The sequence below is a fragment of the Ochotona princeps genome, chromosome 24, assembly GCF_030435755.1.
Source record: "Ochotona princeps isolate mOchPri1 chromosome 24, mOchPri1.hap1, whole genome shotgun sequence".
Lineage (NCBI taxonomy): Eukaryota > Metazoa > Chordata > Mammalia > Lagomorpha > Ochotonidae > Ochotona > Ochotona princeps.
The window spans coordinates 9,049,830-9,178,695 of NC_080855.1; the positions used below are offsets into that span (position 1 = coordinate 9,049,830).

General features: G+C 59.4%; 13 protein-coding genes across 31 annotated transcripts; 7 read left to right on the forward strand and 6 right to left on the reverse strand.

The window, feature by feature from the left end:
* Positions 1-6,777: 6,777 nt before the first annotated feature.
* Positions 6,778-10,823, reverse strand: LOC118757797 (serine protease 41-like). 2 transcript variants are annotated; one of them, XM_058680834.1, is made up of 7 exons: positions 10,670-10,823; positions 10,545-10,574; positions 10,415-10,441; positions 10,062-10,227; positions 9,222-9,502; positions 7,313-7,470; positions 6,778-7,011 (listed from the first exon to the last, which is right to left on the reverse strand). In XM_058680834.1, the coding sequence occupies exons 1-7, from the start codon at positions 10,743-10,745 to the stop codon at positions 6,823-6,825; spliced, it is 927 nt and encodes a 308-aa protein (XP_058536817.1). In that variant the 5' UTR covers positions 10,746-10,823; the 3' UTR covers positions 6,778-6,822. The 2 variants fall into 2 exon arrangements, with proteins under 2 accessions (XP_058536817.1, XP_058536816.1); XM_058680833.1 differs by having other exon boundaries at positions 6,778-7,062; positions 10,670-10,822.
* A 1,178-nt stretch (positions 10,824-12,001) lies between these two features.
* LOC101529950 (testisin) lies at positions 12,002-15,482 on the reverse strand. Its single transcript, XM_036492963.2, has 6 exons — positions 15,207-15,482; positions 15,080-15,106; positions 14,756-14,921; positions 13,994-14,277; positions 12,570-12,724; positions 12,002-12,305 (listed from the first exon to the last, which is right to left on the reverse strand). The coding sequence occupies exons 1-6, from the start codon at positions 15,277-15,279 to the stop codon at positions 12,081-12,083; spliced, it is 930 nt and encodes a 309-aa protein (XP_036348856.2). The 5' UTR covers positions 15,280-15,482; the 3' UTR covers positions 12,002-12,080.
* An 8,802-nt stretch (positions 15,483-24,284) lies between these two features.
* On the forward strand, positions 24,285-41,887 carry SRRM2 (serine/arginine repetitive matrix 2). 14 transcript variants are annotated; one of them, XM_058680958.1, is made up of 15 exons: positions 24,285-24,436; positions 27,992-28,261; positions 29,052-29,159; positions 29,252-29,416; positions 29,584-29,661; positions 29,973-30,035; positions 30,114-30,146; positions 30,266-30,316; positions 30,474-30,566; positions 31,170-31,362; positions 32,634-39,166; positions 39,911-40,195; positions 41,273-41,386; positions 41,485-41,592; positions 41,689-41,886. In XM_058680958.1, the coding sequence occupies exons 2-15, from the start codon at positions 28,020-28,022 to the stop codon at positions 41,696-41,698; spliced, it is 8,076 nt and encodes a 2,691-aa protein (XP_058536941.1). In that variant the 5' UTR covers positions 24,285-24,436; positions 27,992-28,019; the 3' UTR covers positions 41,699-41,886. The 14 variants fall into 14 exon arrangements, 6 of the variants coding, with proteins under 6 accessions (XP_058536941.1, XP_058536940.1, XP_058536942.1 ...); XM_058680957.1 differs by having other exon boundaries at positions 41,482-41,592; positions 41,689-41,885; XR_009247589.1 differs by lacking the exon at positions 41,689-41,886 and having other exon boundaries at positions 40,301-41,386; positions 41,482-41,516.
* A 515-nt stretch (positions 41,888-42,402) lies between these two features.
* Positions 42,403-44,369, reverse strand: ELOB (elongin B). Its single transcript, XM_058680963.1, has 4 exons — positions 44,190-44,369; positions 43,946-44,080; positions 43,565-43,670; positions 42,403-42,570 (listed from the first exon to the last, which is right to left on the reverse strand). Exons 1-4 carry the CDS (start codon positions 44,352-44,354, stop codon positions 42,458-42,460), a joined length of 519 nt encoding a protein of 172 aa, XP_058536946.1. The 5' UTR covers positions 44,355-44,369; the 3' UTR covers positions 42,403-42,457.
* Positions 44,370-46,281: 1,912 nt separating this feature from the next.
* On the reverse strand, positions 46,282-48,475 carry PRSS33 (serine protease 33). Its single transcript, XM_058681077.1, has 6 exons — positions 48,424-48,475; positions 47,823-48,096; positions 47,464-47,735; positions 47,099-47,268; positions 46,743-46,906; positions 46,282-46,361 (listed from the first exon to the last, which is right to left on the reverse strand). The coding sequence occupies exons 1-5, from the start codon at positions 48,473-48,475 to the stop codon at positions 46,748-46,750; spliced, it is 927 nt and encodes a 308-aa protein (XP_058537060.1). The 3' UTR covers positions 46,282-46,361; positions 46,743-46,747.
* A 9,356-nt stretch (positions 48,476-57,831) lies between these two features.
* FLYWCH2 (FLYWCH family member 2) lies at positions 57,832-60,073 on the forward strand. Its single transcript, XM_058681079.1, has 2 exons — positions 57,832-58,189; positions 59,928-60,073. Exons 1-2 carry the CDS (start codon positions 57,868-57,870, stop codon positions 60,071-60,073), a joined length of 468 nt encoding a protein of 155 aa, XP_058537062.1. The 5' UTR covers positions 57,832-57,867.
* A 1,001-nt stretch (positions 60,074-61,074) lies between these two features.
* On the reverse strand, positions 61,075-68,051 carry LOC131483281 (proline-rich protein 2-like). Its single transcript, XM_058681080.1, has 2 exons — positions 68,046-68,051; positions 61,075-61,986 (listed from the first exon to the last, which is right to left on the reverse strand). Exons 1-2 carry the CDS (start codon positions 68,049-68,051, stop codon positions 61,075-61,077), a joined length of 918 nt encoding a protein of 305 aa, XP_058537063.1.
* FLYWCH1 (FLYWCH-type zinc finger 1) lies at positions 61,361-77,373 on the forward strand. Of its 4 annotated transcripts, XM_058680773.1 has the most exons (9): positions 61,361-61,393; positions 69,503-69,651; positions 69,934-70,437; positions 71,056-71,472; positions 71,559-71,822; positions 72,488-72,751; positions 73,079-73,351; positions 73,923-73,992; positions 74,096-74,267. In XM_058680773.1, the coding sequence occupies exons 2-9, from the start codon at positions 69,558-69,560 to the stop codon at positions 74,154-74,156; spliced, it is 1,947 nt and encodes a 648-aa protein (XP_058536756.1). In that variant the 5' UTR covers positions 61,361-61,393; positions 69,503-69,557; the 3' UTR covers positions 74,157-74,267. The 4 variants fall into 4 exon arrangements, with proteins under 4 accessions (XP_058536756.1, XP_058536758.1, XP_058536759.1 ...); XM_058680775.1 differs by lacking the exons at positions 61,361-61,393; positions 74,096-74,267 and adding an exon at positions 77,284-77,373 and having other exon boundaries at positions 69,479-69,651; XM_058680776.1 differs by lacking the exons at positions 61,361-61,393; positions 74,096-74,267 and adding an exon at positions 77,284-77,373 and having other exon boundaries at positions 69,479-69,651; positions 73,926-73,992.
* A 9,436-nt stretch (positions 77,374-86,809) lies between these two features.
* Positions 86,810-89,769, forward strand: KREMEN2 (kringle containing transmembrane protein 2). The gene is made up of 9 exons (XM_004586684.2): positions 86,810-86,992; positions 87,226-87,400; positions 87,723-87,814; positions 87,883-88,007; positions 88,148-88,301; positions 88,565-88,897; positions 88,971-89,090; positions 89,181-89,259; positions 89,349-89,769. The coding sequence occupies exons 1-9, from the start codon at positions 86,899-86,901 to the stop codon at positions 89,557-89,559; spliced, it is 1,383 nt and encodes a 460-aa protein (XP_004586741.2). The 5' UTR covers positions 86,810-86,898; the 3' UTR covers positions 89,560-89,769.
* A 1,086-nt stretch (positions 89,770-90,855) lies between these two features.
* PAQR4 (progestin and adipoQ receptor family member 4) lies at positions 90,856-93,626 on the forward strand. Its single transcript, XM_004586686.2, has 3 exons — positions 90,856-91,358; positions 92,299-92,520; positions 92,629-93,626. The coding sequence occupies exons 1-3, from the start codon at positions 91,193-91,195 to the stop codon at positions 93,060-93,062; spliced, it is 822 nt and encodes a 273-aa protein (XP_004586743.1). The 5' UTR covers positions 90,856-91,192; the 3' UTR covers positions 93,063-93,626.
* Positions 93,627-93,778: 152 nt separating this feature from the next.
* On the reverse strand, positions 93,779-103,843 carry PKMYT1 (protein kinase, membrane associated tyrosine/threonine 1). Of its 2 annotated transcripts, none has more exons than XM_004586687.4 (8): positions 103,663-103,843; positions 97,187-97,553; positions 95,953-96,446; positions 95,283-95,389; positions 95,021-95,193; positions 94,785-94,942; positions 94,099-94,176; positions 93,779-94,024 (listed from the first exon to the last, which is right to left on the reverse strand). In XM_004586687.4, the coding sequence occupies exons 2-8, from the start codon at positions 97,535-97,537 to the stop codon at positions 93,895-93,897; spliced, it is 1,491 nt and encodes a 496-aa protein (XP_004586744.2). In that variant the 5' UTR covers positions 97,538-97,553; positions 103,663-103,843; the 3' UTR covers positions 93,779-93,894. The 2 variants fall into 2 exon arrangements, with proteins under 2 accessions (XP_004586744.2, XP_058536762.1); XM_058680779.1 differs by having other exon boundaries at positions 103,673-103,842.
* A 3,622-nt stretch (positions 103,844-107,465) lies between these two features.
* Positions 107,466-115,631, forward strand: GREP1 (glycine rich extracellular protein 1). Its single transcript, XM_058681081.1, has 20 exons — positions 107,466-107,535; positions 108,302-108,331; positions 108,415-108,444; positions 108,692-108,727; positions 108,898-108,927; positions 109,429-109,482; positions 110,160-110,192; positions 110,273-110,329; positions 110,798-110,857; positions 111,484-111,516; positions 112,099-112,125; positions 112,204-112,236; positions 112,312-112,365; positions 112,459-112,488; positions 113,484-113,504; positions 113,606-113,776; positions 114,079-114,114; positions 114,997-115,047; positions 115,170-115,202; positions 115,567-115,631. The coding sequence occupies exons 1-20, from the start codon at positions 107,466-107,468 to the stop codon at positions 115,629-115,631; spliced, it is 954 nt and encodes a 317-aa protein (XP_058537064.1).
* Positions 115,632-127,405: 11,774 nt separating this feature from the next.
* On the forward strand, positions 127,406-128,206 carry CLDN9 (claudin 9). The gene has a single exon (XM_004586688.2). The coding sequence runs from the start codon at positions 127,521-127,523 to the stop codon at positions 128,172-128,174; it is 654 nt and encodes a 217-aa protein (XP_004586745.1). The 5' UTR covers positions 127,406-127,520; the 3' UTR covers positions 128,175-128,206.
* The last annotated feature ends 660 nt before the right edge of the window (positions 128,207-128,866 follow it).

Below are 128,866 nucleotides of genomic sequence, written 5' to 3' on the forward strand. Positions count from 1 at the left end.
CAGCCACACAAAGGGGACTTGTGTTCCCATCCCTGCCCAGCCTGAGGGCCCTGTCCTGGGCATCTTTCTAACTCCAGGCTGGCAAAGTTCAGGGCCCATGAGGAGGAAAGTCTATTTGGGCTGGGACTCCAGGAAACAGCATCACCAGCCTGGCCAGGGGAGGCACACACAAGGTGCGTGTTCACAGGGCACATGTGTGTGCTGCCAGTGCCCCCACGCATGCTGGCTAGCCACTTCAACACACAGGAGCACCCACACACTGGGCACAGCTGCTTGGCACCTGCTGCACACCTGGGGCAGTCCTGTATGCTGGCCCCAATCCATGGCCCAGGAAGCTCAATACAGGCCCTTTGTCCTTTGGGAACCCGCCTCCCCAGAGCCGACCGCAGCCCTTGCTCCCTGCCCCAGGTGCCAGAGCCCTGCCTCTGCCAGGACGCTGAACAATACTGCCCTTTCCTCCCAGCTGAGGGGCCTGACATGGTTGCCAGGGTGTTGGGCTCTGGGTCTCCTTGCCCTTCGGATGGGAGGCTCAGGGAGCCTTCATATTAGCAGAAGCACTAGGCCATCCCCTTGCCCCACTCACTCATAGCCCCCAGCCTCACTCAGAGGCAGTTCTGCGACAGAGCCCCAGGCAGGAATTAGCTCAGCAGTCCCCATCCAGTAAGAGCTGCTTCTCTGTTTCCCCAGAAATACTCACCGCTGTCCTGGGAAAATGAGTGTCTCTGGGGTGGGTGCTGTGCTGTGGGTTAAGCCAGCACCGCTTGAGCACCGTTTGGGTCCCAGCTCCCTGCTGCAGCCCTGGCAATGCAGCAGCAGACGGCACAGTGCTGGGGCCCTGGCCGCCCGTGTGGGCACCAGGAGGGGCCCCCTGGCTTTGGCTGGACTCAGCCCCAGTCTTTGCAGCCATGTGGGAAAATAGAAATTCTCTCTCTCTACAAGTCAGCCCTGAAACCAAATACATAAAATAGAAAAGAAAAACGGGGCATTCAGCTCCACATCTTGCCTAACCTTTTGTGTAATTAAAACTTCCTTTAGTGCAAGTGTTAAAAATAAATGTCAACCAGAAAAAAAAAATTGTTTTGGTTGTTGTTAGAACAGCTCATCAGTATAAAATTCTGCTCTGTTGTTGAACAGTTGAACAGCATTATATTGTTTCACACATACATCAAACAGGCCAGTAACAATAACGATAATTAAACAGCAACTTCATAGGCAAAACAAGACAGGGAAACCGTTTTGTCTTTGGCCCTTTTAACCACCGCAGTCAGCTGCGGAGGGAGCGGCTAAGCGCAGGCGCCAAGCAGAGCCTTCTCAGGGAAGGCAAGCCCGAGCGCGCGTGCGCGTGGCCTGCAGGCGGCGCCCACCGGGCGTGGAGGCCCGAGAGGTCACAGGTCACGGCGGCCCTTCGAATTTGAATTTTATTATTATGTTTTTAATTTAATCTTGCCCTTTTTGCCTCCTCATAACCTGCTGCTGCCTTCCTCTTCAGCTGCCGGCTGGCCTGTAGCTGCTGCAGGGGTGGCCGCCGGCTCCCCTCCTCCACCTCCCCCCACCTCATCGCGCTTCTCCTCTCGGCCCTGGATGCTGGTCCCCGGGCCGGTGTCCACGGTGTCCACGGCAAACACCGCGGACTTCGGAGCAGCGAGGTTGGCGGCCGCGGCGGTGAGTGGGGCCCGGGGCTCCCGTGCCTGTGTCCGGTGGCTCCGTGCGTTCCCGCCGCTGAGTCTCACCAGCCACCCCGACCCGGTGGCCGTGAGCCACAGGCGGCCATTGTCAGGGGCCTGGCGGCGCCCAGCAAGGCCCATTCCCCGTGAAGGAGCAGCCTCCCTAGGGTCCCGTGTGAGAGTGCCCGGTTTAAGTGCTGGCTCCAAACCCTGGTCCACTTGTGCAAGGCAGCAGGTGGTGGCTCCAGCCAGGGTCCCGGCCCTCCTGCGGGCAGTCCTGGGCGGAGTTCTGGCTCGGGCCCGCCCAGACCCTACTGTTGCAGGCGTTTGGGGAGTGGACCAGCAGGTGGGAGTGGGCGCTTTCTGCCTGTCTCTGTCTCCCGTGGAAGCATGAATAAAGAAGTAATTTTCAAAGGCCAACATGGCCAACATGGGGTGTAGCTGTGGAGACACAGGCTTTCTGGAGGCGGCCACCTGCTATGGGCCACTCTCTTGGCCTCCCTAGCCCCACAGGGCTGTGCCATCCCTTCCAGACCCCAGCCCTACTGGGTGCAGTGGAACTAGGAAAAGCATAGCTCTTGAACCTCCTTTCTTCTGTTTTTTGTTTTATGAACTTCAAAAAGTATTTGAAAGGCAGAGAGAGAGAGAGAGAGGGACAGTCCTTCCATAAATGCCCGCAACAGCCAGGAACCCGGAACTCTACCCTGGCCTTCTGTGCTGGCACAGAGACTCGTGGACTTGGGCCACCTTCCAGTGCCCTCCAGTGCCTGGGCAGGGAGCTGGGTCAGGAGGGGGCAGCCAGGACTCAAAGCAGGTCCTCCGTTGCGGGCGCCATCCTAATTTGACTCACTGCCGCAGCAGGCCACAAACTGGCATGGCTGCCCTGGCTCAGCTCAGCATGCTTGCATGTTGGCAGCTAAAAGTTTGCTCCTTATGGATTTGAGCGCTCTTGTAGACGCACAGGGTTTCTGCTTTGTAATTTATCATTGTGCTGATCTGTGGAGAACTGCGCCTGTGCTAGCTCGGGTCAGTGCGTGGTGAGTGGTCTCCAGGCGTGAATGTTGTCAGGTGCCCCCCACCCCACACTGCTGTCCCCCCAAATCCCTACGCCCTGTGAAATGAAGGGTGTCCCGGTGCATGGGGCGCACCAGCCAGCTCATGCAGGCATCAGTCGAGGAGGCTTGCAGGGTTCCCAGCCAACATGTGGTATTCTCTGTTTTGGTTTTGTGTTTGAATGGTGTGAGGTCACATCGTGTCCTGTGGTTCACCGTCCTGTGGCTCGCCGTCCTGTGGTTCACCGTCCTGTGGTTGGGCCGTCCTGTGGCTCGCCGTCCTGTGGTTGGGCCGTCCTGTGGTTGGGCCGTCCTGTGGTTCGCCGTCCTGTGGTTGGGCCGTCCTGTGGTTGGGCCGTCCTGTGGTTGGGTCGTCCTGTGGTTCGCCGTCCTGTGGTTCGCCGTCCTGTGGTTCGCCATCCTGTGGTTGGGCCATCCTGTGGTTGGGCCGTCCTGTGGTTCACCGTCCTGTGGTTCGCTGTCCTGTGGTTCGCTGTCCTGTGGTTCACTGTCCTGTGGTTCACTGTCCTGTGGTTGGGCCGTCCTGTGGTTCGCCGTCCTGTGGTTGGGCCGTCCTGTGGCTCGCCGTCCTGTGGTTCGCCGTCCTGTGGTTGGGCCGTCCTGTGGTTCGCCGTCCTGTGGTTGGGCCAGTTCCTGAACTTGTTGCCATGACGCTGTGCTTCCTTGGAGAGGTGAGCGTGTGGCTGAACTGGCTCTGAATTCGGTTGCTGTTAGCACATGGCTGCCTAGGAGTTCCTTCCATAATGTAGGCGGTCATTTTATTCTATGGAGTGTCTTTTATTAGACAAAATTTTACATTTGTTGTGAAGTCCAATTTTTTGCGGCCGTGCTCTCTGGTGTCAGAGTCACGAGTGGGTGTTGGGCTCAGCAGGAGGCTTGCAGTCACACAAGGAGCCCGGATGCACAGCTCGGCTCCGGGTGCTGCTTCCTGCTGAGCAGCAAGCGATGATTCAGGTGACTGGGTTCCTGTGACCCACGTGAGAGACTGTGATTGAGTTGCCAGCTCCTGACCTCTACACAGCCCAGCCCTGGCATTCTGAGTGTTTGTTAAGGGAGTTAGCTGGTGGGTGAAGCTCTTTCCCTTGTCTCCTCTCTCTGCCTTTCAAGTCAGTCAATACATTTTAAAGAAAAATCATTGTGGGGCCAGCATAGCTCAACTGGCTAATACTCTGCCTGCAATTACCAGCATCCCATATGGGCACCGGTTCTAATCTCGGCAGCTTCACTTCCCATCCAGCTCCCTGCTTGTGGCCTGGGAAAGCAGTGGAAGACGGCCCAAAGCGCTGGGACCCTGCACCCGCGTGGGAGACCTGAAAGAGGCTCCTGGCTCCTGGTTTTGAACTGGATCGGCCCCGGCCGTTGTGAACCTTCAGAGTGTGAATGAGCAGATGGAAGATCTTTCTCTCCGTCTCTCCTTCTCCCTGTAAACCTTCCTTTTAAATAAAAACAATTTTTTAAATCCTTAGTATAAAAAAATCACTGCTAAGCTATCATTGTGAAGTTTTGTCATGTATTCTAACAGTTTTATATTTTTAGGTCTTACATTTATGTCTGAACCATTTTAAATTTTATTTGAGAGGAAGCAAGTGTGGGAGCAAGCATCCCACCCCTGATTCATTCTCTAAATGACCACGCTGGACAACGCTGCGCCAGGCCAAAGCAGGAACTGGGAACTCCACCCAGGTCTCCCATGGGAGTGGAGGGACCCACTCCCACTTGAGCCACCACCTGCTGCCTCCAGGGTGCATGTTACTAGGAAGCTGGAATCCAAGTGGAGCTGGGTCCTAAAGCCAGACCCTTTCTGTAAGATCTGGGCATCCCAAACCGGCATCTTAAGACCAGACCAGATGTCTATCCACTCTGATCTATTTTGAGTTAAAGTTTGTGCATGGTGATTGGTGTGCTCCAGTTTCATTATTTCACATGTATATTTCCACTGTCCTCAGCACCACTGGTTGAAAACACTCTCCTTCCCACCGCAGGGCCTTGGTCCATGGGGATGTGTTTTGTTCTGTCAGACTGCCAATGCCACACTGTGTGAGTAGTGACTGTGGCTTTTTAGTAAGTTTTGAAACCAGGAATTATCGGTCCTCCAGGTTTTCTTATTTCAAGATGGTTTTGGATATTCAGGTGCCCCTGAAGACCCCAAACGAAGTTCAAGACAGTGTTTTTCACTCTTGGTGTTTGGTAGGGAAGGCATGGAATCCAGACCCTGTGAACAGTACTGGTACTGTGAGCATAGCATGTCTTCTCGTGTCGTAATTTCACTCAGCAGCAAATTGTGCTTACCCTGTCCAAGTCTTTCTTGTCCTTGGTGAGTAATTCTGAGTCACCTGTTATGCTGTTATCAGTGGAGCTGTGGCAGGACTCCTCACTGTCATTCACAGAATCCCAGCAATCTTGGCATGCAGACTGCTGGGCGGGATACAGGCATCAGTCCTAACAGATTTTTTAATTAATTGTTTTGTAAAGATGTATTTATTTACTTGAAAGAGTTAGAAACAGAGACAGAGCTCTTCCATATGCTGGTTCACTCCTCAGATGGCCACACATCCAGTGTTGGGCTAAAGCTGCAAGCCAGGAGCTTCATCAGGGTGTCCCACATGGGTAGAGGGACTCAAATCTTAGGGAACCACCCGCTGTTTCTCCTGGGCACATTAGCAGGGAGTTGGGTTAGAAGTGGAGCAGCCAGGACTCTAACTACTGCCCTCATGGGATGCTGGTGGCATAGGTGGCAGCTTTCCCAGCTCTGCTCCGTCATTGTATCCTGGGTGTTCACAGGGGGACCGGTGCCTGCCTGCCCAGGTGCCCCTGACTTCTTTCATAGCAGACATAGGACTTGTAGCTGGCGCCTGCCCAATCCCCAGCGCCGACCTCCAGCTGCCTGAAACTCTGCAAAGGGACCACAGTTAACTGCAAACCCTCACAGGAGGAAAAGGGGAACAAAATTAATTCCATAGGGAGGAGTCCAAACGCAGCCCCTGCACACTGGCGCTTGTCTGAACGCACAGCTCTGTGTGCAGGAGGGGCTGGCCTGTGGCACTGCACGTTAAGGTGACCCCTGCTACAGGCATCCTCCTATGAGCCCCGGTGTGAGCTTCAGCCACTCCACTTCCAGGGCAGCACCCCACCAGGGACCTGGAGAAGCCGCAGAAGGAGGCTCGAGCATGTGGCTCTCTGTCGCCCACACGGGAGACCCAGATGGAACCTCAGCTTCCGGTTGTGGCCTGGCATGGCTCAGGCATTTATGGCCATTGCGGACACCCTGGTGGTTGGGAGATTTGTGTCTCTCCTCTCTCTGTGACTTCAATTTAAATGAGTAAATAAATAAATATCTATTTTTAAAAAGCAAATAAGACTCTGTCCAGTCCTAATTCTGGAAGCCAGAAGTCTGGAGCTGGGTCAGAGCTGTGCCCCTTGACCCCAGAAATCCCCTAACCGGCTCCGCCCCGCCCGCTGCAACTGCTGCTGGCTCCTGGGGTTCCCCAACTAAAACTGTTGATGGCACCCACAGCAACTGGGCACTACCTGAGTGACAGGTCATGCAGGGAAAGAAGACAGGGTTGGGGTTCCAGAGAGAGCTGCCCCCTCCCTAGTGTCCTGCCCTCGCTGAGCCAAGGCTTAGGCCCAGCAGGATGGAGTGACATCCGCATCGGTGACTCCTGGTTCCTGCAAACACACTTGCCCTTCTCCCTTTCCTGCCTTGGTTTCCCCTTCCTCCTGGCAGCCCAGCCCTGACCTCCCCGACCCCAGAGCCCTGGAGCCATTGCTGTGCTCCCAGCATTTGTCTTGCTGCCCACATGCCCTGCAGAGGCTCCTGCTGTTTGTAACCAAAGCCTGGGGCATCAGACTGGAGGCTTGGGAGCGCGGGTGGTGTCTTGGGCTGGACTGCACAGGGCTGACTGAGGGATGTGCACATGAAACCACTGGCTCAGCAGTGACAGCTGGGCCTCAACCACAGGTTTATTAGCAGATGAGACACGGAGAATGAGAGGCCAGTCCACAGCCCCCAGCCCTGGGGTGCCTACCCCACAGGACAGACTGGCACGCTGGCCCCTGCCACACCCTCATTGGCGGGCGGGAGCTCAAGCTGCCCACAGGCCTGGGGCGGCAGCAGGCAGAGCGAGCAGCAGAAGCAACACAGGGGAGAGGTCTGGCTTAGGTGCACCGGGGGCTGTCAGCAATTTTATCCAGCTGAAGTAGGAACTGACATTGGTGTAGACACCAGGTCGGGTGCGCAGCCCGCAGCCCACACCCCAGCTCACAACTCCAACCTGGTACCAGATCCCATGGATGTCGCAGACCAAGGGGCCACCGGAGTCGCCCTGGGGAGCAGCAGGGGTGAGCATGGCCTGGGCAGGGCCAGAGGAGCCAGCAGAAGAGGGCCCGGGGAACAGAGGGTGCAGGGCTGGGGGCAGGCAGGCTGGTAACTGTGCTCACTCCCCCAGCCCGCTCTGCGAATAGGTCTCTGGCGGTGCCTGCCTAGTCGGGCAGCAGCTCCCCCAGCTGGCATGAAGATGGGGCCCAGGTGTGGGAAGGAGCAGAGTGGGCCCCGCAGGACGGGGGTTTACTCACACCGCAGGCATCTACACCGCCTTGCTCTCTGCCGGCACAGATCATATTCTCTTGAACTGACCGGCGTTCGGCGGGCAGCGTGTAGAGGTAGTTACACAGGGAGGCGTTCAGGACGCTGAGCTGCACTTCCCGCAGGCTGAAGGGAGTGGGTATTTTGCCTAGGGGAGAAAGAGAGGGCCGGAAACCTTAGTCCACACAGCAGCGACCATGGGGCTGAGCTTGTCAACCAGCTGCCCCACGCTGACCGACGTCAGGTCAGCACTCAGTGAGAGCCACAGCATTTTACAGAGGTAAACCTTACGGGACGGAGCAGCCACGGACACGCGTGCACCTCCCAGGACAGCGTCACAGATCTAGAGCAACATACGGGAACAGGCAGAAGGCATAGCGAGAATGTTCTGTACGGTTTATTGAAAAAGTGATCTATTTATTTGAAAGGCACAGAAATAGAGAGGGAGAGAGATCTACCATCCACCATTTAATTCCACAAATGGTCACAGTGGAGGTAGCTGAACTGGTCCAAAGCAAGAATTCAGGAGCTTCTCCTGGGTCTCCCACGTGGATGCAGGCACCCAAGCACTTGGGCCACCCTGTGCGGCCTTTTTCTTTTTTTTTTTTATAATGGCAATTACCACACTGTTTTGCTTGCTGTGCTTTGAATACAGTGTTAAGCATTGTCTCACAGCATTTGGGTTTACTGTTTTTCTTTTTTTCTTTAAGATTTATTTTTATTACAAAGTCAGATATATATAGAGAGGAGGAGAGACAGAGAGGAAGATCTTCCATCCGATGATTCACTCCGCAAGTGAGCCGCAACGGGCCGGTACTGCACCGATCCGATGCCGGGAGCCAGGAACCTCTTCCAGGTCTCCCACATGGGTGCAGTGTCCCAATGCATTGGGCCGTCCTCAACTGCTTTCCCAGGCCTCAAGCAGGGAGCTGGATGTGAAGTGGAGCTGCCGGGATTAGAACCGGCGCCCATATGGGATCCCGGGGCATTCAAGGTGAGGACTTTAGCCGCTAGGCCACGCCGCCGGGCCCCACCCTGTGCGGCCTTTCAAGGCACATTAGCAGGGAACAGGGTGGGAAGTGGAGCACTCGGAACTTGAATCGGCACCCACACAGGATGCCGGATCACAGATGGTAGCTCTACCTGGTACACCAGGGCACCGACCCAAGATTTATTCATTGTTTCAAAGGCAGTGATGCAGTGAGGGAGAGACAGAGATCTTCCATCTCCTGCCCACAGAAGCCAGAGCTGGGCCAGGCTGCAGCCGTGAGCTTGAGCAGTGGAGAGTGGATCTCTCATATAGGTGCGGGGCAGTGGGGCAGCAGAGGCCACCACCCACAGACCCCATGTTCCCTGGGGGTGCTGCTCACCTGAGGGCGGGCCTCACAGGGGAGATGCTCTGCCTGTGTCCCCTCCTATGCCTTTAAGTCATGACTCCACAAATGTGTCAAAGTGTGCATGCTCCTTCAGAGAAGGGCTGGGCCCACGTGGGGAGCCATAGCAGCCACCGTTGCTCACTCACACTGGAGCTGAGCTGGCTCTGCCAGGCATCAGGAGGCGGGGCGGGAGGCGGGTGTTCTGCCCTGCCCCTTCTGCGCACACAGAACTGAGGTACAGGCCCAGGCAGACAGACAAGACACACACACGAGTCCAGTACTTCCGTTGGCAGATGGCATGGTTGTATTTGATGGGAACCCTGAGACACCACCAAATCTGCTAGAAAATTTTCTGTGCTGCCCACCCAGGCTGCTGGCCCGCATTGTGGGAGCAACGGGGAGTGGCAGGTGGTGAGAGCAAGTGGGAAGGAGAGGGCTCCCCAGGCTGCGGTGCCAGCTGTGGCTAGTACAGGGCGTCCGCGACACAGCCCGCCCCTCCCCACCCCACTTGTCCCTGGCTCACTCTCGTTGATTAAGATCTTGCCCCAGCCAGTGGTCCAGCAGTCAGGCCTGTGCTGGAACATCGCGGTGGAGGACAGGATGCAGACGGGCTGCACGTAGGTGCTGTAGGTCACCCGGGTGGCCAGCTGCAGCAGGGCAATGTCATTGGCCATGGCCTTGAAGTCAGGGTGCAGAACAATCCTCCGCACGCGGAACCGGGTGAACCAGGCGCGGAGGTTGTAGAAAGGCGCCTTGTTGTTCAGCTCACCCAGCTGCACGCGCCACCTGTGCACATCCTGGGCCCTGGCAGCAAAGGAGAGAGAAGGCAGGGCACTGGGCAGGAGCATCACCCAGGGAGGTGACACTGAGGGCTCACAACAGAAGGCATGTCCAGAGCCTGGGGGCAGTGGGGAGACCTGAGCGGCACTTCCTCCCCTCACCCTGGTCCTGTCCCCTCCCACAGCTGTCCTCCCACAAGGACACAGCCCAGCCCTCCAGGGAGCGTCTGTACAGCCCAGCAAGGCCTGAGCTGCAGCAGGTACCAGGATGGGCACTGTGCAGGATAGAGAGGGGTGACCATTTACCCGCAGCCCCCTGAGCTCATGCCGCCCACTCCTGCTCCTGGGTCCACCCACCCCTGCTCAGAGGGAATCAGAGTGGAAGCCCCTGTGTGTTTGAAAGGCAAGAAAAACAGTGGTCCCAAGGTGTATGGGATTGTTCTGGAAAAATATGCACAGGGCTTCCTGCAGGAGCACCTAGGGGTCCTGATGTCGGTGGGAGCCACAGTCCAGGAGGAGCACTGGGGCATTCCATGGAGAGGACAAGTTCATGGCCTGCCCTCTCCCCAGCGCTGCCAACTCACTTTGATATGCAGTGTCCAGCTGTCAGCACCCAGCGGTGGTTAAGCAGGGTCCCCCCACAGACAGGCACACTATCCCTGAGCAGGCTGGCCATCCACGGCCAGCGCCCCCTGACCGACTCCACCCCGCCCACGATCAGCGACTTCATATTCCGATGGCCACAAGGTGCTGCGATGGACGAAGCGAGACGCAGTGAGACACAGAGACACACGGGCCTCCCCTAGAGACTAGGGATGGTGGGGGTAGGGGGAGGAGAAACAGGCTTCCAACCTGGACCCCCGCAGCGGGAGCAGGTGGAGCCGGGATCCTCCCTCGGTGCCCACCGCCCGCTCTGCCCCCAGGGCCCAAGGGTTACTTGAGAGCAGCTTGGTGTTCAGGGGACCTGGAACAGAGGAGAAGCAAAGCGTCCTGCCCCGCGTCCTGCCCGCTCCTCCTCCCCGCATCGCGGCACTGCGCGGGAGGCAAGAGCTCCCTGGGCACCTTACCTGACAGCGGGTCCTCTCCCGGCGGCGCGTCTGGGTGGAGACTGCAAGGTCAGTTCCCTGGACGTGCACGCACCCAGCCTCCCCCCATCCCCTCGGGAGCGGCCAGCAGCGTCCCCTGAGCTCACCTGGCCCCTCGGGGGCCACCCGCGCCAGCAGCAGCAGCGCCAGCAGCAGCAGCAGCGTCCCAGCCCCCGCACCCATGGCCGCCTCCTCTGCACCCTGGCGCCCCCTCTGCTGCCTCAGGCTCCGAGCATGGAGGGCGCCTCCTGCAGGACAGAGCCGGAGTGGGCACTCAGGAGACTGGGTCCTCATTGGACCTCTCCAGGGCTGGCAGGGACCCTAAGGCCTCACAGCCCCTGGTGTCCCCAGCCACACTCGCAGCTGTAGCCCAGCAGCCCCTGGGCCCAAAGCAGCCCTCTCTCACCTGTACCCTGGGGTGCTGGTATCCCCTCTCTCCCCACTCCATGCTTGGCTGCTGGTCTAGGTCCCTGAGAGGTGCCTCAGCAAGCCCTCCAGATGGGCTGTGTGGGCCCACAGGTATCCTGTCAGCCTGGAGGGCTCTTGGCCTCCTGCAATAGCCACCTGGCAGAGGTTTGGACACTGGGACTTGGGGATGTGCCAGTGGCCTTGCCCAGCCACCCTCACTTTGTTGCTGGGTTGACAGGTGAGAGGAAGACCCTGCAGGCAGTGCCCTTTTGTGGAGTTGCACTGTGGCTGGGTACAGCGGGAGGACTCTGACCACAGCATCTCCCAGTTTTCTGTCACCACATTTGGGGCTTATGATCAGATGCCTTTGTGCCTCTTCCGGCCAGCGCATCAACTGGCCATGTCCCTGCCCTCCAGGGAACCTCATGGGTGCCAGGCAATGTGGATGCAGGCCCACTGGTCCCATGTCCCATTGAGTGACCCCCAGGCACCGACAGCCTCACCTGGAGTACCCTGGCCCTGGGATCACCCTCAGATCAAGTGGGTGGGGTTCCAGAGTTGACCCCACTCCCCAGTGTCCTGTCCTCGCCGAGCCAAGGCTGAGGCGCAGCAGGATGATGTGTTGCCCACGTCGGTGACTCTTGATCTCTCCAAATGCATTTGTGCTTCTCCCTTCCCTGTCTCAGTTTCCCCTTCCTGTCCTGGGCTTCCTGGGATCCCCTCCCAGGTAAACACCTATACTCATGTCCCGCAGCACATCAGCCTCAGGGGGATGTGTGGGGCTGCAGAGTCCGTGGCTGTTGTGGTAGGAACCATGGTGTGGGCCTCGAGCAGCGCATCCCCTCGGCAGCACAGCCCAGGGCCTCCCCGTGCCCAGAGTCCTGGAGCCATTGCTGTGCTCCCAGCATTTGTCTTGCCCTATAGAGAGCGTACAGATAGCTGGGGGAAGGTGGTACCGAGGTTTGGGGGTCCATGTGTGTGTGTAGCATCCCGGCTGGATGTTGAATTGTCAGGGAGGCTGGCAACTGTAGGATTGTTTTAATGTTTATTGGGAAATTGGACAGACAGGACCAGCTCATGGCCCCGCTGTGGGCCTTGGAGTCAGGTGGGCTACAGGATTCGCAGCACACACAGCAGGGTCAGCAGCGGCAGCGAGGGGCCCCGCTTGGGCCCTGGGTTGTTGATCATCACGTGCCGAATCCAACGGAAGTGATGGCTGATGTTGGTGTAGACGCCAGGCCGGTTGGGCCGGCCGCATCCTATGCCCCAGCTCACAACGCCAATCTGATACCAGAGGCCGTCTGTGTCACAGACGAGTGGTCCGCCGGAGTCCCCCTGCAGGGTACCATGGGTGAGCCCAGCCTGGCACCAGCAGGGACTGGGGCGTAGGCAGGGGTAGAGTGGGCCAGTGAGAGAAATTTCCTCCCCTCCCCACAGTGACCACACTTGGACTCATACATGTGCAAAGGCCGGGCAGGGGGTAGGGGCACAGCCTATTTCCAGGTGCCCATGTGAGGCTTGGATGACACACAGGGACACAGCTGGCTGCAGGTTCGGGGCCCAGGGACCGTGGTAGAGCAGGGAGTGAGCAGCACTTACAAAACAGGCATCCTTGCCTCCTTGGGGTTCTCCTGCACACACCATGTCTCCCCAGATGTTCCAGCGGAAGTCTGTTCTATGGTAGAGGTGATTACAGATGGAGGTGTTGATAATGGCGACCTGTACTTCCTGGAGAGTGTAGGGATACGGCAGAACTGTTGGGGCGGGAGACAGCGGAGGATACGGTGTGGCCCTTCTCTGAGCAGCAGTGCCATTGGGGCTGGCATGTCCCTGGGCACCTGCAGGGCCTAGGATGTAGCTGCTCTGACTCCACAGCTCTACTGCAGCCCCCCAAACGTCACAGGAACCTTGAGTTGTCCCTGAAGAGACCCAGTGAGCAGGTAAGCTACTGGGCTGCCTGACTTGGTGTGCCTGAATGGAGCCGCAGCCCAGGAGGGCACCTACTGGGCTGTCTCCTCAGTAGCACCTGGGGTCTCAGAGCTGCAGCCAGGAGCTGTGCTGTCCTCCAGGGCTCTGGATAAGAGGCAGCATCCAGGCTTCCCATAAGCCTAAGCCTGGTCACGTGCAGCAGCTTCTCCCCCATCTGGACGGCAGGACACCGAGAGCCGCCCTGGGAGGGTGTGCCCGGCCCACGCCAGAACCTTCGGCACCATGAGCCCTTTGCAGCCAGAGCTTTCCCTACCCTGAACCCAGGCACAGTGAGACCAAGGCCCCCCTGCTAGCACACTCGGGGAGGGGCAGCAGCCAGCAAGCATCCTTGGCTCACACCGTGAGCCTGTGGCCGAGCCCTCCGGGGAGGGGCAGGGACCCATGCCCTAGGGAGAGCCCCGTGTTCTCAGTCCTCCCGACCCTGACCCCTTGCCCTGTCTGAGCCTGCCAGGCTTCTCTCTCCACCAGGTCTGGGGCACTGGACAACTTCCCTAACTCCATTCATTGCCTCAACTGTGCAACATCCTCAACTTCATTTGTAGGAAAACTCCAGAAAGACCCTTTATAGCTCCTGAACCTGTGGCCATGAGCAGTGCTGCCATGCTGCCTGCCCATGCAGGAGCAGCGCCTGTCCATCTTTCTCTGACTGCAGGCTCACGTGGCCAGGACAGAACATGCCCAGCCCAACCACTGGCAGCCCAGTGGACTCATGCTGAGAGAGGCAGCTGCTGAGCGTGGTCCCTGGGAGATGAGGCAGGGGAGGGTGGCTGAGCAGACTCGGGGCTCCAGAAGCATCGGCCAGCACTGGAGTACATGCAGAGGTGAGGGGAACCTGGGGTGGGGGGTTGTTCAGGACCGGAGGCTGGGGGAGGAGGATGAGGAAAGCAGCCCTTCCTTCTCACACCACAGCTTGGGGCCACTCTGGGCTGGGGGCGCAGTGCGTGGTTCCTGTCAGCCTGTCAGGCAGCCAAGGCTCCAGGGAGCTTGGAGGCTGGGTCAGGGCTGTTCCCTGGCCACCCCGCCCCCAGCCTCACCCTCGTTCTCCTCCACATTGCCCCAGCCGGTCACCCAGCAGTCTGTGCGATTCTCAAACCGCACTGTGGAGGGCAGGAGGCAGATGGGCCCGATGTTGTCAGTGTATCTGACCGCAGAGGACAACTTCAGCAAGGCGATGTCGTAGGGCGAGTCGCCCTTGAAGCCGGGACTCATGAAGATGTTGTCTACCCCGTAACGATTGTAGTAGGCCTGCAGGTTCCAGAAGGATGGTCTGGCAGTCAGCTCGCCAAACTGGACTGTAAACTCGAAGGGATCGCTGGACCTGGCAGGCAGGAGGGGCAGGACAAGGGGGGCGTCTGAGCACACGTGGGCCTCTCCTGGAGGTTAGCCCTGCTGAGGGGCAACTACTTGCCCCTCACAGCAATTCCCTGTACCAGTGCTGGGGACCCTGTGGGGAGGGGGCAAGCAGGAGTGGGCTGCACGCCCCTGTGGTCGTATCACCACTCAGAGCTCTCCTCAGGACACAGGCACTGAGCCCTCTGCTCCAGAAAGGTGTGGGTGCCCGTGAAGAACACTGGGCAGGCCTGGCTACCCACCAGGTGCAGTGCCCGCCCCCCGCACCAGTGAGCCACACCTGCCGAGAGGTAGAATGACGGTGGGAGTCAGTGATGCCATTTGTAATTAAAAAACAAAAGGACAATCCACCCAAAGGGGTATGGCAAAGTTCTGGAAAAACATCCTGTAAGGTCTTGAGTAGGGTTCCCTCCCCGCCCCCGTCCTGCCCTGGGCGCTGCACTCACGACTCGAAGCAGTGGGCAGCGGTGAGCGCCCAGCGGCGGCTGAGCAGGCTCGCTCCGCAGATGTGGCTGCCCCACTGGCGCAGGCTCCCCTGCCAGGGCCAGCGACCCAGCTCTGCGTCTTCGCCACCCACCACGCGCGACGGGATGGCCTGGTGGCCGCATGGCCCTGAAGTGAGCAGAAACCCGTGGAAGGCTCACCCCATCGGGTCTCATCCCGGAGCGCTCCTGGGTTCCTGCCCCTTCCCCCCCAGGACCCCCCACTTCTTGGGACGAATCCTCAGTGTGGGGCGGGGAGGGGATTGCGCAAAGTGCGGAGCGCCCTACCTGACAACAGGTTCGCTTCCGGAGGCTCTGGATGGAGACGAGAAAGGAAGAGTTGCCATGGCGTCTAGCCCCTAATCCCCTCGCCCACTCTCACTTAGGGGCCCATCAGCCGCCACCCCAAGCTCACCCGGCTGCTTGGGGCCAGCCCGGGCCAGCAGCAGCGCCAGCAGCAGCAGTAGTGTCCCGTGTCGCTCTCCCATGGCCGCCTCCTCTGCACCCTGGCGCCCCCTCTGCCTCCCCAGTCCCCGGGCGCGGAGGACGCCCCCTGCAGGACAGAGCCCGGGGTGTGCACAGTCTGGGTACCCAGGAGACGGGGTCCTCTTGGACCCCTCAAGACCCAGGGCTGACAGGGGCCTCTCAGGCCTCACAGCTCCCCCTGCGTCCCCTGTACTCGCACTGCAGCCCAGCAGCCCGTGGGCCGAGGGAGCCTGCTCCGACCCACACCCCAGGGTGCTGGTGGCGAGCTCTGCAGGGGGCAGCTGGGAGGCCAGCCGTTCCTGCAGCCCCAGCCTCCTGGGCGGCCTCGTCCTAGGAGCTGGCCTGGCAGCGTGGGGTCCCCGCCGGCCTAGGCTGCCCCCTGGAGGCAGGCGCAGTCCTGCTGCTTCAGCCTGAGTATTTCTTTTTCTTTTCTTTCTTTCTTTCTTTTTTTTTTTTTGAAGGGATTGCTATAAACTTTTTTTTTAATTGATTACATTGCATTATGTGACACAGTTTACAGGCACTAGGATTCCCCCCACTCCTTCCCAAACCCCCCCATGGTGGATTCCTCCACCTTGTTGCATTACCACAGTTCAAATTCAGTTGAGATTCTTTTATTGCAAGCATCTACTAAGCATGAAGTCCAGCATCTTATTGTCCAGATAAGTTCAACGGTTTCTTGGGGAGACCATCTCTGGTCTGAAGGTAGAGCCGGCAGAGTATCATCCTGATCAATTAAAAGCCCCGACATTGCATCAGTAACAATTTATAACGTTATGGAATTAGTTGACATGGTATTGAGTAATCAATATGTTAAAAGAGAAAAAAGGAAAAAAAAAAAAAAGAATGCAAGTTCTGAGCCACATCCTGTGACATTGACATTTCAATTATTAGTTTATATACAACCAGGTTCTATACACCTTAAAATGGGTATGGATTACTATTCAGCTGTCTCATGTCTATTTTAATTTTAGTATTTAGCAGTTTATAGCGTTGAAGCATGATTTCACTGAACCTGGCTGTTTTTCGGGTAGTCTAACTCTATAACTCTAACAAGACATATGTCAACAGTTTCGGTGCAGATCAGTTTTAGGAGGGGTGTGCAGAGAAATCTTCCATACCCCAGTGAGGAGTGACTAATCTTTGTGTCCCACCCAGTGAGTTATAAGTGCATCCCCGCTGGCCGTTTCCTGTCTGATTCTAAGCTTTCCTTGTTGTTCTCTATTTTAGTTAGTTTGTTTGTTTTGAGGGGTTTCTGGAGCGATCCTGATGGTCAATGCGAGAGGGGGTGGGGACCCAAAGTTGCCTGAGTATTTTGATTAATTGAATGATTGATTCAGTGTCAAGAGCATATGTATCAGGCACTCCCAATAGATTACTTTTTGCTAATAAATAATAGTTGTACGTGTTTATGGAATACAGTATTTCAGTGCATATGTGCAATGACTGGATCAGATATTGGATATCTGTCTCCTTATTTGCTATTACATTGGGAATATTCAAAATGCTCTTTATTGCCTGTTTTGTTTTTATTTTGAAATTTCTTGTTAATATGTTTACATGGGCCCGGCCTGATAGCTTAGTGGTTAAAGTTCTTGCCTTGCACGCACCGGGATCCCATATGGGTGCTGGTTCTAATCCCAGCAGCTCCACTTCCCGTCCAGCTCCCTGCTTGTGGCCTGGGAAAGCAGTCAAGGACGGCCCAAAGCCTCGGGACCCTGCACCAACATGGGAGACCCGGAGGAGGATCTGGGCTCCTGGCTCCGGATTGGCTCAGCTCCAGCCGTTGCAGCCGCTTGGGGAGTGAACCATAGGACGGAAGATCTTCCTCTCTGTCTCTCCTCCTCTCTGTGTATCCACCTTTCCAATAAAAATAAATAAATCTTTAAAAAAATACATTGTTTACATAGTCGATAGGGGTGCACGCCGCCCATGTGGGCCTCCAATTAGGGTGGAGATCCGGAGGAAGGGGCAAGGCGTGGCGCTGCACCCTGCTGCCAAAGGCGTCAACACCCAGGGATGGGGTCAGTCATTTGATGAGCTGTTAAAACCCCGATGTGGGGAAGAATGTTCCAAGGATGTTACTCAAGGGGTCCTGACAGTTGAGACATCATCAGCTTCATTGCACCAGGGTTGAGAAAACGTTTCCAAGGCCTAATGGCTAAACAAGTCCACCTGGGCCTGGCACAAGGACTCAATGGCTAAATCCTCACCTTGCAAGTGCCAGGATCCCATATGGGCATATCCCGGCTACTCTACTTCCCTTCCAGCTCCCTGCTTGTGCCCTAGGAAAGTATAGAGGCACTGGCCCTATGCATGTGTGAGAGGCCCAGAGGGAGCTCTGACCCTTGTGGCCATTTGAGGAGCGAACTAGTGGACAGAAGATCTTTCCCTCTGTCTCTCTTCTCTCAGTAAATCTGAAATGCCTTTCCAATAAAAATAAATAATAAATATTAAAATACTGAAGTATTTACATATTAATATTATTAATGTTAATCATAACAAACACATAATTAACATACTATAATGGGAATAATTACATAAATTAAGTATGCAAATATTTATAAATATAAAATATAAGCGTAAAATATTAAACATTAAAAATAACCTCAGATGCATGTCCATGTGGACCATTTATTAGAGTGGGAAAGGTCAAGGAATAGGGGAAGTGGATGAGACAATATGTTTCCAAGTTTCTTTTTCTTCTTTCTGTATCTGAGGAAAGGAGGACAAGAAGGGGAGAAGCTGCACCCAGTGGGGACATGGAGCGGCCACTTGATGTCATCCCAGGGTCCCCGATGTGGAGCATGTTCCAAGGGTATTGCTTAAGTGGTTTTGATAGTTCTGAGATGCTATTGATTTTGTTGCGCCAAGGCTGAGGAAATCTGTCCAAAGTCTGCTGGCTGACACAGTTCACCTTAGAGTCTCCATTCATCCAGATACTGCTGTCAAAGCTTGGCCAAGAGAGTTGTCCAATTTGTTCTGCACTCCATCCTCTGCTATGATACCAGACGTCCTCTGCAGGTCTCAGTGAGCTGTCATGTCCCCCATGTGCATCTGGGCATGCCGTCCACTGCACAGGCTTCCGCAACCCAAGAAGTCCAGTTCTGACTTGTGCACTCCACGGTCAGACCAGAGACCCCGTGATTTTCCCTGTGGTTGGAGTTTTGAGTCTAGTGGTCCAGTAGGGGAGGCCCGAAGAAACCTCACCTGACCCAGACCTGACTCCTGTGTGTGCCAGCCAGTGCGGGATCCAAGTCAGTCTGTCACGCACAACAGCCTACAAGCACGCTGGTGGCTGCAGTCACCAGCTCCATTTCATATGCAAACCAACGGATGCTGTGACCCAGCCCAACCCTGCCCACCAAACACTCAGCCCCCCTGCATACCAGCAGGAACTGCCCATAACTCCCACCAGGCTCGCCTTCAGCTTTGGCTCCTGTGCGTGCTGGTATGCGCAGCTGACTGGACCAGTCTATCCTGCGTCCCATTCGGCTTTTGTACACATCAGTGGGTGTCAGCCCGATTGATTCCACTCTCCAGCCCACACTTAAGCCGAGGGCCACCGCCTGTCCAGCCAGGCCTGCCGCCATCCCTGGTTTTCATGCTCATAGGTGGGAGCTGCAGCCCATCAAAGGGATGCCCAGTTTCCCTACTAGACCCACTCCCAGCCTGAATCTTGCAGTCCAGGTGGTTCTGCAGTCGAGCCTGATAGGACTTGTGCCCATTCCCAGCATTTGCCAGCTGATGCTGCGGCTAAACCTCAGCAGCCTGCGCTTAGTCTGGCTCCTGCATGTGGTCACTTAGCCCCATCTGGCTCTCCCCCAACCAAGCTCACATACAGGACAATGGGCTCTGTAACCCTGCCCAGCCTGGTCTGTCCCAAGTCCCAGCTCTCAACTCACAAGCAAGAGCCAAACCAAGCATGCTGGCATGCACAGGAGCCAGGACGGGCAGCAAGCCTTGCTGGGCTAGGCTATTGTACCCACTGGGTTTACATGAGAGCCAGGGATGGGGGCACGTTGGACAGACTTAGGTTGCAGCACCCACCAGTGAGTTGGGACTGGGGACAGGGCAGGCCAGGCTGTAGCTTCCAATGGAAAAGGCCAAGATGGGAGCTAGACTGTGCTGGGCTGGGTTGGAACATGTTGGAACCAACATGTGCAAGAACCATGGCTGAGGCCAGGCCTGGTCAGGGAGCTATGAATTGTGGTTCTCACTGGTAAATATAAGAGCCAGAATGGGGGCAGCCAACAGGGTTGGACAAGACTGCAACATCCCTCAGCATCGGTGTGAGCTAGATCTGGGGAATGCTAGACTGGGCTAGCCTCCAGCAACCACTGGAGCTCAAAAGAGCCCGAGTGGGGCCCAGTGCGATAGCGTAGTGGTTAAAGTCCTCGCCTTGCATGCCCGGGATCCCATGTGGGCGCTGGTTCTAATCCCCGCAGCCCTGCTTCCTATACAGCTCCCTGCTTGTGGCCTGGGAAAGCAGTTGAGGACGGCCCAAAGCCTTAGGACCCTGCATCCGCGTGGGAGACCAAGAAGAGCTCCTGGTTCCTGGCTTCAGATTGGCTCAGCTCTAGCCGTTGCGGCTGCTTGGGGAGTGAACCACCAGACAAAGACCTTCCTCTCTGTCTCTCTTCCTCTCTGTATATCCGCCTTTCCAATAAAAATAAATAAATCTTTAAAAAAAAAAAGAGCCAGAGTGGTGTGGCTTTCAGATTCTTTTTATTATGGACAAGTTCCCAGCTCTGTAATTACTGACAGATATTTTAAAGAACACAGACCATTAAGTTTGTAAAACAGCCCTAATTTGATGGGTTTTAAAAAATATTTACTGGGCCTGGTACAGTGGTCTAGCGGCTAAGGTCCTTGCCTTGCACGCACCAGGATCCCATACGGGTGCCACTTCTAATCCTGGCAGCTCCACTTCCCATCCAGCTCCCTGCTTGTGGCCTGGGAAAGCAGTTGAGGACGGCCCAAAGCCTTGGGACCCTGCACCAACATGGGAGACCCGGAGGAGGATCTGGGCTCCTGGCTTCGGACTGGCTCAGCTCCAGCCGTTACGGTCACTTGGGGAGTGAATCATCGGACCGAAGATATTTCTCTCTGTCTCTTCTACTCTCTATATATACCTGACTTTGCAATAAAAATAAATAAATCCTTTAAAATGCTATAAGGCACAGCATTCCTCACAGAACAGAGATTAAATAACAAAAAACAAAAATCCCAAGTTCGGGGTTATGGCAGTGAGTAAAGCCATTGCCTGCAGTGCGGGGATACCAGATCAGAACCGTTCATGTCCCAGATCCCTGTTAATGAGCCTTGAGAAACCACAAAAGGCAGCCCTGGTATGTGAGTGCTTGTGCCACCCATTTTGGAGACCTACAGGTAATTCCTGGCTTCGGTCTGGCCCAGCCCTAGCCACCACGGTCATCTGGGGACTAGTAGATGGTAGATCTCTGACTTTCGTGCTCTGTGAATCTGCTTTTAAATAAACATCAGCTTTTAAAAAAAGATTTATTTTATTTTTTATTGGAAAGTCAGATATACAGAAAAGAAGATCTTCCGGCTGCGATTAGAACCGGTGCCTTCCGAGGACTACATCCCTACTGCCAAGGAGACCACGGGGAAATGGAGTGCCTTCGGAGACCAAGAACTCTGAGGTCACCCACCCCCACCTGGATCTACCACAGGGATGGAAGAAGCCCAAATCCTGCCTTGCAGGATCCAAGGTCATCGGAACAACAACCAGGATCCCTGAGCGGTCCGCAGAAACAGAAGAACAGTAAACTTCCTTCAGGACTAGGGAGAGGAGCTTTCTCTGGTCCTTGCCTGCTTCCAACTTTGGGTCCCCACCCCCTCTCGTAATAACCATCAGGAGCACTCCAGAAACCCCTCAAAACAAACAAACAAACAAACAAAACTAGAATAGATAGACAGAGAACAACAAGGAAAGCTTAGAGAACCAGACAGGAAACGGTCAGCGGGGACGCACTTAAAACTCACTGGGTGGGACACAAAGATTAGTTACTCCTCACTGGGGTATGGAAGATTTCTCTGCACACCCCTCCTAAAACTGATCTGCACCGAAACTGTTGACATATGTCTTGTTAGAGTTATAAGAGTTAGACCACCCGAAAAACAGCCAGGTTCAGCGAAATCATGCTTCAATGCTATAAACTGCTAGACTAAAATTAAAATAGGCATGAGACAGCTGAATAGCAATCTAAGCCATTTTAAGGTGTATAGAATACGGTTGAATATAAACCAAAAATGAAATGTCTATGAAGAAGTCACAGGTTGTGGTTGAGAACCTGCATTTTCCTATTAACGTATTGGTTAATCAATACCATGTCAATTAATGCCACAATGTTGTAAATGGTTAGAAATATTATGTTGGGACTTTTAATTGATCAGGATGATACCCTGCCGGCTCTACCTTCAGACCAGAGATGGTCTCACCAAGAAACCATTGAACTTACCAGGACAATAAGATGCTGGACTTTATGCTTGGTAAATACCTCCAATGAAAGAATGTCAACTGAATTTGAATTATGGAAATGCAACAAAGTGGAGCAATCCACCGTGGGGGGAGGGTTTTGGGAGAGGCGGGGGGAATCCCAGTGCATAAAAAAAAGTATCACATAATGCAATGTAATTAGTTTTAAAAAAGAAAAAGGAAATGCAATAAAAATATATGTTTAAAAAATTAAAAAAAAAAAAAAAAGAACCGGTGCCTATATGGGATCCTGTGATGTGCATGGCGATCAGTCCAGCCACTAGGCTACCATGCTAGGCCCAGTCAGCTTTGCTTTTAAGAAAAACTTTGGGGGCTAGGGCCCGGCGGCGTGGCCTAGCGGCTAAAGTCCTCGCCCTGAACGTGCCCCAGGATCCCATATGGGCGCTGGTTCTAATCCCGGCAGCTCCACTTCCCATCCACCTCCCTGCTTGTGGCCTGGGAAAGGAAATAAAAGCAAATAAAAGTAAATAAATCTTTTTTTTTTTAAGATTTATTTTTATTACAAAGTCAGATATACAGAGAGGAGGAGAGACAGAGAGGAAGATCTTCCGTCCGATGATTCACTCCCCAAGTGAGCGCAACGGGCCGGTGCGCGCCGATCCGAAGCCGGGAACCTGGAACCTCTTCCAGGTCTCCAACGCAGGTGCAGGGTCCCAAAGCATTGGGCCGTCCTCGACTGCTTTCCCAGGCCACAAGCAGGGAGGTGGATGTGAAGTGGAGCTGCCGGGATTAGAACCGGCGCCCATATGGGATCCTGTGGCACGTTCAGGGCGAGGACTTTAGCCGCTAGGCCACGCCGCCGGGGCCAAGTAAATAAATCTTTAAAAAAAAAAAAAACTTTGGGGCCCAATGCTATGGTTCAGTGGATAAATCCTCATCTTAGCAATGATGGGATCTCACATGCGTGCTGGTTCGTGTCCTGGCTGCTCCACTTCTCATGCAGCTCCCTGCTTGTGCCTGGGAAAGCAGTAGACAATGGCCCAAAGCCTTGGGACCCACACCCACATGGGGGACCTGGAAGAAACTCCTGGCATCGGATCAGCTCAGCTCCAGCTGTTACAAACTCTTTGGCAATGATGCAGAGGACAAAAAAATCTTTGGCTCTCCTCTCTGCAGATCTTAACTTTCCAATAAAAATAAATCTTAAAAATAATAAAATTCCTCACCCACGAAAGGGCATATGGGTACTGGTACTATATCCTATTCAAGGCTGGATGACGGGAGATGAGCTGTCGGCCTGGCCAGATGTAAATTGGACCCTGAACAGTGCAGCTCATTGTAATTCTGTTCTGAGGGAGGTTCCTCATGTTCTCAAGCTCACAGCAGTATTTTGGTTTTTTTTTAAGAGTTTATTTGGGGGCCAGCACAATGGCTTAATTGGCTAATCCTCATCCTGCAAGCACCAGCATCCAATATGGGTGCCAGTTCATGTCCTGGCTGCTCTGCTGCCCATCCATCTGACCAGTGGAGGATGGCAAAGTCCTGGGGCCCCTGCACCCACTTGGAAGACCCCTAAGAGACCCCTGGCTCCAGGTCAGCACAGCTCTGATTGTTGTGGGTATTGGTTTCTCTGCCTCTACTTCATTCTGTAAATCTGCATATCTTGGTTCACTAGCTAAATGTCCCAAAGTGCTGGGTCTGGGCAGGACAATCCCAGGAGCTCTGGCCTCCCAAACACTTGAGCCATCCTCTGCTGCTCTCCTAGGCCACCAACAGAGAGCTGCATCAGCATCCAGGAGTCCAACAGTGTCCATAGGGGATGCCGGCGCCACAGCACCTTCGGGGAAGGTCAACTTTCAAGAGCACCCCAAAATAACCCAGCAGAAGGCATTTCCACACATTTACATCCAATATATAAGGGATCTCAGGTTCTGTACAAAAAGATCGCATTCCTGCCTGGGAATCTGTGCGAAGGTTACAGAAAACCTTTCCCAGGGGATGAGCCGTTCACAGCGGGTGAGAGCTGCCAGTATGGTTGGTTGGTTCTGCTGCAGGGCTTGGGCCTAGGTAGGCTGGGGGTGCCAGGAGCACCCGATATCTGGGTTCTGGGGCGACTTGGACTGCGGATACAAGGGTAGTGCTGCGCGGGCGCAAGCTCGTCTGGCAGTCAGAGGGTACCTGCAGGAAGCAAGCCTCCCTGGACTCGGAGCATGACCGCCCAGCATGGGGAGGCAAAATGGCTGCCGCGTTCCTGGGCGAAAGCACAAACGGGTCCTCTCCAGGCCCTGAACTACAGCTTCCAGAATGCTCGGCCCGAGGCGGGAGGCCGGGCGGCGTCACACGTCGCCGGGCTCGCGTCCCTCCCCCCGCCGCCGAGACGTGCGGACAGGCTGTCACTTAGCCCTGCTCCCGCCCCCTCGTTCGCGTTGGCCGACGGGAATCGTAGTCCTTCAGCAATGAGACGGCCTCATTCCCACCCCACAAGAAACTCTACTTCCCGACGGGCGTTCGGCGCTTGCGCACAAAGCCGCAGAGCGTACTACGGTTCCCAGCGGGCCCCGCGCTGCGCGCGTTTGCGGGCTGACGCCTTCATTCGGTCGTGCTGACGTGCAGCGCGGCCCAGGCGGGGTGCGAGTGGCGCAGTCGGAGCCCGCTGCGGCCCCTGAGGAAGCGAGGAGGCGGCAGCGTCGGGTGAGGTGGGCACTGCGGCGAGGCGAGGCGGCGGCCACTAGGCCCCCAGGGACTCGGGGGCTCGGGCAGCGCCGGCGGAAGGCGCCCTGCCCGGTCGAGCCGGCGGCGGGTGAGCGGGAGCGCGCAGGGCGGGTGGGGGAGGGGCGGCCGCGGCCCGAGGCCCAGCGCGCCCGGGGTGGCCGGCGCTGCCCGCTGCCCGCTGCCCGCGGCCCGTCCCTGCCCACCCGCCCGGCGCGCTCCGCTCACTTCGGCTGCTCGGCCGCCCCCACCCCGGCGCACCGGGCGCAGCTCCCCTCCCCCACGGCCCCCTCCCCCGCGCACCGGGCGCAGCTCCCCTCCCCCACAGCCCCCTCCCCCGCGCACCGGGCGCAGCTCCCCTCCCCCACGGCCCCCTCCCCCGCGGCCCCCTCTCCGCGCCTTGCCGCGCTCCCCTCCCCCACCTCGCATGGCCGAAAATAGGTGCGGGCCGGGCCTCGAGCGGGGCCGGGGAACCGTTTGGACTCGGTAGTTTCAGCCCTGAGGTGGTTGGGGGAGGAAAAAAACCGTAAACGTTAAAAGAAAAAAAAAAAAAGAATCCGGGCTTCGTAAGTACAATAGATGGTGTGTGCTTTTTTTCAATTTCCTTGTACTTTCCTAACCGTGCCCCCGAACTTGGAGGCTCACGAGGGCTTCTCGCTGCGGGCCCCCTCGGTGTCCGCTCGTGTCCTCACGGTGGGCGCTCCGGGGCGGAGGCCGGCCGTGGGTGTTAGACCCTCCGGCCTCCCCCGGCCGAGGCTTCGCGCTTCGGGGCTCCCTGTGCTGGTCTCAGGCGCTGAAACGCACCAGTGACGAGCTGCTTGCTGTTATTCCTGTCCGTTTTTCTTGGTAAACCTCTTCTTCCCAATTTGGTGCCTTTTTAAGAATTGAATGCCTTAATACTTTGTTGTGGGATCCCTTTTTAATCATTATTTTGGCATTTTAACTCCAACACAGGTAGTTCTCTGCCTTTCTCTGCAGCTTGAAATAGCTTTGGAAGCGCCCTGTGGGCTGGAAGCCGCTGCTCTGGGGGGTGCCACTCTGGAACTCCCCCTGTGGCTTAGTGCCTCTGGCTTAGCAGCTACTGGTTTTCCTTCCTTAGAGAGTGGGAGGATTTTGGTGTCAGCAGTGTGGGAGCTTCCCTCACGCTGAGGAATTAATTGTAGACCAGAAGCACTCTGTAAAGGAAGCAAGATTTGGGTGGGGTTGGGAAGAAGGAGCTACTTTTGGAATGGGAAGGATTGGCGTTAGAAAACACCTGCTGGCTGGAAGCTACTGACCGATTTCGTGGGGCGGAAGAGAAGTTACTCATTTGGTAAGATGGAGCCTCATCTGCCCCGGCGGCCGGCTTACCTCTCCTCCCCAGGAGCGCAGTGGCCTAGTGTGAGGCTGGGCGCGGGCCGGCTCGGCAGCTGGCTAGGCTTCCTTTTGAATTAAAGAGCTGGTCATTTTTGCCTGCATTTGTGCACTTAAGTTTTATTGTTTTTAATTGAAAAGATTTACTGAGGGACAGAGAGAAAGATCTTTACTTCTCTGGTTCACTCCCCAAGTGGCTGCAACAGCCAGAGCTAAGCCGATTTGAAGCCAGGAGCTCTTCCGGGTCTCCCACACGGGTACAGGGTCCCAAGGCTTTGGGCCATCCTCTTTCCCAGGCCACGAGCAGGGAGCTTTGGGACACAGACCAGTGCACAGCCCTATTCTGGAACTTTCTAAATGCAGCCTTCTGTCCAGTGCCATGTCATTTCCATCTGCTTTGATTGACCTCTCCACTTCGCCTTTTTTTTTTTTTTTTTTTTTTTTTTTTGCCACTTTGCCTCTTGTGGGATTTTTTTTTCCCTGAAGTTAGCTTTTCCTCCCATGTTTGTGCTCTGAAACTGTCTTGGAGAGGATGGGTTTGGGAAAGACTGTGCATGAGAGGGAAAAAAACTACATGGATTTCAACTCGTGCATTTTTCAAAAAGCTGATTGCAAAGCAAAGGTTCCTGGCAGACCTGATTTCCATTTGTGTTTGACTCCCCAAATGCCTGTAGCAGGGTCAGGTCAAAGCTGGGGGCCTGGAACTCAGTCTGGGTCTGTAATGGGTGGCAGGACGCAGCTGCCAGAGCCATCACCTGTTGCCTGTGAGGGCGCACTGCACCTGGGAGCTGGGATTGGAAACAGTAGGAACTGAGGCTGGAACCAGGCATGCCAATTTGAGATGCAATTGTCTAATAGCATTATCAAAAACTCGTCCCTGGTACTGGTATGATAGCCTAATGACTAAATCCTCACCTTGCAAGTGCTGGGATTCCGTATGAGTTTGGTTTGTGGTCTGGCTGCTCCACTTTCCATTCCAACCCCTGGGAAAGCAGATGACAGCTCAGGTCTTTGGGACTCTGTACCTGTCTGGGAGACTTGGAAAAAGCTCTTGCCTCCAGATCGACTCAGCCCTAGACATTTTAGCCATTTGGGGAGTCAACCAACAGATGGAACATCTTTCTGTCTCCTCACCATAAATATGGTCTGCTTTTCCAGTAAAAATAAACAGGTCTTTTATTTTCCCAAATTTCTTCAAGTATCTTTGCATTGCAGGAAAAAGGGTCAGAGTGCGTATAGCTGAGTAAAACTGGGATTTGGGGGATTATTGGGTCATGGTGGGATTTAAATAAGTGCCTTGGGGAGAGGGAAAGTTGTGAAACATACGGATTAGGTAGGGAGAGCGAGGAATGGGCTGCCTCAGTACAAGGAAAGTATGGAGAGTGAAGATTGTCTTGTTCAGAGAACTCTTGAAGACATGGGAGTAGCGAAGGCTGGTCTGTGTGCACATGTTTCAGTGGAGCTTTGCGTTAAAAACATTTCACAGGAGCTAGTGGGACTTAACACCTGCAAATCCTTTGGTGAGTCTCACTGGGAAAGGTTGATGAGAGCTGTCAATACTTGGAATCAAGGGTATGGCTCTTTCCCTGGGTGGTGAAATACAGTATGATCACCTAGTGTCCACGTGTGTTTAGTATGTGCATGCTGTAATTTAGTCTTTGTTGAGGCAGTGTGGGACACTGTGACTTAAAGTGCCCACCTAGAGATTAGTCACTCCATCTTTATCCTGCAGTGTAGTCTGAAATCCTTAGATAGGTTGGTTAAAGTCTTTGGACGGGAAATGGATGCCCTTTAGTGCCGTGGATCTGTCTGGTGTTGTTGTGGCTTGTCGGGAGGCCCATTTACCAGAGTTTGGATGTTAAGGTAGTTGAAGGTACCATTTGCATCGAAATGAGACCAAAGGAGAATGTGGAGAGATTTTAGAGACATTGAATCCCAATCTGCCTCAGGTGGAAGAAACATCTAGGTGCAAGGAAGAATGATTTAGTGTTTTGTGCGAGAGCATTGGGGAAAGGCTTTGATTTTTTCTGGATAGGAAGCAAGTTCCTTAGGAGATGGGGAGGGTGAAGTGGCAGCACGCAGTAACAGCTGCAGTAGGAGACGGTAGGTGTTGAACTAGGGCTGTGGGTGGCGGTAGGTGGTTAGTTTGGGGCCAGGGGCCTGACCCGTATCTCCCCGCTCCCCCCCAGGAGCGGTGGTGCCCCCGGGCACAGGGCCATGTACAACGGGATCGGGCTGCCGACGCCCCGGGGCAGCGGCACCAACGGCTACGTCCAGCGCAACCTGTCCCTGGTGCGGGGCCGCCGGGGTGAGCGGCCTGACTACAAGGGAGAGGAGGAGCTGCGGCGCCTGGAGGCTGCCCTGGTGAAGCGGCCTAACCCTGACATCCTGGACCACGAGCGCAAGCGGCGCGTGGAGCTGCGATGCCTCGAGCTGGAGGAGATGATGGAAGAGCAGGGGTGAGGGGAGGACTGGGGGAGAGCCGAGCACCGAGTGCGTGCAGAGCTGGGTGTTAGGTGGGATGCAGGGAGGATAGGCCTGGTTGAGAGGCAACTCTAGGGGAGGAGGTCAGGTAGGAAGTGAGGAAATGGGCACACGTAGGCATCGGGGGAGACGGGAATTTGAATTGTTCAGATGGTGGTACAGGGGAAAGGAGGGGCTGTTGAGGAACAGTGTACTTAGGAAACTCAGGAAGGCAGTGCCCAGGCAGGAGAAGCGCTGGCTAAGCTGCTCGGTCTTGTCGTTGGTAGAGAAGAGGGAGGAAGGTAAATGGATTTAAGGGTTGAGGCCTTAGAAAGTAACCAAGCCATTAAAACAAATAGGAGAGCTGTAGGCCAGGTAGGGAAGTGAAACTTTGGAAAGGAAACTCATTTAAGCAGAAAACCTTTCAGAGCAGTGGTTTTCAAACTGAAGCAGCGGCACTTGGTTTTTTATATTCAGTTTTGGAATCCCAGGAAATAGAAGTCCTTTTTCAACCTTGTTGAAGTTGGGGTGAGCATTTGGAACTCTGCCTGCTTAACTTGACTCTCTGGACCCTGAAGCACAATGTGTTTAAAATCCACTGTTCTAGAGGCAATAGTGAGGAAGGGAAAAGGGTGAGAGGACTTGAGAGAAGGGGCCTTAGGGTGGCAGTGAGTGAGCAGCTCTGTGCGTGGAGAAGGAAGGGATCCTGTTGGGAATGTGATCAATGTCAGCCCGGTTGGGGAGAGTGCCCTGCAGGCTCTAACACTGCAGGTGTTTGTCCTTCAGGTACGAGGAACAACAAATTCAGGAAAAAGTGGCGACCTTTCGACTCATGTTGCTGGAGAAGGATGTGAACCCTGGGGGCAAGGAGGAGACCCCGGGGCAGAGGCCAACGTGAGTGTCACCCCTCCATCGCTGTCCTCTCTCCCTGCCTTGACCTGTGCCTTCTGCTGTTTGCTTCACACTTTGGCCCTTTTCCTCACCAGGGTAACTGAGACTCACCAGTTGGCAGAATTGAATGAGAAGAAGAATGAGCGACTCCGTGCTGCCTTTGGCATCAGTGACTCCTACGTGGATGGCAGCTCTTTCGATCCTCAGCGTCGAGCCCGGGAGGCTAAACAGGCTGCTGCTGAGCCTCCCAAGCCTTACAGGTACACAGCCTGTGCGCTGGCCTCCGCCGCCTCCTGGTGCCTGCACATCTTCTGTGTTTCCTGGGGGACTGAACTCTTCCCAAACTTGTCAAACTGTGGTCCTCTGGGGTAAAATGTCTAAGCAAAGTGTTTATGATATCCAGCTTTTCTTCCCACCTTCTCCCCAGCCTTGTCCGGGAGTCTAGCAGTTCTCGCTCCCCGACTCCAAAGCAGAAGAAGAAGAAGAAGAAGAAAGATCGAGGACGGTAAGTTGGTTGGGGAGTTAGCCCAGTATGGAGATGTTGAGTTTCCAAGAGAAGAGAAGAAAGCAGAGTCCCATCTGGGAGAAGTGCGGGTTATTTTTTGATGGGATGGATTGAATGTACGACTATGCCAATTGTTGATATAAGCAGTTACCCATACTTCTTAGAGCAAAGAAACAAGTGCTGGGCTTGAGGCCTGGGGCATAAGTGTTGGAGTTGTTCAGATGTGTTTGAAATCCTTTGGGGGATGAATTGTAAATGAGAATGCAAAGAAAGAAGCCAGGCAGAATGACCTTGCCTCTGAACCTTCTCAGCAGGTCAGAGAGCAGCTCTCCTCGACGGGAGCGGAAGAAGAGCTCCAAGAAGAAGAAACACAGGTGCACGGGGCGCCCTTGGCTTGGCGGGGGAGGAGCGCAGGCCTAGGGGTGGCTTCATGTGCCTTTTTCCCCCACCAGATCAGAATCTGAGTCAAAGAAACGGAAGCATAGGTAAGAGTGTGTGGGGAGCTGAGGCCGAGGGGAGCGGTAGCCCTCACTTGAGGCTTGTGCCTGCTCTTTGCTTGACATTTGGGAGGTTTCTTTTTAGACAACCGTGTTTTATTTCACAGATCTCCTACTCCGAAGAGCAAACGTAAATCTAAGGACAAGAAGCGCAAGCGGTGAGTGAGGTGACCTTGAGGAGATTTGCTTAGTGAGTGGATGGATGTTCCTGTAGGGAAGAGAGCAGAGTGGGACGTGTTAAGGGGCTGAGGACGCGCCTGGGTCATTCGATGTGGGTGGCACGGCCTCCTGAGCTGGGTGTTGGTCTCCCTTCAGGTCCAGAAGTACAACACCTGCTCCTAAGAGCCGCCGGACCCACCGATCAACCTCTGCCGATTCTGCTTCTTCCTCCGACACTTCTCGCAGCCGGTAAGGGGTGGTCCAGGAGGAGGGCTGGGGAGAGGGAACTGGCAGGTTAATCAATTTAATATTTATTGAGCGCCCACGGTGTGCTAGGCGCTGCACAGACCATTCGGAAGACACGGTCCCTGCCCTCTAGGAGCTGACAGGCTAAAGCAACAGGATGGACAGACATATACATTTCCCCTTCTCTCTTTTTTTTTTCTTTTTTGTTTTGTTGTTCTTGTTGTTGTTTCTTTCTGATGTACATGGACTGCCAGGCTAGGGTGGGGGGGTTGTTCGTGGTCTCTGGGGGAGGAAGGAGTCCTTACCCTGGCCTCCTTAATCGGGGAAGGCTTCCTGCAGGAGGTGGGCTCAGGTGAGTTGGGAATGGGCTGGGTGGAGGGATGGGGGTGTCTGGGGGAGGTGCATAAAGGGTAAAGGGAGAATATCCTTTGGGAAGAAAGACTCAGGCAAACTCAACTTGGATTTCAGTGAATGAGTTGAGCCACATGGTATGAAGGTGCTTTTTGAGGTTTCTTTTAGGAAATGGTGGGAGCTCGGGAGGGGGTTTTATGTTCTCCCTTGAGCTGATTTCCCTCCCCTCCCCCAATCCTCAATTAACTCCTTCAGGTCTCGGAGCGGTGCAGCTAAAACCCATGCAACTGCCATGACTGGGCGAAGTCCTTCCCCTGCGTCAGGGCGTCGAGGGGAGGGAGACGCTCCTCCTGGTGAGCCAGGTGCCACCAGTGTGCAGCAGCCTGGCAGCCCGGAGCCCTCCACCAAGCAGCCCAGCAGCCCTTCGGAGGACAAAGACAAGGAGGAGGTATGTTCTGAGCTTATTGACATTGGTTGGCTTGCTAGGATAAGGACTGTGAGAGAAGTGTGAGAAGGAGCAAGGTAATAGCTTATTTAGAGAAATGACTTGTGTTCTCCACATTCCCACATTATAGTTAACACATTTGGTTATCCATGTATATATCCTTTAGCGTTGTGGCTGAGTCGTGGGTCCTTTAGACTCGGAGCTCACTGGATATTACTGGTTCTGCATCACTGTTGTGTGAGGCTGCGTGTATAGGTAGCCAGTCCATGTACTGCTGTATTTCAGCTGGTCCCACTACCAGAAATGTTTGGAGGCAGTGGGCTTCTAGGAGTTCCCCTGTTGCTTTAACTGTAACATGCAGTCTCAGCCTTCTGAACTATTTTCATCTCCTAGAGTTAGCCTTTTCAGTTCGGATTTTAATCTGCTTTCTGTTGTCTTTGAGTCGTATTTTGAGTTTTGTCTTGTCCTGTACTCTACACCATGTTAACCTGCTTTTTTTCCACACAAGCCGTATTCTCAAACCTTCGTCTTTTCTCATACTGTTTAATTTTTTTTTCAAATAAACATTTTTTTTTTATTTAAAAAAATATGATGATGTTACCTAGCCTCCCCCAGGGTAGCCTCTTGTAGAACTATAGTGCAGTGCCACAAAGTTGCCATTCCTAAATTGTCACACTTTTTTTCCCTGTTATCTCCATCTCTCCCTTGACATGGATAACCATTAATCCATTCCTACAATTTTATCTTCCAATGTTACAGCGTGTAACCATTTCAGGTTAGCCACAAGCAGAGTCAACCCAGGGTAGTTGTAGTAGTGTTGTTTTACAGTAGTTTGTTATTACCGAGTAGTGTTCCGTGGTACGGATGTACGCACTTTGTTAAGCACTTGCTGTGTAATTTTGCTGTAGCCTGTTTATTAAGGGTCAAGTCAGTTGACACTTTGAAAAATTGCTTTGTCATTTGAAATCACTTCTTTTTTCATGTTTTCGTACATTGTAATGGTATTTGTTGAATGCAGGTTTTTATTTCCCTTTTGCTTTCGCCTAGAGTATGAGACTCTTGAGGCCAGACTCGCCACTTTCATGTGCTTTCTTTATGCTTTGTGTATGATCTTTTCTTATTCAATACATGCGATTTGCCTTTTTGGGAGGAAGAGAGTTAATATAATGGGATGTGTAAAAGCAGTTTCATTGGGAAGTTTATTGGGATCTACAGGAAGCAGGAAGTTTGGGTGCTTAATGTATTCCTATCCCTACTCTGTTTTCCACTCTCAGAAATCTGCAGTGCGACCTAGCCCTTCTCCGGAAAGGAGCAGTGCAGGCCCAGAACCACCTGCGCCCCCTCCACTCCTTGCTGTGCAGCGTGGCAGCTCTCCACAGCCCGTTACAACAACCCCTTTAAGTCAGGAGCCAGTGAATCCTCCATCTGAGGCCTCCCCAACCCGGGGCCGTTCACCACCTAAGTCTCCTGAGAAGCCTGCCCCATCTTCCTCAGAGAGCTCACCACCATCCCCTCAACCTACCAAAGCGTCTCGGCATGCGAGCTCATCCCCTGACAGTCCTAAGCCCACTCCAGCTCCTGGGGCCCGCCGGGGGGCTTCTTCTTCTCCTACATCCAAGACCCGCTCACATGGCAGAGCAAAGCGGGAGAAGTCGCGTTCTCTTACACCTTCACGTAGAGGGGGGAGGTCCCGTAGCCCAGCTACTGCCAAGAGGGGGCGATCTCGGTCCCGGTCCCCTCAGTGGCGTAGGTCCCGATCAGCACAGAGGTGGGGAAGGTCAAGAAGTCCCCAGCGGCGTGGCCGCTCTAGGTCTCCTCAGAGGCCAGGCTGGTCCAGGAGCAGAAATACCCAGAGAAGAGGCAGGTCTAGGTCAGCGAGGCGAGGCAGGTCACATTCTAGATCCCCAGCCACTAGAGGCAGATCTCGTTCTAGAACACCAGCCAGGCGGGGCAGGTCTCGCTCTAGAACGCCTGCCAGGCGTCGATCTAGGTCCAGAACATCTGCCAGGCGTCGATCTAGGTCCAGGACACCCATCCGCAGGGGCAGGTCTCGCTCTAGAACGCCCGCCAGGCGTCGTTCTAGAACCCGGTCTCCTGTTCGGCGGAGATCTCGCAGTAGATCTCCGGCAAGGAGAAGTGCCCGGTCACGCTCTAGAACCCCAGCCAGGCGTGCCCGGTCACGCTCTAGAACCCCAGCCAGGCGTGGTGGGCGGTCACGTTCCAGAAGCCCAGCTAGGCGTGGCCGCTCACGTTCTAGAACACCAGCCAGGAGAGGGCGGTCTCGGTCTAGAACACCAGCAAGGCGAGGAAGGTCCCGAAGCAGAAGTGTAGTTAGACGTGGGAGATCCCACTCTCGGACACCCCAGAGAAGGGGAAGGTCCGGCTCTTCCTCAGAGAGGAAGAACACACCCAGAACATCTCGGAGAAGCAGATCCAACTCAAGCTCAGAAATGAAAAAATCTCACGTTGCCTCAAGGCGTAGCAGGTCTGTCTCTTCACCTCGATCCAAAGCAAAATCTCGCTTGTCTTTGAGGCGAAGCCTTTCAGGGTCTTCTCTGTGCCCTAAGCAAAAGTCGCAGACACCACCCAGGCGCAGCCGGTCTGGATCATCCCAACCTAAAGCAAAATCTGAAACGCCAATAAGACGAAGTCGCTCTGGTTCTTCACCACCACCTAAGCAGAAATCTAAGACACCATCACGACAGAGTCAGTCTAACTTATCTCCTCAGCCTAAGGTGAAATCTGGAACACCACCAAGGCAAGGGTCTGGAACAAGTCCCCAGGGCACCGGACAGTCTACAACACCGCCAAGACGCAGTCGGTCCGAGTCATCGCCTGAGGCTGAGGGGAAATCTGGGACCCCACTGAGACTTGGCTGCTCTGGGGCTTCTCCTCAGCTCAAGTCTAGCACACCTCCAAGGCAGACTCCATCTAGATCCGCATCTCCACCGCCACGAGGAAAGGCTGCGTCAGCTGTGTCCTCACCACGGCAGAGAAGCCTCTCTGGCTCCTCCTCTCCAAGTCCTGGTAGGCTGGCATCTAGAACACCTCCAAGGCGGGGCAGATCCGTGTCTCCGTGCACCAAGGGGGGGTCGAGGTTGTTGCCAAGACACAGCCGTTCTAGGTCCACCTCACCAGATGCCAAAGCAGAACCTGAAACTCCAAGACAAAGTCACTCAAGGTCTACTTCTCCATGCCTCAAAGTCAAGTCTGAAACTCCACCAGGGCAGCGTCTTACTGGATCAAAGTCACCAGATCCCCAGGAGAAGCCTGAGGACGTGGCAGCAGCAGCAGCAGCACAGAGTCACTCTGTGAAATCTAGCTCCCCACCAGCAGGGAGCGATTTGGACTCCTCTCTGCAACAGACAGGACAGTCTCCCAGATCCGACGCTTCAAGCCCGGAAGTGCAGAGGCCCTTGCAGTCTTCGTCTCTGCTGGGCAGATCTCGAACACCACCTAAAGGTTGCCGATCGAGGTCCTCGTCTCCAATCAGTGAGCTGGCCTCAAGATCTCCAGTGAATGATGGAGGTGAATTGGTCAGTCCTCGGCTGAAATCGGGGATGTCTCCTGGGCAGGGCAGGTCCCAGTCTGACTCTTGCTCCTATCCTGTGAGCCAAAAATCTTTTCTGGGACAGGGTAGATCAGAACCTTTTTCTGAGTCGAAAGAGACAGCCTTCCCCACTCAAGAGGGTGTGACTGCAGCATCTCCTGGACCGAGAGGCAGGTTCAGTCCGCTGGGACCGGAGAAGTCGGAGGCCTCACCTGGACTAGGAGAGACACCGAGGAGTGGCACGGGGTCACCTGCAGACCAGACTAGCGTATCAGTGAAGGTAAACCAAGATGAGGAGTTCATGGAAGTGACAGAGAAGTCTGAACAGCCCACCAGCCAGCTCCTGCCCCGTGTGTCTCCAGAGCGTAATGAAATGGCTGCAAGCAGCTTGGGATTGTCTCCCGAGGTAGAAGAAAGGCCTGTGTCCTTGGCGCTTGACCACAGCCAGTCGCCGGCTCCTTTGGAAGCAGTGGAAATTCCTGCAGTGGCCTCGTCCTGGGGTGGAGCACAGTTTTCTCCAGAACGTAAAGAACTGTCTAGCTCACCTGGCAGGGAAAATAGCTTTGGGTCACCTTTAGAGCTTAGAAATTCAGGCCCTGTTACAGAAGTGAGCAGTGGATTTTCTCCTGAGGTTAAGGAAGATTTGAGTGGATCTTTCATTCCTCAGCATGAGACAGACACGTCTCTAGATGTGAAAGAACAGTCAACAAGGTCCTCCAGACGCAGCAGCTCTGAGTCATCCCCGGATGTTCTGGAGAAGGCAGGAATGTCTCCAAACCAGAGTGTCTCTTCACCTGTTCTTGATGCTGGAGCCAGAACACCCTCGAGAGAAAGGGGCAGTTCAGCATCTTCTCCTGAGCCAAAGGAGGGCTTACCCAGGACTCCATCACGGAGAAGCAGGTCTGGGTCTTCTCCGGGGCTTAGAGAAGGGTCAGGGACTCCTTCGAGACACAGCCTGTCTGGCTCCTCCCCTGGAACAAAGGAAGCACCTAGGACACCATCCAGGGGGAGGAGTGAGTGCGACTCTTCACCAGAACCAAAAGTTTTGCCTCAGACTCCGAGGGTAAAGAGTCGTTCTCCATCATCTCCAGAGCTCAACAAGGGTCTGACCCCGCAGAGGGCGCGGAGTGGATCCGAGTCCTCCGCTGAGCAGAAGGCAGTGGCCAGAACTCCCCTTGGACAGAGAAGTCGGTCTGGATCTTCTCAAGAACTTGATGGGAAGCCCAGCACATCCCCGCAGGAAAGAAGTGAGTCAGAATCTTCCCCAGATGTGAAAGCCAAGCCAAGAGCCCCACTGAGGCAGAGGAGTCGCTCGGGGTCCTCTGCAGAGGTTGAGAAGCCCCGGCCTTCCCGGCGCAGCAGGTCAGCTTCCTCCCCTGAGGCGAAAGATGGGGCTAGAGTGGCAGCCAGAGCTCCGAGTGCTTCTGATTCTTCTCCGGAACCTCAAGTTCCTGTGCCCCGGGCTCTCCCCAGACGGAGCAGGTCACCCTCCTCTGGCAAGGACAGAGGCCCTTCCCCTGAAGGCAGCAGCAGTTCTGAGTCTTCCCCAGAGCACCCCCCCAAGTCAAGAGCCGTGCGAAGAGGCTCCAGGTCCTCCCCAGAACCGACCAAGACCAAATCGCGCACACCACCCCGGCGGCGTGCTTCCCGGTCACCTGAGCTGACCAGGAAGGCCCGGCCCTCCCGCAGGAGCCGCTCTGCCTCTTCCTCACCAGAAGCCCGCTCCAGAACTCCGAGGCGCCGACGAAGCCCCTCAGTGTCTTCCCCTGAGCCAACCGAGAAGTCAAGATCTTCACGCAGGAGGCGTTCGCCTTCATCTCCCCGCACCAAGACAACTTCAAGGAGAGGTCGTTCTCCCTCTCCCAAGCCTCGTGGGCTGCAGAGGTCCCGCTCTCGCTCCAGGAGGGAGAAAGCGAGAACAGCCCGACGTCGAGAGAGATCTGGATCTTCCCAGTCAACCTCTCGGAGAAGGCAGCGGAGCCGGTCAAGGTCTCGGGTTACTCGGCGGCGGCGGGGAGGCTCTGGTTACCACTCAAGGTCACCTGCCAGGCAAGAGAGTTCCCGAACCTCCTCCCGACGCCGGAGGGGTCGTTCTCGAACACCCCCAACTAGCCGGAAGCGTTCTCGCTCACGCACGTCGCCAGCCTTGTGGAAGCGCTCCCGATCCCGGGCCTCTCCAGCTGCTCACCGCCGGTCGCGGTCCAGAACACCCCTGATCAGCCGCCGGAGGTCCAGGTCTCGGACCTCACCAGTTAGTCGGAGACGGTCAAGGTCTAGGACGTCGGTGACTCGACGAAGGTCTCGGTCAAGAGCGTCCCCGGTGAGTCGAAGGCGGTCAAGATCCAGAACACCACCTGTTACTCGCCGCCGTTCAAGGTCTAGGACCCCAACAACTCGCCGTCGGTCCCGGTCCAGAACTCCACCTGTGACTCGCAGGAGATCTAGATCGAGAACTCCGCCGGTAACCAGGAGGCGATCTCGCAGCAGAGCTTCGCCTGTTGCTCGCAGAAGATCAAGATCCAGAACATCTCCAGTCGCTCGAAGAAGGTCTCGCTCTCGGACCTCTCCGGTGACCCGCCGCCGCTCGAGATCTCGGACCCCTCCAGCCATTCGACGCAGGTCTAGATCTCGCACGCCACTGTTGCCACGCAAACGCTCCCGCAGTCGCTCACCACTTGCCATCCGTCGCCGCTCCAGATCCCGTACTCCAAGAACAACTCGAGGCAAGCGATCCTTAACAAGATCTCCTCCTGCTATCCGCAGGCGGTCTGCCTCTGGAAGCAGTTCTGATCACTCACGTTCTGCTACTCCTCCGGCAACGCGAAATCACTCTGGGTCTCGGACACCTCCAGTAGCGCTCAGTGGTTCCAGAATGAGCTGCTTCAGTCGCCCTAGCATGTCACCAACACCTCTTGACCGATGCAGATCACCTGGAATGCTTGAACCCCTTGGCAGTTCTCGGACGCCCATGTCTGTCCTGCAACAGGCTGGCGGCTCCATGATGGACGGTCCAGGACCACGGATACCTGATCACCCAAGAGCTTCTGTCCCAGAAAATCATGCCCAGTCCAGAATCGCGCTTGCCCTGACGGCCATCAGTCTTGGCACTGCCCGACCTCCTCCGTCCATGTCTGCTGCTGGCCTTGCTGCAAGAATGTCTCAGGTTCCAGCTCCGGTGCCTCTCATGAGTCTCAGAACGGCCCCAGCTGCCAGCCTTGCTAGCAGGATTCCTGCCGCCTCTGCAGCAGCCATGAACCTGGCCAGTGCCAGGACACCGGCCATGGCAGCAGCAGTGAACATGGCTGACGCACGGAGCCCCGCCGCCGCCGCAGCCATGAACTTAGCCAGCCCCAGAACAGCAGTGGCACCTCCTGCTGGGAACCTTGCCGACCCTCGCAGCCCTGCAGCCTCAGCTGTGAACCTAGCAGGAGCCAGGACTGCCGCTGCTTTGGCAGCTTTGAGTCTCACCGGCTCTGGCACACCCCCAGCTGCTGCAAATTATCCTTCCAGCTCCAGGACACCCCAGGCTCCAGCCCCTGCAAATTTGGTGGGTGCCCGGTCTGCACATGGCGCAGCGCCTGTGAATATTGCCAGCTCCAGAAGCCCTGCAGCCTTAGCCCCGGCAGGTCTCAGCGGTGCTCGGCTGACACCAGCATTGTCTGGTGCAAACCTCACCAGCCCCAGGGGGCACCTCTCTGCTTATGAGCGTGTCAGTGGCCGCTCCTCACCACAGCTCCTTGACAGAGCTAGGTCCAGAACACCACCACCTGTCCCTAGCCAGTCTAGAATGACCTCAGAGCGGGCTCCCTCTCCTGGCTCGAGAATGGTTCAGGCTCCTGCTCAGCCTCTTCTCCCTCCAGCACAGGAAAGGCCCAGGTCCCCTGTGCCCTCAGCTTTCTCAGATCAGTCTCGTGTGGTCGCCCAGACCACCACTGTAGTAGGCTCTCAGGCCCTTTCCCCGGGGACAGGGCTGAAAACCATGTCTGCCGCCGACCACAATGGCATGCTCTCTGGCCCTGGCCCTGGGGTAGCACACCCCGAGGGTGGGGAGTCACCTGTCCCTACTGTGGCCCAGCAATCTGCTCTGGCTGCCCTGCAGCCAGCCAAGGAGCGGCGGAGCTCCTCCTCCTCGTCGTCCTCCTCCAGCTCCTCGTCTTCGTCCTCCTCGTCGTCGTCATCGTCGTCATCATCTGGCTCCAGTTCTAGCGACTCGGAGGGCTCCAGCCTTCCTCCTCAGCCTGAGGTGGCACTGAAGAGGTGTGGCACTTGACTTAGAGAAATTTTCTAGGGGAAGGTGTTACAGGGGGAGGCGGATGGGGGAGGGAGGCACATGCCATGGAGGTTGTTAGCTCTTGGAGGAGGTATGGGGGACCTGGATGTTTAAGCTTGGGGTAGAAGAGGATGTTGGGGTGGGGGTTGAGGTGGGGGAATGGGACAGAAGTCTCCAAAGGTTGATTCTCTAGAGGATAATGATGAGTTTTCCGTCTCTACAGAGGACAGAACTAGAGGAGATGGACTTAATTTTACAGCAGGAGGGATGGCAGTTAGACCTCAAGAGGAACTCCCTGGGCTGGAAGGATCTTCAGAGGTCATCCCATCCCTCTCCCTGCCTCCAGGCAGGACGGCCCCTCCCCCAGCCAACCTGCCCTCGCAGGGGCCTCCCCAAGCTGCGGCTCTCCTAGGAAGGAGACCACCTGGCTTCGGCTTCCACACCTGAACCCAGGGTCTTACTCCTCCATCAGGGACATTGTTGAGGTTTAGCCTTGCATCCCTTGTGCTGTGGGCCCCAGCCTGTTGCTTGTGTTAGCAGAGGCTGGGAGAGCTCTGGCCACTGCTCTCCAGAGAATGCGCTCAGCTGCTGCGGTCCTCAAGGCTGGGAGAGCTCCCAGGGCCTTTCTCAGGCAGGCACCCCTCCCCCACTGCCGTTCCTCTGCACCAAGGAAGGTAGGGTTGGGGGCTGGGGCAGCTTGTCTCCTTTGTGACACTGCTCTTCTCCCACAGGGTCCCGAGCCCTGCCCCAGCCCCCAAGGAGGCTGTGCGAGAGGGACGGCCCCCGGAGCCCACCCCAGCCAAACGGAAGAGGCGTTCCAGCAGCTCCAGTTCTAGCTCCTCTTCTTCCTCCTCCTCCTCATCCTCCTCCTCCTCTTCCTCCTCCTCCTCTTCTTCCTCTTCCTCCTCTTCCTCTTCCTCCTCCTCCTCATCCTCCTCTTCCTCCCCTGCTAAGCCTGGCCCTCAGGCCTTGCCCAAACCTGCAAGCCCCAAGAAGCCACCCCCTGGCGAGCACAGGTGAGTGGTGCCTGGCCTGAAATGGCAGGGATGGGAGGTGGGACCCTGGGATGAGATCCTTGTTGGGGTGTCTAACGTGGACGTTGGCGTTTGGTTTTATCCAAGGATTTGGGGCACTTGTCTCCCCTACCTGCTTTGCTGTACCCTGATTTGGCACATGGCTGCAGGGTCAGAGTACATCCTCAAGCCAGAACAAGGGGACTCTGAAGTCTCTTCCCTGCCCTCACCATGCAGCCTGCTCCCAGGGATTGTAGTTTTAAGTCTCCCCATTGCTACTGCCAGGGCTCTGGTCTGGCCGCCGTCATCTTCTCCCGACTCTGTCCACAGCCTCCTCCCTGTCTCCCTGCCTCCACGCCATTCTCTTCCACACGTAGCCAGAGGGATGTTTCTAAAACGCACATCTGGTTACTTCCCTCCACGCCACAAATCCTTCCGGGACGCCCTGTGGCCTGCAGGACAAAGCCCCGTCTCTGCAGGAATGGCGTGTGAGGCTCTTCACCACCTGACCTTGCCCGCGCACTGCGCTCCTACTGCCCGCCCCCACACATGCCCTGGGCTCCAGCCACACTCAGCGCCTTGCAGTCTAAGGAGAGCCCCATGCCTTTGGACATGCTGTTCCTTCTGCCTGGAATTTCCTTGTCCGCCTGGTGAACTCCTCGTTCTGCAAGACTCCGCTCAAACAGCACCTCCAAGAAGACTGCCCTGCCCTGCCCTGCCCTGCCCACGTCTCCCTCCCCTGGGCCCCCAGACCTGTGTACATCCATGACCCTGGGGCTGCCTCCCACACACGGGGCCACGTGGGCCTTACCTGTTGGCCTCCTTCCACCATCAGACTGAGTTCCTCCAAGTACAGGGACTGTCTTAATCTTTGCATCCCCCGCTGTCCCCTGTGGCCTGCCCACTGGGGACACTCAGTGGATGGTGTGCGGGCGGATGGGTGAGTGCGGACAAAGGTGGGTCTGAGGCTGGCCCTGTGTGGTGTGAGGTTTGGTGGTCAGGACCTGGGTGGGTGGTCCTGCGTGCTGGCTGGCGGGTTGGGAGGGGTGTGGTGCTAAGGAGGCCACCTCTGCTCCTCAGGTCTCGCAGCCCCCGGAAGCCGATAGACTCTCTGCGGGACTCACGGTCCCTCAGCTACTCACCTGTGGAGCGTCACTGTCCCTCACCCCAGCCCTCACCACGGGACCAGCAGAGGTGAGGCTCTCGCCAGTCTAGCTGCCCCCAAGTGACTGCCAGTGGGGTAAAGGACCAGGGTCACCTGGGGCCTGACGTTACGTCTTGTGTTCCAGCAGTGGTGAGCGGGGTTCCCGGAGAGGCCAGCATGGGGACGGCCGCTCCCCTAGCCACAAACGTAGAAGGGAGACACCCAGCCCCTTGCCTGTGCGACACCGCTCCTCCAGGTATGTCCTTCCCAGAGGTGGAGAAGGTTGCCCCAGCAGTGGCTCTGGAAGCTGACCCAGGGCCCTGTGTTGATCCCAGCTTGTCCTCTCTTGCAGGTCTCCGTAAATCGTCCGGGGGGGGATATTCCAGCACATTCCTGTGCCAGGGAGCCACAGGGAGTGTTCTTTGCCCCAACAGAGCTGCAGGAGGGGGTCGTCTGCCCTGCCTTGAGCCCTGGCAACATCTTCAAGAGACCCCTCTTTAAACCTCCCCTTTTTTCCCCTTTCCTTTGTTCCTGTGAAATGTTAATCTCTGTGAGTTTTTCCTGGTTCATGTGTTTTGGGGGGCTAGGGTGGGAGGGAAAACAGGTGGGAATTAGGGGAGGGATGTATTTGAGGACACACTGGGAGGCGCGCCCTTGGGCACACTCCAGTCCCTGTGGGGGTGGGGAGATGATTTGAGAGGTGTTCTTGGAAGGGGCATTGGAAATCAGCCGGCCCTTACTGCGCCCCTTGGGTTGTTGCCCCCTCCCATCTTTTCACGTTTCTTAAAAAGGCATTTGGTTTTTTTAAATCTGTACAGCAAGAGCAACTTTTTCTGTGAAATAAAAATGAGAAATGCAGGAACCAAGTCTGGCCTGTTTGACTAAGTGGACACATGCCTTCATCCCTGGTCTTGCCCTGGGGAGAGTGGGCATTTCCGGGAGCTATCAGGAACATGGGGCCCCCTCCCCGGCCAACTCGTCTACTTTCAGGTTCAGCAGCTTGCCAGCCGTCAAGCTGAAGGGAGGGTAGGCAGGACTGGAAGGAGAAAGGCAGAAACAGGTAGATACCCAAATCTCTTTTATTGGGGGGCAGTACACCTCTGGGTGACAGGCCCAGACCCTCACTGCACTACTTGTTCGTTGGCGCTGCTGCCCGAGTCTTGCGGCTTCATGACATCTGGCAGTTCCGGGGGGCTGGAGAAGGGCTCGATCCGCAGAGCTTCAAACGCGTCATCTGGATCAGGAGAGACAGGCAGTTGGCGGGTGCTGCAGACCTTTACTGCAGGCAGTTCCAGCCTAGCCACCACTTGGGGTCCTGCCACTCCGGTGCCATCCACCGCACCAGCCTGGCCCCTTCCGTGAGCATCCCTTGGCCAGCAGGACTGAACCCTCTGGCCTAGGCGCTTGTCGCCAGCACAAAGCTAACCCGGCCTCGCATCGGTGCTTCCCTGTGTGATCCTCTGGGCTCGAGGTTTGTAACTGATGAACCCCACACCCAATGCCCTTGGCAAAGCAGCCTGTCTGGGGGAGGCACTGGTTGTCCCGTAACTGGAGAGGCATGGCAGGACGGCCCCGGCCCGAAGGCCAGCGCTCATCAGGTGAACAGTAAGAAGCTGTCCTGGCCCGCCCTTCCAGGGACGTCCACCTGCGCTGCTTCTAGCATCAGTGAACAACATCACGATCCCAGAGGCCTCTGTCCTGCGGTGCTGCAGGGACTCTAAGAACCAGAGCTGTCTGACCTAGTCCGGGGCGAGCCAGGAGCAGCCACCCCACGGCCCACAGCCTCCACTCGACGCCCTGCGAGTCCAGTCCTTCAACCCTGATGGTTCTCCGGGACGTGTATGGCACGGCCTGCCATCTTCCTGCGGGTAGCCATGCTCAGCTTCCAGAAGGGATGCTGCTCCGTAGGGCCGGAAGCCCAGCGAGGACAGGACGCTGCCTCGGTCCGGGCTTTCATGCCGTAGTACCGCAAAACAATCCCCTGTAACGCCACATACTCCCTCACCTACACTGCCCCTGCATGCTCAACTGGCAACTTGTCTTACCGTCTCCGATGAAAAAACAGCTTCGAATTTCCCCTGCCTTTTTCGGGGGCGGCCCTCCCCGTTGGGCTGGGCCACAGTGGGGTGTGGCTGCTGACAGGCCAGCCTCGGGCACAGCTGCCCAGCCTCGAAGGGGGCCGGGGGCATGCTGCACGCAGGGCATGTGGAGACCCCAAGCCCTCTCACCTGCCCGGAAGGCCAGTCCCACCGTGGCGGGGGCCTGCGGTCTTGCCGTCTGGCTGGTAAAGCCGCACTCGCCCAGCGTCTTGCCGTCATCCAGAAGCTGGTCATCCTGCGGAGAGAAGGCCCGGCTGAACCCTCGGCTCTGCAGACGCGCCCACGTGCGTCCGGACAGGCGACCACGTCCTCAGCAGAGCCGGGGATGGATGCCCGCAGCTCCCCAAGAGGGCAGCGCCTGGGGCCGCCGGTGCCCGCCAGCCGCGGGGCGGACGCCGCTCGGGCAGCAGACCCCAGCCCGACCCTCCGCACGGCCCGGGCAGCGCCCTCCTCGGCGGCCGCCAGCGTCCACGGGCCGCTCGAGGCCGGACAACGGCCGCCCGCGCGCACCTTGTACAGCCGCTGCTCGTCGGGCGGCCGCTTGAGGATGCCCTCGACGATGCGCTTGAGCTCGAAGACCGTGCTCGACTCCTTGGCGTCCGTGAAGATGGTGGTTTTGTGACGCCGGATCATGAGGAACACGTCCTGGGGGCGGCGGGCCGGCGTGAGCGCAGGGCCCGGCCCCCCGTGCGACCCCGGCCCCCGTGCGACCCCCGGCCCGCCGCCCCGCCGCCCCCGGCCCGGGCCCGCTCACCATCGCGGCGACTGCTGCTTCCCCTCGACGCGCCGGCGCGGCCGCGCTCCGCCCCGTTCCCGACTGCGCGTGCGCGGCCGGCAGGCCCCGCGCGAGCCCCGCCCCGCCCGCCGCCATTTTGAGCGAGCCGGAAGCGGGTAGGTGCTGGTGGCGCGCGGCCGCCATCTCGGTGCGGCGGACCGGACGCGGGCGGGGCGGGGTGGCGCCGGCGCCGCCATCTTGGTGGAGTCGGGCCCAGAGCTCTGCTCTCGCGGGGCGTGTGGCGTGGGCCTCGGCTCTCGGCGGGGAAGGGGCGGTGGGGCCTCGGAGAGGCCTGTGGGCCTGTTCCCGGCACCGGGCACCGCTTCCGCCAGCACGCCGGCCCGTTGCGCTTAGGCCTCGGGCGGGGCGACGGACAGCGCCCATGGCGCCCGGGGCGCGGGCAGGGCCCGAGGCCGCCCCCGGGGAGCGCGGGGGAGCGAGCTGCCTGGCTCTTCCTCCGGGCTCGGGGTGGCGCGCAGGCCCCGCGGCTCCCGTGCCCAAGCTCCTGGCTCTCCGGGCTGGCTAGGCAGATGGTGGCAGCGGGAGGGCCTCCGAGGAAGCCCCTGAGGTTGGATGAGGCGGACCGGTGGCGCACCCCGGCCTTTCCATAAAAGGACCCGGCGCGTGGGTCCCAGTAAGACCCTCTCCCACACACCCAGGGGTTCAGCAAGTTCCGCCTTGGTAAAGCCTTCTGCCCAGAGACGTCCCAGAGTAAGGAGAGAAGTAGCCGATTACGATCCGAATGTTCAGTGTTTGTTTTAATAATTCGTTTTGTATCCCCACGTGGGCCACCAACTGGGGCGGGAAGGACCGAGGGATGGGGGAATGGATGAGACAGCCGCCTCCCCGTTCCTTGTTTCTTCCTGTATCTGCTAGAAAACAAACAAAAATTTCCCTCCACTTCTGCTGTATCCCACACATTTTGAGATTGTTTTGTTTCCAGGATTTCCTGATTTCCCTGTTGACCCACCATCCATTCAGAAGTGAGCGGCCTAGGTGTCTCCCTGGCTGTCACCAGCAGGGGTTCCCGCCTGCGTGGGCTGGCAGCCTGTCCGCTAGCTGATCAGGCCCAGGTGAGCGGGTAGCGGCTGTAGCAAAGCCAGTGGGCGGATTACCCCTCCACCCCCGACGCAGGGCTTGACAAGGAGTGTTCCTTGCCTGCTTCCACGGAGCTCTCCTCAGCTGCCTGCTGAGGCCCCGCTCATCCACAAGTCCCTGTGCCTGATGCGCTGGTTCCTGCTGGAACTGATGTGTGGCTGGCGTCCGCCTGCAGAGGCCCCCAGGACCTACCCAAGCCCTGCCCCTGGATTCCTTCCTGGTCCCTGACAGCTGTCCAACAGTCAGCCAGACTGCACAACATGGACTGAATTTGGATCGGAAAGGCGGGAGCTAGTCCCTTCACGGCCTGCCCCTGGCCCTCTGACCCAGTCTTCCTCCCTGGTCCCGCCATGGCCTCCACGGCCTACCCTTGGCCATCTGAATGTCTTCTTCCCTGGCTCTCTGCTGCTTCGCTCCCCAGATGACCACAATGCCCAGGGCTGGACCGGGCTGAAACCAAGAGCTTCATCGGGGTCTCCCATATGGGTCTAAGTCTGGATTGAAACTAGAGAGACTGAGATTTGAACCAGCACCCATAGGGGATGAGCTGGCAGCAGCCCAACCCGTGACATCATGATGCCAGGCCCCTATGTTTATTTTTGTGTCAGTTAAGAAATGGCTGGGGCCCAGCTCAATGGCTTGATGGCTGAATCCTCGCAAGTGCCGGGATCCCATATGGGCGCCAGTTCGCATCCTGGCTGCTCCACTTCCCATCCAGCTCTCTACTTGTGGCCTGGGAAAGCAGCACAGGGTGCCCAAGTGCTTGGGCCTCTGCACCTGCATGGGAGAGCCAGAAGAAGCTGTTGTCTCTTGTCTGCTACAGCCATTTGGGGAGTAAACCAGTGGATGGAAGATCTCTCTCTGTCTCTCCCTCTGTAATTCAGCCTTTCAAATAGATAAGCCTTCAGATGCAGAAAACAGAAACTGCCACGGGGAACTTAGCACAGGTTTATTAATCCCCAGCCTGGAGGGCCCAAAGGCCAGGCAGTGCTTCAGGCTCAGCTGCCACTCCACCAGGCTGAGGTCCAGGCGTTGGCCAGGCTGGGCTCCTACCTGAAGATCAGGGAAGAAGAACATGCCCCCAGCACCACTCAGGATGTTGGCAGAATCCAGCTGCTGCCAGTCCCTGGTCTGAGGTTCTTGTGCCTGCTGGCTGCTGCAGGGGCAGCTCCCAGCCCCACCAGAGCCAGCAGAGGAAAGGCTGGGGCTTCCCACTGGCCTGCCCACCTCCAGCAAAACTTGAGTGGGGTGAGTGCATCCTGGCCCTTCCCTTGTGTCCTCCCAAGCCAGGAGGCCCAGGAGGCATGAGGGCTAGCAGGGTCTGTTAGCCCAGAGGAGCAAGTAGGTGGCAGAACTGAAAGGGCTGTGGGCAGGTCCCCCTTTGGGCCAGCAGGCTAAAGGAGCCCGGTGTTGCTCCAGGTCAGTGTCACCCACCGGCATCAGAGACTGATGTGAGCCAGGATCCAGGGGCTGTAGGCAGCCACATTGGTGTAGACACCGGGACGGTTGGGCAGGGCACAGCCCTTTCCCCAGCTCACCACGCCGGCCAGCACCCAACGCCCCGACTGCAGGCAGGTCAGGGGCCCTCCGGAGTCCCCCTGCAGGAGGAAGGGCCACTTAGCCCCAGCCTGCCCAAGAGTTGGGCGCAGCTCTCTTAGCTCCAGGCCTGGCAGGTAGCACCAAGTGGGTGCTGAGACACTGGGAAACTGGGGATATCTTCTGGGACCTGCGAAGTGGGGTGCTGAGCACAAGGGTGGCCGTGGGCTCAAGGAGTAGAGGTGTGTGCGTACCTGGCAGGCATCCTTGTGGCCCTCCAGGTAGCCGGCGCACAGGTTCCCAGGCAGCACAATGCGCTCGGCCTGGGGCACGCTGGCCCCCAGGTGGTAGAGGCGGTCACAGGCTCTCGAGTCCAGCAGCGGCACCCTCACTCCCTGCAGGGGACGCCACTCCGGGAGCGGAACTAGAGGCAGAGCAGAGATTTGAGACCCCGAGGCCAGGGCAGGAGGTTGGGGTTCCAGGGAGAAGCCGAACCTGTGAGGCATCGCAATCAGGCTGGAATATCTGAGTTCCTAAAAGCTGCGTTAGGTCCTGGATTGGGACTGGGGTTTCCAGTCTGATGAAGGAGGGGAGTCTCTCCTATACCCCAGTGCCTTACCTCCCGGGCGGAGGCTGCCCCAGCCGGTGACCCAACACAGGGAGCCTGTAGGCGGGCGGGCGCCAGGCTCGGGCAGGCAGACGGGCTGCACGCGGGCGCTCAGAGGTATGGTGTGCCGCAGCTGCAGCAGCGCAAGATCGCCGCGGGCCGCGTCCTCGGAGTAGTCTGGAGACAGCAACACCCGCCGCAGCGGCGCGGAGAGCGCGGGAGGCAAGGCTGGGTGCAGGCGCAGCGCCCCCAGGCGCACGCGGTATTCGGACAGCAAGGCCCGCCTGCGGGACAGGAGCAGCAGGAGTCCCGCCGCCCGCCCACCCACCTGCTGGGGTCCGCCCGCGGGGGAGCCTGGGGAGGACACGGACCTGGGGAAGCAGTGCGCCGCCGTCAGCACCCACTGGGGGTCGATGAGCGACCCGCCGCACACGTGCGCCCCAGCGCGCTGGATGCTGGCCTGCCATGGCCACTCTCCCTCCCGGGCGTCACGGCCCCCTACGATCCGACTGGATACATGGGGGTGCCCGCAGGCTGCGAGGGGACAAGGGGCCGTGAGGCCGGCGGAGGACTGGGCACTGCACCCAAGGCCCTCGGAAGCCACCTTACCTGCCCGCGCTGGGGACGCCAGGGACGCAGCAGCTCCTGGGTGGAGAAGCAGGGAAGGGGGCGGATTATGGATTTGGTGTGGGATAATGGTCTTGGAGGAGGGGAGAGATTACCGGGGAGGAGCTGCGTGGAAGCCACTAGTCGCACTGATCCCTTGCTAGGCTTTTGTGCAATCGGTTGTCCGAGAGCACTGTGGGGGTGAGGGGCCTATTACACACTCGTGGGAGATGGTAGGGCCCAGGTCTGTAGGAATGTCCAAGGGTGCTCTCACGGAAGGACCCAGAAAAGATGAGCTGGAGCCAGGGTGCCTGTGGCCAGCGTGGGGAGAGGCCCCTCCTCCCCTCCCACGCCCCACCTGCTCACCTAGCACCAGCAGCAGCAGCAGCAGGACCCCAGAACAGAAAGCCCCCTCCATTCTGCCTACAGACCTGGGTAAGGTAGCAGTGCCTGCAGCTCAGGACTCCTGGTCCAGAGCCACTGGGAAAAGAGAGGAGTCCCTTTGCTGTGGGTACAAGCCCGCCACCCCCCACCCGACCCTCTCCCCCACCCCAGCTGGTCCTGGACAATGCCCAGGACCCAGCTTCAGACCCCTTCCTCTGCCACCAGACCCTCCAGCTGTGCAGGTTGCCCACCCCCAGCTCCATAGGAGGCTCTGCAGAAGCCGGCAGCCTCCTTCACCTGCTCCTGTCTACTTCCTCCACCGCTGCTTGCCCTCACCCTCACAGCCTGGTGCCCTCACCCTCACAGCCTGGTGCCCTCACTGTTGGCTGGGGGAGGCTTGGGGGCTTAAAGGGCAGGAGGGTGGAGGGCCAGCCAGGGGGTCATTACCAGGTGGGGCGGGGCTGCGGCTCCACCTGACTGACCTCAGACAAAGAGGCTTTGAGCAGTGCTCTGTGGGGCAGTGAAGGATACCTGGGCTGTCCCACAGGGAAGCCTCAGGGGCTGGGGCGGGGGTGGGGCGGGCCTGCGGGCTTGCTGGGCCTCTGTGGGATCCTTGCCCATCCCACCAAAGCTGAGTGTGGGGCTCAGCCCAGTCAGCCAGTCCCACACAGCGCCCCAGGCTGCCCAGTCCCCTCCCAGAGACGAGGGCAGGGCGGGCTCAGGCTGGCTCACAGCAGGACTTAACCACAGCAGACCTGTCCAGGAGAAAGTCTACCTGCTGGCTGGTTGAGGGTGGCCAGGACAGAGTGGCTGACCGACAGGGCCACGAGGGCTCAGTGCTCTCCTCTCCTCTTTCCTTCCTGCCTTTCTTTCTATTGGGCAGATTTACAGAAAGGAGAGACAAAAAGATTTCCCTTTACTGGTTCACTCCCCAAGTGACCGCAACAGCCAGAGCTGAGCTGATCCAAAGCCAGGAGCCAAGAGCCTCTTCTGGGTCTCCCACACAGTTATAGGGTCCCAAGGCTTTGGACCGTCCTCGACTGCTTTCCCAGGCCATGGGCAGGGAGCTGGATGGGAAGTGGAGCTGCCGGGATTAGAACCAGCACCCGTATGGGATCCCGGGGCGTTCAAGGCAAGACTTTAGCTGCTAGGCCATGGCACCGGACCCTCCCTGATTTTTAGGAAGAGTGTGAAGTGACTTGGTGTCAGGTGTGTGGAGGAAGTGGGAGTAGAAGCCACGGTAAGCCATGGGTAAGCCCAGGCCACGGTGGGTGTGCAGACAGCAGCCATGGCACATATTGGCAGCCGCTGTCAGTATGGCAGCCTGTACAGCTACAGAAGGAATTTCAGAAGCAGCCCAGGAAGGGGGTGACTGCGTGATTCCCCCGGGTCATTTTTTGACTCCCGTTTGCATGCCTGTATCAGATATGGAGGCAGCAAGTTCCAGAACAAGGACCAACAAAGTCCACCTCATTCCTAGTATTTTGCTGTGCGGATACAGGACCTCTAAGTGTGAGAGGAGTGGCGGTGAGCTGTGCTGTCAGTGCAGGGGGCCGTGAGCTGTGCTGTCAGTGCAGGGGGGCGGTGAGCTGTGCTGTCAGTGCAGCGGGCCGGGGGCGGCGAGCTGTGCTGTCAGTGCGGGGGGCGGTGAGCTGTGCTGTCAGTGCGGGGGGCCGTGAGCTGTGCTGTCAGTGCAGGGGGGCGGTGAGCTGTGCTGTCAGTGCAGGGGGGCGGTGAGCTGTGCTGTCAGTGCAGGGGGGCGGTGAGCTGTGCTGTCAGTGCAGCGGTTGGGGTGGGGCAAGCTGTGCTCTAAAACATTCACATTTTCTCTCTCAGAAATGAAGAGTTTAGTGGAGGACACAAACCAGCAAAAAGCGGCACTTTGGAGCGTTTGCAGGCATAAATTTGGCCACACTGCTGAGAACTGTTCCCAGATAAGGAGCCTCCGGTGGGGGCTCCCTGGGGGTGCTGGGTCCTGGGGAAGCCAGGAGCCCACTCTGCCCTGCTGCCTGCGTCCCCCTCGCCCGAGGCCAGAGCCTGCCTCGGGCGCCCCGTGGTGGGGCATCGGGGAAGGACTCCAGGAGCACCCCAGTGTGGTTCACCATCATCCTCTAACCATCATCCTCTGGCCACTTGGAGCACTGCATGGCAAACACACAGTCCCGTGAGGGGAGCTGCAGGGGGATAGAGGGAGCCTGGGCCTGGGGTCTGATCCTTACTACACCCAGACACCCTGGCTTCCTGTGGCTGAGAAGGGAGCACAGCCTGGGCGGGTGTGTGCAGGAAGTCCCTGGAGGCTCAGAGCTTGGAAGAAGCATCAAGGGCTGGCTGGCACAGAAGCCCAGGTCGAGCCGGCAAGGAAAGTGTGGGAGAGTTGGGCTGTCCTCGCCAGTCAGCACACTTGCCTTTGGGGTGCTGGACCGACCTGGGAGGAGGAAGAGGGGGCAGGAGCTGTGAGGGAGGGGACGTGCCCCACTGGGGGCTGCAGCTCTGACTGAGCCAGGTTCCCTTCCTGACCTCTGCCTGTGGACTGACAGATGCTTTGGGGGAGGGAAGAAAAGTGGCCAGACCTCTGGATTGAAGAGCTTCAGTATCAAAATCCCAACGTTTGTTCCTGGCTCATTGCTACTAAGAAACTGTGTGGGCTTGCAGGCTAAAAGGCCTGTGTGACCTTAGCACTGATGCGCCCCAATGCTTATGAATCAAGGCCCACCTAAGTCTGGTTATCTCACAGGTGGGTGCTTATCTTAGTGGCTGGAGGCCTGGGCTGTCAGGGAATGTGTGCCATTCCCCCTCACCTTGCAGGCTATTGTGAATTGCCCCATAAAAACCCTATGGATGGGCCGTTCCGGGCCGCACTCCTGGTAAAGGGTGTTGGTCCCGGCCAGCTGGCTGCTCTCAACCAAGAACCCAGGCTTGGATGTGCTGAGCTTCAATAAACCACCCTTGTGCACTTGGATTAACTTCAGACTCCTGGTGATTTCAAAATCTGGCCAAAACACAGCCACACTATGCAAATGGAGACTCAAAATACCCTCTGGTTGGCTGTTTCTGTATAAAAACCCTGAAATTTGGAGGCTTAGGGTCTTCATCTTCTCTGGAGACATGGGCATGCTCGAATAAACGTTCCTCCAACTTCTGACTCCTGGTGATTCATTTGAGTAAACCCAGAAGAGCAGTAGTGGCTGCTGCTGCTGGCTGTGGGGCTGTGCTGGCCCCCGGCTGCAGCACTGACCCTGTGACCACAGGACACTTGCAGAGCTGTGACGCTTACTGGCCCGGTGACTTGCAGGTACCCTCTGAGCTTTAACACTGACCACGTGCCGCGACCAGCCGCAACCTGCTGAGCTGAACCTCGGACCCCGCCTGCGTGCTGCCCGTCTGCAGTGGAACAACCACTGGTTAGCTGTACTACAGTTGGGGGGGGCGAGAACTGAGCCGCTGCCTTAGTGCCCGTTCTGGTTCAACAGAACACACCAGGGCTCGGCACACTGGCAGCTCCTGGGATGTGATGTGCAACTGCACCGTTGGGATCCTCTTCAGCCCTTCCCTGCAACCAGGTGGGTTCCCCGAGGTGGCCTTTCCTGCTGCTAGGGAGTGCAGACTGTCCCTGCAGTGGGCAGTGGGTGACCATGGGCCCCAGCAGCCTCACCCCTTTGTGGCATAAGTGTGTGTGTGGTGCGACTTCAAGCCCCTGCTGGGGATGCCCACACCCCTCCTCACAGCACGGGTGCCATCCCAGTCGGCTCTACCATGTGAATGGGGGACCAGGACAGAGCCCTGCAAGCAGGGAACCACGGGACAATCAGGGGACACCCCTGGCTTCCACAGGAACAAATAAACCTGTAATTAAAGAGCCACTGTAGCTCTCCCTGGAGGTGGCTCAACCCTCTGAGATGAGGAGTCCCAGGACTTGGGGCAGCATGCCTGAGGCCTGGCGTGTGAGCTGTGGCCCCTGCCCCTGGGCACAGGCCAGTTACACTGCCCTCTCCCGAGAAGCCCCAGGGTTGAGGGCTCCCCGGTTCCCGGAGTGGGGTCCCAGGGACCTCAGCCCCTCTGCGTGTTGTCCCTTGCCAGAGGTGATTGAAGAGAGGTGGGGTGGGGGAAGTGCGCCAAGTGGCAGCCCCCAACCCCGCACTCCGCCATGCATTTGATGACAATAAATTTCGCAGGAAGAGAGCCGGCTGAGGCAGAGGCCACGGTTCACATGCCCCTCAGCGGGAGGGAGCCTCCTGGCTCCGGCTTGGACCTGCGCCCAACCCGGTCATCACGGCCACGTGGGGGATTTCAGCCCGGCTGGTGCTCGGTCCCCGGCGGGGGGTGTGCAGGAACAGCTTCCAGAATGTTCGCCTTCCATGTTAAGAAACCCTAGACGCCGAGGCCCCTCGCTGCAGGACGCTGGAGGAGACCCTGAGAGCCGATTCCCAGGAGCGCGGACCTGGCGGCCGTGGGTCGCTCCCCGAGCCGGACGTCCGGCCCCGGCAGGCTCCGCCCCCGCCCGAGGCTCCGCCCCACCACGAGGCTCCGGCCCCGGCAGGCCCCGCCCCCGCCCGAGGCTCCGCCCCACCGCGAGGCGTGGCCACAACTCTGAGCGCCGATTGGCTGGGCGCGTAGTTCGACGCGGCTCGGGGAAACCCGGAGCGGCGGGCCCCTTGGGCTCTGCTGCGCATGCTCGCTCCGTGACCCCGGTCTGAGGTGACGGTCCGGCCCCAGGCGGGCGTCCCTCGTCCAGCGCTGAGGCCGAGGGACCGGCCACGGCTCCGGCGCCGCACGGGTGAGGACGGGCCCCTGCGGCGTGAGGGGAGGGTCGGCGTCGCAGGGAGTGGACACACCCCCGGCCGGGTGCCCAGGGGCTGCGGGGAGGGGGATCCGCGGCTCCGTGGTCACCTGTCGGTGCCTGCGCCCTCCTCGCTGCTTCCTCGACCCTTGGGTCTTTAGCCCTGGCGTCCCTGCTCCCAGGTGGCGCGCCTTGTCCTGGCCGTGGTGGCCGTCTGGGCGCTGTCCCGCTCCTGCTGCCCTCGGAGCGGTGCCTGCAGGCAGGCCGGGGCCTCGGGCTGGAGAGCCTTGCGCAGCAGGTGGCAGCGGTGACTGGGCAGGGCGCGGGCTCTGGGTCACTCGCTCTCTGAGTAGTTGGGTGGGCAAAGCGAGCAGCGAGAGGAAGGAGGCGCAGCTGCTGCCATGGCCACGGCGCCGGGTCCAGCGGGCCGGAGGGTCCCATCCGTCAGTCAGGTGAAGGCCAGCGGTGGGCGGAGGACAGGCGGCGTCTCTGCCCAGCAGGTGCAGGAGGGTGCTTCTGTGCTGCCAATAGGCAGCGCTGCTCCTCCCTGGGCCTCCTACAGAAGGGGCGCATCCTGAGCTAGGTGTGACGGGGCCTCTGGGGCACCTGGGGGCGTGGGGACACAGCCTGCAGGACCCAGCTGCTGGACCCTGCCCCGTCGTTGCTTCTCTGTACTCTCCTGCTGCTTTTAAGGACCCCCATGCGGCGGGGGAACTCCTGGCAGAGCCACAGGCTCCGGGGTTTGGCGGGGTGTCTGACTTATAATAAAAATTGATAAATATTTAAAAAAAGAAGAAACAAAATTTGTCTGGTTGGGCCAGCACTGTGGCTCAATAGGCTAATCCTCTCCTGGCAAATGCCGGTTCTAATCCCGGCAGCTCCACTTCCCATCCTGCTCCCTGCTTGTGGCCTGGGAAAGCAGTCGAGGACGGCCCAAAGCCTTGGGACCCTGCACCCATGTGGGAGACCTGGAGGAAGCTCCTGGCTCCTGCCTTCAGAGCGGCGCAGCACCAGCCGTTGTGGTCACTTGGGGAGTGAATCATCAGACGAAAGATCTCCCTCTCTGTCTCTCTGTATATCTGCCTTTCCAATAAAAATAAATAAATCTTTTGAAAACAAATGTGTTAAAAGCAGGAGAAGCCTTTGAAAGTGGAGCAGTTCGGCCCAGCGCAATAGGATAGTGGTTAAAGTCCTCGCCTTGAATGCGCCCGGGATCCCGTATGGGCTGAGCCTTGGTCCTGGCACTGGTGGCCTGCGCGACCGTGTTCCACCTGCTGCTGGCCAAGGCCCTGGCTGTGCTGGAGGGACTTTGCTTGGTGTTTCCTCCGCAGGCTCCCCAGGCAGGGGCTGGCTGTGGGGTCCCACGGAGGGAAGGGCACCCTGCTCTGATGTACCTCTTCATGGATGACCTGGCCTTGGTGGCGTCTGCCTGCTGTGTGCACTGCCTGGGCCGCTGTGCGTGTTCCCCTCCTGGCTCATTTCCTGGTTGGGTCGTTGCCTGCCCGGGCCCTGGGGGATAGTGTTCCAAGGCAGGGGAGGGTGTGGGAGCCGCCGCCCAGTGTCCCTCGTCACGCTCTGAAGACCCCAGACGGGCATCTCAGGTCGAGAACCCACAGGTGGTTAGGGCAGGGGAGGGTGGGTGTGTTGTCTGCAGCGCATCCCCCTGCAGGTTTGTGGGTCACACTTTCTCGCCAGCTCCTGGGCGTCTTCCTAGTTGCTGGATCAGCCTTTATTTGCTCCTTTGGCACCAAGTAGCACAGGGAGGTAGGGCCTTCTCTCCCGGAGAAATGGATTAATAAAACACTACCTTGTGAATCAGCGTATCAGCTTCATTGTTTAAAAATGTGTTTATTTGGAAGGTAGAGTGACAGGCAAGGAGAGAGTGGGTGGGGAGAAGGACCTTCCATCTGTGGTTTCACTCCCCAAGTGGCTGGGACAGCTGGTGCTGCGCCAGGCTGAAGGCGGCAGGGGGCACTCAGTCCAGGGCAGCCTTGGCCCAACATCTGCTGCCTTGCCGAGCACGTGAGCAGGGACTGATGGGAAGTGGAGCAGCCGAGCCACAAACCAGCGCCTATAGGAGATCTGGGTGCTTGCAATGCGAAGATTTAGCCATTGAGCTATTCTGCTGGACACACTAATGGTTTTTTTTTTTTTTTTGTAAATAAAACATAAACATTTAAAAATGTTTAAAATTTATTTTCTCTCTGAGAAAGGACAGTCAGCCTGAACGGTGGCTGATGGGGCCTACACAATGGCTCAACTGGCTGGCCGTGTGTCCTGTGGCACCAGGATCCCTTAGAGGCACCGGTTCTGATCCCGGCAGCTCCACTTCCCATCCAGCTCCCTGCTTCTGGCCTGGGAAAGCAGCAGAGGACGGCCCAAAGCCTTGGGACCCTGCACCCATATGGAAGACCCAGAAGAGGCTCCAGACTCCCGGCTTCAGATTGGCTCAGCTCTGGCCTTTACGGCTGCTTGGGGAGTAAACCAGTGGATGGAAGATCTTCCTCCTCTCTGTATATCTGATTTCAAAAAAACAAAAAAACACCAAAAAAAACAAAAACAAAAAACCGTTTCTGAGGAATAACACCGCCATCTGGTGGCTTACAGGAGCACTGCAGCGTCACCTGTGAACTGCGGTCTGAGCACCCTGGGCAAGGTGATGCCTCTCGCCGGAATGGGTCCCTGGCCGGTGCTGGCCGCTCCTTGCTGACACCCTGGGAGGGGAAAGACATCGGGAAACGCAGCGATGGAAAAGGCGTGCTCACTGCTTGCTGTGAGGTGCCAGCCTGTGACTCATTCCACCCAGTTCACAACCTCAGTTTACCCCTCGGTGCCCCCTCGCCCCAGCGGGTCCTTGAAGCCAACCACTGTGCAGGACCCAACTTTCCAGGGGTTCCAGGAGGGTGCTTAAGTTTTTGAAGTGTGATTCAGATGATGACCCTGAAGAGGAAGGCCCCACGGGAGGAGCAGAGTGTCTCGGCTGGCGTGGGCACAGGGCCTGCCCTCCTTGGGGCCCTACCCTCCTGTGTGCACGCCGCTTACGCGGGTGGGGCCTTGGTGGCCAAGGAGCTACATCCTCAGTAGAGCCCTTGGCCACTGCTGGGCAGAACTCCTCCCGGGCCTAGTTCCTGGGCGTGACCCATCAGCGCTGGCGGTTTAAGCCATTTCTATGCCATTAAGCACCTGCTGTTAAGTCCCCATTGTTCAGAGCTGCCAATGTTGCAGGCCAGCGCTGACCAGGAGAACTAATTAGGGTCTTCCCGAAGCCCATGGAACAGACATGTTTTTCCTTGAGAGATTTATCCTTTGTTTATTTGACAGGTAAAGTTACAGAGAGATCTTCCATCCATTGGTTCACTCCCCAGATGGCTGGAGCGGTTGGGCCAGGCCAGGCCTGAAGCTGGGAACTCCACCTGGGGGTCCTGAGTAGGTGCAGGGGGAGCACGAGCAGGAGGCTGGGTCCAACTACAAGCAGGATGCCGACCAGGCACTCGGCGGTGGGCCTCCCACCGTCTGCCCCTCCTTTTTTTTTTAAATTTTACTTGAAAAGCAAGGATTCCAAGGGAGAGTAAGAGAGCCAGAACCTTCCACCCACTGGCTCTAGTGCACACTGACACCTGGAATTCGGTCCAGGGCTCCCACGTGGGGCAGGGGCCAGACGCTTGCGTCATCTCCCGGTGCCTGGCTAGGTGCATCAGCAGGGATCTGGATAGCAGGCGGGGCGGCTGGGCCAGGCCCAGCATACCTAGGCATGATGCAGCTTGCAGCCTACTTTCTGTTGCAACCTCCAGTGTCCCGCCAGTTTTTTTTTTTAAAGATTTATTTTTTTGTTGGAGAGTCAGATATACCGAGAGGAGGAGAGACAGAGAGGAAGATCTTCTGTCTGATGATTCACTCCCCAAGTGAGTGCAACGGCTGGAGCTGTGCCTATCCAAAGCCAGGAGCTCTTCCAGGTCTCCCACATCGGTTCAGGGTCCCAAGGCTTTGGGCCGTCCTCAACTGCTTTCCCAGGCCACAAGCAGGGAGCTGGATGGGAAGTGGAGCTGCCGGGATTAGAACTGGCGTTCACATGGGATCCCGGGCATGCAAGGAGAGAACTTTAACCACTACACTATTATGCCGGGCCCATCAGGTTTTTTTCTTGACAGATAACTTTCCAAACATAGGATTCCCTTCTGTGTGTGACATGTCCATGTGTTGAGTGGCCACAGGTGTAGCCTGCAGTCCAGGATGTGGCTGGATCTTTGCACGCCCGGGAAGGGGGCGACGGGCCCTGGCTGTCTGGGATGCCAGCTTCTATGATGTGGCTGAGGTGCATGGGCCACCCCCCTCAGCTGCTCTGTGGCTCTGTCCGTCTCCCTGGCCTCAGCCACAGCCCGGTTCACAACAAGCGCTGGGAGACACCAGCATGGAACGTGCTAGAAACATTTTGTGGGTGCTTGGCATGTCCCAGTGAGATGGGTGAGACTCTCAGCTCCCTGGCTGCCGTGTGTGGGTCACTTCGCAGTGTCCCCAGGAGGGCATGCGCTGAAAGACTTCTGCCTCCCCCTCAGGCTGGCCCCGCGGACTCAGCAGCTTCCTGGCTGGGAGGAGGACGAGGAGGAGCACCCGGCCGCCAGGGGCCTGAGGGACGGGTGCTCGGAGCCAGCATGCCCCTACCCGAGGCCTGCGAGCAGGAGGCTGCGACCGTGACTGCTGCCCGGGAGCTGTCCACAAGGCCAGGCATGGACATGGTTTCTGCTGGCCCTCGGAAGCCCCGGAAGTTCTCCAAACTGGTCTTGCTGACGGCCTCCAAGGACAGTGCCAAAGTGGCAGGTGCCAAGCGCCGAGGCGTGCACTGCATCATGTCGCTGGGGGTGCCGGGCTCAGCCACCCTGGCCAAAGCTCTCCTCAAGACCCACCCCGAGACCCAGCGGGCCCTCGAGGCGCCCCCCGAGGAGCCCGAGCAGAAACGCTGCAAGCCGGCTCTGGGTGAGGCTCCCGCGCGGCCGCCTGTCTGCTGCTCCCGGCCTATCCTCACTCCTCCACTTCCCGTGACCAGCGTGGGAGGCAGGGGGCACAGGGTCCGGGCTGGGCATCCCCCGGAGTGGATGTGACCCTGACCTGCCTGGCTCAGCCCCAGCTGCCTCGCTCCTTGCAGGGACCTTTGGGGGGCTGGAAGAGAGGGCCCAGACCACCCAGACACTGTCTGCTGGGGGCTCTGCTGGGCAAACCTCTGCCCCGCCCCGTCTCTAGGTTTCTTCCCAAGTGTTTTAAGAGGGTATGTGGCCAGAATAGAAAGCCTCCTCTCCCGCTGCTGCCAGTCACAGAGGAGCACTGTGGGGGTCCTGCACTGGGCCTCAGAGAGTTGCAGGACAAGCCCCCAGCATGCTGGCCCCCTCCCCACCGCTGCTGCCCGAGCCTTGGCCTGCTGGTACCCTGCAGCTGTTGGCCGCAGCGGTGGCAGCTGCCCAGGAAGGGCTGGGAGCGGCCAGGCAGGTTCACGGCCCTGCTGCCCTACCCTCACCACAAGCCTTTGCCCCACATCGGGCCACCTTGTCCTTAAGGTCCCTAAACCATCCCTGGCAGACATTGCAGCCAGCTGGGGCGAGCAGGTACTGCCCCTTTTCTGTACCCCACCCAGGCTTGTCCCTGGTTCTTGGGACTCCCAAGGGCAGTGAGACAGGGTCAGTTGGGGGCCAAGGCTGGAAGGAGCTGACTGGCGCCCTCAAGGCTCTGGGGAACAGAGCAGGCTGGGGCAGCCGGGGGCTGTAGGAGGTACTGGCTGAGGCCTAGGTTCTGCGGGTTGGGCAAAGACCATGGCAGTTGCTGTGGCCCCTGGTGTCCAAAGGCTGGGAGGACCCCTAGAATGGTAAATTCCCTGACACCTGCGCCCCCTGGGTCAGGTGTGGCCAGCCCTGGCATGCCTGTCCGGCAGTGGGCTTCTCTCTGTGTGTGCACTCCTGTAGCGTGCATGCCATAGGCTGGGGGGGTCCTGAGGTGACCCCAGGCCCCACAAGGCTTGGCACAGGTGTTGGCACCTGGGTGTATCCTTCAGGTAGGAAGTTCTAGGGGGGCTGGATGGCTAGAGAGGTCCAGTGGGAGAACAGGGATGATGGTGCTTGCCCCACAGTGTCCTGAGCTTGTGGGGCCAGGAAGAGCTGTGGGTTTAGTCCCTGTCACTGTTGGGGTCCCAAGATGAGGCAGGGCCCATGGGTTCCCTTCAGGCAGTTGGACAGGCAGGTCTCCCCACAGAGGTGGGGGCTTGGGGGTAAGTGGTCTGAGGCGAGAGGCCATGGTAGCCCCGAGACTGTCCCTGGGACCCCCAGCCAAGGATGCCTCAGGATATCGAGATGGGGGAGGCCCCAGCCTGGAAAGGAAGTGCCAGGGATGTCAGTGGGGAGCCCCACCCCCCAACTGTTGCTGTTTCAAGTGCCCACCTGGCTCCCGTGCGTGGGATCTCAGGGAAGCAGAGCCGGGCGCAGCCTGTCCCCACCCCAAGGCCACCAGTGGTCCTGTAGTGAGGAGGGTCAGGCTCCTCTCGGGACCCTCTGCTTCCAGCGTGGACACCTCAGGGAGGCGGGGCAAAACCCCTGGCTCCGGGATGAAGCACAGTGCAGGGCTCTGGCCAGCCAGTCAGCTGCCAGACTGGGGGTTCCTGGAAACGACGCGCCTAGGGGCCCCCCACATCTCCCGTGACTCCAGCCTGACTCAGCCCCTTCTCTTCCAGACGCAGACGCCAAGGAAGCTGTCCAACTCTCTCTGGACCCTCCTGTGGGGGATGGGGAGGGGGCCGCACCACACCCCCCTGCGCCTGCCCGCGACCTTGACCCAGCGCCTGAGCAGGCAGGTGGCCGCGCGCTGCTGAGCGCCTGAGCGGGCTGGGGACTCATGCACAGCACGGGCTTTGCTTGCAGTGTTCTGTCATTTTCTTTGTTTAGATGAAGCCCATTACTTTTGTAAGCAGAAAGTCTCAGAAAGAGAATAAAAGGAAGTGTGCATCCTGGTTTTAAACATTCAGGACCTGCATTCGCCTGAGCCCTCACCCAGCCTCCATCCAGCCCGGCCCCGCTGGCCGGGCGGGCTCCCCTGTAGGGGCCTCATCCCACGGTGCCGCACACCCAAGATTGTGCTGGCCAAGATGAGGGCCTGTGGGTGGGTGGGCTGCAGAGGGTCCTGACATGGGCCTGCCTGCAGGAGCTGGGTGCTGCCCCTGTTCAAGGGATCCTCCTCACTCCCGCTGGCCGGCCTTGGGGTTGGGTTCAGATAAGCAGGAGGGGCCTGGTGTGGTAGCCTTATATAATAAAGCTAAACTCCTTGTCTTGCATGTGCTAGGATCCCATAGGGATGCCGGTTCATATCCCAGCTAACCCACTTCCGTCCAGCTCCCTGCTTGTGGCCTGGGAAAGCAGTCAAGGACGGCTCAAAGCCTTGGGACCCTGCACCCGCGTGGGAGACCTGGAGGAAGTTCCTGGCTCCGGATCGGCTCAGCTCCAGCTATTGTGGCTGCTTGGGGAGTGAACCATCGGATAGAAGATCTTCCTCTCTGTCTCTCCTTCTCTTTCTAAATCTGCCTTTCCAATTAAAAAAAAAAGAAAACTGGCACCCATATGGGATCTCAGTGCATGCAAGGTAAGGACTTTGGCTGCTAGGCTACCACACCAGACCCGCACCATTTATTTTGAAAAGGCAGAAAATTAACAGGGGTTGAGGGAAACCTTCCCTGTCTCTTCCCTACTTCCCAAATGCCCGGGGAAGCAGAGTGCAGGGAGCTCAACCCAGAGCCCCCACGTGAGGGGCAGGACCCTAACCCTGGGGCCTAGCAGCTGCTCCGCGGGCGGGGGACGCCGCGGGGCGGGGCCGGCCCTGGCTGCGCATCAAGCCCCGCCCCGCGGCCCTGGCGCCCCGCCCCACCAACTGCGCCCTGGGCCCGCCCCCGGCCCCGCCCCCGAGAGCCGATTGGCCGAGGTGCCCGGGCCGCCGCGCAGGGTCAACCCGGCCGTGGGGGCTCGGGCCCGGTATGACCGAGCTGCGCATGCTCCTGGCCGCCCTGCGGGCCGCGCGTGCACGAGCTGCGCTCGCCCAGGTCGCGGGGGCGCGGAGCGGGGCCGGGGGCGCGGGGCCCGAGGGGCCGGGGCGGCCGACGCCTGCCGAGCAGTGACCGGCCCTGCTGCCGGCGCCGAGCGGTGAGCAGGGGTCCCGGCGAGCGGGGGTGGGGGTGTCCGGCCCTCCCGGGGGTGCCGAGGGCCCCGGCGGAGGGAAGGGGAGGCCGCGCCCCGGCATCCCGAGGTCTGTGCGCCCGGCGGACCCCGCTCTCCGCTCGGCGTCCGCTTCAAACTTTGCCGGGTGGGCCCGCGGCGGTGACGCAGCCGGGGCTGCAAGGAAAGGCCGCGTTTGCGTAGGTGTGTGGCCTCCGCTGGGCGTGCGTGGGGTCCCGGGCTGAGCTGGCCGGGGGGCCGGGGGGCTGAGCTGGCCGGGGGGCCGGGGGGCTGAGCTGGCCGGGGGGCTGAGCTGGCCGGGGGGCCGGGGGGCTGAGCTGGCCGGGGGGCCGGGGGGCTGAGCTGGCCGGGGGGCCGGGGGGCTGAGCTGGCCGGGGGGCTGAGCTGGCCGGGGGGCCGGGGGGCCGGGGGGCCGGGGGGCTGAGCTGGCCGGGGGGCCGGGGGGCCGGGGGGCCGGGGGGCTGCAGGCACGGGGTAGGGGCGCGGAGTTGAGCTCTGGTTGGATGGTTCCTGCGCAGCCGCGGGGAGGCCGCTGGCGCGCGTGGCGGGGCCGTGGTCAGCCGGGAGGCCCTCCGGGCAGGATGCGTGAGGAAGGGAACAGGAGGGTATGCGGTCAGAGGCAGAAGGAGCTCGGAGGCCGCATTTCGGAGCCGCGAGGGGAGGCCTGGGCGAAGGGCTGGCTAGCGTTTCTCAGTTGTCTCGGGGTGGGGGTGGGGGGGGTCTGTGTTCGCCCCCAGGTGTTGGCCATCACGCCACCGGCCCGGTGTTGAGGCCTGGCCTGAAACCACTGCCGGCGGGCCTGGGCCCAGGGCTCCTGGCAGCCCGCACTCCCTGGGAGGTGCAGCACGGGCTTCCCCTGCCCTAGCCGATTTGGGGGGGCTGTCAGGCCTGGAGAGAGAGCCCCTTGTTCTGGACTGACTGATAGTCACCATCATTCACCGCAGGTGAAGGCAGCGCAGTCCCGCCCAGCAGGCCAGCACCAAGGCCCGGTGTCCAGGGCCGTGCTGGTTCGGCCGGTCCGTCCTGGCTGCTGAGAGGGGCACCCAGGGGTGTGCATGAGGTCCCTGGCGGCAAGTTGCTGAGGGGGCAGGAGCCTTTGCACCGGGAACTCTTCGCCTGCACTGGGGCTCAGCAGCGCCTGGGCCAAGGGCCACAGCTGCAAGCCCTTGAAAGGTGCTTTTTTTCTCTTTCAAAGACTTGGTTTTTTTTATTTGAAAGGCAGATTTTACAGAGCAGGAAGGGCAGAGACAGAGCCTTCCACCCGCAGGTTCACTCCCCAAATGGCCGACTCAAGGCCAGGAGCCCCTTCCGTGTCTCCCACACGGGTGCAGGGTCCCGAGGCTTTGGGCCGTCCTCGACTGCTTTCCCAGGTCACAGGCAGGGAGCTGGATGGGAAGTGGAGCAGCCGGGACATGAACCGGCGTCCATGTGGGATGCCGGTGTTTGGAGGTGGAGGACTGGCCTGTTGAGCCATGCTGCTAACTGGCTGCGCACTTCACCTGTGGTGCACATTGTTGTCTTCTGACAGTGTGCTATTCGAAAGGCAGAACGTTACAGCGAGAGGGAAGGAGAGATGGACGTTGCTCCCACTGGCTCACTCCCCGGCTGACTACAGCTGTACGAGCTGGGCCAGACCTGAGCCTGGAACTTTCGGGTCTTCCTCGTGGGCTCGGGGGCAGGGGGCCTGTGTCATTTGCCCCCACATTGTCAGCAGGGAGCCGGCTAGCAAGGGAGAGCCAGCCTGGCAGGGCCCGCCTCAGCCGGTTGTGGTACAGTGTCTGTATCTGCTGTGTAGTCACAGAAGTTGCTGCTTGGAGCCTAATGATGTTGGCAATGACCAGAACGACAACACAAAATGTATTTCAAGATCAGATCAGTTTCTCCTTCACTGCCTTACACTGCTGGGGCAGCCAAAGCCAGGAGCCCAGGACTGGGTCCCGGGGCCCTCGCAGGAGCCACCGCACTGCCTGTGAGGGTGTGCCTTAGTCGAGGCAGGACAAGCAGCTCACTAGACGCTCCAAAGAAGGCTTAGGATGGAGTCCGACGTGGAGCTCTCACGGTAGAGGAACTTCCCTGGTCAGTCTCCGTGATGTGCCTGTGTCCCAGGAAAGGGTTTTACTGTCTGCAACTGGAGCCGTGTCTCAGTACCCTTCAGTTCATGGAGCCGTGAAAGCAGCCGAGCCGGTGCGAGGCGAGGACGGGTAGCGTGGGAGGGCGGGTCGTCCCCGGGGCCAGCGCCTGGACGGAGTGTTGAGTGCCCTGCTCCTGCTGGAGCCGGCCTGCCGTGGCGGAGTGCTGTGGCAGCCGGCGAGCAGGGACTGCTGGAGCCGCCGTGCCAAGGGCTCAGCGAGAACCTGCACGTACTGCAGTCTGTCATGAGCACTGCGCCTTGCAGGTCAAGCCCCAGAAGCCCTGTGCACCGAGTGAAAAACAGATGTCGCATCCACTAATTCACTCCCCACGAGGCTGCAGTCACCGGGCCCAAGCCAGGAGCCGGGAGCTTCCTCCCGGCCCTGCCTGTGGTGCAGGAACCCAAGCACTGGGACCCTGCTTTTCCCAGGCGACATTCCTGCAGGATGCCAGCAGAGCAGTGAGTCACATTACCTGCTGTGCACATTTTTTAAAATAAGGAAAATTTTTTAAAAGATTTATTTATTTTTATTGGAAAGTCAGATATACAGAGCAGAGACAGAGAGGAAGCTCTTCCGTTCAGTGATTCACTCCTCAAGTGACCACAGCGGCTGGTGTTGTGCTGATCCGAAGCAAGGAGCCAGAAACTTCCTCCAGGTCTCCCACGCGGGTGCAGGGTCCCAAGGCTTTGGGCTTTCCTTGACTGCTTTCCCAGGCCACAAGCAGGGAGATGGATGGGAAGCGGGGCTGTCGGGATTTGAACCAGCGCTCATATGGGATTCCAGCACGTTCAAGGCGAGGATTTTAGCTGCTAGGCTACTGCGCCAGGCCCAAAATAAGCAAATTGTTTAAAAAAACTGTGATGTGCTGCTGGTACTGTGGAGTAGTTAGTGCATAAGGACACCAGCTTAAGTTCCAGCTGCCAGTCACAACTGTGAGTAGTGGCAGGTCACGCTGAGCTGGGACAGGACACAGTCGCTGAACACTCCCCTAGAGCTGGGACAGTCGGGATTTAGTTCCTGCCACTATATCTTGGGAGTGCCGACAGTCAGAAAGGGTCACAGTTACTAATACTGTGTTGTGTGAGCTCTGAAAGGACACAGTTGTTCCAGATGACCTCCTGTGCGCGGTGACCATCCCCGCGCTCAGCTCCCGTGTCCCCTAAGCTGTGACCGTCCCCGCGCACAGCTCCCGTGTCCCCTAAGCTGTGACGGTCCCCGCGCACAGCTCCCGTGTCCCCTAAGCTGTGACGGTCACCGCGCACAATCCCCGTGTCCCCTAAGCTGTGACCGTCCCCGCGCACAGCTCCCGTGTCCCCTAAGCTGTGACGGTCCCCGCGCACAGCTCCCGTGTCCCCTAAGCTGTGACGGTCACCGCGCACAATCCCCGTGTCCCCTAAGCTGTGACCGTCCCCGCGCACAATCCCCGTGTCCCCTAAGCTGTGACCGTCCCCGTGCACAATCCCCGTGTCCCCTAAGCTGTGACCGTCCCCGCGCACAATCCCCGTGTCCCCTAAGCTGTGACCGTCCCCGCGCACAGCTCCTGTAACTTGTTGAGCCGTGGCTCTGTGTAGGCTTCCTCCTCAGTAGGTTAGTGCAGTCTGTAACAGCAGCCTGTATTAGTGGGGAGTCTGAAGCCTGCCTCTCTCTTTTTCTCTTTCCCTCTCTTTTTAAAGTTTATTTACTTGAATAGGCACAGTGACTGAGACAGGGAGTGGGAGAGCATCCTCTCAAAGATTGATTCTCCCAGTTCCTGCAGGTGGTGTAGCCAGGCGGCCAGCAGGCCCAGCCTCGACCCTCTCTGCCTTCGGGCACTTGCAGGAAGCTGAGCGCAGCGCCTTGCAGACAGCGGCTTCACCAGCTGAGTGAGCCACGATACCCACTCTGATTCCACTTTTTTTTTTTTTTTTTAATTCTTTTCACTCTGCCATTTCACAGTCCCCACTGGCACACACAGGCCGGGGCGGTGCGGACCGGGCCAGGCTGGGCTGACCACCCTCGAGCACAAGTGAGAACTGGGGCTCTTAGCAGTCAGCCCATTTTGGATCCAACCTCAAGCACAGCACATGGATGTGTGTCCTGGCCTCAGAGCACGCGGTATGTGCTTTAAGAAAAGATTTATTTTTATTGGAAAGTCAGATGTCAGAGAGGAGGAGAGACAGGAAGATCCTCCGTCCGATGGTTCACTCCCCAAGTGAGCACAACAGCTGGAGCTATATCGATCCAAAGCCAGGAGCCAGGAGCCTCTTCCAGGTCTCCCACACGGGTGCAGGGTCCCAAGCAGGCACATGAACCGGCGCCCATATGGGATCCCAGGTGCGTTCAAGGTGAGAATTTAGCCATTGAAACATTGTGCTGGGCATGTTGGTAGGAGAAACTTGATTCACTGAGTTCAAGAATTGTTAACTTGCAATACAAAGAGAGCTCAGATTGTTCAGTCTGTTCCTGCACTCCCAAGTGGCTTGGTCAGGGTGGGGCCAGGAGCCTTGGACCTAACTAGGGCTCCCTGGAGGTGTTGGGGTACATAAGCAAGGAGCTAGAGTGGAAGTGGAGCAACCGGGACTTGAACTGACACCCACAGGTGGTAGTTTAACCTGCTGTGCCACTGTGCTAGCCTGTACTCATTAAGTCTATAAAAGGTTGCTGAGGGCTAGCTTTGTGGCTCAGTTGGCTAATCCTCTGTCTGCAAGCACTAGCATCCCATATGTGTACCAGTTTGAATCCCAGTTGTTCCACTTCCCATCCAGCTCTCTGCCTGTGGCCTGGGAAAGCAGTGGAGGACGGCCCAGGGCCTTGGGACCCTGCACCTGTGTGGGAGACCTCCTGGCTCCTGGCTTTGGATCAGCTCAGCTCCAGCTATTGTAGCCAATTGGGGAGTGAATTAGCAAATGGAAGATCTTTCTGTCTTTACTTTTCTCTACAAATCAGCCTTTCCAATAAAAATACATTTTTTTAAGAAAAGAAAAAATTGGGCCTGGCGGCGTGGCCTAGCGGCTAAAGTCCTCACCTTGAAAGCCCCGGGATCCCATATGGGCGCCGGTTCTAATCCCGGCAGCTCCACTTCCCATCCAGCTCCCTGTGGCCTGGGAAAGCAGTCGAGGACGGCCCAAAGCACTGGGACCCTGCACCCGCATGGGAGACCTGGAAGAGGTTCCTGGTTCCTGGCTTCGGATCGGTGTGCATCGGCCCGTTGCGGCTCACTTGGGGAGTGAATCATCGGACGGAAGATCTTCCCCTCTGTCTCTCCTCCTCTGTGTATATCTGACTGTAATAAAATGAATAAATCTTTAAAAAAAAAAAAAGAAAAAATTGGTTGCTGAATTTTAATAGTAATTTACCTGTGAATTAATACTTTGTAAAGTGAGAACATTAGAATTTTTTTCATTTTTAGTAAAAGGATTATATATTTGAAAGAGCGCCATAGAGAAAGGGAGAGCTGACTCCTACACCCACTACGTCTCCCCAGGCCAGTGGCAGGAACCGCCCCTGCGCCCACCCTGTGCCCACCCTGTGCCCGCCGGGGTCCAGGCTGCTGACAGCGGGGTCGCCACCTGTGGCCACGTGCAGCGTTGCTGCTGCGGACTTCCCAAGGCTGGGGCTCTTGCATGTTCCGAGTCCACGTGTGTTGCCAGCACTGCAGGCAACAGCTTTACCCACATACCACAATGCAGGCACCGTTTCTTTTCTTTTTTAAAGATTTATTTTAATTGGAAGGCAGATGTACAGAGAGGAAGACCCTCTGTCCGGCCGATGATTCATTCCCCAAGAGGTCGCAATGGCTGGAGCTTCTTCCATGTCTCCCACACAGGGGCAGAGTCCCAAGGCTTTGGGCCGTCCTCGACTGCTTTGCCAGGCCACAAGCAGGGAGCTGGATGGGAAACGGGGCTGCCAGGATTAGAACCGGCGCCCATATAGGATCCTGGCCTGTACAAGGCGAGGACTTTAACCGCTACGCCATCGCGCCGGGCCCACAGGTACCGTTTCATTCTCAGGATACAGGTGCTGCAAGTGCCCCAACGGAGACCATGAAGAGCAGGGACCAGCAGCCAGGGCCTGTGGGCAGGGGCGTTGTGTGGGGCCTGGGCTGAGGCAGCACAGCTGTGGTTCCACTGGACAGTCGGGAGGGCGACGAGGGTCTGTGGATTGACCGGCAGGCAGCTGGGTTCCTGGGAGAGCTCACTCACTGGTGGTGCGTGGCTCATCACGGGAGCTTCTTCCAGTGCGATGAGATTTTGTTTTTTAAAAGATTTGAAAGAGTGACAGCTGGAGAGATGTCTTCCGTCTGTTGGCTTGTTCCTCAAATGCTCGCAACAGCCAGCACTGGGCCAGGCTGAAGCCAGCAGCTCAGGCTGTGGCCTGGTCTCTCATGAGGCCATCAAGGACTCATGACTTTGGCCTCCACTGCTTCTCCAGCCGCAGCAGCAGGGAGCTGGGTGGGAAGTGGGGCAGCAGGACTCCAGCTGTGCATGTGGGTCCCAGAGCTGCCGAGGGAGGTCTCACCTCCATGGCATGGCCTGCGTTTAATCGTTTTCCAGTGTGTAACGTCCCTCAACAAACACAAACTCCCCTCACACCCCAAGGCCCGGCTCCTGCCACTCTGCCCCCTGCCCCTCACTGGGCTGCAGGCCTGTGCACGTGATGCCCCGCAGGCTGCCCACATACGCAGCTGGCACACTCCTCTGCTGGCTGGCTCTCCGTCAGTATCTGTCCATCTCCAAAACCCTGAGTCACCTGCCAGGTTGTCTGCCAAGTTCTGCTGGCTAACGCTTGACCTGATTTCATTGGCTCAGGATGGTTTACCATGGTCAGAGCTGTGTGTGGGTACCTTGTGTGCCCACCTGGAGAGGGAGGTACTGGGCTAGAAGGTGTAAGGTGACCTTTGTGGATCTGGCGCTGTAGCATTTCAGATTTACCTTCTGCCTGCTGTGTTGGCATCCCGTATGGGCACCAGTTCAAGTCCAGACTACTCTGTTTCTTATTGGCTCCTTGCTTATGGCTTGGGACCCTGCACCCACATGGGAGACATGGAAGATGCTCCCTCTCCCTGAATTCTATCTCCCAAATAAAAATAAAGGTGACCCCTGCCTGTGGGGGTGCCCTGGCTGATGAGGGAAGCACGGGCTCCTGTCCAGCAAGCCAATGGGACAAGTCCAGCTTTGAGCTGGGGGATTTGTAGCTGTTACACATTCTGCCACTAGGAGGCTCCTCGAGGTGAGGGTTGGTGCTGGGCAGGACCCCCCTTCCTTTTGGACACAGATCTTCTCCAGAGGCTTGGCAGTGCCCACGGCCCAGTCATTCTCTGCCTGCATCTCGGTGGGAGGGCCTGGCCGTATCGCGGAGGGCTCTGCCTGAGGTGTGGACAGTCGCTGTGTCACTGCTGGCCTGGGGCAGCGGGAAGACCTGGTAGGAAGGGACCCAGGTGGGTGGTGGGTAGTCCTGGCATCATGGGGTGGGGCTTCCTCCCAAACCCAGGGCGGGCGCGGGGTAGGGGTGAACGTGGGTCCCAGACTGCAGAACTTGGGTTGGGGTTGACAGGCCGACAGTGAGGAAGCTGCCCACACCACAGTGCTGTCGGCAGCTTAGTCACACTGCAAAGGGACGGGGTGGTAGGTAGTAGCTGCAGCCCCGACACAGCACAGCCAGGGCCCCCCACCAGCTGGAGCTTCCCGATGGGCGAGGACTGGGGGTGAGTCCGGGAAGCCCTGCACCCCAAGGCTGAGTGCTGGTGCTGCAGCCTGCAGTGGTCCCATACTGCTTAAGACAGATGACATGCAGGGCAGAGAAGGGACAGGCCAGTCTGTGGCATCTACATCACAGCTTCCTGCCAGAGGCCTCGAGAACTACGCCCGCTTTCCAGGCAGCAGCACCAGGCAGGCCCTCTCCAGCTGCTGAGCCTGCGAATCCCAGGCCGCCCCTCACCCAGGCCTCCTTTCTCCCTTGACTCAGGCCCAGAGGAGGCGAGATCCATGTGCGGGGGCTGAGGTGGCCTGAGGGCAGGCCCTGAGTCCCGGCATGCCCCTGCCTGAGCCCAGCGAGCAGGAGGGCACAAGTGTGACCGCCAGCCTGGAGCCCGCCCCTGCGCTGAAATGCAGCAAGCTGGACACAGGTGAGGGGTCTCGGGCTGCTCCCAGGACCAGCCGACCTTGTGCAAGCTCCAGCATGGTCCCAGCATGCGTCTCTTCTAGCAGGTGACAGGACCACCCCTGCCCCAGCAGAGCGTGATCCAGCCCTGTGCACCCAGCCCCTCCCAGGAATCACAGCCCACCCCAGCCAAGAGTTTGGGGGGCCTGACCCCTTCACCTCCTCCCACCCCAGCACCATTGCAATATCTTCATCACCATCACAGGCTCCTGCCTAGCCAACTAACCCCCCACCCTCTTCCCAACAGCCCCCCAGCCCCTGGAGTTTCTGAGGACCCCGTTTGGGGGCCGTCTGCTGGTGTTCCGGTCATTCCTGTACAAGCAGGAGAAGGCAGTCGGCGACAAGGTGTACTGGAAGTGCCGCCAGCATGCTGGGCTGGGCTGCCGGGGCCGGGCCATCACCCGCGGCTCGCGGGCCACAGTTATGCGGGACCACTGTCACCTGCCTGATGAGGAGGGCCTGCAGGCTTGGCGCCAGCAGGAGAAGCTGCCCAGCCCTGCTCTGCCCGAGGCCCCGGATGGCTCTGGCGGCCCTGTGGATGAGCCACTTGAGGGCGGGGGCTCTTGGCTGTGTCCCGAGGAGCCACAGCCGCATCCTGGGCAGGCACTCAGCAAGCCAGCCCCGGGGGAGGCGCCCCGAGCCCTGTCCCTGCTCATCCTGCCTCCCAAGAAACGCTCGATGCTGGGGCTGGGTGAACACCTGCCCCGGGTGACGGAGGAATTCCTGCCCCGGATACCTCCATTCGGAGTAGGTGAGCACGATGGCCTGCTGTGTGCAGGGAGGGATGTGGAGATACACGGGTGGCCAACCTGACTTGAAAACCTCAGTGTGTCCACAGTCACTAGGCCCATGTTCCCAGTCCAGCTGGCGGGCGGCCTTCGAGAGTTTTCTGATGCACCCAGGTGTGGGGAAGTCAGAATTGTAATGGGTTCAGGTGACGCTGTGTCGCTTAAGGTTGGGAAGGCCGGCTGAGGGGGTGTCCGGGGCTTGGAGCCTTGCTGCCTTGGGAAGCTGGATGAGGGTGCAGTGTGGGGAGCCAGCCACTGTCCTGGGGGTGGCCAAGCGGAGGGGGCCTTGTTCTCACTGTGGGGTTGTTGGTCCCACAGGCAGGTACTGCTGGAGTTTCCAAGGGAGCTCCCCAGCCTAGGTGACCAGGGGCAGCAGGAATAGGCTGTGGGTGGACCACCCCTCTTCAGGTCGCTTCGGGGTGGGGAGGAGCAGGGGCGGACTGGGTGTTTTGGGGTACGAGTCCAGGCGGGCACGGTCAGCGTCAGCCACGCAAGGCGCACGAGAAACAAGGTCCCAGGCTGAGTGTGAGGAGGCTGCCCCCGCTGGGCTGTGGCCATGACCACCTGCACCCTGCCCCCAGAGCAGGCCGAGCCCCTGGAGTTCCTGAGGACCTGCTACGGGGGCAGCTTCCTGGTGCACGAGTCCTTCCTCTACAAGCGGGAGAAGGCAGTGGGCGACAAGGTGTACTGGACCTGCCGGGACCACACGCTGCACGGCTGCCGCAGCCGGGCCATCACCCAGGGCCGGCGTGTAACTATCATGCGTGACCACTGCCACCCGCCCGACATGGAGGGCCTCGAGGCCCGGCGGCAGCAGGAGAAGGCCACGGAGACGCCGCCAGCTGGGCTGGACAGCCCCGAGTACAAGCTACCCCAAGATGCGAGGCCAGATATCCCCACTCTCAGACCTCGACCCAGAAAACGAGCAAAAGTGAAAGATCAGGAGCCCTCAGCCCAGCCCCAAGGCCCCCCGGACGAGGAGCAGGAGGCCGACCCCAGTGAGTCACCCCCACACCCGCCACCTCGAGCTTGGCCTGCCCGGCCCACCCTGGCGCACAGCCCGACCATGCTCTGGTTTCCACAGGAGGCCCCGAGTTCCTGCGGACCCCGCTGGGGGGCAGCTTCCTGGTGTACGACTCGTTCCTCTACAGGCGGGAGAAGGCGGCAGGCGAGAAGGTGTACTGGACGTGCCGGGACCAGGCCCGCATGGGCTGCCGCAGCCGGGCCATCACCCAGGGTCGGCATGTCACTGTAATGCGTGGGCACTGCCACCCGCCCGACCTGGCCGGCCTGGAGACCCTGCGGCAGCGGGAGAAGCGGCCGAGCCCGACCCGGCGGGAAGGCCCAGGTGCGGCAGCGCAGGCCCGGGAGCCCCTTCTTGCTGCACCGCTTCCCCCGTGAGCGCTAGAGAGGGTCTGCTTCCCTCCTGCTCCGCCCAGCCTGGGACACCCCAGGCTCCCCCCGTCTGTGAGGGCTTGGAGAGGAGCAAGAGGAAGTGACTGCAGGAGCAGGTGGTGAGGGGTGCCTACCCTGGCAGAGGAGGGGCCTGACCACAGTCCCAGTGCCCCAGCCTCCATGGAGCCTCCTGAGCTGACTGGAGGGGCTGCTGGCTCTCACGTCGGACACTCCTGTCTCGTCCTTGTGCCCCTGCCCCATCTCAGTGTCCTCGGTCCTTGCCGTGCCTGCGCCACTCACCCAGCCAGCTGGCAGTGTCCCCACTCTCGGCTCAGTGCAGAACAGCCTCCCCTCCCCTTCCTGGGAGCCCATCTGGGCCCCTGGCCTCTGACTCCTCTGTCTTGCTTTGTGGACTGGGGGAGTCTCCCCGGGCATCCTTTACCCCCAACCCACTCACTGGAGAGCCCCCAGCAGCTGCAGGCCTGGGGCCTTGGGGTTTCAGCCGTGAGAGCTTCACACTGCAGCCACACTCTTGCCTCTAAGAGTCAGTGCGACCCCCTCCCTGTACCCCGAAGGCCTCAGATTCTCCTCCACCTGACCATGCTCTGGTTTCCACAGGAGGCCCCGAGTTCCTGCGGACCCCGCTGGGGGGCAGCTTCCTGGTGTACGACTCGTTCCTCTACAGGCGGGAGAAGGCGGCAGGCGAGAAGGTGTACTGGACGTGCCGGGACCAGGCCCGCATGGGCTGCCGCAGCCGGGCCATCACCCAGGGCCAGCGGGTCATGGTCATGCGCAGGCACTGCCACCCGCCCGACCTGGCCGGCCTGGAGTCCCTGCGGCAGCGGGAGAACCTCCCCAACCTGACCCACTGGGAAGGCCCAGGTGCGGCAAGAGCACGGCCAGGCAGCACCGAGGGCCTGAGCTCCAGGCTGCCTGTCCCACGGTCAGGGCCCCGATGAGTGGCTGGATAGGCAGGGAGCCAGATGTGGCCCAGGTCTCCCCGGAAGGTCTCGCCCCTGCACCCCAACATGGCAGCTGAGTGGTTGGAAGGCCTGCATGGAGGTTGGGGTGTGCATGGCTGCAGGGTCCAGCTTCCCCAAAAGCATGGCGTCTGTATGGGGAGGGCCCTGGGGGCACAGAGGCAGCACGTGTCCCTAGTCCTCCCAGACCGGGGCTAAAGGTGTCTGCTCACTGACTGTCCCTCCTCAGAACCCACGGAGCCCTTGGAGTTCCTGCGCACGTCTCTCGGGGGCAGGTTCCTGGTGCACGAGTCCTTCCTGTACAGGAAGGAGAAGGCAGCGGGCGAGAAGGTGTACTGGATGTGCCGGGACCAGGCCCGCATGGGCTGCCGCAGCCGGGCCATCACCCAGGGCCAGCGGGTCATGGTCATGCGCAGGCACTGCCACCCGCCCGACCTGGCCGGCCTGGAGTCCCTGCGGCAGCGGGAGCGGCTCCCCAAGGAGGCCCAGCAGGAAGCCCCAGGTAACAAAGGGTCAGGTGGGAACCCCTTCAGCCTGCCCTCCCTATGAATGCCTCATGGACCGGTCCCCTCCACATGTGGCCTCCTTTGAACCTGAGGAAGACAGGCTATTCGGAGTGTGTTCTATGTGCACACTCAGCGTCTCATGGTGGCACCATCCTCTTCTAGCATGCTAAGGCTCTGGGCAGGGTCGCACTGTGAGGGGCTGCGGGGTACAGCACCCTGTGAGGAGCCCACAGGGAACTCCTAGTCGGCTTACAAAGCGTCCTCCTTGGAAGGCTGATGCTCGACTTCAGGGAGTGCAGAGGGGGACTGGGTGTGCAGGTGCTCCCACTGAGGGGACGTCCTCGTCACAGGTTCTAATCAAAGTGCTGGCCCAATCTGGGGCTCTGGGGGCTGCTGAGGGGCACCATCACTGACGTGATGGGAACACACGGCAATCAGTAACCCCCCAGTCAGTCTCCTCAATGGCAAATGTTTGTTGAGGAGATGCGGGTTGCTGGTCCAGCAGTTTGATGAGAGGAAGAAATGCTGATTCCTAGGTTTGTTTGTTTTTTCCATTTTGCTCCTCAGAAGAGATCAGCCCAGTGCCTGAAATAGTACTGTGCTTGGAGACTGTTCCAGAAATTCGGCAGACAGAAGGGTAACTGTGCCAGTTCACGGTGCTGAGTGGCAGAGAGGGGCTGCCTCAATGGGCCTTGAGAGAGCTGGCACATGGGACAGCATGAGCAACTTGTTCTCCACAGGGGGTGCATAGAGGCCACAGATTCTCACTGCTTGGGCGCCTCAGTCCCCCGACAGAAGTGACCCCGAGAACAGGACCCCCCAACCCGGGGCAGCCTTGGTCATGGCCACAACAGGAGGCTCTGTGAACACAGAGGTGGACACGGTGCACACGCGCAGGCGGCCACGGCAGGTGACACTAGAAATCAGCACCCAGAGCCTGGGAGCTCACTCCTGCAGCCAGAGAGTCGGGGAGAGTGTAGCACTGCGGGCTAAAGGACCTCACGGGAAGTCTGTATCCCCATCAGAACGCCAAGGACTGAACCCCCTCCACCTTTCTCTCTCTCCTGCTAAGATTTCTTTATCACACGGGGAGAGAACTCTTCCCTCTGCTGGTTCGCTCCTTGGATGGCTGTGACAGTCAGCGTTAGGCCAGCCAGGCCGGGCCACTAGCCAGGACTGCCAACCAGGTCTCCGTGTAGGTGGGACCCATACGTGGGCCAATTCCCACTGCTCTTCCAGTTGCATTAGCAGCGAGCTGGAATGCAAGCAGAGTGGCTGTATTGAGATGCTGGCATCCCAGGTGGCAACTGAACATGCTGTGCCACAGCCCCCACTTCCGATCAGCTTCCTGCAAGATGCGTGCTGAGAGGCAGCAGGAGATGGCTCTCCCACGCGGGTCCTGCGACCACATGGGAGAACGGGACTGTGTTTTGGCTCCTGGCTTCAGCCTGGCCCAGCTCTGCAAGTTGCTAGCATTCGGGGAGCGGATCAGCATCGGAAAAGCTCTGTCTCTGGCTCATCCTGCCTTTCAAATAAAATAAAAACACGTCTGATGTAATCCCTTTAAATGAATGAAAACACACAACAAAGTCCAAACGCTAGTGCCATCTGAGAGCCAAAAGGGGACATGAGCCACAGCAGACAGACACGAGGTAAGAACACACACCTGCTGGACGCCAGCAAACACAGCACGCTAACCCCGCAGCAAGGCGACAGGAGGGCCCGATCGCTGTCACAGGACAGTGACGCATCGGGAGGAACAGACGGCCCGCTCCCAGTCAGTTCTCCAGAGGAGGGATAAGCTGACAAGTCCCCAGCCGATTGACGCACACACTCCGCTGGAAGGACACACCACGTCCATCATCACAGACCTCCAGAGGGAGCCAGGGGCGCCGTGGCAGGGACGGTGGGCATGCATGCCCACAGAGCGGGGCCTGGGAGGAGGGAAGGCTCCCGGGACAGTGGGGTCCCTGAGGTGCACTGCAGGGGTCACGTGAACAGGATGGGCAGACACGGCCACCGCACCTGATCACAACAGGAGCAGGACTGCAGTGGTGCACAGGGTCAGCCACCTGCTCTGACGTGGCATGCATTAGTGCTAGCAGGCCAGAGTCAGGGCTGCTTGATGATGGCAGGTGGCCTGGGTACCGGGGCCCCTGCAATTATCCTGGGATTTGGAGGACGCTCTTGGCTCCTGACGTCAGACTGACTCGGCTCCAGCCATTGCAGCCGACTGAAGTTAACTGCAGGACAGGACAGCTGTCTGTGTCTTCTCTGTAACCGCCTCTCAGACACCCCTGGCTGAAGCCCCAGACACGCCCAGCTGTGGCCTGGGGGCCAGGTATCAAGTCCTGTCTCTGTCTCTAACTTGCCCTTTCCAATCAAAATTATGTTATGATTTATTTTTATTGGAAAGGAAGATTTACAGAGAAAAGGAGAAACAAAGATCTTCCATCTGGGGTTCACACCTTGCATGGCCACAGTGCCCAGAGCTGAGCTAATCCAAAGCCAGCAGCTTCACGTCTCTCCAGGCGCAGGGGCTTTCCCAGGCCACGAGCAGGGAGTGGATGGGAAGCGGAGCAGCCGGGACTAGAACCGGCGCCCACATGGGATCCTGGAGTTTGAAGGGGGAAGATTAGCCAATGAAGCCACCGCTCCAGGACCCAAATAACATCACTAACAAGGCTTTGTGGCCTGGCACGTGGGCAGGCAGCAGCGCAAACACACCCAGTCACCCCTCCAAGCAAGGGTGCCAGGACACCCCGTGCTGGGGTCACACACAGGCAAACGTGTAGGGGGACAGGGCCCCTTCCTCACACTGAACCAACAGCAACCTCTGTGTCGGAGAGCTGGCCGAAGCACTCAGGTTCCACATCTAGAGACAGGAGTAGAGCTGTGGGACCTGAATCCAACCAAGGGGTGAAGAGAGGCCACCAGGGCACAAGCCACTGAGTCACCCCTTGGGGCCTCCTCGTGGAACATTCTGTGCGTCCAGTGGCGCCACCGAGAACTCCAGACCGCCCTGGGACACCGGGCTTATTGCGGAGCTGACAGGCGTTCTCAGCGTGAGGCCACCGCGAGGCGAACGGCCCCATGAACAAACGGCCAGAGGAGCTGCCGAGGTCCCTGGCACCGCAGTCCCACCTGGACCCGCCAAGTTCAAGTGGCACCAGTGGTGCTCAGGTGCAGTTAGACACCATCCACCATGAGCGCTGCAGGCAAAGACACCCCCCACCCGCCAACAGCAAGGGGGCCTGTTTATGGGGACATGTTACAAGGAGGTGGGGAAGGGGGCCCTCCGCCTCTTGGGGAAGAGGGGATGCCAAATGAAGCATCCACTATAAGAAATTTGGGCTCAACCGTTTCCCTCTGCGGCTTGTGCCCCTTCATGCCAGCGAGGAGCACCCACCCCCCCGGAACGCCCCCATCCGGGAGCCACAGCTTCCTCCTCATGCTCAGCCTGGCAGGCAGAGGTGGCGGCTCCAGTGCACGGATCCCTGCACCCCAGGGAGACCCAGGTGGAGTTCCTGGCTCCTGTTCTGGCCTGGCCCGGCCCGGCCCGGGCATGTGTGGGCAATAGGGAGTGAAGCCAGCCACTCGTGGCAAGTCTGTTTGTCTCCCCATTCAAGAGAAAAGTCACACGCACTGTCCTGACGTGTCCGCCAGAGGGCGCGCGCCCTTGCAGAACAGCCCGGAGCGCAGCGGCAAGGATCCTCAACGGCAGGGCTGGCCCGGGTGACGTTCAGGACAGGCAGTGGCACCGCGCAGAATTGGGGGGTGTCTCCCCAGAACAGTCGGAAGGCAGGGATCCTGAGCACCTGCAAACAGGGGTGAAGGAGGGTGGGGGTGGTGTGTTGGGGAGGAACCCACAGCACACGCATGACCACCCAGCACGTGACCCACAATGACAGTGTTTCTTCCTAACCAGGAGCACCAAAGACCTCGAGCCGGGCAGCACATCCCAGTGAGGCCCAGGGCACAGCCCTCGCCACTGCCCAGCGTCTGCACCCCTGAAGGCCTGCAGGGTTGGGCATGGGCAGCTCTGACACATCCCTCCCTCCCTGCCCAGCCCCATCTATGCACATGGCCCTGAACTTCCTGCCAGAGCGCAGCTGCCTCAATTCAGTGAACACGGGAGCCAGGGTGGACGCAGGCACTGTCGCCTCTTCAATGCAGCCACACTGCACATGCCTGCCCCTCGCCCGCGGGATGCAGTCACCCCCCAGCATCTCACAGACAGGCCAGCAGAGGCCTCGCCAACCCCGTCACGCAGCTTTGCTTTCCCCCACAACAGGAAGCCCTCCTGGCGGCGGAGCTAGCCCTGAAGGAACAGGATCAGCATCAAGCGGACATGCCCTGGCCGACGTCAGCAGCTCTCTGGGCGGCCCAGGCACACCTGAAGCGACTCACAGCCCCGTTGGGGATGAGGGATGCCTGGGGCTCTGGAAGAGGGGCCAAGCTGGCCCTAGCCTAGACAGTGGGTACCTGGAACCCACCCCATCACTGCAGACAGGGAGTTGGGCACAGTGGACGCCAGGCCTGCGTCCTGGTGAGCTGGCTGTGGAGCTGTCCTTCCGCCATGGGTGGTGCTAGCTCTTGCCCTCACCGTCTGCCTGTCCGCTACCCCCAGTAAACACCTCCTTGCGTCTCACTGTGCAGAGTGGCCACCGCCACCGCCAGCACCCAGGGAGCCACACACGTCATGGGTCTCAGCTAGGAGGTTGGGTGACACTGAGGGAAGTCCCCTATGCAAGGGCTGAGGGGTCACATGGCCCTGAGGTCCCCTGGACTAGCATAAGGCGAGGAGCCCTGGGTCCTGAGGGAGGCATCTGGGGGGGCCTGCTCTTTGCAGCGCAATGGAAAGTGGCCAAGCGAGCCAGGCCCTGGGCTTCTGCTCCCCCACCTCTGTCCCCAAGGACCCAGAATTGTTCCCTGTGACAGTGGCATTTCCCCCAGGATCCTGGATGCCTTTCTGGTCAGATGACCCCTGCCACCATCTGACCCATGATGAGGCCCTGACTGCTGGCTCCACAGAGCCCCGGGTCAGACCCCAGCGGCCAGCAACTTCCCCAACATGACCACTGCCTGCCCAAGGCTGCTGCCGCTCCTCGGCATGCAGGGGGCAGGGGGCTGCGGCTAGAGCCGCACGCATCCACACACACTCATCCCATGAAGCCCAGGTCACTGATGACCAAAACCCAAATGTGGCCCTGCTGAGACAGATGGTTCCATGTGAGGGATGAACAGACATGGTCCGCCATGGGTACAGGCTTCTCTCCCCATGTGGGACAATCCCCTCCCGACAAGGACCGGATTGCTCATAGAGAACAGCCAGACAACTCCCTTGGCTCGGGCGCAGATGCCCGGGCGGCCTCACTCCCCCAGCACTGTCCCGCATCCCTTAGCCATAGGCTCCGGAGCACCTCTTGCACGCCTACTTCCTGCAAGGCTTGGGTCCACCAGGACGTCCGTCCCCATCTCCGAAACAGATCCAAGTGCATAGGGCCACCCCATCCCTTGCTGGCTCACACTGCCCCACGATGCCCCACTCGGCTCTCCACACCCCGCAGGGCTGCGTCTCTGGGATCAATTCCCAGGAATAGCAAGGGTCCACAGAGAACACGGAGGTGGTGGGGGGCTTTATAGGCTCTGCCCCTCAGTCTCCACCTCCAAGCCTGCAAGGGAGCTGGCAGGGCCAGCAGTGTGGCATGGCGGGCTAAGCCACAGATGTGCTGTCGGCTCCCCTCTGGGAACGCTGAATCTAGGTTGCTCTGCTTCCCAGCCACCTCACAACACACGTCAGAAGCAGCCAATGCCATGGGGACATGTGAGGAGTACCAGGCTCCTTGCTTCAGCCAGACCCAGTGAAGCTGTTTTAGCCATTTGGGGAGCAGTCTGGCGGACGGAACATCTCTCCTGTCTCAGTCACTCTGCCTTTCACAGAAACAAATCAGACACCGCAGAAAGGCCACTAGAGGCCAGGTCACTGAGGTCTCTGCTCGGCTAGCGCCCTCTGCTGGTGACTGCACCCACACCGCCAGACAAGTGAGTGGGAACTGGGGTGCATGGGCAACTTGTTCTCCACAGGGGGTGCATAGAGGCCACAGATTCTCACTGCTTGGGCGCCTCAGTCCCCCGACAGAAGTGACCCCGAGAACAGGACCCCCCAACCCGGGGCAGCCTTGGTCATGGCCACAACAGGAGGCTCCGTGAACACAGAGGTGGACACGGTGCACACGCGCAGGCGGCCACGGCAGGTGACACTAGAAATCAGCACCCAGAGCCTGGGAGCTCACTCCTGCAGCCAGAGAGTCGGGGAGGGTGTAGCACTGCGGGCTAAAGGACCTCACGGGAAGTCTGTATCCCCATCAGAACGCCAAGGACTGAACCCCCTCCACCTTTCTCTCTCTCCTGCTAAGATTTCTTTATCACACGGGGAGAGAACTCTTCCCTCTGCTGGTTCGCTCCTTGGATGGCTGTGACAGTCAGCGTTAGGCCAGCCAGGCCGGGCCACTAGCCAGGACTGCCAACCAGGTCTCCGTGTAGGTGGGACCCATACGTGGGCCAATTCCCACTGCTCTTCCAGTTGCATTAGCAGCGAGCTGGAATGCAAGCAGAGTGGCTGTATTGAGATGCTGGCATCCCAGGTGGCAACTGAACATGCTGTGCCACAGCCCCCACTTCCGATCAGCTTCCTGCAAGATGCGTGCTGAGAGGCAGCAGGAGATGGCTCTCCCACGCGGGTCCTGCGACCACATGGGAGAACGGGACTGTGTTTTGGCTCCTGGCTTCAGCCTGGCCCAGCTCTGCAAGTTGCTAGCATTCGGGGAGCGGATCAGCATCGGAAAAGCTCTGTCTCTGGCTCATCCTGCCTTTCAAATAAAATAAAAACACGTCTGATGTAATCCCTTTAAATGAATGAAAACACACAACAAAGTCCAAACGCTAGTGCCATCTGAGAGCCAAAAGGGGACATGAGCCACAGCAGACAGACACGAGGTAAGAACACACACCTGCTGGACGCCAGCAAACACAGCACGCTAACCCCGCAGCAAGGCGACAGGAGGGCCCGATCGCTGTCACAGGACAGTGACGCATCGGGAGGAACAGACGGCCCGCTCCCAGTCAGTTCTCCAGAGGAGGGATAAGCTGACAAGTCCCAGCCGATTGACGCACACACTCCGCTGGAAGGACACACCACGTCCATCATCACAGACCTCCAGAGGGAGCCAGGGGCGCCGTGGCAGGGACGGTGGGCATGCATGCCCACAGAGCGGGGCCTGGGAGGAGGGAAGGTTCCCGGGACAGTGGGGTCCCTGAGGTGCACTGCAGGGGTCACGTGAACAGGATGGGCAGACACGGCCACCGCACCTGATCACAACAGGAGCAGGACTGCAGTGGCGCACAGGGTCAGCCACCTGCTCTGACGTGGCATGCATTAGTGCTAGCAGGCCAGAGTCAGGGCTGCTTGATGATGGCAGGTGGCCTGGGTACCGGGGCCCCTGCCACCCACATGGGAGTCCTGGTAGAGGCCCAGGGTCTCAGCTTCTCCCTGGAGCAGCTTTGGTCACTGCAACCTTTGTGCAGTGTACCTGCAGATGGAAGCTCTCTCTCGAACTCTGCTTTCCAACAAGTAAACCTCACCTCTCCATCTGAGATGGGCAGCAGGCAGGGCCATCTCCTTGCCCCTCACACTGTGCGGGGGGCTCATCCTGGGCCACCAGAGGGGTGCACAGCTCAGTTGGATGGATGCAGGGCAGGCGTCTCTATTCAGGGACTGCATTACCTTTTCTAATTTTTTTTTTTTAAACATGAAAGACTGATTCAGAGGGAGAATTGGAGAGACAGATCTTCCATCTGCTAATTCTATTCCCAAACAGATGCCATGGTCGGACCTGGGCAGGTCCATGCTAGGAGCCAGGAACTTCCTCCAAGTCTCCCACGTGGGCACAGGCTCTGCTTTCCTAGGCCGTCAGCAGGGGCCTGGAAACAAGAGGAGCACCTAGGACGCGGACCGGCGCCCACATGGCACATCGGCGGCACAGGCTTACAGCTTACTTATCCTGCTTTACCATGGCACCTGTCCTGTGTGCTAAGGATCCACTGATACACAAGGCTTGCTCATACACCGGGGTGTGAGCTATGAGGCCGCAGCCCGAGCGGCTGCATGTACACCCACGGCCTGTAGAGGGCCTGCTCAAGCCCTGGCCTCTGCCTTCTCACGTAGCTGCCTGTCAAAGTGGATGAGCCTAGATCTGGACTCCTGCTCCTGGTGGGGGAGCTGAGGAAGTTCCTGGCTCTGGCCTGAGCCCTCTGCCCCCACTGTTATAGGTATTTGGCAGTGAGCCAGATGCAAGATCTACCTCCCATCACTGTCCTTCAAATTAATTAATTACGTATTTATTACTTGTCCAGGAAGGAAGGTACAAGGTAAATGTACAAAAATCAGTTACACTTTTATTCACTTAGGATGAAAGTCCCTAAAGTGAAATCTAGAAAACAGCTCTATTAACGATAGCAACAAGAGCAGCAAAATATTAAGGAGTTTAAACACATGCATGTTATCTGATACTCTGAAAACTACAGAGCCTTGGCGTCACAGAAGCCCTATGTAAAGGGATTGCAATGTATGTTAAAGTATACTTTACTATTTCATGTCATTTTCATAGGTTGGAACAGTTATAATTTGTGTAAAAACTCAGGAACCCCAAAAGTCAGGGGGGTCTTAGAACAGAGCAAAGCTGGGGTCACTCACCCTCTGAAGCCTGCAGACTCCCCAGGGGCCAGCGCTGCAGCAAAGTGGGTGAAGCCGCTGCCTGTGATACAGGCACCAGTTCCAGTTCTCTGCTTATGCTAAAGCACAGGAGACAGTCTGCCATCCTCACGGGAGGTGGACGAAGTTCCTGGCTCCTGGCGTCAGACTAACTCAGCTACAGCCATCACAGCCAATTGGGAGTAAGCTAGCGGATGGAAGATGTTTCTGTTTCTCCCTCAGTTATAATTTACCAGATAAAAATAAATGAATATCTAAAAAGAGAAACATAGTTTTGATGCAAAGCGGGTTTATCTACCACCTGCAGCACCAATATCCCATATGAGTGCCAGTTCAGGTCTTAACTACTCCTCTTGCAATGCAGCACCTGCCAATGTACCTGAGGGCTCAAATTCTTGCCCCAGCACCCTCGTGGGAGACAGGGAGGAAGCTCCTGACTCCAGACAGCACCAGCCCCAGTCCTTGTGGACTCTGAACACCGCTCTGCGTTTCCTGTTCTAACTCTGCCTTTCCAACAGATCCAATCTTCAATCAGAAGCAGAGTAAGCAGACGGTGTGGTTCTGGCACCAAGAGCACACACACACACATCAACGTCTCCAATGGACTGTCCACAGCCAGGGTGCAGGGCTCTGGGGTGGGTGGGGGTAACAGGCGACACCCCAAGCTGGGACCCTACCACACGCCCCATTACCAAGGCTTGCTCTGGACACCGGAAGTCAATGGCAGGGTGACCATCAGCTTCCCCTCCGCCCTGCTGGGGTCATCTCTGAGGACCTGGCCAGGGCGCCTGGAGCTGCCCTCAGTCTTTCCTGCTCACTCACGGTCAAGGGCCCCCAGCTGCAGCCCGGCCTGGCCCGACTGCCTCCCCACACACCTGGAGTCCACTTGGGCCTTGTCCTGCGGCCCCCAGCCCAGTCTCTCCCTGGGAGGTCTCCGAGTTCATCCTCAGTCAACTCCCCAGCTGGACGGCAGCAGCCCCCCAGGCCCCGCCCGGCCTCCCAGAGCTGCAGACCCGTCCCCGGGGCCAACCAGGTGTCCCCTCCCCGGCTTCCTTCAGTGACCAAAACCTAGAAGGGCCTCGGGGGTCTCCCGCCAGCACCAGCCCAGACACTGTAGGCAGTGCCCAGGGGGTGCACCTCCCCTCCCTGCTCTCAGACCCAGGGGCGGGCCAGTGTCCGGTACAGCAATCCCAGAGCCGCCTGCTGCGGGGACGGAGGCCCTCTGTGCCGCCCGCCGCGCTGACCAGGGCTCTGTCCTCCCTGTGCGGCCACAGAACAAGCCAGGGCACCCACCTCAGGCTGACGATGAACCAGGCCCGAGGCACCGCCGAGCTGGGCGCTCCGTCGAGGTGGGGCCCCGGGGCCAGCCTGCCTGCCCCGAGGGCCAGGGAAGAGCTCCCCTCATGCCCACAGCCCGGCGGCGACGCGAGGCGCCCACGGGCGCCGGGCTCCAGACGCGGCCTCCTCCACGCCCTCCAGCCGGCTCTTTGCCGTTCTTGGTCTCACCTGTGGGGCCTCCGCCGCGCTGTGGTTCCTGACGCCGCCACAGGAGGGCGCGCTCGAGGCCACGCGGTGCAGCCGCGGGCGCCGAGCCGGGAGCCCTGCCCGCTCAGGACTAGGAGCTGGGGGGCTGCCGTGAGGACCCCGCTGGGCTCTACCCCCGTGTCCCGGCTGCTCTTCCTGTGCGCCTGGCTGCGCTCGGGGCCAGAGCCTGGGCAGTGGGACCCGCGCCCACTCCCCACCTGGCGGCTGTGGCTGCGGAAACTGCCCTCCCCAGCAGTCCTCGCCGGCAGACGACAGGTGCTGCCAGCCTTTGCCCAGCAGTCCCTCGCTAGCCTTTGGCTACCCAGCCCCCTGTAGGAGTGGGTTAGGGCCGGAAGTGACGGAGCCTCTGTGACCTGGGGGCTTTCCAGGAACGAGTTCAAGGACAGGCCAGAGCCAGGGTCATTGTTTGGTGGGTAAAGCCGCTGCCCACATGGATCAGCTTCACTTCCAATCCAAGTCCCTGCTAATGCACCTGGGAAAGCAGCAGAGGATGGCCCAAGTGCTGCTCGGACGCTTGGATCCTTGTGGAAGGCCTGGCTCCTGGCTTCGGATTGGCCGTTTGGGTAGTGACCCAGCAGATGGAAGATCTCTCTCCCTCCTTCTACCTGTTACCCTGCTTTTCAAATAAAAATAAAATCTTTAAAATCTTTTAAAAACAATTTTATCTTGGGTCCGGTGCAGTGGCCTAGCAGCTAAAGTCCTCACCTTGAATGCACCCGGACCATAGTCACCAGTTCTAATCCCGGCAGCTCCACTTCCCATCCAGCTCCCTGCTTGTGGTCTGGGAAAGCAGTCGAGGATGCCCCAAAGCCTTGGGACCCTGCACCTGCGTGGGGGACCCGGAAGAGGCTCCTGGCTCTGGATCGGTATAGCATTGGCCGTTGCGTTCACTTGGGAAGTAGGTCATCAGACGGAAGAGCTTCCTCTCTGTCTTTCCTCCTCTCTGTGTATCTGACTTTGTGATGAAAATAGATCTTTAAAAAAATTATCTTGTATAATGGTTACATGGTTTAAAAAAAATTTAAGAGCTCTTTTTCTCTCTGTAGCTGCACCCTCCAAACAGCTAGCTAGTCTGGGACTTGCACCCCCAGGGCTTGGGGCCTTGACTGTGGCAGCCCCCAGTTTGTGGCCCTTCACACCCCCAAGGCAGGGAGCTGGCAAGTTGGTGTGCTGGAATCCCAGTCAGCAGCCCCCCCAGTACTGCCAGCCAGCAGGCAGGTGGCACAGCCCCACCCTGTTCCTGCCCTGGGCAGCCTTTCTGCTCAGACAGGGGACGGCGTACACATAACAGACCACTCTAGGCCGCAGCTGAACCCAGGAGGTGCGCAGCTCTCTGAAGGTGATGCTGTTGGAGACCTGACACCAGGCATGGAGGTGCCTGCCTAGGCACGGCCTCCCCCAGCTGGAAGTGGGGCCCAGCAGTGAGCAGAGGTAGAGGGCCCTGGAAGGTAGGCCAGGGGCACAGGGCACAGGAAAGGGGTCACGGTGGGAACTTCGGGGTCCTTCTCTGAACTCCCAGGAAAGCACCCCTCAGCTCCACCCCTCATCCATCTGGGAGAGGGCTGAGGGGGGCCTGGCCAGAGGACGCTGGGGGAGCCTCAGCTGCCCCCCTGCCGTGTTAAGTGGGCTGCTGGAGATGTGTTCTAGGCTAGTGTCCAACTAGAGGTCCCCAAAGTGGGACCGGTTCACCTGTAAAGGACCAAGCAGAGTCTGAGTCCCGTGACCCCGCGTCTCCCATTAATCCTGGCCCCGGGGGCTTGGTGGGCAGGACAGAGAGCTGAGGGAGACCCCGTCCCTGCAGGGCCCGAGGACGGCAGGCAGGCAGCTGCTTGCAGAGCCTGAGTGTAAACGTCCACAAACGGGCGGGCAGGGCCTGTCTGCGTTCTGGAAGGTTCCATCGGCGCCTGGGACTGGCCTTGACACCACGCGCCCCCTGCCGGCCGTGGTGGGTGGGTGTCAGTGCTGTGATGCCGCACTTCTGCTGGGTCCACGAACCACCCTGATTCTCGGGGTCCTGCGCGCGCCCCCGCCTCGCCCCTCTTTCTGTCAGCTGTGGCTTCGTCACCTGCCCCTTAGGACAAGGGCTCCCACAGGGCCTGGCGAGCTGGTGGCCCGGGCCGCGCCATCCGGAGGGTCTCCGCGGCGCCATCCATCTCATTCCCCATCAGCTCCAGGCCACAGCCCAACAGCTGGGCAGGCGGCCTGGCGAGGGGTGCGCGGCTTAGACTGCATGGGGCGGGGGTCGAGGGCTCGGGGCGGGGCCCCACACCTCCTCCCCAGGCCCCCGCCCTCCCCGCACCTGCGCTGGCCTCCCCCCAAACCCCGCGGGCGGCGGGCGGGCGGCGCTGGGAGATCAGAGGACCCGGAGGAGTCGGGCCGGGGGAGGGGGTGGGGAATTTCCCCCCACGCCTGCCTGGGCCTGCCCCTGTCCCCCTCCCCCGCCAGGTGGGGGGCACCGCCGGGGAAATTCCACCGCCCAGCGGCGAGGGCTCGGGAGAGCCAGGGCTGGGGGTCCCGGAGAGAGGGCGCAGCTGCCTTCCTCCGCAGACGCCAGCTGCCCCTGCCTGTCCCAGGCCCAGCGCCCCCGACTCCCGCCCGTCTCGCGGGGGCCGCGGCCGGGAGCGGCGCTTTCTTCTTCCGCCCGTTGGCGTCGGGAGCTGGGGAGGGTCGTGGGCAGGCACTGCACGAACACCTGACGCGCGTGCTTGGGCGGCCCGGGAGGGGGTCGCGCTGCCCGTCAGCCCGTTTCGTCCCCTTCCACACCCTGCCCCTGGAACCCTCACCGACCCCGGGCTCTAGAGAGCGCGGGTGGGGCAGGGGCGGGGGTCCTGGGGGGCAGGCGTGGGAGGCGTCTAGACCTGCCGCCTGCGCTCGGTCCCAGGCGGGGCTTCCCGTCTCCCCGGGGGTGGGGAGGGACCAGCAGAGGAGGGACGCGAGGGGCAGGAGCCAGTGCGCCAGAGACCCGGGCCAGGACGCAGACAGCGGGCGCGGCGGAAGGGCACGAGTGCTGCAGCCGGGCCGGCCCAGGGCCCCAAAGAGGGAGGCCAGAGCGCCGCAGCCGACACCCCTCGGAAGAGACCCCCATAACCCCCAGGTAGGAACCGGCACAGGGAGACGCTTAAGGGGGACAGAGACTCCAGAGCGGGGTGAGAACCCCGCAGAGGACAGCGACCCCCCCCCGGGGCTGGTGCCTGGGACAGGACAACCTCCACTTGACTAAGGGCGATGGGGACTCAGGCCCTACCGGGCCTCTTCGTCCTGCTCATCCTGTGGCCGCCGCTGCTGCGCCGGGCCTCGGCGGGGAGCCTGCACAGCCCAGGTGAGTTCAGGCTACGGCCTCGCCCCCAGGGCTGGGGCTCGGAGGCGGGGCAGAGGGAAGGGGCCGAGCAGGTGGCTGGAGCAGCTGAGCTGCCCGAGGGCCCCTCGCGGAGACAGGCGCCGGGGAACCAGACCGGGGTGACGGGAGGCCGGGGATCCTGGCAAGCTGGCATTGGGCTCCGAGGATGCCCGGCCGGAGTCCTGACCTCCGTAGGTCCCGCCCTTGCCGTGCAGACCTGTCCGAGTGCTTCCAGGTGAACGGCGCTGACTACCGCGGCCGCCAGAACCGCACCGGCCCGCGCGGGGCCGGCCGCCCGTGCCTCTTCTGGGACCAGACGCAGCAGCACAGCTACAGCAGCGCCAGAGACCCCCAGGGCCGCTGGGGGCTGGGCGCGCACAACTTCTGCAGGTGAGGGGCGGACAAGCCACGCCCAGGAGGAGGGGCTGGGCGGGACCGGCTGTATGGACACGCCCGGGAGGAGGAGCCGGGGCTGGGTCGACGTGCAGAGCCACGCCCAGGAGGAGGAGCGGGCGCGGGTCGATGTGGTCTCGTGTCCTTCCAAGACGAGGTCGTGTCCTGAGAACTGCTGAGGACCCCCACAAGCCCTGGGGCCCTCTGAATGACGGCCAGAAGCTCCGGCAGAAACCCAGACTCCTGTGGCCTGCACGGCCACGCTGTGCGTAGTTGGGGGGGCGGGCCTGACCGCCTGTGCCCCTCGCCCCGCGGGCAGGAACCCCGACGGGGACGTGCAGCCCTGGTGTTACGTGGCCGAGACGGAGGAGGGCATCTACTGGCGCTACTGCGACATTCCCACGTGTCACAGTGAGTGCGGGGCGGGCGGGGCGGCGGGGCGCCTCCCGCGCAGGAGCCTCACTCTGCCGCCCCTGCAGTGCCCGGGTACCTGGGGTGCTTCGTGGACTCGGGGGCGCCGCCGGCTCTGAGCGGCCCCAGCGGCACCTCCACGAAGCTCACGGTGCAGGTGTGCCTCCGCTTCTGCCGCATGAAGGGCTACCAGGTAGGGGTGCCCCGCCCGCCAGCCCGCCCAGCCCTCGCCCCTGCCCAGTCCTCGCCCCTGCCCAGTCCCCGTCCAGCCCTCGCCCCTGCCCAGTCCCCGTCCAGCCCTCGCCCCTGCCCTCACCCGCTCTGTACTCGCAGCTGGCAGGCGTCGAGGCCGGCTACGCCTGCTTCTGCGGCTCCGAAGGCGACCTGGCCCGGGGACGCCCGGCGCCCGCTACCGACTGTGACCAGATCTGCTTCGGCCACCCGGGCCAGCTCTGCGGCGGAGACGGCCGTCTGGGCATCTACGAAGGTGAGGAGCGCCGGGGCGGGACCCGGGGTGCGGGGCCGCGGTCCGGACGGCAGGTGCCGAGCCGAAGCCTCCGGATGAGGGGCGCAGGGGTTGAATTCCGGGTCGCGACGGGACCGCAGGAGGAGGATGAATGAGGGGGCGGAGCCAGAGCTGCGATGGGCGGGGCCTTCAGGGACAGGGCGGCCTGGGGGCGGGGCTGGCTGTGGACCCGCAAGAATAGAGCCCGAGCTGCCCCGGGTCCTGACGGCCCGGCCCGCCCGCAGTGTCGGTGGGCTCCTGCCAGGGGAACTGGACGGCGCCGCAGGGGGTCCTCTACTCCCCCGACTTCCCGGACGAGTACGGGCCGGACCGGAACTGCAGCTGGCTGCTGGGCCCCGCGGGCGCCGCGTTGGAGCTCACCTTCCGTCTCTTCGAGCTGGCCGACCCGCGCGACAGGCTGGAGCTGCGCGACGCCGCCTCGGGCCGCCTGCTCCGCGCCTTCGACGGCGCCCGCCCGCCGCCCCCCGGGCCGCTGCGCCTGCGTCCCGCTGCGCTGCTGCTGACTTTCCGCAGCGACGCGCGGGGCCACGCGCAGGGCTTCGCGCTCACCTACCGCGGTGAGCTGCGTCCCCGCCCCGCCCCGAGCCGAGCCGCCCCCGCCGCCCCCGGCCCTCACACCCCTCTCCGCAGGGCTGCGGGACGACGCCGAGGACGGGGAGCGGCCTCAAGACTCCGCCCAGACCCCCGCGGGGTCCCCCGCCAACACGAGCTGCAGCCCCGGGCCTGGAGCTCCGCAGGCCCGGCCAGGCGGTGAGCCGGGCGCACTGGGCGCGCCGGGAGGGAGGCCCCCCGGTGGCCCCTGGGGACTCCGCCCTCACCGTGCCCGCGTCCCGCCCGCAGCCCGAGTCCTGTCGACGGTGACCGCCGCGTCCCTGCTGCTGCTGCTGCTCCTGTCACTGCTGCGTCTGCTGCGCCGACGGTGCGGGCTTGGGGCGCTGGGACCCCAGACGGGGGCGAGTAGGGAGCCGGGCTGGGTTGGGATCCTGCTCATGTCTGCTCCCTCCCTAGGAGCTGCCTGCTGGCTTCGGGGAAAGGGCCGCTGGCGTTGGGGCCTTCCCAGGGCGCGAGGAGAGGCTGGGCTGTGTGGTACCGCCAGCCCCGAGGGGTGGCCCTGCCCTGCCCCTCAGTGGACCCCCAAACAGAGGGCCCTGCCACGGGCTACTGTTCCCTGAGCGCCTCCAGCCAGAGCTCTCTGCGCTCGCTCATCTCCGCCCTCTGACCCGGACTCCCAGGGTCCACTGGACCCTCTCTACTCGTGCTTGAGATGGACACTAGGGACGCTGCCCTACCTCGACCCTCTGCCCCTTTAAGGGCAGCTGGGCTCAGCTCATCTGGAGAAGATCCGACCTCGGATAGGAGGCATTCGGTGCTATTATCAGAGACTTGCTCTGGCCCTTGGAGTGCAGCAGGTGGAGGCCAAGGGGCAAGAGGAACCAGCCTTCCTGTGGGCCTTGCTTGCTGCCCCGGATGAGGGGCCAGAAACCACCTGGCACCTCACGCGGGAGGGCTTGGGGGCAGCAGAGGATGGCCCATCTGCTTATCTGACTGCTGCCTGCCTGGGAGATTCCCCAAGGAGCTCCTGGCCGGTGGCTCCCAGGCCCAGTGTCCACTTTCACAGGCATCTTGGGAGTAAACCGGAAGGTGGAAGATCTCTATCTCCCCGTCACTCTGCTTTTAAATAAGTAAATAAAGCCTCTTTTTTTTTTTTTTTAAGAAAAAGATCCGCCCAACTTTAAAGGACCTCTTGGTACAGGTCTTGGCAAGTGCCCGCGTGTCGGGCGGAGCCACGCTAATCAGCACGCGGGGGTGCGGCGGCCATGTGGGCGCAGAGGGGTTCTGCGCCGAGTTCAGCCGCCGGAAATGCGGGTGGCGGGCCAGAAGCGCAGAGAACGCGGAAGAGCGAGTGGGCGGGCCGGGGTCGGTCTTTCCCTCCTGTCTCTAGCTTTCCGCCTCTGTTTACCGTCCCGGGCGAGGCACAGGCCGCGGATCAGGACAGGTTCAATCCCGACAGCAGGGCCTCGCCCGACGGCTCCAGGTGCCTCAGCCGGGCCCTTAGAGAGCTTGGGTGTCCACGTGCCTCGCAGCGCCCCGGAAAAAGTCGGGCAGGCGCGGAGACCTTTTGCAAGGCGGGGATGGGCCGGCTAGAGCCTCGACCCATCCGAACGGGTCAGAGCCAGCAGCACCTTGGACAGAGGTCGGGCTGCGGGTGGGACTGGGTGACGCGGCTGCGCCCTCCAGGGTGGGTACCCGGAGGTGTGGTCACCAAAGGAAGCCCGGGCGCTCAACGCTCGGCGGATCCAGGGGCCAGGGTCACCGAGGCGGACTCCGTGGTACCCAGAACGTCGGGTCCCGAATTGGCAGTAGCCTCAGGCCATCGGGATTGTCAGGACCCGGACTGTCTCTGCGGCCTCGAGGCGGGGCCTCCCCGCCGGCCGCGCCCATTGGCCCTCGCAGCGCCTGCGTCAGGAGCCAGCGCGCGAAACCGGCGGGATGGCGGGGGCGAGCGGCCGGGGCGGAGCCTGGCGTCCCCTCCAGCGTCCGGCCGCGCCCGTCCTCCGAGCGGCCGCAAGACAACCGGCCGTCTCCGCGGTGCCCGCTGCCGCGCTCCAGCCCCGGTGGAGTCCACTGCACTGCGCCCGGGAAGCCCGCGCGTCCCCTGCTCCCTCCCCGGCGTGGGGGCGTCAGGCTCGCGCCTGCGCGCGGCAGGAGGGGCGCGGCCCAGGACCCCCGACCACAGCGCACAGCTGCCCTGTGCGGGGCGGCGGGTCGTCATGCTTCCCTAGGCTCTAGGACCCCACCGAGGCGGCGGCTGTGGGTAGCAGGAGTGCGGGCCACTCACGCTGCGCTGGGCCATGGCGTTCCTGACTGGGCCTCGCCTGCTGGACTGGGCCAGCTCGCCGCCCCACCTGCAGTTCAATAAGTTCGTGCTGACCGGGTATCGGCCGGCCAGCAGCGGCTCCGACTGCCTGCGCAGCCTCTTCTATCTGCACAACGAGCTGGGCAACATCTACACGCACGGTGAGTCGCACCCCCACCCCGCATCCCGCACCGAGCTTTCCTTGCCGGTGTCATGCCGGGCCTAGAGGCAGGGAGCGCCCAACGCTGGGTCCCGGGACGCCCGGCCCCGCTGCGTCCCGGAGCCGCGGTGACAAAGCTGCCATTGTCCCAGACCGCCCCGCAGCTTCCGCCTTCCCAGCGGGGAGCCCGGGCAGGAGGGAAGCAGAGAAGGGGCTGAGCCCTGGTAATCCCTTCTCACCCCCGGGAGGAGGGGCGAGAGGCCCGATTTCCCACCCCCTCTTGGCACCAGCGTCCTGGGCACCCTTCCTTGCCAGCAACCGTCCCGGAGATGGGTGGTGGCTGCGACGAGGAAGGGTCCGTGGGCAGCCGTCCCCCACCGCCCAGCTCCTGGCAGCTTCTTCCTCCCCGCCAGGGCGCCCGGCCCCTCCTCTGCGGCTCAGCTCCGCTGACACAGCCCTGCCTGCCCTTGAGCTGCCCGGGCCAGAGGGGCCCTGAGCCAGGGGGGCTGACGTTAGTGTGAGCTTGCGGCCGCTGCCTGGCCTGACCTCGCCAGGAAAAGGCAGCGGGACCCCCTTTCACCCTTGTCCGTGCTGGGGCAGGTGCCTGCTCCATTCAGCCCCTTTCTGATCAGGGCGGGCCTCCCTCTGTCTGGGCTGAGGCGGAAGGTCAGTAACGGGCTGCTCATTGCCACTGTGTCCTCTTGTTCTGTCTTGTGTGGCAGACGGGGAGCTCTGCCTGCAGCTTGAGAGGTCAGGCTGTGGACTGCCCTTCGCTGGCTCACAGGGCTCACCCGGGCAGTCACGTGGCCTCTCCTAGCCCATGTGTTCACCAGTAATAGTGACAGTGGTTGCCCTGATGAGCTGACCAGCGACACTGGCAGGACACCCTTGTGTCGTGTCCTCCACGCCAACACTCATGCATACCTGTCTCCCTCCCCCAGGGCTGGCCCTGCTGGGTTTCCTGGTGCTGGTGCCGATGACCATGCCCTGGGGACAGCTGGGCAAGGATGGCTGGCTGGGGGGCACGCACTGTGTGGCCTGCCTGGCACCCCCTGCGGGCTCTGTGCTCTATCACCTCTTCATGTGCCACCAAGGGGGCAGCTCTGTGTACGCCCGACTCCTCGCCCTGGACATGTGTGGGGTCTGCCTTGTCAACACCCTTGGTGAGCAGGGGTCCCGGCGGGTGGGAGCTGAGAAGGGGGGGCCAGGGTGAACTCTGGGAGGGAGGATGGGCAGACCCCCAGACTAACACGCTCTGTCTCCCCATGCAGGGGCCCTGCCCATCATCCACTGTACCCTGGCCTGCAGGCCCTGGCTGCGCCCAGCTGCCCTGGTGGGCTACACTGTGCTTTCAGGAGTGGCCGGCTGGAGGGCTCTCACCGCCCCCTCCACCACTGCCAGGCTCCGGGCCTTTGGTTGGCAAGCAGGTGCACGCCTGCTGGTGTTCGGGGCCCGCGGACTGGGGCTGGGCTCAGGGGCTCCAGGCTCCCTGCCCTGCTACCTGCGCATGGACGCACTGGCACTGCTCGGCGGGCTGGTGAACGTCGCCCGTCTGCCAGAGCGCTGGGGACCTGGGCGCTTTGACTACTGGGGCAACTCGCACCAGATCATGCATTTGCTCAGCGTGGGATCCATCCTCCAGCTGCACGCCGGGGTGGTGCCCGATCTGCTCTGGGCCGCCCACCATGCCTGCCCACCGGACTGAGCTGCCTGCCCCTAGGAGCCAATGCCGTGCTTCCTTCCTGCTGACTTCAAGGGGCTGGCTCCTTGGCACACAGACTTCCTCCTGGGAGTAGCTGTCTGTCCCTCCATCCATCTCTGTGGACTGACCAAGTCCCCCACCCTTGTCTTGGAGCTCTGGCTTCTGCTCCCTGTCTGGGTCCTGTGAGGGCTCAACCAGACCAACTGGGGCGCTTCTTGCTGTGATTGTTGGAGTCCTGCCAGCCTGGAGCCATCACCTGTCCTGACCCTCCCATGAGGCCTCTCTTGGCGCTTGGGCCAGCCTCCCAGGCCACACTTCCTGACTCACACATTTCTGCCCCACAAGCCCACCCTCTCAACAGCCGGCTCGCTCCACCTCCCTCCTGTCCAGGATAGTGAGGGTTTGAGGTAGCAGGACCAGCCCCCTCATCCAGCACCAAGTGGGTGTTGGCGTTTCTGTCCAGTGGACAAAGTGGCTCAAGGGTGGCTGCTGCTGCTTCTCCCAGGCAGCTGCCACAGATGCACAGGGAGTAGCCAGGGAGGCCCATCTAGGCTGAGTCTGCCCTGTGTCTTGACTGCCATGTGGACAGCACAAGCTGCCCAAGAGATCTGCTCCACAAGCGGGAAGGCTCCAGGCTGAGGCCCTGGCTTCTGCAGCAGGAGCAGCCTTAGGCCCGAGCCCCAGGCAGCAGTGCCATGTGGCATACCCACAAGCATTCCCAAGGTTCAGATACCTTTTATTACACACGGCCAGGCAGAGGGCACCCATGGGAGTCCCCAGAGGGGCCCCACTTTCTAGGGAATGAGAAGAAAAGGGGACAAAATATTAAAAGCAGCTAGGCTGGGCCCGAGGTCCAGGTGGGGTCTAGTGAGTCCTCAAACAGGCTGAGGAGATTCCGAGGCTCAAAGGAAGGGAAAGAACCCCGAGGTGGCTCTGAGTCGATGTCACTTAGGTCCAGGGCATCCCTGAGGGAAAAGAAAGCTGACACTCAGGACCCCAAGCCAGCCACACCCCCGTCCCTGTCCCTGGGTCTGCTCACCTGGGTGGGTACCTGCTGCGGGGAGTGGAAGTACTCCCCATAGCCCGAACCAGGGTGGCCTCTGGGGAGCGTGCCAGCCTGTAGAAGGGGTGAGAAAAGCTGAGGGCTGAGGAGTGCAAGGCAGGGGCAGCTCTGCCCCAGGGATGGCCCAGGCTCCCACCTCACGCAGGGTGAAATAAAACATGGTGCACTCCAACAGCTTACAAGTCTTTCTACCCAACCACACTCAGAGGCCACCTCCAGCCCTGGCACAACACACAGGCACTGGGCAGGCACAAGCAAACTCAATAAATGAAGCTTTCCTTGTGCTTCCCATTTGTTCCCCAGAGCTGGGGGGCACAGATTACCATCTCCCACTGGCTCCCAGGACGACTTAGGGAGGGGACTCCCAGGCTCCATGGGGAGCCTCTCCCACCTAGGGAAGGGATAAAACCTTGTGTCCCTGGACCTTGGCAGATGCTGCCAGGTTGGGAACAGAGGGACAGTGCCCTGAGTGCCAGTCTGTGCTGTGTATAGCCACTGGTCCATTCCCCGACTTGTGTTCACACCAGGCAGGCCACATCCCTCCCGCCTCAGCTGTCTTCCAGGCTGTGAGAAGGGGCTGGGCTTGGTGGGAGATCCCCATTCACCACTCATCCCTGGGGTGACAATAGAGCTGTCACTCCACCCTGCCACCCTCCTCTCACCGTAGACTGTCCTCATCCCAGTTGCTGGAGAGGCTGCCGTCCAGGAGCAGGCTGCAGGGTGGTGAGCCAGGAGGGGTGGCTGGTGGGCCTGGGGGCTGCAGCCAGCTGGTAGGGTGAGCCAGCCCATGCCACAGCCAACACAGCAGGGCAAGCAGAGCCTGTGGGGAGAGGAATCTCAGGGGTTGGTGGTCCTGGTTGGGAGTGGGTGCAGCCAGCAGACTCTGAAGGGGGCTTACCTGCCACAGGGCCCATCCATGACTCAGAGCTTCTGCAGCCATGAACCACAGGATACTCCAGGGACGTGGCGATCTCAGCATGGGCAGGGCCAGCAGGGCCTCAGCTGTGGCACGCAACTGGGGGTCAGGTTCCAGCATCATGACGAGGACAGAACGGAGCTCGGGGGACAGACCTGCCAATGAAGTGGGGCCATGTCAGCGCCCCAGGCATTGATGGTTCTGAGCCCACAATACCCCCACTGTTGTGCCCACCCAAACTCACCGGCAGTGAACTCAGGTGGCAGGTAGCCCTGGCGCAGCTGCTGCCAGCCCTCTCCACCGTGGGGCAGTTCCATGTTACATGCCACTTCCAAGATGGTGAGACCCAGACTAGGAGGGACAAAATGGGGATGGAAATGAGTAGGGTTGGTCCTGGGACACAGACCCAGTCCCAGACTGCCCCGGTGGGTGATAGGGGACTGTTATCTTCCACTGCAAGCAAGGGGGTGTGGGAGGTGGACTGGGCCCCATCAGGCCTGGAACCCCATTATGGAGTATAGATCCCACACAGAATAGCATGTAGACTGCTGAGGTGAGTTCTCCCTGTGCCTCACTCACCCTGTACAGAGGTGGCCAGATGGGAGTGTGAGAGGCAGGATAGTGGTTTAGCTGTGGGCCAGTGGGACCTGCCAAATTCTAACCTGGGGCAACTCCCTCCGCCTCCCGCAATGGCAGTGGTCCCTTTATGCTGCCAGAGGCAGTCACCAGGGTTCACCCTCACGGGCAACACGGCCTGGGAAGTCCCCCGACTGGGGTCAGGGGCAGGCACCCCTCAGACCTGAGGGCATTCTCTTGGCCTTGTCCAGGACGGGGCTTCCCTCCCAGGGAGCGTCCTCTTTCCATCACCTCCAGAAGGCACCCCCAAGCCTGCCACACCCCCGCCTGCCCCTCACCTGAAGATGTCGGCTGCTGTTCCACAGGAGCCCTGTAGCAGCTCGGGGGCCATGTAGCGAGGGTCTCCCTCTTGGGCCTCACCAGCCCCGATGGCACCCAGCTCCACCAGCAGCCCAAAGTCACCTAGCTTGCATCGGCCCCGAGGCCCCAGGAAGATGTTGGCAGGCTTGACATCAAGGTGGACCAGGCCTTGGCTATGCAGGTGGGCCAAGGCAAGCAGGGTATCCCGCAAGTAGCCCCAGACCTGGGCCTCGGGCAGGCTGGTACCCCAGGCCTCACAGTGCTGCTGCAGGCTGGGCCCACACAGCTCCGTCTGTAGGTACAAGATGCCAGCCTCCTCCCAGGCCTGCTCCAGCCGCACGCAGCGTGGGTGCCGCCCCACCTTCTCATGGCCGCCCACCTCAGCCAGCTTGCGGGCCCGGTCCTTGGGGCCCCTGAATGGCGACATGGAACGCTTGACTGCATAGAGCCGGCCATCCTCCTTGGAGCGCACCTGGAAGGAAGGTGGTGGCACAGATGAGGGAGGGGCTGGGACACGGGAGTGACCATATTTGGAGGACAATGGGCAGTCTATTGAAATGTCACTCAAGTGCAGGAGTGCACAGCAGGCATCCATACTAGAAACCCCTGTGCGCTGTAACAGCAGAAGTGGACACAACTCGGTGCACGGGTCTGAGACCCAGCAGCAGAGGAGCAGGCTGGCCCTAGGGTGTACTGTCCATGAGAAAAGCTGGTCAAGGAACACGGCGGGCAGCACACTCAGGTGGTAAAAGCTGCTACGTCTAAGGCAGTATGATCCAGGCAACTGTGCCGTTTGTACTTCTAACAAAAGGGTCTCTATGTGGTACTTGTGCAAAAGAAAGAAAATATGAAGGACTGAAACATATTGAGAAAAAATATATATTTTTTCTGAGAAAAAAAAGAATAGAAGCCAGAAGATACCTTGGAGCCTGCCAGCCTGAGTGGAGTGTGCACTGCACTCAGGGCCAGCTCCAGGGGCCAGGCAGACTTGCCAAGAACCCCAGCACACTGGCTCCAGGGGTGAGGAGACGGCAGCTGCCACAGCGCATGCCAGACCCTGGACAAGGGGCCAGTGTGCGTGAGACAGCGCTTGGAGGGACCTGCCCAGCAGGGGCAGGTGGGGGAGGGGAGGAGGGCATGCTGCCTGGGTGACTGCTAGTTTGTGGAGGGGAGGTAGGCAAAGGGTCCTTTAGGTGTAGGCCCGACACTCACCTTGAAGACCTCCCCGTAGGAGCCGTGGCCCAGGCGACTGAGCCTCTGGAAGCTCTGCTGGAAGAAGGACTCTGGCCGGCTTGGGTCATATCCAGGGCTCTGAAGGGTCTCTGAGGTGTCATTCCGAAACGACACCCTCCGGGGATGGGGCTGGTGCCAGCCCGGGGTCCGAAGAGGGAAGATGCGACTGATGGGGATACTGCCCTTGGCAGGGGGTCGGGGTGGGAGGCTCCGGCTGAGCCCCCCGGGCCTCTTGAGGGAGAAGCCAGGTTCTGCGTGGCGGAAGTAGGCCGGGACTGGGACAGGGGTGCCGCTGAGGGGCGGTGGGGTGCCTTCTGTGGGCACAGGCATGGCCAGCGCAGGAAGCCTGGGGAGCAGAGAAGGGGCTGAGTGCGGTGCAGTGTGTTTGCTCCGGCTGCGCCTGGCGCTGCATCTGCACTTGGCCCCCGCCATGCTCTGCCCTCAACAAAGGCTGTGGGGACACTGCACAGATGCTAGCCAAGGCAGGGGCCAGCTACCCATCATCTCTACCTGGGAGATGACAATGAAGCAGGCACCAGGGATGAGGCTGCTCAGAATCAAGTCTCTGGACGTGACACTGAGGACACACAGCAGGTGAAGACACATTTACACAGCAAAACAGGGTACAAAGAGATAAACCACAGCCTGTGGTGCCAACATCCATATGAGCCCTGGCTCAAGTCCTGCCTGCTCCATTCCTGGTCCAGCTCCATGCTAATGCACCTGGGAAGGAGCAGAGACCAGCTCAAGTGCTTGGGTTCCTGCACCCACGTGGGAGAGCCCAAAGAGGTTCCTGGCTCCTGGCTGCAGTCTGGCCCAGCCCTAGTGGTGAGCATCTGGGCAGAGAACTATTCGGTGGAATATCTGTCTCTCCCTCTTTATAACTCTTCCTTTTAAATAAATAAAATGTGGCCTGGCAGTGTGGCCTAGTGGCTAAAGTCCTCCCCTTGAATGAACGCACAGGGATCCCATATGGGCACCGGTTCTACTCCCGGCAGCTCCACTTCCCATCCAGCTCCCTGCCTGTGGCCTGGGAAAGCAGTCGAGCACGGCCCAAAGCCTTGGAACCCTGCACCCGCGTGGGAGACCTAGAAGAACTCCTGGCTCCTGGCTTCGGATTGGCTCAACACCAGCCGTTGGGGCTGCTTGGGGAGTAAACCAGCAAATGCAAGATCTTTCTCTCTTACCTCCTCTCTGTAAATCTACCTTTCCAATAAAAATAAACCAATCTTGAAAATAATGAAACAGAAAAATCAACCAAGCCCTGGTAAGAACATGGAAACAGTTGTCACCTGCTCCATGCCTGCCGCCCTCCTCCCAGGGTCCTAGCATGGGTGTGGCCAGTTGCGGCTCCGCCTGGCTCCCAGTTGTTAGAGTGTCTAGCCATTTCTCAGCGCTCTAGCTCCACACGGCAGCTAGGACAGGTCCCGCTTCCACACCCCTCACTCACAAGGCTTTACCTTTGGGCTCATCTGCCAGTCCCTGCTCATCCATAGCAGGGAGGTTCCACAAAGGGAGGGGCAATCAGAGAGGGCCACAGGTCACTACCACACGGAGCATTCTACCTGAGGGAGCAGAGCTCTTCCCAGAGAAGGGCACCACGGCCTTGCTCCTAGGTCCACAGCACAGCTTGAGAGGTGGACCTCAAGCAGAGGTCTCTGAAATGTTCCCCAACCCCCAAGTGACTTAATTTTAAACCTCATGTAGAAAACTTTAAGCTCAAAGGTGCTGTCAAAATCAATGGAGGTTTAATGAGAAGCAGGAGGTGGCTAATATTCCCAGATAGGAGCCAAGTCATCTCACGGGACTGATGTGCACAGAACGGGGGCAACAGCATCTACACAGCCTCTTGCAGGAGGAGCAAACCCCCTGGCCTCAACTGCCACTGTGTTAAGGGGGGCAAAATTAATAGGATCAGTCTGCGGAGCAATTCATGGCTCGGTGTTGACAAGAACAACACAGTAGGACCTGGCGTGATGGCATAGTGGCTAAGGTCCTCGCCTTGCATGTGCAGGGATCCCATGTGGTCGCCAATTCTGATCCTGGCAGCTCCACTTCCCATCCAGCTCCCTGCTTGTGGCCTGGGAAAGCAGTCGAGGACAGCCCAAAGCCTTGGGACCCTGCACCCATGTGGGAGACCAGGAAGAGCTCCTGGCTTCGGATTGTCTGAGCTCTGGCCGTTGCACTCACTTGGGGAGTGAACCATCGGATGGAAGATCTTCCTCTGTCTCTTCTCTGTATATCCACCTTTCCAATAAAAATAAATCTTAAAAAAAAAAAACAAAAACACAGTAGGGCTGGCGCTGCTGTGCAGGTTAAGCTGCCCACTGATACATTGGCATACCATATGGGCCCCAATTTGCTATTCCATTTCTGAACCAGCTCCCTGCTATTACACCTGGGCAAACAGCAAAAGATGAGCTGGGTGGTTAGGGTCCTGCACCCTCACGGGAAGCCTGGATGAGTTCTGGGCTCCTGCTTTTGGCCTGGCTCCACCTTGGCTGTTCTGGTAACTTGAGCAGTAAAGCAGCAGACAGAAGGTTTCTCTCTCTAGAACTCTGTCTTTCAACCAAACATGAGGAAGTGGAGGTGAGAGTAAGGAGGAAGAGGATGATGACGACAGAACAGAGAACCAGCAATGGCAGAGCTTTCAGAGCTGGGCGAGATCAGGGAATAGCATCACAAAGAGGCCTCCTGAAACCACTGGGTCAGGGTGACGGCGCACATGCCAGGGACGCACCCGCAGCCTGCTGGCGCATCGGGCATGACTGTGGGGGAAACAGACTTCACTACAGCAATCCTGCCAGCAACAAACCAAGCAAGCACAAAGCACAAGCTCCAGGGGAAGGAAGGGACCCACTGCCGAGTCACTGCGATCCGTCTAAAATGTCACTAGGGACTGCACTGCTCCTGTGTCAGCTTCTGGGGCGGGAACTGCAGTGTAGTGGGTAAAGCCACTGCCTGCATTGGCATCCCACATGGGCACCATGGAATTCATGTCCCAGCTGCCCCGCTTCAGTCACAGTCCTAGTGCCTGGGCCTCTGCACCCACGTGGGAGACCTAGAGAAAGCTGCTGGTTCCTGGCTTCAGTCGGGCCTAGCCCTAGCCTTCGCAGCCATTTGGCGAGTTAAACAAAAGATGGAAGATCTCTCTCTGTCTCTCCCACTCTGTTGGGTATTGCAGCATAACGGGTTAAGCTGCTGCCTGTGGTGTAATCATCCGTCACAGACAACTGAGTCCCAGCTGCTCCAGTTCTGACCTAGTTCCCTGATAATAGCCTGTCTCTCCTCCTCTCTGTATATCTGACTTTGTAATAAAAAAATAAATCTTAAAAAAAAAAAAGTAGTTAGTGGTCAGTGCTGCGGTACAACTAGCTGAGCTGCTGCCTGTGACACCTGCATCCCATTGTAGTGTTGATCAAGTCCTGGCTGCTCGCTTCTGATCCAGCCCCCTGGTAAAGTGGCTGAGGGATCAGTACAGGTGGCCCAGCCCCAGCTGTTGTGGCCAGTTGGGAAGTGAACCAGCAGATGAAGATCTGTTCCTTCCTTCCTTTTTTTTTCTTTCTTCTTTCTTTTTTTTTTTAAAGATTTAATTATTTTTTATTACAAAGTGAGATATACAGAGAAGAGAGACAGAGAGGAAGATCCTCCATCCGATGTTTCACTCCCCAAGTGACCGCAACAGCCGGTGCTGTGCCGATCTGAAGCCGGGAACCTGGAACCTCTTCTAGGTCTCCCATGCGGGTGCAGTGTCCCAAAGCTTTGGGCCGTCCTCGACTGCTTTCCCAGGGCACAAGCAGGGAGCTGGATGGGAAGTGAAGCTGCCGGGATTAGAACCAGTGCCCATATGGGATCCTGGCGTGTTCAAGGCGAGGACTCTAGCTGCTAGGCTACGCCACTGGGCCCATCCTTTCTTTCTTTTTAAAGGATTTATTTATTTGTTTGGAAGACAGTGTCACAGAGAAGGAGGGAGAGAGAGACCTACCATCTGGTGGCTCACCTTCCAAATGGCCACAACAGCCACATGTGGGCTGGGCCAGAGCCAGGAGCTTCACTGAAGCCTCCCACTTGGATAATGGGGCCCAAGTAACTGGACCATCTTCTGCTGCTTTAGCAGGTACATCAGCAGGGAGCTGGATGGGAAGCAGAGCAGTCGGAATACAAACTGATGCCTATATGGGATGCCAGTGCTGCAGGCAACAGCTTAACCCACTATGCCAAGTGCCAGAGCCTTTTTTCTGTTTCCTTATCACTCAACTTTCAAATAAATAAATAAATGTTTTATTGAAGAAGCTATTAAATAGTACTATTAGGTAACGGATGTTGAGCATAAAGTATACAGAAACGTATTTGCAAATAACAGTGCAAAGGAAGGGAGTGGGAGCAAAAACAAAAATAAACCTAGGTCAGCAGTACAGCAAATGCAGCACATGGACAAATGGGCCCGGCTTACAAACAACAACAAAAACCACGAAAACTAAAGACTGGAGTGGGGCTGGCACTGTTGTCATTAGCCAAAGCCTTCACCGGTGGCACCAGCATTCCAGATGAGTACCGGTTCAAGCCCCGCTACTCTAATTCTGATGCAGATCCCTGGGACAGCAGAAGTGACCCGTGTCCTTGGTCCCCTGCACCCATGTGGGAGCTCCAGAGGAAGCTCCTGGCTCCTGGCTTTGGACTGGCCCACCTCTGTCTTATAGCCATTTGCGGAGAGAATCAACAGATCAAAGATCTTTCCCTGTCTCTTTGTAACTCTTTCAAAACCTTAAAAAAATGAGGAAAGACTGGAGCTGGTGCTGCTGTGTAGCAGGTAGAGCCACCATCCTGCCCCATGTGGTGCCTGTTTATGTCCTGGCTGCTACGCTTCCAATCCAGCTTTCTGATAAAGCCTAGGAAAAGCAGTCGAAGATGGTCCCTGCCATACTACGTGAGGGACCAGGTAGCGCTCCTCGCTTCTCCCGGCCTGGCCCTTGGCCTCTGGCCGTTCCGGCTATCTGGAGAGTGAACCAGCAATGGCGGAGCTCTCCCTGTCGGTCTTGCTCTCTTTCAAATAAATGAATGAATCTAAAAAAAGAAGAGAGGAAAAAACAAAACAAAACCTAAAGACGCAACTACAAAGAAAGCCACTCCACAGTTGTCCATCTAAAGACTTGCTGGGGACAGCATGACAATGCTCTCCAGCAACAGTTCTGCAAGAAACCAACTGCCTTCACGGCAGAGCCTGAGACAAGCTGACCCTAAAATCTACTTGGGAATTCAAAGGACTCGGAATTGTCAAAATAATTCCAAAAAGAATGGAGGTGGAGGATTCCTACCTCTCGGTTCCGAATCTGCCATAAGCTCTTCTAACCAAAAGTGAGTGATGCTCACATAAGGGCAGATGTAGTGTGGATCAAGGGAGTAGAGCTAGGTTCAGAAATAAACCCACACTGTCAACAAGGGTGCCAAAATAACTCACTAGCAAGGAGCACTTTCTTCAACAAATGGTGCCAGGATAAGTAGATATTCAAATGCAAATCTAATTTGGCAGAATCACTCATTTTCTCTTGATTAGCGCAAATATTCCTATGTTTCCTTTTTCTTAAATCTAATCGTTTAAAATGAACTTGTTTATTTGAAAGGCAGAGTGACAGAAATAGGAGAGATAAAGACCTCTTCCAGGCTGAAGCCAGGACAGGCACTCCGTTCGGTAGCCTGCTCGGGCAGGGGCTCCAGGCACTTGGCCATCGCCCACTGCTTTCCCAGGTGCATCGACAAAGCAGCTGGCGCCGAAGCCCAGCAGCCAAGACTCCAACAGGAAACGGGAAACTGAGTGGCAGCATCTCCTGAGAGAGATGTCACTGGATTTGTTAGCGGTGTTGCCTATGTTCCGTGTGCCCTGCTGGCCTTCCCCCAGATGCTCGCAGCTGCTACAGGCCCGAGGCTCTGGGGGTCCCCAGCCCAGAGGACCCCGGCACAGGCGCCCGGGGGCGGGGGCCACAGGCTGCTGCCTGGTTAGAATGTTACCACTGAGACCCCAACAAGAAAGCAGGAGAGCGGAGGCAGTTAGAGCGGCGGCCACAATGTATCGGAAGATACGATCACCCGAAGAGAACTGAAGGCGAGGGAGTGACCCTCCTCCCAGCCGCCCGTGGGACCCCTCCTCAGCACCCCATCCACTGCCAGGCCGGCTCGGAGGGCGCTCGCCTCTCCCTCAGCAGGCCGGTCAGGCCACGGCTCAGTCAGCACACCGGGCTGTCACCGGGAAAGGGGTTCCCGCGAGAGGCGGCCGGGGAGGCTGAGCCGCGGCCCGAGAGCGGTCACGAGAGGCAGGGCCGGCCGGGGCTCCCGGAGGGGCAGGGGCCGGCCCCTGAGCAGAGCGTGAGGGCAAGTGGGTGAGGCTGACGGGGAGGGGCCGTCAGGGGCCGGAACCGCCACCAGTCGGCAGGAACCCGCGGGGCCTGCTCGGGGCTCACCTGGGCTCACCTGGCTTCAGCGAGGTCCCAGATTCCGGGTCGGCGGAGGCCGCGGGGCAGTCCGGGGCCCAGGCGTCCGCGTCGACGGCTCCGGACGCCCGAGCGGAGGACTCTCGGGACGGGGAACGGCCCGTGAGCGCGCGCGGAGCCGTCTCGCGCCAAAAATTCCAAACCGGCCTCGAGGCCCCGCCCACAAATTCCTCTTGCCCCGCCCCCGCCCAGCTCAGCCCATCAGAGGCGCCCTATCCGCTGAGCCCCGCCCCTCACGTCCTGTGCGCGCGCGCGGCCGCCCCACTCCCTCAGCCCGGCGCTTCCACTGCGCAGGCGCCCTGCGCCTCGCCGCGGCCCGGTGGGCGTCGGCTCCGTGGCGCGAGCGCGAGGCGGAGGCGTGGTGACCGGTGCGGTGCGGGCGGGCCTCGGGTCGCGGTGCGGGCACCCGCAGCTCCGACCGGGCTGGCCGAGTCCGGCGTCCGTAGTCGCGGAGCAGCACTTGGGGGAAGCAGGAAGGCCCTGTGGCCCTGGAGACCCCGGCAAGGCCGCGCCGGTGGGCTGCCCGCGGGACTCGCCGCCCACTTCCCCAGGGTGTCCCCGGGTGCGGCCTGGCCCGCCCACCGCTGAGGTGGCCCTTCTCGTTCTCCGAGATTTTTGAGATTTACGCTTGGCTGGATTCCACCTCGCGTCCGGACTTGACGACCTTGGAACGCGCTGGGCTTTTCTGAGCTTTGGATTACTTTGCTCTTGCTGTATAAATGGAGCTGGTGACCCTAGGGTGATCTCCTTAAGGCACTAAGCAGGCGTGCCGGGCTGGGGATTGCGCCTTGCTTTTTATCCGGTTAACCGGGAGGCAGGGTCCCTGCCACGTGGGTCATATCACCTGTTGCCTTGCCACCTGATTACCTCTACGTGGAAGTCGGCCTCCTGTTCCTTAAGTCACCTGTTGACCATCTGCTTCCTCTTGACCCTCAGTGGACCCCAGCGCCTCCCCGGGGCACCACCACGTCTCTCTAAGGTCCGTGTCCATCAGTGGACATTGTAGGGGCAGGCCCCGGGCCCACGTCCTGCAGACTGCACTGCTCTGCATTCGCGTGGCCTCCCTCCACAGACACAGCAGCCCCGGGGGTGAGACAGTGAGGGAGGGGGCTCACAGCAGGGGTCATTCGCTGTTACACAACACCGTTAATGGCCTCTCCGCTCTTCCGTATTCTGCACCTTTCACAGCCGCCGTCTGGGTCAGAAAGAAGACTCCCTCCCGTCGTCCTCCAGGGCCCACAGACTTGGCCACCGGGAGGCGTGGCTGGGCGCTGCGGGACGCTCGCCCCAAACCCGGCTGCCCGACGCCCACCCCCACGTCCCGGCGAGGCCCGCGCGCGCCCCCGCGTGTCCTGTCGCCGCAAAAGCACCTGCGGGGGGCTTCTGCCCCGGAATGAGAATAAGAAAGGCCAGGACCTGACGCCCCCGAGTGGAAAAGAGCTAGTCCAGTGGGAGTGTGAAGGATGTTTGTGGGGAACTGACCTCCCTGCCGTTGCAGAATCATATGTTTGACAGGCGGTTATTCCACTGTCCACCTGCTTCCTGTGTGTGCCTCTGTGTGCAGCTCTTTTCACACTGAGAGTGGGTTCAATAGACTGGCACATGCGGGTGGAGGGGGAGGAGGCGCTGGCAGAGGTCGGAAGATAGCCTGCACCCCGTGAAGCATGTCTGGGATCTGGGGGGCTGGGAGCCGCCTTGGACCCAGTTGCCAGAGAGGCGCCTGATGAGCCGTGCTGCTCCTCCAGCTGTCCCCAGCCCTGAATTCCTGCCCTTGCAGCTCCTGGCAATTCCTGTGCGCTAGCAGCTGTGAGGCTGTGGACCCTGGCTGTGCCATTTTAGGCAACATTTCCTGGGCCTAGGAACCACCCTTCCAACACCACAGCTGTCACCCTGCCCCTGACCCCCAGCCCTGCTTCCTCCAAAACCACCCCTTGTTCAGAGATAGTGTCTGGGAGCAAAGGGCAGCCCGAGTCATGGCTCTTCCTGGCTTCCAGGGAGCTGAGTCAAAAGGGCCCTGCCTGGGTGGGGCTGGAAGGAACTGAGGGAACAGTATTTTGGGGGGTGGGAGGTGCCATTCTGGAGCTGAGCCAGAACTGCAGTTTGAGCAGCCGTTGAGCTGGCTGTGATGCCAGACGGGCTGGCATTTTCCAGACTGCTGCCAATGCCTGGGAACCTGGCAATAGCTGTGCCTATGCCTCCTGCAGAGCTCCTCAGGGTCCCCCTGCCTGTTCCCCACCAAAATCAGGCTTCCCCAGTGCCCCACAAGGGCCTGCTTCTGTGTCTGGCTGGCCCCAGTCTACAGCAGACATCTGGAGACCCAGGCTTGGCACAGCTGGGCCCGCAGCACCACCCTGCGTGTGCAGACAGCAGAGGAATGGACTGGGGGCCCCTCAGATCCAACCCATTTCCCTGGAGTTGTACAGCTGGGCTAAGCCACTTTCCTTTCTGCTTCCATGACCCAATCTCAAAAAGGGGACAGGACACACATGCCTTGGGTACTGAGCCTACCCTCAGCCCAGCATCCTTTCTGCTTACCTTTGCACTGCTGTCAGCAGCCTGGGGTGGCTCGGGTGGCCTGGCAGGAGAGACCTCCCCAGGGAGCTGGAAGGGGCTGTGCAGCTGCCCTGGGCTGTCATGGGATGGCCGGGCCGAGGGAAGGTCCTGGCTTCAGGTCTCAGAACAAGGAAGTGCAAAGCTGAAGGGGCTGCTGTGAACATGGGGCTGTTATATAAAGGCATGTTGGGGGTCCAAGGGCAAGGCTGTGAGAGAGAGCCATGGGCAGGGACTCAGGCAGAGCAGGAAGGATATACAGGGTTGGCCCTGTGAGCCAGGAGCCCCGGCACAGCCGGGAGGGGGCTGGCAGCTGGCCCTGGCCCTATGGGTGAGGTAGACTCATCAAGCCATAATCCCCCCTGCTCAGCTAGGCAGGCAGCAAGCCAGCAGACAGAAGAGGCATGGGGCCGTGTGGGCTCCACTTAAGGTTGGGGGCTGAGTCATAGTTGTCCCTAGCCAGCTCTGTGGGGTCCAGACCCCCTTTCTGCCTCCCCTGCCCCCTGTGCCTACTCTGTGCCAAGTCCACTCCCTGGGGCTGAAGCCAGTCCTGGCCCTGGTGGCCCTGCAGTCCTGCCCACAGCACTGCAAGTGCTGGCACCCCAGGCTGCCCCCAGGTTGGAGTTAGGGCCACATGGGACAAAGGGCCACAGGAGCAGGGTCTGGAGCTGAGACTTGAAGAAACAGGACTCCTGGTGACCTGTCCCTGTGTGTCACCATCTCTGTACAGGAGAAGGCAGGCAGAGAGCAGCTGGGACCCATGTGGGCATCTCCAGCATGGCCTGTGGGCTGGAGCCCGATAGCTGTAACCTAGCTCCTGCCACATGGGCCGCTGCGCTGCCCTGGCTCCTTTCTTGGCTCCCTGGCTCTCCACCTTCCCCCCAGCTGTGTTTGAGCTGGGCCTGGGGTTCCTGCTGCCCTTCCTGTCCCATGCTGGGGAACATCTGAGCCCTCCAGCACTGGCACCAGGGCCCAAGTGGAGGGCAGGGATGGGGGATCCTGGGGGGCCATGTGGGGGTCCTGTCTTGGCTGTCAGCACCTATGATGGATGAGAGGTAGGGCCTGGAGAGCTGGGGCTGAGCTCCCGCCTGAGGTGGGGCGACAGAGGACCGGCCCCCAGGGTCTGCATTTCTGCCATCTCAGCTGGAGGCCTGGGTGGATCCCCACCCAGCATGGGTGTTTAAAGGCTCAAGGGTGTCGGAGGCCCTTACCCCGCCAGCATCATGGGCTCGTGGGCCTTCCCTGCAGCCCTCTTCCTTCTCTGCCTGGCCCCAGAGAGCAGCCTGCAAGGAGGTGAGGGTCTGGGTATGGCCTCTGGGGTGGGAGGTCTGCACAGGGCAGGGTCTGCCTAGGGTGGAGGTGTGGGAGGCCTGGGCTGCCCCAGGAACCCAGTGGAGGGCAGTTAGGGGACTCTGAGGGATAAGTGTTCAGTCCTGCCTCATCAGAGTCTACACCTGCTTGCTCCCCCAGGGCTGCCTGCTCCCTCCTGGCTTGGGGAAAGATAAGGGGCCCCTGGAGTGCTGGAGTCAGGAGAGGAAGGCTCTGGGAGCTCCCTGAGGACTGCACTTCCCCAGCAGGCAGCAGTGTTAGCGCAGTGATGCGGATAACCCCCACCTGTGGAAGAGTCAAGGGGTCTCAACCGCGGGGGCAGAGGCCTGAAGAGTAGGCAGGAGGTGGCAGGTGAGGGAGGCCACTCCTGGCAGTCGGCAGTGGGGCCTGGACATGGGGACAGGATGGGGAGGGGAACAAGTGAGCAGAGGGTGAGGCCAAGTGCCTCAAGAGAGTGGGAGTGGGAGGAGGGGTCCCTGAAACTGTCAGGGGGTGAGGGAAGGACAGACAAGCCCACCAGAAGAGGAGACTCCTAAGAGCCTGGGATTGGAATGCAGGAAGAGGGAGAAGTGGGCTCTGTGCCCAACCATCAGGGGCACTGTCAGATGCCTTCCTCCGTGCCAGGCCCCCTCACCCCAGCTCAGCTGCCCCGTGGTCTGTGGGGAGATTGAGGCCCAGAGAGGAAGGGGTTGTCTGCTCCTGAATCACTCCTTTCTCCCCAACTTCACAGGCTTTGGGAACCCCAATGGCTACAGATCAGGTAAAGCTGAGGGGGGTGCAGAGCCCCAGTTGCTGGCCCCTAGGTCAGGCTGTTTCTGACTTCTCCTGCCCGCCTCCCCATAGGCTTTGGGAGCCCCAGTGGCCTGGGAGCAGGTGAGGCTGGACTCTGGGCAGGGGCAAGGCTGGTTTCTCCCCAACAAGTGGGATCTGGGGGTCTGAGGAGGCAGGGCAGCGGCAAGGAACTAGGAGACAGAGCTGCCCTGCCCCTGTGTGTCCCCAGAGGAGGAGGAGGGTGGGGCTCATAGGACTGACCGCCCTGAGGTCCTGGCCCAGGCTCTGCAGAAGACTGAGAGTGGGGACTCTGGGGTCCCCCACCTGCTCCTTGTCACCCCCCCCCCAGTTCTTGTCAATGAAAATGGGCTGGGCACCCAGTCAGGTGAGACTGGGGCAGATATCTAGGGGCTCCACAAACAGGATGTCCCTTTCCTGTCTCCCATCAAGGCCTCAGAACTGAGGGGCAGGTTTGGGGGTGATGGGGTAATGGAGGGGACGTGGAGCACTTTTCCAGTGCCGTTTGGACCTCAGCTTCTCCCCGTCTTCCCGCAGGCCCTCCGGCTTCCAATGGCTATACTGCAGGTATGCGGGAGGCTGGGAGCTGGGTCTCAAGGCTTGTCCTTGCCTAGGCCACTCCTGGGAATCTCGACTGCCCCCTGTCTCTCAGGCATGGGCAGGGGTGTGGAGTTGCCAAAGCCAGGCGGTCTCCCTCAGGCCCTGTCCTCTTGCCTAGATGCCCTGCCCTCTCCCTGACTTCCAGAGGCTGCAGCCTCACCAGGAGAGGTGGGGAAGGGGGAAGGGCATTTTGGTTCTAGGGGCTGGGGCTGGCTCACATCATGGGGACAGCACTGATGACCTGCTGGATTCTGAGGGTCTCTGGACTCTGCTTTGGGGAGGACAGAATGAGCACACTGTCCTCATCCCCACTTCCGGCTATGCTCCTCACCCAGGTCTCTCCCAGACCGTGGAGGGGGTTTGAAGTCCCAGAGGCCAGCTGAGGGCTGGCCCCCAGGGCTGTCCCTCTGTCCAGCTCTCACCACCTATCCCACCCGCTTCATCTTCCTTCTGCCTCTGTCTCACCAGGATATGGAAACAGGCTTGCAGCTGGAGCCTTCCCAGGAGTGGGGGCCCAGCCAGGTGAGGACACCTGGGAAGGACCGTGGGGGGTGGAGCTGGAATCAGAAGGGGACAGTGGGGTTCTGAAGGGAGGGCAGGGGCTCATGAGGAGCTGTGAACCCTTAAAGCCAGGTGGGTACAGAGCTCTCTGGCCCCTTGTGTATACTGCATAGCCAGCAGCCCTCACCTGTTCTCCCAGGATGTGGGGTAGTGATGGCCGGACCCCCTGTGAGTCTCTAGTCCCTTCCCAGGGACTGCCCCTTCAGTGGCCCGCTGATGCCACTCCTGGGGCTGAGCTCCCTGAGAGGGCTGCTGGCAGCAACACAGCCTGGACCCCACACTGGCCAGGTCCAGGCTCCATGACGGAACAGGCACGGACCCCTGGGGCAGGAAGGTGTGAGCTGGAGATGTGATTGGGTGTTGGGATTCAGGGAAGCTCCAGGCTGCCTATCCTGATTCAACACATGCCTGGTGGGGCCTCCCCTTATTCCTTCCAGCCCTGACTCCCAGGGCTTGCAATGGCAAAGGGATGGGAGCTGGGGCCTTCCCAGGAGTGCTGGCCCAGCTGGATGAGAACGCTGGGCCCAGCTGGGCATGAGGAGGGAGGAGGGAGGAGGGGGAGGCAGGGACCAGGAAGGCGGGAGGAGCGAGTCAGGGCTCTACATTTAGCTTTGGCTCAATCTCCGGCTCTTCTCCAGGCCTGGAAGAGAGTGCAAAGCCTCAGAAGCCAGGTGAGCCAGACCCTTCCCTTCCCTCCCCCGGCTCTGTCCCTCTCCACTGCACTCCTCACAACACTGCTTTTCCCCTCTAGGATACGGCCATGGGTATGGTCTGGGGGCCCAAGCAGCGGAAGCTGGCCAAGCGAGAGGTTAGGGTCATGGACCCTGGTGGACGGGTTCTTGGGGACTCAATCATTCACCCACTGTGCCCTGTGCCCCTGCCCCGCCTGGCCTGTGGGACTAAGTCCCACCGTGCTCAGAACCAAACAGCCACTCACGGAGTGACGGTGGGCTGGGGCGGGGAGTCACAGGAGACAAGGGGAGATGGGTGCTGGCAAGCCCCAGCTGAACCCCCACTTCAGCGCCAGTCAGATTCCCTCGTGTCCCTAAATCCATCCTGCAGCTCAAAGTGACTTGGGGCCAAATAAAGGGGGGAGCCTGGAGCTGAGTTTCTGGAGGCGGCCTTACTCACCTCTGTCTCCTCCAGGGTTCACTGGGGGTGGACAATCCCAGCAGCCAGGTGAGGCTGCCCTGCTTCTGTCCACTCATCCTCCCATGCTTTACCTGTCCTCCCCAAGTCCCAGATCTCCCCTTATTCCCTTTTACTGTCTCCCCAGAATTTGGCAATGGGAATGGGCTGGGAACTGGGGCCTTCCCGAGAGCTGGAGTCCAGCCAGGTAAGGACTAGGGACTTTAGGACTGTAGGAATCCAAGAAGGCAGGGGGATGCCATCCTCTTGCCTCCAACTGATCTCATTAAAAAGCAAACAAAAACAAAAAAGTGAACAAAGCAACTCACTTCTTCAACAAGTCAGCCCACAGCTGCACCTGCTGTGGGTCAGCCAGGGCTGGCACAGAGCAAGGTGGCCTAGCAGGAGAGTGAGCTGGGGTCCCATAAACTGTGACTCATGGGGGGGTGAGAAGGGTAAGACACAGGAGCTGGCCAGCGCCAACAACAGTGACAGGAGGCCCAAGGACCTAGGCAGCTGGAAGCACCCATCCCCAAAAAGAGGCTGAGGCTCCTCAGCTTGGGGCAGAGAGGAGGGGAGGGAAAAAAAAGCTGCAATAAAACAAAGACAAAAATTCCAGAAACAGATGAGGGAAGGCCACAGGTGAGGGGCCACCAGAGTCACAAGTGCAGGCGTGGCAGAGGCCGCCAGGACCACTGCTGCAGGGGTGGCTGGAACTGCCCAGAGGTGGGGGCCTCTCACAGGTGCTGCAGCTCTAGGCTGCCCCCAGGGCAGGATGGGGTTCTAGGGAGACAAGGACCCCATTAGGTTCCTTACCTGCTCCCTTACTCTCAGGCTACGGAGGGGTGCTGAAGCCTCAGAAGCCAGGTAAGCCTTGCCCCAGCCTGCCTCTCTGGCCACCTCACCTGAGCTCCCCCGGCCTCATTCACCACATCAGTGAACCCAGCCCTGTGAGGTTGCTGAGGCTAGGATGGGCGAGCCTCTCCCCAGCAAAACCTTAGAGTAGGGTGGAGGTGTCTCTGGGACACCTTTTGCCCCCACCAGGGTCCCAATCCACTTGCCACTTGCTCATCCCTCGCACCCCACAGGCTCCTCAGACCAGAACAGCTATGGAGCAGGTCCCAGGGTGGCTCTGAGATGGAGTCTCCTGGCGTTCCCCAGGGTGTCAGCCCCACTCCTGCTTCTGCCTCCCTCAACTCCAAGTTCTCCGCACTCTCAACCCAGTCTCCAACAGTCACCCAGGATTCCAGGAGGGGCCTGGGAAGGCTGAGAGCCCAGCAGACGAGGGCCGGGTAGGGTGAGGAGGGCTCCAGAGCTCGCCCCTGCCCCAACGGGGACAGAGTCAGAGCTGGGGGCAAGCCTTCAGAACTGCAGGCTCTGGTTCAGCCCAGTGGAGACTCAACCCAGCGGAGCCCCAGGTCCCCAGCTAATCTTTTCCTTTCTACACAGGCATGGCCCAGAATGGATTTGGAGCAGGTAGGAGCAGGGTTAGGGAGGGTTGGGGGGCTCTAGTGCTGGGGGCCCTGAAACACTCATCTGCTCCTCTCCTCCCAGGTTTTGGAGGGGGCAGAAAAGCCCAGAAGCCAGGTAAGTGTTGTGCAGGTCTGACTTGGCCCAGACGCCCCGGAAGTCACAAGCACTCAGACCTCTTTCCCTCCCCAGGATACGGGACTGGCCTACCAGCTGGGGCTTTCCCAGGGCCAGGAGCCCAGCCAGGTGAGAACAGCTCAAACAGGGCAGAGAGCTGAGGGCAGACCCTGACTGGTGGATGATGGGCATGGCTGACAGGAGCCCGGCTTCTCCCCACAGGCTATGGTTATGGATGGGCAGTCCAGCCGGGTGAGTGCCCTGGGCCTGGGTCCTGCGGAGTTGAGTGTTGGGGGAGAGAGTTGGGGGCCTCAAGTACAAAGGGCTAGGGTCAGATCAGGAGGGGACAGGCTGGAGTCAATATTGGCCATGCCTGGTCTCTCCAGGCGCAGGAGAGAAGGCAGGTGAGACTGCTCCCTCTGCTGTAGCCTGTGGCTTTGGCCTGGGAGGACTCAAAACAGCCAGGGGCCTTGCCTCTCAAAACAGCCAGGGGCCAGGCAGGGACAGGGCTGGGGTTCTGGGGATCCCACCAGCTTCCTCATCTGCCCTTTGCCCCTCTGCCAGGCAATGGAAGGGGCCTGAAGCCCCAGAAATCAAGTGAGCCCCTCCCGAGCCCACACCCTTGCTCTCCAGAACCCTAACTTAACCTCCCCTCAGCCATACCCTGCCTCTCACTACCTCCTGGGTTCTGGAACCGAGCTGGTGGGGAGCTCAGCCAGGGGCAGGTGGAATGGGGGTGATGTGCTCTCTCCCATCCTCTCTACACCTGTATGGGGCAGGTTGAAGGGAGGGTACCCAGGACCCTGGTTTCGTTCTGGGCCCAAAGCTTCCCCACCCCTTGGCTTAGGGGCATCCAACACCCTGTTCACCACCCCACCATCCAACCACCCACCCTACCCCCAACCCCACAGATCCCACAGCTCAGAACAGCCATGGATCAGATACCTCAGGGTGGGAGGCTGGGGACACAGCAAGCAGAGCACGGGGCAATGGGAAGCCCCTGCCCCCAGAGCCCTTCCCCTGTCGGAGGGTCCTCTCTGGGCTCCTGTCCCATTCAGAGGGCCAAGCTGGCAGTGGAGTGGAGATCGCCTGAAGCAGAGGGAGGGGCTGGGAGCTGTGGGTACTCAACCGGGAGGGGAGGGGGACCCAGATTCCCACACTCCTGAGCCCCTGCAGGGCCTGGCTGGGACCGGGCAAGCCAGGTAGGTGGGGACATCAGGGCCCAGCTGCTTCCCTTTTCTCCGCAGGTGGGAAACCTCCCAAGCCAGGTGCGCCCTTTCCTTCACACTAACCCCATTTCTCCCCCACCCTGGGAAACTGCCAGCTGCCCCTTCCACTCCCCCCTCTCCCGACCCCACTGTCTTCCCAGGGTACAGGAATGGCATGGGAGTTGGAGCCTTTCCAGGCGCTGGAGCCCAGCCAGGTGAGAGGGACAGGCTGCGAAGCAGGGGAGGGCCAAGGAGAGGCCTGTCCCTCAGGCCCTCACATTTACCTGTCTCCCCAGGCCTGGGAGGGGTGGGGAAATCCCAGAAGCATCCAGGTGAGTCATGGTTGTACCCCTCCCTGGGTCCTGACCCCACCCCTGTGCTCACAGCCTCCTCTTCCTCCCAGAATACCTGCCAAGGAACAGGCTCCCACCAGGTGTTTTGGGGGCTCAGCTCACTCAGGGAGCAGGGCTTCCTCTCCTGGGGCTGAACGGGCCTCTCCATCGCTCCCCAGGCCTGGAAGGAGGCATGAGCCCCCCAAAGACAGGCAAGTGAGAGAAATCATGTTACCCTGCACCTCCTCCTGATGCCCCTACCTCCATCCCACTGCCCTCACCTTGCTGCCTTTCCTCTCTAGGATACAGTACTGGCAACGGGCTGGTGGCCCAGCCAGGTGAGGCCCCGGCCCAGCCAGAAGGATGGGTGGCTGCGAGGTGGAAGTGGCTGGTTGTGGGACAGTAGGATCCTCATGCTACTTGGGTCACCTGTCTCCCAGCAGGCTGTGGCCCTTGGGACCTGGGCTCTCTCCAGCCTGGCAAAGCCCCCCTCCAGGAGCCTGTGTCTGCCCCCCCAGGGTCCTCATGGGTTGGTGGCTTGGCTGGGCCAAGACCTCCTGTGCTGAGGGGCTGCTGGGCTCTCATCACTGAACCCTTCCCTTCCTCACCAACCCTAGGTCCCTGCAGGTCTCCCATGCCAGGGGTCCCTTCAGCTAAAGCAGGTGGTTGGGGTCTGAAGTCCCAGCCCCCATCCCCCATGCAAAGTGGGAAGCTCTCAGGTCAGTGCTGTGGGCGCCTTTGTCTTGCTGACCTCACCACTGAGCCTCAGAAAGTGCGTCGGCTAAAGGAGGACCAGGGCGGCTGGGTTTTGGCTCTGCACTAGGGAGTGGGGCACTGCCCCATGCACCAGGCTCACTCTTGTTCTCTCTCTCTAGTACCAACCCCGGCTACCCAGTGGGGACTGAGACCTCAGAAAGCAGGTGTGCATCTTGTGCCCACAAACCCCACAGCCGAGACAAATGTTAGTCTGGCTCATTCTCTACGCCGTGCCACCTGGGGGTCGCTCCACTGTCCACCTTGTTCCCTGGGCTGCCTAGTAGCTATTCAGTGGCCCGAAGGCCAGGAAGTCCCTCCTGGAGTTGGACTCGATCTTACTTGCTGCCTCCTAGGCTCCTTCCTGTGGGCTGTGTCCCCTATGGACAGGGAGCCCCTGGGGTCCACCTTAGCCCCACTGAACCAGGGAAAGCCGGGCCCTCCTTTCACCTCCACTTTCCTCCCAGGTTACCAGCCTATGCATGGTTATGGACCCCCAGGACCAGGCACAGACCTGGGTGAGCGAGTGCTAGCCTGAGGGCCCTCCCTACACTCCATCCTACCCCTTCCTTTTGCCAGCCCAGGAAGGGGAAAGTAGTGCCCCTGCCCTTGCCCCTGACCCATAGTGTCCTCCCTGCAGGCTTTGGTGGTGACCTCAAGCTGCAGCAAGTTGGTGAGCCCCATCTCCACACCATCCGCCAGCCCATTGCTCCTCTTCCTCAGTGCAACAGAGCCCTCTCACTTCCTGTCTTTCTTTCCTTTCCCATCTGCACTTCCTGACTCTACCCTGGGCTTCTGGGGTGGTGTGGACAGGTGTGATCCAGTCTCAGGTGAGGGGATAGCGGTGAGCAGTCAGTCAAGGCAGACTTCCAAAAAGCGGTACAGGAAGATGCACCCTGGGGCTAGTGGGCTGAGGGTGAGTGGACACAGCTCAAGACCCCCTGCAGGTCTCCACTGGGCTGTGAGCTCGTCACCTGTCCTTCCCATGCCATCCCTGCCTCTCCTCACTCTGGTCCCCTCCGATCTCTCTCCTGCAGGTTTTGCTTATAGAAGAGGAATTCTGGGACTCTTCCCTGATGCCCGCCTGCAGCCAGGTGCCTAGGGGACTGGCGTGGAATAGAGCACCATGCTGGAGGGGCAGGGGGGTTGTGGGAGGAGCTGCTCCCTGATGTCTGTCCTCCCCTTAGGGTTTCCCAGGACCTATGGCTTTAGGAATGGTGAGCAGGGCCCAAGGGATGGTGCACCAAGGTGGGGCAGTGGGGGGGAGACCCCCACAGAGGGGGCTGGGCAGGCGTAACTGGGATCTCTCACAGGGTATACAGGGTACAGATGGGAGGCCCCTGTGTACTCCCAAGTGGCAGTGGCAAGCCCTGAAGGAGAAGGTGAGAAATGAGCTGGCAGGGACCAGCTGGCACCCAGCAGGGTCAAGGGGGCCGGGCAGAGGGTGGGCACTACACGGTTTCATGGGGGTGGGCTGCGGGAGTCGAGCACCCATGCCAGCTCTTTTCCTGCAGGTCAGGCCAGGGACTTTATGGGTTCTCCTTGGCCTGCTGGTCAGCTCTGGGCAGGCGGCAGTGTGAAGCCAGGATATGGATACGCAAGGCCCAGGAGCCAGCCAGGTGCTGCAAGGGGAAGCATGCATGGTGGTGGGGCCAGAGGGGAGCTGTGTGCTGGGTGCAGACGGGGAGGGCATTCTCCCTTCACCCCAGGGCGCTATGGGCAACTGAGACCAGAGCTGGGTCCCGAGCCCTTGGGTGAGTGGTAGTCTCCCTGGACCTGGGGAGGGGGTTGGGCACTGAGCTGGGCAGAAATCAATCAGTGACTCAGGCTTGTCTGCCCAAGTTTAGGGGCCCCTGAGGTGAAGACAAGCAGCAGTGACCAGCCTGAAAACAGTCACCGAGGTGAGGGTGGAAGTCCAGGGGCCAGCACCTGTATCCGAAGGGCCCTCAGCTGTCACCCCTCCTGCTGCACAAGGGGGACCCCAATCTAGGGAGGGACACCAGCAAGTGACTGCTGAGTGCAGATATGGGAGGAGGGAAGGGGCTCTCCCCGACCCTGCCTCTCCGCAGTCCTGTCTCTCCCCAGGGCCCTGTCCTCCTGGGAAATGCTGAGCACCGAGGGCCTCTGTATCACGCTGGAACACCGAGCCAGCAAGGCCTCTGGGCTTCTGGCGCTGCCTGGCCTGCCCTCTTCCAGGCAGGAAGCATGAATAAAGGCAATGCCTTTCCCTGTCCCTGTCTGCCTCTGTGTGTCAAGTGGGGTGCTGATTGGGGTGGGGTGGGCCCCCAGGCACCTACAGATGCTGGTGTGGTTATATGCCAGGAAGCAGGCTCCTGACAGAAGAGGTGCTAAAAACAAAGACTCCACACCTGTCCTAGCAGGTAATGGAGCCATGGCCCAGTTAGGGGACCTGCACCCAGAAATGAACACCTCATTACTTGTATTTATTAAAGCTATTAAGCAAAATTCTCTTATTCCTTAAGCCTTTAGTGATGGCATTCCAGATGTCTTTCTATGGGCGGCCAACTATGATATTAATCTCCTTTTTTACTTTGAAAGATTTTTTAAAAAATCAATTCGGTTGAGAGTCCGAGATGGACAGGCAGAGCGTGCTGCACCCACCTGGATGAGCAGGACCAAGCCAGACTGAAGCAGGACTTGGTCCAGGTGTCCCTCAGTGGTGGCAGGACACCCCTACTTGAGCCATGGTGGCTGCCACTCACCTGTGCAGCCAGAGCAGGGATTTGACCCCAGGCATTCCCATGAGACATAGTGCATTAACTACTAGGCCTGGCCCTGCATGCTTTTGTTTTCTACTTGAAAAGCAGACAGAGAGAGGCAGGAAAAGCTTTTACAATCAGGTTCACTTAACAGCCAGGGCTGGGCCAGGCAGAAGCCAGGAGCCAGGAACTCCATCTGGGTCTCCACATAGGTGAGCCAGCATCTGCTGCCTCCCTGGGTGTGCTTGAGCAGGAACTTCACTCCAGGGACTCTGCAATCAGATGCAGGCATCCATCCTGGACAGCAGCTTGGCCCATGCCACAATGTCTGTCCTCGCCGTCATCTGATTAATACTCAACTTTCCCCAGTGTATCGAGAATGATTAACAAACCTGACTGAACTTCCTTGGACATTTAAACAGAGATGACCAATGCAACCTTCTTGGTTCTCCTGTTTCTCTAACGAGACAGAGGCATAAACCACATCTTCCTAAGCACTTACGGGTCCTTGCAGCTGAATAAAGCCGACTCAGCACCTCAGACTTCCCAACTCTGCTGGGACTGGTAAAGCCACTGCCTGTCACCCAGCATCCCATCTGCAACCTGGTTGTGTCCCGGTTGCTCCACTTCCCATCCAGCTCCCTGCTAATGGCCCTAGGAAAGTGGCAGAGAATGGCCCAGATGCTTGGGCCTCTGTACCCACGTGGGAGAACCAGAGGAGGCTCCTGGCTCCAGTCTGACTCAGCCACAGCCACTGCAGCTAGCAGATCTGTCTCTCCCTCTTTGTAATGCTGACTTTCAAACAAATAAGTTTTAGAAATTAAAGATTTTAAATTTTCATTGGAAAGGCAGATCAGATTATGGAGAAGGAGAAACAGAAAGAAAAATCTTTCATCCACTGGTTCACTCCCCAAATGGCTGCAACAGCTGGAGCTGAGCTGATCCAAAGCCAGGAGCTTCTTCAGGGTCTTCCATGTGGGTGCAGGGTCCCAAGGCTTTGGGCCGTCCTTGTCTGCTTTTCCAGGCCACAAGCAGGGAGCTGGAAGGGAAGCGGGGCCTCTGGGACACAAAGGCACACCTATGGGATCCCAGCACTTGCAAGGGGGAGGATTTAGCCATTAAACCAATGTGCTGGCTCCAATAAGTAAAAATGTTAAAAACAGCCAGTTGCTAACCCCATGTCAGTCTCAGGGCTGCTCGCAGCTTCCTTTCTTCAACCCAGCATCACACTGTCACTCAAACAAGGACATGCTTCTCGCAGCACAGAGCAGCCTGAACACTGAGTTGCACTTCTGCCCTCTAATCCAGAGCCTCCAGAATCCGAGCTGACCACTTCCAGCACCACATCTTCTTGTAGACTGCTTTTAAAATGTTTTCTAAAAGGCTTATTTATTATTTGAAATGCAAAATGAAAGAGATATAGGGATCCTCTACCCACTGTTTCACACCTCAGATGGCTATGACAGCCAGGGCTGGGCCAAGTTGAAGCCAGAAGCCAGGACTCCAACCACGTCTCCCACGTTGGGGACAAGGTCCCAAGTTCTTGGCCCATCCTCTGCCTTCCCAAGTACACGAGTAATGAACTCAATTGGAAGTGCAGTAACAGGGCTCAGACTATCGCTCCAACATGAGATGACGAGGATTAGCTTACAGCACCACAGCTAATCTTTTCATAGCATGATGATACTTGGGTTCAGGTGCAGACACGCTTCCAAGGGAGATAGTCACCTTCAGGTGATTCTGCCAACATTCTCGGAATTCCAGCCAGATTTCACTCAGCCTACCTCTCCAAGGACGTCCACTCCTTCACAGAATCCGGGACTGCTTCTCAGTAAGGACAGAGCCTTGTCTATCCCTGTTCCCCTTCACCCCACGCATGCAGGAAACTGCATCCCAAGATCTTCTACTGGAGAACAGAATAATGGCCTGCACCTGCTCACAGGACCCACCGAGCAGAATGTACCAGCCAGCACAGGGTGGACAGCCCTCAGCCTTAGAAAGGAAGTTCTGCAGTCATTATTGCTCTCGTAAACTCTTCTGTATTACCATTTTAGTACACTATCCTGTCTCTCCTCTTTTCCTTGAGCTACCAGATTGTTGTGCATAATTGGTTCTTGGGAACTTCAGCACAGGGTCACCTAATGTTACTTTTGAATTGTTATATCCTTTTAAAAACTACTTGTATTTGAAGGGTATATTTTACAGAAAGAGAAGGAGAGGCAGGCAGTCTTTCATCCGCTGGTTCACTCACCCAATGGCTGTAACTGCTAGAATTGAGTTGGTTTGAAGCCAGGAACCAGGAGCTTCTTCCCAGTCTCCGAACATGGCGGCAGGGGTCCAAGGACTTGGGTCATCCTCCACTGCTTTCCCGGGTCATTAACAGAGCTGGACGGGAAGTGGAGCAGCAGGGACTCAAACCAGTGCCCTATGGCGCCCATACCTGCGCCACACAGAGGATTAGCCTACTATGCTACTCACCAGCCAACTAAATTGTTAAATGCTTTTATCTTTGTAACATGACTGAACGGAAATCTGCTTAGATGTTCATCCGCCCACTGGGGCCACAACGACTAAACAGAGCCACAGTTTCCACATCTGCTGTCGAAAGGAGCCGGCACAGCCGTCCCTCAGGCCAGGCGGGGGCGCCCACTGCGCGTGTGCGGGGGCTGTGAGGGAGCGGGGCGACGCGACGGCCTCGAGGGACACTGATTGGCTGGGACCGGGCGAAGGCGGGAAGAAGCCCGTGACAGGCCTGGCGGCTGAGGAGCCGCGGAGGGCAGCTCGTGGCTGCCGCCTGGGAGAGGCAGCAGCAAGCAGGCGCACTGAGCTCTGATTGGCTGAGGCGCGGCAGTGAGCGCCCCCGATTGGCCAGGGCGCTCGGAGCGCGGCCTCCGCGGAGGGAACTCGGCCGCGGGACGCGGTGCGCGCAAGGCCCCCGGGTGGCGGCGACGGCCAAGCTGGCTGTGCGACTGCCCCGCTCCCGCTCGCACCCGCGGCTCGCCCGCGCCCACTCGCGGCTGGGCCGGGCCCGCCCGTCGCTGCGGCTGACCCCGCCGCCCACAGCGTCGCTGCCGCATCCACCGCTGCCCGGCCTTCCGCCCGGCCTGAGCGCCGCGTCGCCGCCGCCCTCGGCGCTCGCCCTGGCCGAGCTGCCGCCGCTACCTGCGCTCCCGCTGCGGCCCGAGCCGCTGGCGCCCTGGGGCCCCGGCGCCTACCTGACGCTGCCGGAGCTGCCGCCCGAGGCCTGCGCGCCCGCGCCGCCCGCCGCCGCGCTCGCCCTGCAGGACCTGCCGCGCCTGCCCGCGCCCGCACCGCCGCCTGCCCACCTGCCGCTGCCGCCGCTGCCCGAGGCCGCCCTCGCCGCCACGCCGGGGCCCGTGGGCGCCCGCGGCCGCCCGCCCCTGCTGGGCGAGTTGCCCCCGCAGCCGCTGCCGCCGCTGCCCGCAAGACCCTCGCCCTTTAACTTGCTGGCTCCTCCCGCGCCCCGCGACCCCTGGCCGCTGCCCGCCTTCCCCCCGCCCCTGCCGCCGCCGCCCTTCTTCCTGTCGCCGCCCTGCTGATGGCGCGACCCTCGGCTGGGGAGGCAGCGGGCCGGTGAGTGGACGGCCCAGCCTGCACGGAGGGCCTGTGTCCCTCGCCACCTGCTCCGCAGGAGGACTCACGAGGCCTGGACCAGAGCCCAGCCGTGGAAGGGAGACGGGTGTCGGTCTGGAGAAAGAGCAAGCTTGCAAATAAATTCGACCTGTGGTCCGGGCTCGCTTGGTTTTCTGCTGCCTTCGCCAGTGTGGGGGCCGGTGCGGGTCAGGGCGGGGGGCAGAGGGGGACGGACAAGCACGTGTGGAAGTGTGAATTAAAGGGAAATAAAAGCCTAAAGGCGAAAGTCCTCGCTTTCCACGCGCCGGTTCTAATCCTTTCTGGCCCCCTCCCCGTCCAGCTCTCTGCTTGTGGCCTAGGGACCCTGCACCCGCCTGGGACGCCCAGAAGAAGCTCCAGACTCCCAGCTACGGATGGACTCAGCTCTGGCCGTTATGGCCACCTGGGGGGTGAATTAGCAGACGGAAGATCTTACTCTTTGCCTCTCCTCTCTGTACTTCTGCCTTTTTTTTTTAAAGATTTATTTTTATTACGAAGTCAGATATATACAGAGGAGGAGAGACAGAGAGGAAGATCTTCCATCCAATGATTCACTCCCCAGGTGAGCCGCAACGGGCCGGTGCGCGCCGATCCGAAGCCGGGAACCAGGAACCTCTTCCAGGTCTCCCACGCGGGTGCAGTGTCCCAATGCACTGGGCCGTCCTCGACTGCTTTCCCAGGCCACAAGCAGGGAGCTGGATGGGAAGTGGAGCTGCCGGGATTAGAACCGGTGTCCATATGGGATCCTGGCGTGTTCAAGGCGAGGACTTTAGCCGCTAGGCCACGCTGCCGGGCCCCAACTTCTGCCTTTCCAATAAAAATAAATAAATCGTAAAAAAAAAAAAAAAAAAAAGCCAAATGAGAGGCTAGGGTGTCCAGAATACCCGCTTTTCCCTCATAACTCGTGAATGCCAGAGGCGCAGGGGCAGGGAGAGGATGGGAGGTGGAGATTGCCCAAGAGAAAGCCCCCGGGAAGGTCCACATCTGCCAGGGCTGGGCAAGGCTGGACCAGGAGCCCACTGCGTAGGCCAGGTCTCCCTCCTGGGTGGCAGGGACCAAGACACCTGAGCTGTCACTGGAATGTGTTCCCATAAGGTCGCCGTTCTAATCCAAGCAGCCCACTTCCCATCCAGCCCTGGCCTGGGAAAGTAGTCACGGACGGCCCGAAGCCCTGGGACCCTGCACCCACGTAGGAGCCCTGATAGAAGCTCCTGGCTTCAGACAGCTCAGCTCTGGCCATCATGGCTGCTTGGGGAGTGAATCAGCGGGTGGAAGATCTTCCTATCTCCTATCTGTATATCTGCCTTTCCAATAAAAATAAATAAATCAAACTGGAATGGGAGCTGAAGCCAGTTCTGAACCAGGTACCCACAGGGGTGTCTGCTGTGGCTGGGCCCCACACCACCTCTACCTTCTTATCAGACTGTGTCCAGGGGCCGGCGGCACAGCCATCCCCCGCTGATAGAGTCCCTAACCAGTCCTGAGTGAAACTCCTGCTGTCTTCCCTGGCCCTGCCTCCACCCCTGCTGGGCCAGTTTCTGGTTCAATAAAGTTCTCTTTGTTCTGTGGGTGGCCTGGGCTCAGGTAACATCCGCTCTCTGCAGGCTCTTCTGCAGCAGCTCAGGAGTGGGCCTGGCAGCCAATCTTGACCTGGGGGGCTCCCAGTACAAGGGCTATGGGACTATAGTAACAGACAACCCCAAGCATAAGTCTCTTCCCTCACGGATCTGGGGTCCTTCAGCCCAGATGCAAGGTGTACCCCACCCTCACCTCACCTTCCTCGGCTGGTAGCTGGTACCACTGGACCTCCATATCTCTCCCATCTCCCTGGTCTCTTGTCATTGGACACAGGGCTTGCCCTAATTCCAGGATGATTGTATTTGAGATCTTCAGTTGCATCTGCCAAGAGCCTCGTGGAATCAGGCTGCATTCCTGGGCCATTATCCAATCCCTACAGTTTCCCCCAAAGCCCGGCAGGTGGTCCTAGCTCCCAGGACTGTGTCCTTGCCTCTCCGCCTCAGAGACCACGACCTTTGGCACCAGGACCTGGATAAAGCGACCACTGGCAAAGCCAGAAATAGAGGGTGGTCGTTCCTGTTGTGGGGACAATGGCCAAGGTCCTACCCATCTATACATGGTGTCCACTCTGCATTAAGGAGCAAGGAGGACTATGGATGTGTGAGGAGACTGACCATGGGACCTATCCTCAAAGCTTGGCCACAAAACTGTTGCTGGCTGTTGGCTGAGCGACGGGGCAGATAATAAAATTCTTTGTTAGCTAAGCAACAATCCTGGACACAATCCTCTTATCCCAGGCCACACGTACAGCTACGTGCACATGGCCCTGACTGCCTTGAGCTGGACAGGCAGGCCTCTCGAGGCCTGGGGACTTGCTGGTACCTTGCTCACACTGGAGTTTCAGCCTGGGGTAGGTGGTGAAAGAGGGGCTCAGCCCAATTGGGCATCTGACCCCATCAGCTGCTGAGTGGAGCCTCCCACGAGTCCTGGTTAACCTAAAGGAGCCAGCTTCACATTAGGGGTCTGGCTTTGCATCAGGCAGGACCTCTTTCTGTAGGTTCAGGTAGTCAGATTCCCCCACACACACACACCGTGATCCTTTATCTGTAAAATACCACCCTGAGCCAGCTTGTCTAGACATGGACCTCTGTGTGTAACCTGCCCCTTGGGCTTTGGGAGTCCAGGGCACTGGATGCTGCTGCCCTGGGGGAGTCCCAGGATGCCTCCTCTGTGGTGCTGCCCTGCCTGTCCACGTCCACACTCCCCTCCCCGAGATTCTCCCAAGGAACCAGTCATTCCACAAAGCGAGTGTTGTTAGAGGGGAAGACCTCAGCAGCTGCCCCTCCACCTCCTCCCAGGGTACACAGTAGGGAAGTGCCTGTCTCCCACTGTTTCCCTCTCAACTGAGGGGTGGGTGGTGCACGGGATTCCAGCCAATCTAAAATGCCATTGAGATGTTAACCACGCGGAGGGGTGCCACCTCCATATCAATGGTGTTCCCACTGAGCCCCCAGCCTTAACTCTTCAATCCCCAGGATCTGACTGCATCCAGGTCGGCCAGAGGAGGGCTAAAGGCCGAGAACATCCACCGTGAGTGGTTCCTCCAGCCTCCCTTGTCCCGAGGCCTTGAGATGGGCTGTTTTGTCTAGTCCTAGAGGCCGAGCGTTTGTGTGTGGGGGGGATGTTCATGTCCACATCCTCCAAGTGACAAACTCTTTGTGCACAGTGGCCTGTCCCACCTGCTTGAGTTGGAAATATTGGACCAGAGCAGGATTAGGGTCTGCAAATTGGGATCCTCCACAAATCTTGTGTGTCACACATGTGTGCTCACACACACAATGAAAATGCTCAGGGTCTAGCGTTGCCTGGGGAGCTGGGGGTTAGCCCAAGACAAGACCCAACTTAGGGTTTGCCAGGACACAGGATGCAACAGTTAACCTAGGAGCGTGCTGACCAGCTGGGCTGAGTGGAACCCCCCAAGGCTGTGTGAGACGGGCTTATTCAGGGCCTGCAGAGGGTGGTGGGGTGGGGGGCCTTTCCGAGACCCAGGCTGGCCGCCTAACACCTGCCCAAACCTGTGTAGCCAGATTCCTGACAGTCCCCAAAGGCAGTGAGGGGGGAACCTCTATTTGCCCTTCTTTTCAGTCATACCCACCCCCCAAGACCCGGCCCCGCCCCTAGCCTCCCCAGCCCTCACCAGAAGGCTGGGCCCTGGCCAGCCTCTGCCCACCCCTCTCCATCCTCCCTGCTGCCACCAGTCCCGCCCCTGACACACAAGGGAGCCCCGGTTGGCTGGAGGCGCTGGGTCGGGGGAGGAAGCACCCTCTTGATCCTCCCTTTCAGACCTGCGGAATATGGAGTGGGAGTAAGTTCAAAAGCTTTCTGGGGCCTCACACTCCTTGGCGAATCTGGTGAACGCAAGAACCTTCCAAAGACCACTAAAACCTACGCCCAACGCCCATGTTCTCACCCTTGGGCTCTGACCTGGAACAATCAACCACTTAAGTTAGAGCCCTTGGTGAAGCCTCTAGCTCCCCTTTGCTGGCCCCGCCCTGCCCCTCCTGCAGCACTGCTTGGCACTCTGCAGGTGTTGGGGGGTGCACAAACCTCCCAGAATAACTGCCATAGGTTTGTGGGTCTAGCTGCTGTAGGTCCCAGACATTCCTGGTTCACTCCCCAAATTCCTACAACAGCCAGTAGCTAGGAACTCACCCTGGGGTCTCCCACGTGGGTGCAGGGTCGTCTGTACAGAGACCACCATCCACTGCCTAGTCTGGAGCCTCAGCAGGGAGCTGGGTCAGCAGTGAAGTGCGGGGGGAGCCCCTATGCCACAGCGGGTTAAGGTGCCACCTGCAGTGCTAGCATCCTGGCTAACTCCACGTCCGGTCCAGCTCCCTGCATAAGTCCTTGGGACCCTGCACCTACGTGCGAGACTAAGAAGCTCCTGGCTCCTATCTGGATCAGCTCAGCTCTGGCCGTTGCAGCCACATGGAGAGTGAACCAGTGGATAGAAGACTTCTCCCTCTATCTCTACTTGTCTGTGTAAATTTGACTTTCAAATAAAAATAATAGGTAATTTTTGGGGGGCCCGGCGGCATAGCCTAGAGGCTAAAAGTCCTTCCCTGAACACACCAGGATCCCATATGGGCGCCAGTTCTAATCCCGGCAGCTCCACTTCCCATCCAGCTCCCTGCTTGTGGCCTGGGAGAGAAGTCCAGGACAGCCCAATGCTTTTTTTTTTTTTTTAAGTTTATTTATTTTTATTACAAAGTCAAATGTACAGAGAGGAGGAGAGAGAGAGGAAGATCTTCCGTCCGATGATTCACTCCCCAAGTGACCGCAACGGCTGGTACTGCGCCAATCCGAAGCCGGGAACCAGAAACTTTTTCCAGGTCTCCCACATGAGTGCAGGGTCCCAAAGCTTTGGGCCATCCTCCACTGCTTTCCCAGGCCACAAGCAGGGAGCTGGATGGGAAGTGGAGCTGCCGGGATTAGAACCGGCGCCCATATAGGATCCTGGCGTGTTCAAGGCGAGGACTTTAGCCGCTAGGCCACTGTGCTGGGCCCCAGCCCAATGCTTTGGTATCCTGCACCCGTGTGAGAGACCCCGAAAGAAGTTCCTGGCTCCTGGCTCTGGATCGGCACAGTACTGGCCGTTGTGCTCCCTTGGGGAGTGAATCATCGGACGTAAGATCTTCCTCTCTGTATATCTCACTTTGTAATAAAAATAAATAAATTTATTAAAAAAGATTATTTTTTAAAGTGAAGAAGCTGGGATTCAAATCAGCTCTTCAGTTATGGGATACTGGCATCTAAAACTACCACAAAGCTTGCCCCACCCAAATGGGTTTTTGGCCAAGAAAGTTAGAGACCTTGACCATTAGGGATCAGGAACTGAGCTTTTGATCTGACATGTATAACTTCCAGACTGCTCTCGGAAAGAGATCTTTTCTTTGAACCAGAAGGCAGGGTTTGGGGACACTAGGTCTCACCCCCCTTGGCCACTTCCTCTAGAGTCCAGCCACCCCGTTAAGCATGGGTGAAGAGAGCTGGGCCCTGAGTTGCACCCCTGCCCTGGGTTCCTGCCCTTTCCCCTCCCTGGCCCCCTTCACCCTCCAGGTCTGGGTGTGTCCCTCCTCCACCTCCACAATGGGCTCTTTCTCTGGGGGCCTCTGGAGATCTTCAACAGCTCAGCTCAGCCCCCAGTTTCTGCAGTACAGGTGGCGAGGGCACACCTTAGCTGCCGGGACTGGTGGGGGGCAGGTTTTCTAGGTCGTTGCCAGGGCAATGCCACCTGAGCTGGCTGCCAGGCACCTGTTGCCAGGGGAACCCTGCGGGCGGAGCTCTCCCTGGGGAGTTGCTGTGCGGGCGCCACTGGGCTGAGACTGAAGACAGATCAGATTCCGGAGTCCTGGGTGTGCGGGTGGTGAGGGGGTGGGGGAGAACGATACTGGGGAGCTGGAGCTTGTTTGCATCATGAAACACAGTGGGGCCCGGGAGTGGGAGGCCAGGGAGGAGGTGGGCCCAGGGGGGCATGACGGGAACCCAGTGATACTTCTTTTACCCCAGCCCATTGTCTTTAGGGGGACCTCAGTTCCTTATTTGGCAGTTCCTCCTAGGTCTTCCCAGATCCTCTGTCCCTGTTTCCCACAGGCCGGGGAGTTCTTCCCCTCCCTGACTCCCAGGCCCCCTCATTCCACTCCCTGCCCACGCACTCCAGCCCCCTCCTCTCAGTCGCTCAGGTTTCCCCACTGGCAGCCTCCACAGCCTAGCTCCGCTCCTCCCCTGCCTGGGCCTTAAAAGCCCTGCCTGCCGCGGGAGGTGGCATAATCCCCGGTGGCACCCAGAGAGGGAGCAAGAACGGGCCAGCAGCAAGAGGACGTAGTTCCCCCATCCCCGACAGCCCAGCCTGGACGTAGCCGCAGCAAACCTGACAGACACAAGCCCCCTGCGAAGACACTAACCCAGGCTGCTGAGCAGGACGGTGAGACGGGCTTGTGCCCCGCCAGGGTCAGAGGCACCTTCCCAGGAGGCTGCAGATGAGACAACAGCCCTAGGTCTTCCTGCTCTCTGCACCAAGCAGGCCACCGGGGGCTGAGACCGTGTGGCTGAGGGCACAGATGGCTTCAGCAGGCCTGGAGCTCCTGGGGATGACCCTGGCCGTGCTGGGATGGCTGGGAACCCTGGTGTCCTGCACCCTGCCACTGTGGAAGGTGACCGCCTTCATCGGCAACAGCATCGTGGTGGCCCAGGTGGTGTGGGAGGGGCTGTGGATGTCCTGCGTGGTGCAGAGCACGGGCCAGATGCAGTGCAAAGTGTATGACTCGCTGCTGGCGCTGCCCCAGGACCTGCAGGCCGCCCGTGCCCTCTGTGTGGTCGCCCTGCTGCTGGCCCTGCTTGGCCTGCTAGTGGCTATCACAGGCGCCCAGTGCACCACCTGCGTGGAGGATGAGGGTGCCAAAGCCCGCATCGTGCTCACAGCGGGAGTCATCCTCCTCCTGGCCGGCACCCTGGTGCTCATCCCTGTCTGCTGGACAGCCCATGCCATCATCCAGGACTTCTACAACCCGCTGGTGGCCGAAGCCCTCAAGCGGGAGCTTGGGGCCTCCCTCTACGTAGGCTGGGCAGCGGCTGCCCTGCTTATGCTGGGCGGGGGGCTCCTCTGCTGCACCTGCCCCCCAGCCCAGTTGGAGCCGCCCCGTGGGCCTCGGCTGGGCTATTCCATTCCCTCCCGCTCGGGGGCTTCGGGGTTGGACAAAAGGGACTACGTGTGAGGTGGAGGCTTGGGCTGCGGGCCACCCGCTCCTTCGGCCACAGCCTCCGGACCCAGACTGCCTCTCACCAACACGAGCCTCACCTTCCTACTCAGAAGCGCAAAGTGGACACTGATTCTTGTGGCCTTCTTCAGGGGCGACTCTGCCGTATTCTTGTGGGGTGCCCCAACCTAGCACTGCCTCTTCCAAATCATCGCTCCTTCTGCTGTGTAGGACACAGGATGCCCCTCTCCTGCCCAGGAACCTGAGCCTCCTGGACCCCATGCTCTCCCTACCCTTGAATTGTCCCTGGCCAGCCCCACCTACTTAAAGGCCCAGACCGCACCTTCTGGGAGGGGTCAGTCCCCCTCCTCCACACCAAGTATACTCCGCCCCCTCCAGCCCTATTCATGATAGAAATCAGGTGCAAATGGCCATTGAGGCCCAGGATCCTGGGAGGCAGCAGGTGGCAGCCCAAGCACTTTGGGCCCTGTCACCCACCTGGGAGTCCTGGATGTTGTTTAAGTGCCTGGCTTCAGCCTGACCCAACTCTGATTATTGTGGGAATTTGGGGAGTGGGTCAGATGATTGGAAGGTCTCTATCCCTCAGTCACACTGCCTTTCAAATAAATAACTCTTAAAAAAAAATTCATAGCTGGATTTTCTCTGATTGTTGCACCCCAGCTGGGCAGGAACAGTTGCTGGCTTTGCCT

Coding starts and splice junctions, on each gene's coding strand:
- PKMYT1 (XM_004586687.4), bottom strand. CDS start 97,537: ATGCCTGTGCCCACAGAAGGCACCCCACCGCCCCTCAGCGGCACCCCT. Junction 95,390..95,952: donor ACAGCAGCCGACATCTTCAG/GTGAGGGGCAGG, acceptor TGTCCCTCCTAG/TCTGGGTCTCACCATCTTGG. Junction 94,025..94,098: donor CGCAGCAGGTACCCACCCAG/GTGAGCAGACCC, acceptor CTTTTCCCTCAG/GGATGCCCTGGACCTAAGTG.
- CLDN9 (XM_004586688.2), top strand. CDS start 127,521: ATGGCTTCAGCAGGCCTGGAGCTCCTGGGGATGACCCTGGCCGTGCTG.
- PAQR4 (XM_004586686.2), top strand. CDS start 91,193: ATGGCGTTCCTGACTGGGCCTCGCCTGCTGGACTGGGCCAGCTCGCCG. Junction 91,359..92,298: donor GGGCAACATCTACACGCACG/GTGAGTCGCACC, acceptor TCCCTCCCCCAG/GGCTGGCCCTGCTGGGTTTC. Junction 92,521..92,628: donor CTGCCTTGTCAACACCCTTG/GTGAGCAGGGGT, acceptor CTCCCCATGCAG/GGGCCCTGCCCATCATCCAC.
- ELOB (XM_058680963.1), bottom strand. CDS start 44,354: ATGGCGGCCGCGCGCCACCAGCACCTACCCGCTTCCGGCTCGCTCAAA. Junction 44,081..44,189: donor AAGCAGCAGTCGCCGCGATG/GTGAGCGGGCCC, acceptor CGCCGCCCCCAG/GACGTGTTCCTCATGATCCG. Junction 42,571..43,564: donor GGGACTGGCCTTCCGGGCAG/GTGAGAGGGCTT, acceptor CTCCTGATCCAG/ATGACGCGTTTGAAGCTCTG.
- GREP1 (XM_058681081.1), top strand. CDS start 107,466: ATGGGCTCGTGGGCCTTCCCTGCAGCCCTCTTCCTTCTCTGCCTGGCC. Junction 110,193..110,272: donor TGCAAAGCCTCAGAAGCCAG/GTGAGCCAGACC, acceptor TTTCCCCTCTAG/GATACGGCCATGGGTATGGT. Junction 111,517..112,098: donor GCTGAAGCCTCAGAAGCCAG/GTAAGCCTTGCC, acceptor CTTTCTACACAG/GCATGGCCCAGAATGGATTT.
- FLYWCH1 (XM_058680773.1), top strand. CDS start 69,558: ATGCCCCTGCCTGAGCCCAGCGAGCAGGAGGGCACAAGTGTGACCGCC. Junction 70,438..71,055: donor GATACCTCCATTCGGAGTAG/GTGAGCACGATG, acceptor CCCTGCCCCCAG/AGCAGGCCGAGCCCCTGGAG. Junction 71,473..71,558: donor GGAGCAGGAGGCCGACCCCA/GTGAGTCACCCC, acceptor TGGTTTCCACAG/GAGGCCCCGAGTTCCTGCGG.
- SRRM2 (XM_058680957.1), top strand. CDS start 28,020: ATGTACAACGGGATCGGGCTGCCGACGCCCCGGGGCAGCGGCACCAAC. Junction 28,262..29,051: donor GAGATGATGGAAGAGCAGGG/GTGAGGGGAGGA, acceptor TTTGTCCTTCAG/GTACGAGGAACAACAAATTC. Junction 30,036..30,113: donor TCCAAGAAGAAGAAACACAG/GTGCACGGGGCG, acceptor TTCCCCCACCAG/ATCAGAATCTGAGTCAAAGA.
- PRSS33 (XM_058681077.1), bottom strand. CDS start 48,475: ATGGAGGGGGCTTTCTGTTCTGGGGTCCTGCTGCTGCTGCTGCTGGTG. Junction 47,736..47,822: donor GCGGCGCACTGCTTCCCCAG/GTCCGTGTCCTC, acceptor CCTGTCCCGCAG/GCGGGCCTTGCTGTCCGAAT. Junction 47,269..47,463: donor GGGCAGCCTCCGCCCGGGAG/GTAAGGCACTGG, acceptor CTCTGCCTCTAG/TTCCGCTCCCGGAGTGGCGT.
- FLYWCH2 (XM_058681079.1), top strand. CDS start 57,868: ATGCCCCTACCCGAGGCCTGCGAGCAGGAGGCTGCGACCGTGACTGCT. Junction 58,190..59,927: donor ACGCTGCAAGCCGGCTCTGG/GTGAGGCTCCCG, acceptor CTTCTCTTCCAG/ACGCAGACGCCAAGGAAGCT.
- LOC118757797 (XM_058680833.1), bottom strand. CDS start 10,745: ATGGGTGCGGGGGCTGGGACGCTGCTGCTGCTGCTGGCGCTGCTGCTG. Junction 10,575..10,669: donor GGTGGCCCCCGAGGGGCCAG/GTGAGCTCAGGG, acceptor GTCTCCACCCAG/ACGCGCCGCCGGGAGAGGAC. Junction 7,471..9,221: donor CAAGATCTTAATCAACGAGA/GTGAGCCAGGGA, acceptor TTTCTCCCCTAG/GCAAAATACCCACTCCCTTC.
- LOC101529950 (XM_036492963.2), bottom strand. CDS start 15,279: ATGGGAGAGCGACACGGGACACTACTGCTGCTGCTGGCGCTGCTGCTG. Junction 15,107..15,206: donor GGCTGGCCCCAAGCAGCCGG/GTGAGCTTGGGG, acceptor GTCTCCATCCAG/AGCCTCCGGAAGCGAACCTG. Junction 14,922..15,079: donor GGAAGCGAACCTGTTGTCAG/GTAGGGCGCTCC, acceptor TGCTCACTTCAG/GGCCATGCGGCCACCAGGCC.
- KREMEN2 (XM_004586684.2), top strand. CDS start 86,899: ATGGGGACTCAGGCCCTACCGGGCCTCTTCGTCCTGCTCATCCTGTGG. Junction 88,302..88,564: donor CCGTCTGGGCATCTACGAAG/GTGAGGAGCGCC, acceptor GCCCGCCCGCAG/TGTCGGTGGGCTCCTGCCAG. Junction 89,260..89,348: donor CTGCGTCTGCTGCGCCGACG/GTGCGGGCTTGG, acceptor CTCCCTCCCTAG/GAGCTGCCTGCTGGCTTCGG.